This window comes from Dreissena polymorpha, chromosome 16 (assembly GCF_020536995.1).
Source record: "Dreissena polymorpha isolate Duluth1 chromosome 16, UMN_Dpol_1.0, whole genome shotgun sequence".
Lineage (NCBI taxonomy): Eukaryota > Metazoa > Mollusca > Bivalvia > Myida > Dreissenidae > Dreissena > Dreissena polymorpha.
In genome coordinates, this window is record NC_068370.1 from 3,167,446 (window position 1) to 3,300,666 (window position 133,221).

The following is a 133,221-nucleotide window of genomic DNA, read 5'->3' on the forward strand; positions in this document are numbered from 1 at the left end:
TTTTGGACCAAATCATCAACTTATTAAGATTCAGTGTGTTCAATTAAAATCTTATTGTCATAGTGTTATCACTTTTATCAAATTTATTTATATAAACCATGGAACTCAATCAGAGTTTTTGTTTCACCCACTTAAAGCCACACACCTTGAAATGAAATACATGTGAATCTATACATATAGATGCAATTTGAAAGTGTGCAAAATTGTCATTAAATCTATAGCCTAGTTAGCAACTTATTTATTATTTTTCAAACGGTACCGCTTTCAAAACCGAAAGTATGATTTCTATACGTACACGTCCATTTCGACAAACGCGATTATTTAAGTTTTGAAGCGCAAAAAAGACGAATTTCTACCTTGTAACCACCAGATATATTCTAATTGGCATAGATAAAATTAAATCTATAGCCTAGTTAACAAGGAATTATTATTTTTCAAACGGTACCGCTTTTAAAACCGAAAGTAGGATTTTTATACATATACGTCAATTTCGACAAACGCGATTATTTTTAAGTTTTAAAGCGCAAAAAGACGGATTTCTACCTTGTAACCACCAGATATATTCTAATTGGCATAGATAAATTAAATCCATATCCTAGTTAGCAAGTTATTTATTATTTTGCAAACTGTAACGCTTTTAAACCTTAAGTAGGATTTCTAGACGTATACGTCCATTTCGACTAACGCGATTTTTTTAAAGTTTTAAAGCGCAAAAAATCCGGCCGGATTTCGATCGTGTAACCACCATATATATTCTAATTAGCATAGATAAAATATTTGTCTTTTTTATACTTAAAGTTACTATGCCAAATTAGTTGTGTGGCTTTAGTTAGTTTTGAGAAAGACACATTCCACGGTTTGTAAAACAGTTTTTTAATTGTGACAATGTCTTGGACAAACAAGCAATCAGAATCTTGGAATAGTCCATGACAAAAAGACATCCCTTATCTTCAGACTTACATGAAAATGATCATTCCTACAAAAGATAATGTACGTCCGTTTAATTGAATTCTGGAGACGTTAACATAATTTCTTTACTCTAGTGATTCAATTATATACTTCTCCACAATGCAAATACAATAAAAACTGTGTTTAGTGATATAAATTGTGCACATCATTTCCATGTATAAGGAATGAGTAACAGTCACTTGCCTAAAATAAAAAGGATTTTAAAGGATAAAGGATAAGAATAATCTCCTGTCTATGCATCTTGAGTTTTAACTTTGTTTATATGCTAACTACGAAGCCTATAAAACAAAACAAAAAGGGCACAGGAAATCAAAATAAATGACCGGCGAAACATTAAATGTAATGAAACGGTTAATTGTACAGTCAAAAAGCAGACGTATAAAAGAGAAATAAAATTGATGTATATATTGATAACTTCTTCTGAAATCATATCTTGTATTGCATTTGGGTTAATTTCTCTACCCACTAAAAGTTCACTATTGCGATTATGATATATTCACCAACTACATAACTTGTTTAAAAGTATGTTATCCAAAATGTGTAACATAAAAGTTACATACATGTATCAGTAGCGTTGTAGTAAAACACTGTTAAATATAATTGATTTCAATAAACAGTTCATATTTTAGCTTGCAATTAAAAAACTATCCCCTGATATGCATCTTATAGGCTCTCGACATGTTTTCCAAATCGCTTGAGGTATTCCAAATCGCAAGAATTGTAGTAGTTTTGTCTCATCAACTTGGTAATGGTATCGAATCGGCTTAAACCTGCTTTGTTTTTCATTACAATTTTATTGCACGTCAATGTCATTGTTTTGTGTGTTTAACTGGCGTGGTTATTCAACCTAATCTTTTTTGATGGGTGGGAGCCATGTACCTTTGGCTTTCTAGAACGGTTCACGATTAGTAACGCTTTCTTTTTTTAACGTTGGAATCATCAACGTCTATAAATGGCGTCTTGTTATCTGAAAATAGTAAGCATAAAATTCCGTTAGTAAGCAAAATATTATGTTTAAGGCTGAAACACAAGTATGGGCATATGTGTTAAAATAAGCATGTAAAAATGTGTGCTACGCACACCAAATTTTAGCGTTTAGTATGTAAGAAATAAACATATAACGTACTGGGTCAAATGCAAAAGAAAAAATATTATAGTAAATTCTTTACCTCTTATGAAAAATGTTCTAAAAAAGAATCGCATCGATTATGAATTCATTCACAACAGTTATTTCGTGTAAAAGCATAGGTATGAGCTGTATGAAGGTCAGGTCCCGAAATATGCTTAAAGGGAAAGTCAGTTCCAGAAAGGGGGATTAAGCTATTATAATTCGGCATTAAATGAATTCATATAGATAACAACGAATCGGTCAAATAAAATAATCGTGATTTACGTTTCATTTTATTGTAAACATGCGCAATTAATGTTTATCATAAGACAACATAATATATGTACATTCAAAATCTAGAAGGTCAAGTAGTTTACAACAAATTTGTGGACGGTTTTCATTCAATAACATTGTTATTCGGACGTCTACGATCTTGCAACAACAAAAAACGAAGGAAGCACAAACAACGTAAAGCCGAGAGGGCGTATTCATTGAAAATAAATATAAATATAATATGGCTTTTCGGGTGAAAATGCACGCTACTCCTAGACGAATATCACGAAAACTGCGCCATTTTGAAGGCAGTTCGAAATAACCTCACTGAAACCCAGTCAGCTCTCGTATAAGCACGCCCGACCCCCTAAACAGAGAAAAGCGAAATGTTTTACTTTACAGCTGACCACATCTCTATTAACATAGAGGGTTTTCAACTTTTACAAAAATATATATGTGAAACCCTTAATACTTGTCATCACGTTAATTTCTAGCTAATGCATTGTTGATTTATGTACCGAGTCTTAGTTATCGAAAAGGTGTTTGCCTTTATGAAAAAAAAACCCTATTCCCCTAACAAGACACACTTTGGGCTGTTCGTGTCACTATAAAATCCAGAGACCAGATATAATATACATTTAGCTGCGTGTTTATCGTTTAATGTCAGTGGCGAGACACCAATTTGTTTTCTTAATGGTTATAAGTTTTGTTTGCTGCTCCATCCTTCAACTCCTCGTGATAGGAGAAGAATTTCTATTAATTGTAGGGACTAGGATTGATTGAAATGCAACCAAAGGCTGACCCAGTCTGATTGAAAGGTATTATTATTTGAAGAATTACAAATGCCACTTCTTTTTTTAATCTGACACAACACTTCATCACCACTCGACCATTAATCAGTTACGGTTATTACTTTCGCAGCAAACACAGCGGCACTGGTGGCATAGGAGTTGGTATTTTATCTCTTAAAAGCCCATAAAGTTTGTATTTTCATGACGCAACTTGCTAAGTGTACATTAAAAAGCAAAATAATGCTTCAAAACAGATACTTGATAAAATACGGTAAATTCAGAATGTGTTAACTATCATAAAACATTTACGTGTATAGTGGCAAAAAAAAATCAGAAATTCAAAACATGTATTTCAAATATTTAGTCAAATAAAAAACAAAGATACATATGCAAAATGTGTTTGCTAGACGGAGTATTTTGAAATCAATTTTCAAATAGCAAATGAAAATACTGATATAGTTGCTTGTGTTGTTGATGTGGTTTTTATTTATTTAACCATGATATGCGTATAACATTGTTTAATCCGTATTATGAATGCGAAACGTATAGTGTGCAAAGGACAAACGCCAAACAGTTTAACTACGCAATTTATTATCTTAAAGGTTTGGCATAATAATGTCAAGGCTGGGATCAATTGTATTATACAGGTTGCCCCGAGAACGGCGGGAAATTTAAGTACATAATGTCTATCCCCCGTGACAAGCGGGAAGTGTGTTCGTGGAAACTATGCCGATGAACACAATAATTTAGTCTTCACACAACTAAGCTCAAAACACAAATCGTTTTGCATTGGGCAAGACTTGCGATCAGTTTTTGACAACAAACATACAAGAATATTACATATCGTAATATATAACAATCAAGTATGATCGTAGATAAACATGACAGTTGAACTTTAATTTGTAAACATCACTTCTATTCTTTATCCTTAAATGGTGTTTTCAAGGCCAGAGTAAAAACCAGAGATAAAACTTCACTAAATGTAAAATAACTCTGGAAAACTGTACCCGAAAACAACCAATATTCACATGTAACTGTGTAAACATATCATTTGAACTAATTTATTAATGTGGTTGGAATTTCAAAAAGGCTAAGTTTACTGATCAAAGTCTACCGTAGAACCGACCAAATAATGAAAACCGTGCACATTCCCGCCTATTTCCGCCTGAGTGACCATCACTCACGTGACAACCACGAACCGCACATGTACCTGTTTTGTGCGGTGCGTTATGTTTAGACATACGTTCTGTGCTGCACTCCGTAACGCACAGAACTGAAAATTCTCTTACACTGGTACAGTCAATTACGCAGGAACCTGTAGTCGGGGGCCGAACTAAGTAGACCATTTGACTGACTGACGGTGTTTCGTACGCTGTTAAGTCACGATGTGGGTTTCTAATGGAGCTCGTAATTTTCGACAACACTGGAATATAACAAAAATCTGGCAAGCATCGTGTTACAATAAAAAATTAAGTGGGAGGGTGGGTGGTAAATGTAAACTTGTAAACCATAGCGCGACCTACCCTGTGATGCGACGAGCTGGTAAAAGACCGACAATTTGCACGGGCAGTGGTTTTGTACTTAGTGGACGAGTCTATGTGTTACAGAAGACTCGGTAGGATAAGTTATACCATTGGGGTTTGGGTTTCGGCGATCCCTTAGGAAAATAGCGTTTGCGTTGAATAAAACAGTTTATTCTTGAGCGAATAAACATTATTAACAAAGTAACCTTAACCGGACCGGATAACTGAGATGGAAGCGTGCTAAACTACAAATTCGGGAATTGCGGATCCGATGCCCGGCAAAATATATTTGGTAGCGATGAGCCATGAAATCCTTTCAGCGTCAGTTCTTCCCTACCTCTATCTCACGTACGGCAATTGTCAATTACTGGTAAGTGTAAGTTACTGTCATAGGAATTTGCACTTTGTGTGATTTGGTTAATACATATGAATACAAATATACATGTATATAAAACCTAATTGTAATTGTGTTACCTACGTGCTGTTTTATCAATAAGAATGTTTGCCAAAAAGTGCATCGTTAATTTGAAGTCAACCATCAAATGAATAATTCACATATTATTTTTTAGAAATACATGTACGTTTAAAAAATGATAAAACTGTTTTCAGATGATTTCAACAAAACAACATTCAAACACATTCGGTTTTCTTATGCAGTAATTTGATTGTAACGCTGTATACCTTATTGCAGAATTTATTTTATACAAGTCATCAACATGTCTAAATTCCATGTGATCAAATACAATCGTGCTGTCATAATGTTATCACTATTATCAACTGTATTTATGTAAACCATTGTAGTAAATCAGAGTTTTGGTTTCTCCTACTTAATTGGTTTTCAGAAAGACGATTTCCCGCTTTGTAAAACAGTTTATAAATTGTGGCAATGTCTTGGACAAACGAGGAATCGGGACACTGCAATAGCCCATGAAAAAAGACATCCCTTATCTTAAGACTTCAATTAGAATGATCATTTCTGCAAAAGATATTGAACGTCCGTTAAATCGAATTCTGGAGACGTTAACAAAATTTCTTTACTCCAGTGATTCAATTATGTACTTCTCCACAATGCCAATAGAATTAAAACTGTGTTTACGGATATAAATTGTGCACATCATTTCCATGTATAAGGAATGAGCAAGCAATCGGTCACTTGCCACAAATAAAGTATTCAAGTGAGGACACAAATAATCGCCTGCTGATGCTACTGCAGTTTTACTTTGTATATATTTTAACTGCGAAAATATGCAAACAGAAAAATAAACGAAATGAAAGCAAATGATCAACGCATCATATAAGGGAACTATCTTATTGTACATCCAACTTAGGTAAATTGATATATTTAATTTTCAAGCTGACCATATTTATTTTTAAAGAGATAGGTGTTTCAGCTTTTATTTATAAAACCGTGAACACTTGTCATCTTTTTCAGTTCTGTGCGTTACGGAGTATAGCACAGAACGTATGTCTAAACATAACGCACCGCACAAAACAGTATGTGCGGTTCGTTCATGCGTGTGGTTGTCACGTGAGTGATGGTCACTCAGGTGGACATAGGCGGGAATTTGCACGGGGTGTGCATTGTTTGGTCAGTTCTACGCTAGACTTCGATCAGTAAACTTGTATGCGTGTACAAATCACACGTCGTGTTCAACAATGGAGACAAGCGAGTCGTCAGGCATGAAGGGCTACATAGAAGAGAGAATAAAGGATGCAGTGAAATCCAACAACGACGCGTTATTGAGCAGCATTAGCGGCATGATAAATAAGATAAGTGGAAAATCACAATGTTCGTTTTTAGACGTTCCAAAGTTTAAACGAAAAAGTAATGAAGAGCAGTACAAAAACAATGCCAAAATCTTGGAAAACATTGATATTGCAAGCACAGCAATTGATTCAAACAACACTCAGTCCGCAAAAGAAGCTTTAATCGAAGGTAAATTATTCGAATAAATTTGTTATATAAACACATAGCAACATGTGTTACGGGTGTGTGTCTTGCGTTTCTATTTTGATGCACATTACTATATAAAAATAATTTTTTCTCTGCTTATTTAGCGGAAAAGGCTCTACGCCAGAGACAAAAACTCATCTTGATGGCAGACACGTCAGAGCTAGGCTGGCGTGTTGTAAATGAGTATACTACTAATCCCATCGCCAGTGACAGCGAGGATGAAAAACGCATCCAAAAGGCGGAGGCGCGCGCTATCCGTAAAGCGAAATCTGACAAGGGGAAGAAGCCGCTTCGAAACTGGCCATATCGCCGTCCGGAAGGGTCGACTGTTCATGGGGCGTCTGCGCAGACGGGTTTCGTTAGGTCTCGGACAGGCTTGTGCTTCATGTGTGGTAAACCGGGCCACTGGAAAAACGAATGTCCGCAGCCCGTTGCAACGAATAACAAGATAAGTACCTTATCATATTGTGCAGAATTAGAATGTATAAATATATCAAAGGACGTTCATATAGCAACCGGAAGTTTGCAAGGTGAGTCAGAATTGGTGCATGATAGTTAGCACAATATATTTCCTAGTTTTTCTGACGAGAGAGCATTACCAGTAGGGCGTTTAAGAAATTGTATTCAAAGGTGGGAAGAAATAACAGACGATGTTTATATCTTAAACGTTATACGTTTCGGCTACAAATTGCCCTTCAAGGTTATTCCGGAACAGGTATTCCTTAAAAATAATAAGTCAGCACGTGAAAATCCCGATTTTGTGAGTAAAGAGATAAACAGTTTGCTTAAAAAAGGTGTAATTTCTGAGGTTTGTGAACAACCTCATGTTGTGAATCCTTTAACGGTTGCCTATAATCGTAGCGGAAAACCTAGGCTTGTTTTGGATTGTCGGCACATAAATCCATGTTTACATCTGTTCAAAATAAAATTCGATGACATAAATATTGCACAAAACCTTTTTGATAAAGGTACTTTAATGTTCACGTTTGATTTGAAAGGAGCTTATCACCACATAGATATTTTTGCAGAACATACAACTTATTTAGGGTTCAGTTGGATTGTTGACGGTGACGTTAAATATTACGTCTATAATTCTTTAGCGTTTGGAATTAGTTCGGCGGGACACATATTCACAAAGGTTCTCAGAGTTTTGATTAGACACTGGAGGTCCCTCGGTTTTAAAGTTATAATGTTTTTAGACGACGGTATAGGAGGAGATAATTATTTCGATAAAGCTTTGCAGACTAGTTATTATGTAAAGCAGACTTTGCTAGATACAGGTTTTTTGTTGGCAGAAGAAAAATGCATTTGGAAACCTAATTTGCATGCCATTTGGCTCGGGCATAAGTTAGACTTTTGTCTAGATCGGCTATATATTACAGAAGAAAGAATTTGTAGGCTGGAAATCGCCATTAAGTCCGCGTTGTTTCAGTCGTTGAAAGACGATAGTTGCTTATAACACGTGCGTGTATTAGCCGGCGTTGTAGGACAAATAGTATCATTAAAAAGCGTACTAGGGAGTGTTGTATGCCGTATGACAAGGTATATGTACAAGTGTATTTTATCTCGAGCCAGTTGGAAGGCTCGTGTTATGGTTAGTTTAGAAGCGGCAAAGGAGCTTCAGTTTTGGTTAGACAATGTTAGAAGCTTAAATTCAGACGGTAAAAGTTTATCACAAGAAAAAGCAGTTGATGTATGTGTTTTCACAGACGCAAGTTCTGTTGGGTACGGAGGTTATATTTCTAGCAATCGGGCAGAAATTATATCTGGTGGCAGGATTTCACCCATAGATTTGATGTATGCAGCTCCCGGACAGGAGCATGTAAATTCTTTTGTACCTGGAACTGAGTATCTAGATATGATTACTCTCGAGCAAGTAAATGCATTGACTCCCGGAAGTGAGTACGTGCACCTAGATAATATCAGAGGTGAACATGTTAATATGGTGGCTCCCGGAAGTGAGCACGTAAGCAAAGTTGCTCTCACAGATAAGCTGGTAAACACAGTTGCTCCCGGAAGTGAGCGCATGAGCAAAGTTGTTCTCAATGGTGGACAGGTAAATACAGTGATTCCCGGAAGTGAACACTCGGGTAAAGTTACTCTCAGAGGTGAGATGGTTTATACAATGGCTTCCGGAAGTGAACACATAGTAACAGGCACACAGGTATTCGGGTCACGGACAGAGCAAGAGTCAGTTGCTAGTTCTACTTGGAGAGAACTTGAAGCTGCTTATAGAGTTATTAAAAGTAACGTTGTAATTCTACAAAACAAAAATGTCATGTTATATTCTGATAATAAGAACGTATTGTATATTTTTCACATCCGGCAGTAATGTAGATGAGTTACATTGTAAATGTTTAGATGTTCACAGAGTTTGTAGTTTGTACAATATTAATTTATCTGTGATATGGATACCGCGGAAAGATAATACTATTGCTGATCAGCTTAGTAGATACCAAGATTGCGACGTATGGTCCATTCAAGAATCTATATTCTCTTTATTAGACGTAAAATGGGGTCCGCATACGATTGATCGTTTTGCTACACATTATAACAACAAATGTGCACGGTTTAATTCGAAATGGTGGGTACCTGGAACTGAGGCTGTGAACTGTTTCACCCAAAGTTGGTCATGTTTCAACAATTGGCTGGTTCCTCCACCTCAGGTCATTGTTAAGTGTTTAAAGAAAATGGAGCACGATGAATGTGTCGGTACTTTAGTTGTTCCCGAGTGGGAATCCGCAGCTTTCTGGCCTTTGATTACAGATGGAAAGGGTGGATATAGCAAAAATGTTAAAGATGTGCACATCTTACCACAAACTGGTGTAATAAACCCAGGTAGAGGAAATAACGGGTTGTTTGGTAATGAGCATTTACCATTTAGAATGTTAGCCTTGAGATTTGACTGGCGGAATACTAAGTAAGTAAATCAGTAGTTTAACGAGTAATTAAATAGAATCTGTGTAGGATTTTCATGTTTGCATATTGTTTGCAGATGTTGGTTTAAAGGCTACTTTAAAGAGGAAGTTCGATGAAGCGGGCGAGTACTTGGACGATCAGGACAACGTAATTACACGTATGGCGGGACATTTGTTGGACTCTAGAGCGGAAACAACAGTTTCTAAATATTCTTACCATGTGAAATTAGTCAAAACATTTTGTGCCGATAAACAATTTTCAATTCTACCGGCGCATGCTATTCACGTTGCTTTGTATTTGTCAAATTTAATTGACGCCGGAAAATCGGACAGCGTTGTTTCTGCAGCGTTCTATGGTATTAAGTGGTATCACAACATAAACGATTTACAAGATCCTACAGACAATCAAATAGTGAAGTCCATGTTAGAGTGTGCAAAACGCGTCAACTCTAGACCCGTCACAAAGAAGGACATCGTTGATACAAAATCACTAATTAGATTGTGTGACATGTTTTCAGATTCGAACGATGTAATTGTTCTTCGAGATTTATCCATGATATTATTGTCATACGCAGGTTTTTTAAGATTCGACGAAGTCAGTAGTCTAAGATGCTGCGATGTTTCGTTTTTTGATGATCATATTAAGCTTTTCATTAGAAAGAGTAAAACTGATATTTATAGGAAAGGGAGAGAAATCGTTATTTCAAAAGGGGAAACGTCTGCTTGTCCTGTGTCAATGTTGCTTAGGTATTTCGACAGTGCGTTTTTGTCTATTAAGTCCGAAATGTATGTATTTAGACCAGCATGTAGGTCAGGTCAACGATGTTTTTGTTATCTAAAGATAAGAAATTAAGTTACACACGGGCTAAAGAGTGTATTGTTTCCAAATTAAAAATTGTTGCACCCCTTGCAAACTTGGGCCTACATTCTATAAGAGCAAGCGGAGCCACTGCGGCGGCTAACGCAGAGGGTGTGTCTGAGAGATGTTTGAAGCGACATGGTCGATGGAAGTCTGATAGGGCTAAAGATGGGTACATTGATGATTCTCTAGAAAAAAAAGCTTTTTATCACTAGACAATTGAAATTATAATTGATTTGCGGTTCGAATTTAAAACCTTTCTAACCTTTGTTTTTGTTCTATCGCAAGCCTTGCCCAATGCAAAACGTGTTGTGTTTTGTGCTTAGTTGTGTGAAGACCGTTTATTTCCAGCTAGGTAAGTTTTATTTGACTGCGTCGGATCTAAGGTATCAACACAAGGTGTTTGACTTAATAAAAGACATACCCAATTCCAGAAAAAGATACTCTTTCGGCCTTTTTTGGCATTATAAAATCCAGAGACAAGCGATGATATACATTGAGCTGCGTGTATATGTTTACATGTCAAAGTCGAGACACCAATGGTTTTCTTATGTGTTATTAATTTCTTTTGCTGCTCCAGCCTGCAGCTCCTCGTGATAGGAGTATTTCTGTTAACTATTGGAGCCAGGATTGATTGAAATACACACAAAGGCTGACCCTGCCTGATTGAAAGGTTTTTGTTTGAGGAATTACAAATTCCACTTCTGTCGTCAATATCACACAATACTGGCTGATTGAAAGGTATTATTATTTGTGGAAATACAAATGTCACTTCTTTTCTCAATTTGACACATTCTTTTATCACCACCCGAGCATCAATCAGTTACAGCTTTTACTTTCACAGCAAACACAACGGTACTGGTGGCAAACGAATTGGTATTTTTATTCAGGATTGAAATTGGTAAGTGTACTTTAAAAGGGCAAAATATTACATCAGAACAATTACATACTAAAATCAATGAAGAAAATGCATTAAAATATTATCAATAGCAATTAATATAGAATATTTTAGATAGTTATATTAATAAGAAACACAAATATGCAAAACGTAGTGCTTATCGTTTTTGTTTAATATTTACAAAATCTATGTTCTGATAGCTAATGAAAATATTGATGCCGATAATCATTGTAGAATATTTGCTTGAGTGTTGTTGTTTGTGTTGTTTAGTTGTGTTTTCAACCATTAACACACAGTTGTGACAATATCATACAAAACTTGCAGAGTGCTCAAAGAGGATAACTCTTGAGTACATTTAAGTTAAGTTACCCTGACCGGGCTTAAGTTGAGTTTATAGCGTGCTAAACTTCACATTCGAGAATCGCTGGTTTGATCCCGGCAACAAAACGTGTGTGGGAATTCGCCCGTCTCCCCATTCTCCTGTGTTTCTCGTAAAGCAATTGTAAGTAACTGTCAGTTGTCATTAACTGGCACAAAAAAACACTAGAGGTTTACAAGCTAGGAATGTATATACTCATGCGCAAAAATGCCAAAATTATATCATGACCAAAGATTGTAGAGATCCAAAGATATACCTATATATAGACTTTTTTTAGACTTTTTTAATTGTGTTACACAACGTGATGTTTAATCAATAAGAATTTCTGCCAAAGTGTGAAACGTACACTTTTTTCAAACGCATCTGTCAGCAACAACAAAAACACAACATTAAGACACATCAGGTTTCTTAAGAAGTAATTTGATTATTTTACTCTTTCAAACTAATCATGATTATTCAACTCATTGTAATCAATGGTTTTTGCGACACATTACCTGCTATCTTTATTGGATTATGTGTAAATGAGCAAGCTACTTTTGTCTATTGACTTTGTTATACTACATGTAATTAAATAACGTTACGGACCGTTTTTGAAAAGGCGTTTACAAGACTTTGTCAACACGTAATCACTGGCCTCTGTAACAGTTTATCAGTAGGGATTTATTTCCATTCGGTGCAAGTGATCCTCAGACCTCAGTGTCATCATAATGTATAAAACTGTAACTTCAATTGTATTTTCTCAAAGGCAAAATAATTAAAAGAGTAAACAAATATCACTCGGCGAAAAAGGAGATCAATCACTGGTCGCATCATCTAAAGATCACTCTCTATTTTAAGAGAAATCAGATTCCGAGAGAAGGCCTGGCAACTTTACACATCTCACAAGTTTAACTTAATTCGACAATCCAAACTGAATTATATCAAGTATTGCAATAAAAAATATCATTATGTATGTCATGCATAGAGTAATGTGAACGAAAACTGGTGAGGAACACAATGAGAATACTTTGATAACTCGATGGTACATAAAATAGAACATGTGTTCGATGAAGTAATCAATAGTTTACAATATCCAATGTCAATAACTTCACAACAAACACTTTTCAGTACATAAACCCATGATTACGTCGTCAGTATTTTACTTCCGTATTTGAAGTTTCGTTTCTGTTTTATACAAATACCCGAATATAGCTATTATAAATTTAAGATACGAGCTCATCTACTATGCCAAGGCAAGAATTATAACTACAGAGTGGTGTACAATAAACATTTATTTATGATAAAATGATAAGGCGTGTAACGGGGATTTAATTGGAATGTGTATTTGCATTTGCCCAGGTAGATAATTATTTGTGATATACGGCGTGTTTTGTTATAAAAGGGATTATTAAAGACATAGGATGGCAGAAGGACGTAATCGTTATTGCTCACCTTGTGGAAGAAAAGATATCCAGTCATTAGGAGTATTATTCTGTCACTCTTGCATGGAATTATTATGTATTTCTTGTGTTGAAATTCATAAGATTTATGTTACTGGTGACCATGACATTAAACGAACATTAAGTGAATGTGATATTGATAAAGAAGATGGTGTGTTTAAAGATTTCGATAACGAATGCGAAACTCACAAACTTCCCATTGAGTTTAGATGTAATGAACACAAGACAATGTGTTGTCGGACTTGCATAGAAGAACTCCATGAAACGTGTGAGAAATCGGAGTTGACAGATGTTCCATTTGATACCATAACATCACAAATGAAGAAACTTAAAGACTGCACAAAAAAGCAATTGGCTTATGCAAACATGAATAAAATACATGCTCAAGACAGTAAAGTGAAATTAGAAAATATCATAAGTGAAATAGACGGACTAAGATATACATTTGTCACAAAATTAAAAGAAATTGAGAAATATTTAGAAGATGTTCCTATATATATGCAACATTTGCAAAGTAAGCTAGAAGAAACAAAACGTTATGAAAACTATATAAAACAACAAATGCTAGCTGGGAATATGTCAAACACAGGTATTATAAATTGTTTTATGCTTGAAAAGTTGGATGATTGTGCGAAAAACATTGATGATTCTCATGAAATGCAAATTCGTTTTACAGATGTCATTGCATTTTGTACAGAAGGGGCTGCAGTTGTTTCAAATGAAACCCATAATGGGCAACAACTATTCAATTCCAAAATACAAGTTGCAAGGAGACTGCCAATACCTACACCAAAGAGATTGCCTTTAAAGTTACAGTCTAACAAAGAAATAGCCATAGATGCATTGTTGCAGTATTCGTCAAAAGACAAGGTACCGTCCATAAATGGAATAGATACGTTATTTGATTCTCGGATTGTTTTCATCGATGATGAAAACAAGTTTTGTTGTGTGATAAACGCACAGTTAACTAATTCTAGCACTCGTTATACTTTCAAAGCAACACCGCGTGATGTAACTTTCGTTAAAGATGACGTTTTTGCAGTAACTGTAAGCGCAGACAACATACGCAAGATTTGCATTTTAAAGTGCAAAAATGGAGATAGAAGAATATTTCTACAAAATACTTGTGCTATGGATCAAAGTTGTGATGCAATATGTATGCTTCGGCAGTCATTTTTAGTCACAACAGTAAATTCTGAGCATTGTGTTGTTGCCTTTGACGACAAAGAAAATAAACTAGTGTGTACAGGTTTACAAATAAACAAGAAATTTCAGAATCACGGAGATTGTAAATGTGTTTATGACGAAAATACCGACAGTATGTTTATAGCGGATAAAAGAGAAGATTCTGTTATTATACTGAATAAACTTCAACGAACGAGAAAAAAAGTAGAAAATGACAGATTAAAAGAACCTACAGGTATTTGCCTCGGCCCTGCGGGATCAGTTTTTGTTTGCTGTCGGGCAACTCAAACAATCGCTTACGTCGCTTCTGACGGTCAAATAATTGGCATGATTGAAATCGACGTCGAACGCCCAGACGTTATACGGTTTGATTACGTGCGAAATGTTCTGATTGTTGTCAGCAATCTTCGGAGAACGATCACTACCTATGATGTAATATTTCCAAGGCGACAGTCCCGTTCACGTTTTTCTGAGAGAATGACACTATAATCTAAGCAAAATGTTCATATATTCAAGCATTTTATGGTGGAAATGTATTTGCAATATCATACTTTGCATCGAATGAATAAGCATTTGTAAAAGCTTATTTATACATCTACCTTATTATAACAATCATTTTGGAATAAATAGTCATTACAAAGAATTTACAAAAAAAGTATAATTTTATTGTTATTATTTAATTCTGTATAATTTAAAAATGACATAGATTATACTTCGTATATATATATATATATATATATATATATATATATATATATATATATATATATATATATATATATATATATATATATATATATATATATATATATATGTGTGTGTGTGTGTGTGTGTGTGTATATTGTTTTATACACAAATGTTTTCAAACAAACATTTTAAAGCTTGTGAAACACCGATAAATGGAGTTTTTATTTATTTTACTATTGAGTTGGTATTTGTTTCTTTATGTGTACGTATTTTATAGAAAATGTATATCGAAGAGTTACCATATCCCAAGTTTGTTATAATATACAAATTGAAAAGTACTCTAATTGTTGCATCAAAACTTACCAAACATTTACACTGGGTTGTAATTGTGCAGAACTGTAAATGGTTGAAATGTTTTTCTGTACAATAATGTTATGTTTTTTTATTTTATTAATATGTACACGCCTTGTGAGTTAATTATTTGGATTTTTAGTTGGTTGAAACGGTAAGTAGCGCAACATTTATCAGTAAGAATTTGCTTGATAAAAATTGATTAGAGACAGGTATATTGGGAACAATTTGTGGCTTGTTAGTTGTCAGATCCTTATCGATATTTGCATTGCACAATTGTAGCGTATTAGCGATATTGCTCTAAGCGCGTGTTGATAACACTCAATGTTTGTGACGTAGGGATTTAAATGAAACTCAGCTGCAGACCGTTCATCAATTTTCTATTAACAAAGCACGTGACATAGATAAATAAAACAATGACACTAGACTTCGGAGATTACTTGTATTATTTTTGTATTCTCTGTGAACAGTCACTCGATCGTCTCAACATGTTCTGAAATTGTTATTATTAATTCGTTAATTTAACAAAGTAATATACTAATTTTTTTTAATTTTTTTTTATCAAAATGGACATTTAGCGTGTTTTACGCGATTGAGAGCCGCATTCTTAATACGAACGACTGTTAAAGCAGGTGATCGAAAATGGATCATGATCTGTGGGTAATGACGTATTCGCACTAACGGCAGGTAATTGACCAGTCGCCAAATTATCGATCGCTCCGCCCACATAGCCACGTGGTCTAGTGATTAGAAAACTCCGACAAGCAGATCGCAATTATAGCGGATTACGTGAGGGAAATTCTATACTTGTAATGATGTATTATGCTCTTTTCTATAAAATAAATTATTAAAGCCGCACACTAAACTAAACTGCTTTGTAAAACGTTAATACAATCATAAAAACTTTAGAGAGAAATGGCGTAATCAAAATAAATGAGTTAACGGCAGACAGACTATCAGAAACGTTTCTTATACATATTATATAGGGAGGTGGTGAAAAATCCGTTGTAAAAATGAGCATTTATTTCATATTGATTTTGAACTTGTATTCAACCGTCTGACAGTGAACCCGGTGGCTATTCATATATAATTTTGAAAATATTTTTATTAAATTCAAATGACATATCCATATCATGATGGGTTTTTTGTTTATTAAAAATGTTTAGATCTTTGTTTTATTGTGTTATTTTTAAAAAGACACCGATTTTTTCATTTAGATATAAATTAAATTTTTATTGTAACCATAATTTAATACAGTCCTGATTTCGTGGTTTCATTAACAGATAGTCTAATATGCATTTTATTACATTTATGTTTAATGCGAACCTGTTACATTTGCATTTGCTTATTTATAACAAGATGGCCCTTATATGTTAATTGCAATTTTCACATTTCTCCCCGTATCAATATATGTTGTATTAGAAATGTTGTTGTTGTAATATAAGCCATACATTTTACACTTGAAGTCGCTTTAAGCTGGCTAAGCCGCGTTGAAATCACCTTTTTGTTGTTTTTACTTTAGTTAAAACAATATTTAAGTTAACAATTTATAATGATTTCCCTTGTTTATGATCCACAGAAAATAAATATATAATTGGAAATCATTTAAGTAATTAAATAGTTTTCTTTTCTTGTGTACAGTGCCTAACAATGCCTTAATGTTCCTTCATTCTGAGATCCACGCAACATACTGTTATTTATTAATCATCGACAATTACGCTGAGATTAATAAGCACGTGTGGCAATTATTATGTTGCCCAAACTGCTTAATAATATTGTGCATCAAACGGTATAACACGTTTTATAGAACACACACCTGGTGTGGTTAAACTACGTATTGTGTTTGTTTTCTCATTACTCGTCCATATGTTCAAGAAATAAAGATAAAATAATAACCTTTTATAAAGTATGTATAGCACCTACAATTTTGAATAATGATCGAACAGTAATGATCATGCATTTGATATAAAATCTGTGTAAACTCTTAAAAATTGCGTCCATTCCATATGTACAACACGCTTTGTTTGTCGGACAAAATGGCGGCCAGATAAGCGTTGCTGAGGGGTGTGTGAAAAATCGATATCTGATTGGCTGATCGACAAAATGTGGGCGGAGTTGGCGACTGGTCAATTGCCAAGGTAGGCTAACCCTAACCCTAAGGGTTATTTTCGGAAAGGCCTATTATAGGGACCTATTTAAACACGACACGTGCCCGTATTTCCACCAATGTAACAAGTGTCCAAGAGTGTTATAGCAAATCAGCAAAATTCCAATGCTACGGGTGTTAACGTCTGAATTACCGTTAACGTCTATAACGTCGGCAGGTGTAAAACGATCCAACTCACTACTGAGGTTCATTATGGACCCGCAAGCGAGCACAATAGACCAGTCCTGTTGCAGTGATTTCATAGCATTACTTGTTCACATGCATATTTAATTTGACGAGGAAGAAATAGTTGATATATATCCTCGTTAATACATGATTGTGACGTTTTCTTTATACTCAGTAATTAGTTTTTTATTGAGACCTAGGCGTCTCTATATTACGAACAGAAGAAGACAAGCCAGTCCGCATTCTGTCACGCTTTCATATCCCCAGTTCCTTCTCCAAAGCCAACGTTTCACATTTTGCTACGAGAGCTTCATGTTCGCACCTCATCGCCTCCAATTCATCATAAATAAATTATTTGAAATATTCACACCCTTCAGCCGTTTTGAGGCCTTGGCTGACAGATTCGTTCTATCAATATGTTTATTTAACCTATACCACCGATTCCACTAAAATATTTGGGGTGAGGCCGGCACCGAGCGCTATGCGCACGGTCTCACAATTTCAGTGCGCCTCTTGAAACCCTCGAAAGCACAGCTATGCAAATATCAATTGCACAACTTGAATCAGGCTACCTTGCCTCCGATTGATTGCTTAACAAAAATACATCAAGTTTTGTAACCAACGTAAGGAGGGGGAGATCAGTATTTAATGACGCTTAGCGAACTGTCAAGGAGGCTATTGACTTTGACAAAGCCGTCCACAGCCTAAAAAAAGCTTCTCTGTCAAGGAGGCTATTTACTTTGACGAAGCAGTCCACTGCCTCAAAAACGCTTCTGATCCTAACGAAGGTTCTGGCCTTGAACTGGCATTAAGCTTCAGTAAGGCTATCTCTATAATATCAATAAGAACTCCTCAACCTGGGCAGCACCATTTAAACTTAAAAGCTAACGTAGTCACTTTAATGCTTTGTATCTCTTTCTTTGATGGAGAGACAACTGCGCTTATCGGAAAGCCCTCATTTAATAACACAGAAACCAGCCAAATTTCTAAGAACGATTTCATAAAAACTAATTCCTAAAATATCTAACGCTCTAAATAAGCTTAATAAATTACTACGAACAAGAATATGAACTTACTTTGTGCATTACAATTAATATTCCCATACTGTTTACTTTGTTAAGGGAGGTTATAACAATGCCTAGACCTGTGTTTGCATAGGTCCTGTATAATGTTAAAGTGAAGAAACGTTGAGCATCTGATTTGACCTGGAAACCTATCGCGAAACAGGATCCGTATTCCTTAAGGAAACCTTGGGGGTATTCCCTAAACTCAACACGTATCTGGTTGTTGCTTTTTTGTTATTATTATTTCATAAAAATATTTAAAAATAGTAAAACTTCCTTTAATGGTCACATTTTCCCCATCTCAGCATAATTATTTTACCTATAATACAACTGAAAAAAATATTTTTCATAAGAGCTTTGTGTATACCTACCCAGGAAGAACAAACAAGTGCATAACATATGTCAAGACAACCAAAATTAATCGTGTCCCGTATTCACAATTCTCCATCATCTCATATTCGCCTGTGGTAAAGTCTGGGCTGCCGAGCAGTTTCTCCAGGCCGAGTCTCTCCGGCTGGCATACATCTCCATAGGGATAACTTACATTTCTAAAATCAATGACATTCCTAAGTTTCACACTTCTTGGTGCTTTGTATTGTTTACAATGTCTTCAGCATGTAAATTTTGTCACAATCGATAATATTCTATAAAACCAATGAAACACCAGAAAACTATATCAGGAGAGAAATTGTTGTTTACTCATTATATTTATAACAAAACACAAACTATCAACACGATTAACGGGATCTCCGCCTTGGAACGGTTAATGCAAACCATTGAAGCAGAAATCATACGACTCCAGATACACACTTTGATACGACCCTTAAACATTTTCCTGATCAAAGTGCAATTAAAACAAGAGGGCCATGATGGCCCTGTATCGCCCCACTGCTTTTTATGCGAAAAAAGCGTGCAATTCACATGGGTTGAAATGTACCCGAGCATGTGAATTTCTCTTTCTATCCCTCGTCCCACTGGGCGCTTAAAGTTGGAAGGGTGAGCATTTTTATATATGGAAAACGTTACTACGGTGTAAACTAAACAGACTAAAAAGCTCGGGAACTGTCACACAGGTCCTTTGCTTATAACGTAGGTACATTTATCTCTCCAAAAGATATTGTCGTTCCTTCTATTTCACATATTTTTTAATGCAAAAGATCAAATCTACGCATGTTCTACAAGATTAATGAAAGTTCCTTCATTCAATCATGAATCTTTTTCCAAAATTCTAAATAGTGTTTGTAGGTTTCAAAGTTTCTGTTACTTATATAGTTCATGACATATGCAAAATACCTAATGACGTAGATCACCTGAACTTTACTTCATTCTTAAGGCATTAGTGAGTTTAGCAGGATTGTTAACGTGGCGAAGAAATTATGTATTGTACACAGAATATATTTGCCTAAGGAAACATAAAGTTACGAGTTTTTCAGGTTCATGAGGTGCCGAAAGGAATGATAACTCTGTAGAGGTTGTTTGTTAAACAAATACAATGTTTACGAGACAAAAAAATCAATTATAATTCATCATGGCAACATTACTTGCATATGGCGTGAGGTTTAAAGAGATATCATGACAAACAATTACCTTGACCTAACTTTCCTTTACTTTTTCCATCTGACGTTCCAATAGACCATAACTCATTCTGAATAGTTTGTTTTCGTTTTGAAAACAGGACTTTCGGTTTCAAAAAGGAGAAATTGCTCATGATGAGCAATTTCTCCTTGTATCACAATGATTTCTACCCCATCTAGCCAATTTATAAATAGTCCTTTACAATATTATTTCTCGTCTGCAATCACTTTCAATTTGGGGCAGTCCAAAATGTGTCGTTTTGGTAAAGGTTTAACATTTATGGATAGTTAACATGTTGGTCTACCTTTCACGCTGAACATGTATGCATTTATCTCTTATAATTAAAAAGTTATTCCAAGTGTATTTTGATAAACTTTTAGTTTGAGAAGAAAATAGTTTATTCATCCCATAATGAATAAATAGCAAAAACGCATAAACATGCAAAGTTCAACGACTTCCTGTGGTCATATTTTTTGACGAATCAAATTTTCTTGAACAACTTTTAAATGGGAGCCTTCAAGGGATATATTTGGCCCAAGGGCATAATTTGAACAAACTTGGTAGAGAACTATAAGATGTCACTACATACCAAATTGGGTAGCCCTAGGCCCAATGGTTATGGACAGGAAGATTTTTAAAGTTTGGACAATAGAGGCTTTATATCAGCATATGTTCAATTTTGTGACCCCCAGGGAACGGTCAACTTTAATCCTAGGGGCTTAATTTGAACAAACTTGGTAGAGGACAATTAGATGTCACTACATACCAAATTTGGTAGCCCTATGCCATACGGTTATGGACAATAAGATTTTAAAGTTTGCACAAAATAGGCCTAATTTAAGCGCATGTTCATTTTTGTGACCCCAGGGGCAGGGTCAAATTTGACCCAAGGGGCATAATTTGAACAAACTAAGTAGAGAACTATTAGATGTCACTACATACTGAATTTGATAGCCCTAGGCCCTACGGTTATGGACAAAAAGATTTTTAAAGTTTGCACAAAATAGGCTTTATATAAGCATATGTTCATTTTTGTGACCCCTGGGGCAGGGTCAAATTTGACCCCAGGGGCATTATTTGAACAAACAAAGTAGAGAACTATTAATTTATTAAATGTCACTACATATCAAATGTGGTAGCACTATAGGCCCAATGGTTATGGACAAAAGGATTTTTAAAGTTTGCACAAAATAGGCTTTATATAAGCATATGTTCAATTTATTGACCCCCGGGGCGGGGTCAAATTTGACCACAGGGGCATAATTTGAACAAATTTGAAAGAGGTTCACCCCAGGAAAATTTGTGAGAAGTTTTATCAGAATTGGACTTGTATTTTAGGAGAAGATGTTTAAAGAAAAAATTAACGCACGCACACAAGACGGACACAGGACCACGACGCTGGCTTAAAAATGAAAATGGTGGAAGTCTATATATAAAATTTTCTATTTAATTGATTACCCCAAGACTGCATGATTACTATAAATACCGGTGTCATTTTAAAAAGAATTCATAACCCAGTCTTTTACAAAAATCACAAATTCATGTTTTCTTTGTATAATGTTTGTTGTTGTTCGTAGAAAAAAAGACAAAGAGCTAAAACCATAAATATAAACAATACTGTCAGTATTATAGATTTATTTATGTAAATAATGCACAATACATGTTAAACCAACACACATAAACTTATGATTATCATATAAAACTATGTAAGTTTGAAAAATTAACATTTAATAGAATAACTGCATATAATCAGTTCAGGCCAAACAAAATTCATATACAAAGTCATTATAATAATCATGTGAATATAGATGCTAACATTAAATGAACGTCTATGATGGAACCAAATATATATCTTACATCAAACAAGCATTTTCACAACCTATCAATGGCCTCCATTCACAAATGCAACTCATAATAATGTAAACTGAACCCTTAAAATGTTGCACTCCATACTAGTGATAAACACCGCTATTTTCAATAATTTTATATTAATTCTAATTAATCGCTTTTTCGAATTAAAAATTTTACAACTAATTTTGACGTTCCCAACATTACTAGTTAAAAAACTCAGAACATATTGAACATAGTTTCTAATTCACTGTGAATAAAAATGAAGGTTAAAGATTGGACCGCATTTTAATCATTAATTTTTCCAGTTTCATAGCCAGTGCCATGTCCCCTTTAATCTTGAGCTTTCCCATCATGAAGGCAGTTGTAGGCTTCAATTCACCAGCGAACATCTTCACAAAGTCAGCACTATCCATGATCATTGTGCAGCCAGCCTCGCCAGGGCTGGCCCCTTGACCCACCTGACCCTTCCCGGTCTTAAAGTCCACAAACCAGTCACCGGCATTGGCGCCTGAAGGAGGATGGCAACAGACACACATAAAATGCAAACAATATCAAACTAGAGCATGTTCACAGACGTGACGAATACCCTCACATGCCGCATTTACACAGAATATTTTGCATGTTGTCTTCACAAAAAATTGCGGACACCATACTCCATGTATTAAACAACCTAAGTGACCCCGTGACCAAGTTTTTATCCGGCATGACCCATAATCAAACTTGATCTAGACATCATCTAGATACAACTTCTGACCAAGTTTGGTGAATATCGGATGAGAAGTACTTGAATTAGAGAGCGGACACCATGCTCAATGTTTAAAACGCACTAAGTGACCCGTGACCTAGTTTTTGACCCGGCATGACCTATATTTGAACTTGACCTAGACATCCAGGGTTCGACATTAACTTTTTTTACAGCAAGACCATCGGACCAGCTCCTCTTAAAATGTACTAGCCTGAATCTGATGTCTACTAGACCATAAATGACATCGCAAATAAACACAATTGTTCACGTAACTGTTTAATCAGGATATATCAGTTAATAATCAGTGAACATGAGAAAGTTATTTTGATGCATAGAATAAATCAATAAAATAAAACATTTTTTTTGCTTTTCTTCCTCAAATTCATGCCATGGGAACCGACTCGATTTTCCATAGGATAAAATTGACGTTTTCGTTTTTCTTCATATTTACGTTTCCTGTCAGTTTAACCGTCGGATTCTTCTTTATTAACTGATTTGTCGGACGAAAATCCGAACTTCAACAAAGCCATTCTTTAAATTACATCACTTGCCTGCTACACAAAAGTGTTTACATTGACGATACCGATTTTTCTATATTAGTCGTAAAAACATGCTGTAAAGGTTTACGACACTGCAGAAAATCATTAATATTCATGACAAATTGACCGATGGAAACAAGCAAATCCTGCGGGAAGCTCTCCTTTGCGATGATAGCGATGAATCATGTGAAAGCTCTGCGTGTATTTATATAGGCTAGTTTTGTTCTGATGTTAATAACGGATCCGAGAGTAATTTAACACATTAAGGAATTGGGTATTCAGAGCAGTTAGTTATAGTTCAATGAATCAGTAAAGATTTTTTATGTACAACCAGTCGGAAAAGCTAGCCAGCAGTTTTATCATCAACAAGATACAACAACTAACCAAGTTTGGTGAAGATCGGATGAAAACAACTTGAATTAGAGAGCGGACACTTAATACAGACCAACTGACAGACCGACCAACAGACAATCTCACTCATATATACCCCCCTAAACTTCGTTTGTGCGGGTATAATTAGCCAAACCTACTTGCAATATGGCAATGTTTTTGGTACCTTTTAAGGTAGGGAAAAAAATAAAAATTGTAATTATTTTTGAATGCATAAAATGTAAAAAAATTAATACACCAACATTATTTTACCTAGGTGTACATTGGTTGTTTCAATTGTATACCCAATTTAATTTTAGTGCATATGCAAGTTTATAATTATTCATGAGTTTGTTTAAATGGCATATGAGAAAATGAGCAAATATATGAGCCTCATTTTGAAAAAAAACTTGGCATCAGGTAAGTGCATAAAGATGTGTCTCAGATTAACCTGTGCATTACAGGCTAATCAGGCACAACACTTTTCACCTGAACTGGATGTTTGCTAAGGAGATACATATACTTCCTATAAACAAAACACACCATTAAAAAGTTGTCCCTGACTGCACACGCTCATCTGGGACAACACTTTACAAACATGCATTAAGCTTGGTTTTCTCAGAGTACAGCTCATATGAAGCAGAAATTTGCACATACCTGTAAGGTTAAACTGGAAGACTCCATTAATTGACTTGACCATATCCTCGGACATCATGGCTTCAATTTGCTTGAACACTTTCCCCACCACGCTATCAGCCTGTACTGCCTTTGGGGCACCACCAAATGCGGGCTTGAGGCCTCCAGCCTCTATCTGACTTTTAAGAGCCTCTGGTCCCACATCCAGGAAGAAGTCAGGCAGCAGGTTGGAGCCTGTAAGAAACATTAGTCTGCACAGTCAGCAGAGGCTGATAAAGGACAACACTTTCTGCTTTTTAGATATTTTTCTTTTAAAGGAAATGTCTTCGTATTGAAAATCAAGTTTAGGTGAAAAATCTCATCTGATTTTTCCAAACAAGGCTCATAGACAGTAAAATCAAATCGTGCTTGTTTATTAATTAAGCCAGACTGAAAAATGGTGGGGGAGGTGGCTTGAAAAAGGGCAGAGTGACCTCTTTCATGACCATGCTTTGATTAATAAAGATTGAACATTGTTAGCAACTTATTGATGCTGTTTCCATTTGAGTACATACATTCATTTATCTATTCAGAATTATTCCATTAGGTACGCTTTTTATAAATTATTCTTAAATATTAAGTTATACTGTGTCCCTCTAAAACATTGTCAACAGTTAATAAAAACAATTAGGTGTTCTGTGTTTACCATGATATTGACAAATAGTAAAAGTGGAATGCCACCCAAACTATTCTGCTTCAGGTGAATCCCTAGATGAAGATGTCATCGCCATATAATCTGTATAGTGAATTACTTGCAAATATATGATCTTGACTTTGATCCCTGCTTAGGGAAGGTGCAAATTACAGTTTTTTTATTTTAGCTTTTTTATTTTCAGGCTTGTAAAGATCAAAGATTTTAATAAGCATTTAAAAATATGTAGTATTTATTCTGTATATGAGCAACATACACAACATAACTCAATCCATGAGCAGCAGAAATTTAGTTCCTATTTTTTCCTAGTGACTGGATTTGATAACCCTTTATGAATACAATGTAGTTTTAAATACTCTTGTGACTGCTATTAACGTAACGCTTAAACTATCTTCTATAGTACTGTCACGTATAGCTAGACAAGTAGTAATAAAGAATATATTGGTTTTCTTTTTTTTATACTCACTGAAACGGAAGAAAATAAACATTTAGAAGACATCTGAAAAGATTAACAGGATAAAAAAATTGCTTCCTTTCCAGCATAACCATAGATATTTTTAAACATAAAACATTTTATTGCCAACTCCAATGTTTCCAGAGCCCTCATTCACATTCCCCCCCCCCCCCCCCCCCCCTCCACGTACCTGGTACACAGGCATACTGCTCCATGTCCCTCACACCGGCTGCGTTCAACACCTCATCATCGATGGCAAAGTTGCCTGTATAGTCCTTGCCCTGAGACAGGATCCAGTATGCAGCGTCGGCCATGATCTCGGGCTTGCGACACTGGGCCGCTATCTCCTCACCACCGCCTAGCATCGCCATTGCTGCTGTATAGATGGCTAAAACAAATGCAATAAGATTTATGTTACTCTTTTTAATGCATTTTCAAAAAGTGTCATCTGTCTGCACAGGCTAATCATGGATGACACTTTCTGCATAAAGTGGATATTTGCATAAGAAACTTCCTTTGAACCAAACATACCATAAGAGAAACATAAAAGTAACATAAAGTAGAAAGTGTCGTTCCCTCAAAGGCTATTCTAAGACGAAATTTTACAAATATGAATTAAGCTCCATTTTCTAATATAAATAGCCCACCTTTTATAGATCATTCCTTAAGTTTGCTTTAAAATGCACTAACACTCTCTTTAGAAAAGCAATAAGTGTTAGAACAAAAAGGCCAACATAATATTCCTTTTGATGTGCGAAAAAAAATGAAACAGTCATCTTACTTTAGTTGTTTCATTTGCAAACATTAAACAGAAATGATTTGTTGCCAAGTTTCCAGACAGTGTAATCTGATTTAAAACAAATTTCTTAAAATTATGGAAGCAATCGCACAGACATGATATGACATGGAATTGTAGAGACCATAAATCAAAATTAAATGTAGAAAGCTGTACACCATGAGTGTTATGGTTGTTTTTTTTACTCCTTCTACCATTTATGCAATAATATTGGTTACGGTTGTAACAAACGCAGCTTTAGATAAATAAGGGTGCATGTTAGTACTATCAAATGTTATTATATGTATTTAAAGGGGCCTTTTCACGTTTGGGTAAATTGAAAAATTCAAAAAAGTTGTTTCAGATTCGCAAATTTTCGTTTTAGTTATGATATTTGTGAGGAAACAGTAATACTGTACATTTACCATGCTCTAAAGTAGCCATTATATGCATCTTTTGACGATTTAAAAACCCGAAATTTATAAAGCGTTGCAACGCGAAACGAATTAATAATTTGGAGAGTTCTGTTGTTGTCGTTATATTTTGTGAAACTACGAGGATTGCTTATATAAAGTATACAATAAGTCTGGCTTTGTATTCGGAAGAATGGCCAAGTGGTCTAAATGACAGACTTTTTACTCCAGAACTCCAGGGTCAGTGGTTCGAGCCCTGCTGTGGGTTACCTTTATTTCTTTTTTTTAATTTTATTCTTGATTTTTTACTGGAGCTTTTTGTATCCAATGTTTACATTTATCAATATAAGGCATTTAATGAAAAACTTTAAAACATGCCAAAATCTGTGAAAAGGCCCCTTTAACCTTCAATACTTATAAAATCATTGTTAAATGTCTGTTGCAAAGCAACAAAAACAAGGGACAAAATTGTCACAAAACCAGGTTTTCATTGTGAAAAAAAAATCTGATAAAGGGAGAAAACTCAAACTGAACTTTTGAAATGACCAAAAAAAATTAACCCCTTTTGTAAGTTTTTTTTTTTTTTAAATCTATTTTTAGTCGTGGCGACCTTGACATTGGAGATATTGACGTGATTCTTTCGTGGGACACACCGTCCCATGATGGTGAACAAATGTGCCAAATGATTTTAAAATCTCACAATGAATGACATAGTTATGGCCAGGACAAGCTCATTTATGGCCATTTTTGACCTTTGAACTCAAAGTGTGACCTTGACCTTGGAGATATCGACGTAATTATTTCGCGCGACACACCGTCCAATGATGGTGAACAAATGTGCCAAATGATTTTAAAATCTGACGATGAACGACATAGTTATGGCTCGGACAAGCTCATTTATGGCCATTTTTGACCTTTGAACTCAAAGTGTGACCTTGACCTTGGAGATATCGACGTAATTATTTCGCGCGACACACCGTCCAATGATGGTGAACAAATGTGCCAAATGATTTTAAAATCTTACAATGAACGACATAGTTATGGCCCGGACAAGCTTATTCCGCCAGCCCGCCAGCCAGCCAGCCCGCCAGCCAGCCAGCCCGCCCGCATTCGCCAATCTAATAACCAGTTTTTTCCTTCGGAAAACCTGGTTAAAAATATGAATAACAAAGATAATTGGGTTAGTTAATTAATTTTACTTTAAACAAAATAACAGCAAACAAATGGAATACTTCAAACAGTGTTTATGTTAGGCATGGCATGGGAAAATGGTTGAATTACAGGTCTATTTGTGATTTTATGAATACTTAAAACTGAACTCAACAATTCATTACAGCAGTTTAACATTCCTCAAATATATTAAGAGCATCAGGCTGTTTGGTTGGTTGTTTTTTCCACTGTTTTCTTCAATAGTTTTAAAGTGGCAAACCATTTTTTCAAAGTGGTACATTACATTTCTGACAACACAACATTTGACTGAGCTTATCTGCATCGAGAGGGATCTCAATGTATCATTACTGGATACTATGTCACCACAGTGTAGTAAAACACGCCTGATGACATTCATTGTTTGTTAGCATGCTGATTAGCCTAATGTTGCAGGGAAACTTGTCATGGTGTAAAAGCTTATTTTTGACCACCCAGCATATGTTTGATGCAATTTTACCTTATTAAACTTATAATTGGGTAAACTAGACATCAAGTATTATGTGCACATTTTTTATGTTTTTCTACACATTCGCAGTACTATGTGCCACTTACTCACACATGCACTACTTGAATCTGAGGTAGGGGAGATAATGGCTGCAGAAATGATCTCATGACAAATCATAACATAGGTTAGGTTGTCTGGCCAGGATCCTAACTGTGCAAGCTATTCTGCCAATTAGGAATGAAAAAAATGCTGTGATTAAAAACACAGCTTCTTTCCTTCATAATTCCACAGCTGGCTGTTACCTATTGCTCTATTTCAATTTATATTTTATTTTAAGTACTCATCTGCCAATACCCTTAAAAGCAGTTACCCGGTATGTTATCATTTTGCCAAAGCAATCAGTATCATGTTTTTTCTTTTTCAAATATTGTTGCTTATATTCACTTGATATAACATACAATATATAATTTGAAAACTTCTGATGTGCTGATATTGAAATGGCAAGTTATAAAGATTTATTGCTGAAGCTATAAAGAACTGTATTAAAGGTATGTCCTTAAAACACAAACTCGCCTGTTCTTGGCCACAAGGCGTTGACTGCTATTCCCATGTCTTTGAACTCCTCTGCCATCCCCAGTGCACACATGGACATGCCATACTTGGCCATGGTATAGGCAACGTGACCTTTGAACCACTTCTTGTTCATGTTCAATGGCGGACTGATGTTCAGTATGCGACCATGGCTGCTCTTGAGAAGGTACGGAAGACAAACCTTGGAGCTGCAAGCACACAAAGTAGCAAATATTGTTTAAAATACTTCAGACTCTTGGTACCTGAAGCAGCTTCACAATATTGAAAATTGGATGATAAATGTGGTTTTGGGAATGTTTAAAAGTTTTTTTCTTTAATTTGACTAGGTGATAAAGTTTTTGACCCCACATGACCAAGTTTCATACCGAGCAAATTAATTATCTAAGCAAAAAAAATCACTTCCAGTTTATGGCAATATTAACATTAAATTTTGCTTAAAAGACATGTTAAAGAGGACACAAACATTTCAATAATCTGACTACTTAGGTGAACACTGATTACATTTATCTTATAACACACAATTTAGCAAAATCAATCATTGTAAACATCACAATTCAGTCAAACATTATTCAAAATGCACAAGGTAATATTGCACCATAGATATGTTCCTCGTCCATTAATGCCCATCATGAGATCGTATTTCTTCATGGAGGTCTCAGCGGTGCCTGTCAGACTGATGGCACTGGCGTTGTTTACGAGGATGTCAATGCCCCCAAACTTGGCCACCGCATCCTTCACTGCTTTCTCTACTTCTTCTTCAAAGCGGATATCAACAAGGCACGGCAGGGCTTTCCCACCAGCAGCTTCAACTGTGAAGATATTATATAATATGAGCCACCTCATGTGAAAATGTGTCTAATGCTATATGTGACCTGGTCAGGAGCTACACTGTTTGCTTTACGTCATGCAAATCCTTATGGTCTAATAAGCTGACAGGATAGCTCCTGATTAGACTGTGATGTTGCGCAGGCTGCACTAGAGCTACCTTATCTGCATATTGCAAAAGACCCATTTTCACACAACACTGGTCTTCTAAAAACGGTATTTTTCCAGTAATTTTTTTAATAAGCCCTATTCATTATAATGTAAAATGATAGAAAATGTTTGATAAATTATCCAAATTGTGAAAAAAAAATCAATTGTGAAAAATTTATTTATAAGATAGAATCAAATACACAACTGTAGATAGTTGCCTATTAACAAAACCATACACAAACTTGACTGCACTCATAACACTACTGATAAAATTGATAAAAAATACATATTTGTATCACTTATCTCATTTGTGAATTTATGCTAATTGTGAAAACTACAGTCTGGCCTTTTTTATTTCGTATAAATTCCAAAGCCAAATTTTGACAGGCCAGTTAAATTAAGTCTGTGGCAGTGAAAACCAGACCTTGTGGCCAGTAATGAATTAGTCTATTTTGCTTAGATTTGAAATACAAATAAATATATTATGTAATACATTCTACATACAATATTACAAATGAGCTGTCATTCGAAATAGGGTTTGTGCCATACGAGGCCAACGTTTCCCCAGACCAGCCTGCGCACTTGAACAGTCTGTTCAGCAGCTACCCTGTCTGCAAATGAAACCACATAACCTTGAATTACTACTATGGACAGCAAAGCTCCTTAACTCTTTCAGTGCTGGAACCGAATTTTAAAGGCATTTGCAAACAGTTTGGATCCAGATGAGACGCCACAGAACGTGGCGTCTCATCAGGATCTAAACTGTTTGCTATTCTGATAGCATTCTTTGAAAAAAATCGAAGAAAATGCTGATTTTAGAAATTCAGCAGAAGACATTTTAGCAGACGACAAATTTCCCAGCATGCAAAGGGTTAATAGAATGCATAAGCTGATATGAAGCTACGCAGGCAGCATATGGAATGAAACCCATTTTTGCATAATGCAGTTTAAATATGATTTGGCTTTAATTCTAAGAACCCACCCTCCTGGGCTGCAGTGTAAATGGTGCCAGGCAGCTTAGGATTGGGTGTGGCAGTTTTAGCAGCAATCACGATGTTGGCTCCATCGCGGGCAGCCTTCAGAGCTATGCTTTTACCAATACCGCGACTTGCTCCAGTGATGAACAGGGTCTTCCCAGCAAGTTTCCTATAAAAGCATAGAAAGATGAGTAAAGCAATATGAATGTCAACTAGAAATCAAGAACTATTCGGCGCATTTCAGTGATGTTCATTTGAATTTTGGCGATGTTAAGTTCAATTAAGAACCATAAATCGTGTGGTAATGCATTATTGCTTACATGTGACATGGTAGATTATGTTTGCAAATATCACTATCAGTATTAAATTGAGATAATACCAATAGCATTGTTTGTGTCCAAGGAAAAATAATTAAAACAGAAAATGTCAAATTTTTGTTAGTCTAATTTCTATCCTCCGGTTACAGCGTATCGAGAGGTTATGGAAACGAGTAACAGAATTTCTGAATTAATGCAAAAAATCAACAATAAATGATTGTGTTTACTCTAGCGCAGTTGTCTGCTTCGCATTGCAATTCATGAGGAATTTTCAAGGACCAATAAAATGTATGGAATAATATATGATAAATTTGGATTATTTTAGTTGAGGTGTGATTTTCAAATGCAATTACATTGTATAACTGGGGTTTTTTAACTCATTTTTGGTTGTGTTTGTATTTTTTTCAAGAGTAGTAATGTTAGTGAAACAAAAAACTCGAAGGGCATTCGTGTGATGTCATGAAAAGAGCCTATTTCTTTATGAAAACAAAATCATCGATACCAGGAGACACTTGATATGAGGGAATCCTTTGAGGGTAATTGGTGATTCAGGACACTTGACCATACGCTCTGTACCCACTGACACTGACATAATGAACCTTTTCCAGTTGGTTATTTTACTTTCGATATTTTGTATCACTTGTCACTGAATAAGTTCTGTTTTACATTTATAGGTGGTGCGGCGGTCGAGTGGTGGGTGGTGCGGTGGTCGAGTGGTAACAATCTGGTCTACCATTCCAGAGGTCCCCGGTTCAATTCCCGGCTGGGGCACTGGAAATTTCAGAAATGCTTGATGTGTTTCCCACCCAACTAGAGATGTACTGGTATGAAACCCAGGTAATTCTTGCGTGTGTCGGTGCTATACACTGATCACGTAAAAGAACCAAGGGATCTATTGGCAAAGAGCTAGGGTATCGCACCCAGATTCCTTGTATCCCAATACTGTCTCTTCTGCTTGCTGTCTCTTCAGCAAAAACCAAAGGACTCCATTGGAAATAAGTGTTTGCACTTTCATGGGTTATCCTTGAACGCAGGGTCAAAAGAAATACAATACAATTCCTCAATTTCTAACAAGTTATATAAAACCGTTGACATGATAACCTTCATCGTTAGACAGTTCTTGTAAATCATACTAAATGGCACACTGAATGAGGGCAAGCAAAAATGTCCCTGTTTATAAAAAAGATAGGTGAAAAGAACAATAGCAAGATACCCTGTGTTTGCTGCCATTTTTGACACCAGTACGAGCAAACCCTAAATTTATAGACTTTGGACAAGTTGGTTCCGTATCTTGTTGGACTCCAAGCGTTAAACCGCACGATCGGTTTAGACGAAATGAGTAAATGGTCGAATGAAAATATTCGAAGACAAAGAAAATACTCTATTAGATCGTTTGTCTGTTTTAAACAATAAAACAATAATTATTTTATAAAATTTAAAACACCATTCAAATCACGAGGAGTTAACGATATTTGTTACTAATTGTTTCCACCCACATTCGTTTTGATTTTAATTTTATAAAATCAAGGGAGGTAACACGATTAAGGTCATAAACTGTAACGGTTGTTTTCCCGTCCAAATGACTTAGTCTTCTTGTTTTTGACAGGTATATAACAACTTTATTTGATAATGGTGTTCGCTTTTTAACGGAAAAACTATCAATTATTGGTATTGCGAATAGGCAAGGTAATGAAGTCTCAATTGTAATTTTTTAATGAAGAATGACATTTTAAAGGGGCCTTTTCACAGATTTTGGCATGTTTTGAAGTTTGTCATTAAATGCTTTATATTGATAAATGTAAACATTAAATTTTAAAAGCTCCAGTAAAAAATCAAAAACAAAATTTAAAAAAGGAAAAAAAAAGTAGCCTGCAGCAGGGCTCGAACCAGTGACCCCCGTAATCCTGAAGTAAAAACGCATTCGCCAACTGAGCTATCCTGCCAAGCATACATGAAGAGTGTATTTTATATGTTATATAAGCAATCTTCGTAGTTTCACAAATTTAAACGACAACAACAGAACTCTCCAAATTATTCAATCGTTTCGCGTTGCAACGCTTTATAATTTTTAGGTTTTTAAATCGTCAAAAGATGCATATAATGGCTATATTAGACCATGGCAAATGTTCAGTAATACTGTTTCCTCACAAATATCATAACTTAACCGAAAATTTGCGAATCTGAAACAACTTTTTTCAATTTACCAAACCGTGAAAAGATCCCTTTAAACCTATGGCTATATCTTGACAATATCAATGCGATGTTTGAATCTAGGTTAAGTGGGGTCAAAAACTAAGTCAGGTCAATCTTAGAAAAAGGTTATCACTTCTGGACCTTCATGGATTATTTATATTAAGGCATTAATTTAGTTAAGTACCCATTCCGGATATTTGAGCTCGATTGGTCATTGTCGGCTCGGGTACTACTTACATGTACCCCGGGTATGGTACATATACTAATACCTACCCGGATATTTTAATGCTAAATAGGTCGTTGTAGTATAATACCGTACCTGGGGTACATGTAAGTATACTTAAGAGTACCCGGGGTACATGTAAGTAGTACCCGAGCCGACAATGACCAATCGAGCTTAAGTAAACTTTAATGTACCCCGGGAACGTACCTGGCCAATTTAGACCAGGGCTCACGCTGGGCTCAAATTTTTAGGAGAAGTGACTTCTCCCTGGACACTGATTTAGGGAGAAGTGAGGAGACTCTAGGGAGAAGTGGAGAAACTCGGACACACGGGTTTGCATGCAGGGCATTACAACACAAATATATGTGTATCACATTATTGAAGTATACCACTGTAGTACACATAATTAATTTAATTTTTCCAGCAGTTCTAATTAACCAAGTAATAATATACACCACAGATAAATAACTAAAATTTTACTAGCTCTATATTCAATCCATTTTGATGTAAATATCATATTATATAGACTAAAGTATTTCTAGATAATATGTTTATGAAGCAGTAGGTAATATAAGCTTAATAAAACTGTCAGATCAGATATATATTTATGTTTGAAATATGACATTTAGCATATGCTTTCTTAATCATTATTTGTTATTATAGTCTTTCCAATTGCAATTTCATGTGAATACAATTCGAAATATGATAAACCACACCATTTTGACATCACCATGGGCGTAAAAAAACAGCCAACTTGTGTTATACATTCCATTATTCATTACCGTTATTTGAGAAGAAAGCACGTAACTCAAAATGCCCTAGGGGTAATGAATTTCTCCTATTCAAATGATGGGAAATGTTTAATGGACCTAAGCGTATATTGTTACATCCGCCAGCGTAAGATTTCAGTATTGTTCATTAAATGTTGATCAAGATAAACTCTTTTCATTGTAAGAGTGAATATATTGTAGTCAAATACGTTACAGTAGCCAAATACTTTAGGCTTATTATGCCCCCCTTCGAAGAAGAGGGGGTATATTGCTTTGCACATGTCGGTCTGTCGGTCGGTCCACCAGGTGGTTTCCGGATGATAACTCAAGAACGCTTAGGTCTAGGATCATGAAACTTCATAGGTACATTGATCATGACTCGCAGATGACCCCTATTGATTTTGAGGTCACTAGGTCAAAGGTCAAGGTCACTGTGACCTGAAATAGTAAAATGGTTTCCGGATGATAATTCAAGAACGATTATGCCTAGGATCATGAAACTTGATAGGTAGATTGATCAATACTAGCAGATGACCCCTATTGATTTTCAGGTCACTAGGTCAAAGGTCAAGGTCACGGTGACCCGAAATAGTAAAATGGTTTCCGGGTGATAACTCAAGAACGCTTATGCCTAGGATCATGAAATTTGATGGGTAGATTGTTCATGACTAGCAGATGACCCCTATTGATTTTCAGGTCACTAGGTCAAAGGTCACGGTGACCCGAAATAGTAAAATGGTTTCCGGATGATAACTCTAGAACGCTTATGCCTAGGATCATGAAACTTGATAGGTACATTGATCATGACTGACAGATGACCCCTATTGATTTTCAGGTCACTAGGTCAAAGGTCAAGGTCACAGTGACCCGAAATAGTAAAATGGTTTCCCGATGATAACTCAAGAAAGCTTATGGCTAGGATCATGAAACTTCATAGGTACATTGATCATGACTCGCAGATGACCCCTATTAATTTTCAGGTCACTAGGTCAAAGGTCAAGGTCACAGTGACAAAAAAACATATTTACAAAATGGCTGTCACTACAACTGAGAGCCCATATGGGGGGCATGCATGTTTTACAAACAGCCCTTGTTTTTAGCATCAATCTTCCATGTACAATGCCCTGAATTGTGGAATTAATGTATATTTGTGTAATACTTATATAAGTAAGACAGGGGAATATTAAAACCATCATACATTTTTCTGCCCCCCTTCGAAGAAGAGGGGGTATATTGCTTTGCACATGTCGGTCTGTCGGTTGGTCGGTCCGTCCACCAGGTGGTTTCCGGATAATAACTCAAGAACGCTTGGGGCTAGGATCATGAAACTTCATAGGTATGACCCCTATTGATTTTGAGGTCACTAGGTCAAAGGTCAAGGTAACGGTGACCCGAAATAGTAAAATGGTTTTCAGATAATAACTCAAGAACGCATACGCCTAGGATCATGAAACTTCATGGGTAGATTGATCATGACTTGCAGATGACCCCTATCGATTTTGAGGTCACTAGGTCAACGGTCAAGGTCACGGTGACCCGAAATAGTAAAATGTTTTCCGGATGATAACTCAAGAATGCATACGCCTAGGATCATAAACTTCATGGGTAGATTGATCATGACTCGCAGATGACCCCTATCGATTTTGAGGTCACTAGGTCAAAGGTCAAGGTCACGGTGACCCGAAATAGTAAAATGGTTTCCTGATGATAACTCAAGAACGCATACGCCTAGGATCATAAAACTTCATGGGTAGATTGATCATGACTCCCAGATGACCCCTATTGATTTTGAGGTCACTAGGTCAAAGGTCACGGTGACCCGAAATAGTAAAATGGTTTTCGGATGATAACTCAAGAACGCATACGCCTAGGATCATGAAACTTCATAGGTAGATTGCTCATGACTCGCAGATGACCCCTATTGATTTTGAGGTCACAAGGTCAAAGGTCAAGGTCACGGTGACCCGAAATAGTAAAATGATTTTCAGATGATAAATCAAGAACGCTTTTGCCTAGGATCATGACACTTCATAGGTACATTGATCGTGACTCGCAGATGACCCCTATTGATTTTCAGGTCACTAGGTCAAAGGTCAAGGTCACAGTGACAAAAATCGTATTCACACAATGGCTGCCACTACAACGGACAGCCCATATGGGGGGCATGCATGTTTTACAAACAGCCCTTGTTTCAAGCAGTTTTTGCTGAGATCTATAGTATTGACATTTGAGTTTAATTAACTGGATCATCTAAAAAGTACATCCATTTTGTTACTTTCATCATTAATGACAAATTTTTTACTAAGATTTATGACACTTAATTGTCCCAAATATCAACGCAAATTTTTTTTAGAGTTCTCTAATTGATTAAGAAATCTTACACTTGAAAATTATCATAACCAACTGTTTAGCAAGCAAGGTATGATACTTATTTCATGTAAAACCCTTTCCAATATCAAGTTCATTTGGTGTCAAAAGCATTAACAACAATAATTGAAACATATGTCGCCGGATCAGGATTACATTGAACGATTTCCAGTAAGTTTATTTTTCTCAAAATATTGACCCTTGTTGCAACAGTTTACAAATAATTAATATTCAAGCCGTGGGCCATAGGGGAAAACCCGCCTGGCGTGACATCGGAAACTTCATACACAGGATTGTTCATGGGCAGATTGAAATGCAAGTCCCCAGATAATACATGTAGTAATCTGTGACATTTGCAGGGACCAATTTTTGCAAAGCTGCAATTCAACATGAAATTATTTCTGTCCTCTATTACTTTAGCCCTTTGCATGCTGGGAAACTTGTCGTCTGCTAAAATGCCGTCTGCTTAATTTCTAAAACTAGCATTTTCTTAGTTTTTTTTCAAAGAATACGCCATGTTCTGTGGCGTCTCGTCTGGATCAAAACTGTTCGCAAAGGCGTCTTCAAATTTCGGTTCCAGCACTGAAAGAGTTAGACCTCACATACATATCACTTACAAAACATGTTTTCTTTAGTTTTCTACATGCAAGCTATTACCATGAGATTTTGCAATTATTATTATTATAGTTGTCATTGTTTTTGATGATCATGATGTCATCATATTGCTTCTTGGTCATTTAATTTATATTAAAGTATTCTTGGAAGTTACAAAATCACACAATTATGGTAACTATCATTTATTGTTCTATTTATCAATGACAAAAAAAAGTTGTCATCCTCCTTCAACCCCCCTCCCCCCTCACCATTGTAATTATTTATTGAAAAACATAATTCTCAATTTTCATTATTGGTATATGCAATTTTATTATCCATGAATACATGCATATTCCGCACCTTCTACAGTTACCCTTATAAAATGAATTCCACTCGAATAAATTATAATTAATAGCTGAATGAAAGTGATGCAAGAAAGTAGTATCTATATATAAATAAAATGTCCACATACATGTGTATAAATGTGAGTGATTAATAAATAATTTGTTCAACAGACAACACCAATCATGATGTTTTGAAGAAATGATCACTTATTGAGATTGATGATTAAAAGAAAGCTTTTATGGCCTAACTACTTACTTCGCAATCGTTAACAAAGCCAAGCTGTTAACATAATATGATTTATATTGATGAATCAAACAAGTAATGCATCATCAGAGACAATCTTTATTTTATACAACCAAAAACCATTTAACAAAATATTAAAACAACAAGAAATGTGTCCCCACGACACGGATGCCCCAACTGTAACTTTGTCACTACATAAAAGCATAACTGTGTATATGTTTTTGAGATATACATCGCCTTTATTTTATTAAACTATTAATTGCTGCATAACAGATGTTCAATAATTAAATTTTGTTGTTTGTTACATATGTTATCTGCTGCAGTTTGTAGATGTTTTTTTTTCTGCCAATTCTTTGCATGCAAATAACAGGAATGCACATATCTTCTTGTCAACTGTAGAATTTTTTTTTTCTTATACTTACTAGTTTTTGGCCTGGCATGGCCCATGTCGAACTTGGCCTAGAGATCATCTAGATAAAACTTATGACCAAGTTTGGTGAAGATCGGATTAAAACTACTTGAATTAGAGAGCGGACACCATGCTGAATGTTTAAAACACACTAAGTGACCCCGTGACGTAGTTTTTGGCCCAGCATGGCCCATTTCGAACTGGCATAGACATTACCTAGATACAACTTCTGACCAAGTTTGGGGAAGATTGGATGAAAACTACTTAAATAAGAGAGCGGATACCATAATGAATGTTTGAAACGCACTAAGTGACCCCGTGTCCTAGTTTTTGGCCCGCCACGACCCATGTTTTAACTTGGCCTAGACATTATCTAGTTCAACTTCTGACCAAGTTTAGTGAAGATTGGATGAGAACTACTTGAAACAGAGAGAAGACAGACATACAGACAGACAGACAAACAGACAGACAGACAATGCGAAAACTATATGCCGCCCGTTGGGGGCATAAAAGTCGTGTTCTTACTTCAACTCTTTATTATGTTCAATGTAAGGTTAAAAGGGAGACAAATCAAATTCAACAAATAAATTAATCATGCTCTGGGAAAACAGGGCTTAATAATAAAATGCATGTACGTTAAATGCAGTCCCAGATTAGCCTGTGCAGTCTGTATAGGCTAATCAGGGACGACACTTTCTGCCAAATCTGGATTTTTGCTTAGAAGGGACTTCCTTTAAATAAAAAATACCATAAAAGCAGAAAGTGTTGTCCCTGATTAGCCTGTGTGGATTGCACAAGGTGATCTGGGACGACACCTTAAGCATATGCATTTAACCCTGTTTTCCCAGAGCAATGCTCAAATAAGCCTACAATCCAATACTAGATTGTAACCTACATTCCAATACTAAATTGTAACTCAAGCAAACACTTTATTAAAGATTCAGCATCATTGAGCATGCCATCCCAGAGAGCAACTAATATAGAGGGTAATGTACCTCAATCAATTTAAAAATGTATTATTTCATTTCATTTCATTTAACATTTATTATCAGACAACCTTACTTTGAATACAATGTGATAATCAAGTATTTGTTCTTAAATACTGAACTTAATACAATATTGGCCTGTTTACAAGCAAATCTACTGTGTATGTTATATACCTGAGTGCATGATACCTGTTCATTTATTATAATTAAATGAGTTTTACAGCTAAAACAACTCATATATTCTTCAGTGAAGTTTATAATTAATGGATCATGATGTCTAACTCTACAATGATAAACTTTTAACTCTGTATATTTAAGTACCCTTTTAAGTGTTGTTTAACAATGCTTTAAAATTCAATACTTTAATTTCAAGCATGTTTTATTGATTAATACGCCAGACTGCCGTCACAAACAATAACATAATACTTTACAATTCAAAACATCTCAACACCATTTTGAAAGGTTTCCTAAAATTGGTTTATAGTTTACCCACTACTTTTAAAGGGGTCATCAATTAAGGTAAACATAATATGATTTTTTTGTTTTAGTGAACATTATCAATGTTTGGATCATTAGTAAAAATGAAAAAAAAACACTGTCAATTTAATTGCATAGTGTTTCCACATGTTAACTATGTGTAATGGGCATTAAAACGAATTAAATAGCTTAGTATCATGTCTATAAATAGTCATGCTCGAGTCTAACAGTGATAAAAATATCAATAAAGTAATACCTTATATAAAAATATCTAATAAACATTCCACAAATCTTAAATCAAGTTCTGAATAATTTAAACATAACATATTTGCAAAATATACAGCCATATATTATGTTTATGGTTGCTATGGCATTTTTAATATATTGACCTATATTTTTTATCATCAAATTTTCAACAATCTCATCAAAGGTTTCTTGGATAAATGCAAAAAAATAAACATGTTGTAAATTTCATAAACACAATAAAACCAAATAGCAAGCATAACTTGGGGAAATTACTACAGCACGTCAATCAAATAAATATAAGAAAAATACATTTTTTGTCAAATAGTTTCCACTTTAATTGTACTGAGACACGAAAATATTTTATTTATTACCAAATTTCACATGAACATGAGACTAAGAAATGATAAATGTCACACCTTGAAGAAATTGAGGCGCAAAAAAGAAGATGACATTCTTCAACAATTCACTATCTAGTCTTATTTAACATCTTCAATAGAAATATTAGATGGTCTGATTACACGCCTCGCTTCACGCCTAAACATAACATCCAAGGTATCTATTTACAATCCCATTTTAATCCAGACATAAACTCCCCACCCTGCAGAAAAAAATTAAATTTTAATAAATTCTCGAATCATTCGAAAAAACTTTTTCGAACCACTAAAAACTTTTTGCTAAAAACAGTCCCCACGTAACTTTTTTTATAATATTTCTTTTAATCATTTAATGTTATACAACCTTTTGAGTACCAGCAGGTGATATAAATAGGTGAAACTGGTATACATTACGATGATAAGACAGACGACTTTTTAAAAATGTTTTGGTTGGTTGCACCAATGCCCATGTTAGCAGTGTTTCATTGCAGCAGCTATGGGTGCTAAGGGCCATTCACGGAGCTTGTTGAGCCTGTCGCATACCGTAGACGGATACTTCGCAGTTCAGTGTCATTTATAATAAATAAACATTGTTGATGGATGCCACATACCAAATCTTATTACACTCTGTGCTGATATCAAATTATGCCCGTCATTTAAGGATCATAGGTCAACGATGAAATAAATACAATAATTTTACTATCTAGAACACATAACCACATAATGCATACCAAAATACAGTATCAAGCAGGGCTCACTCTGGGCTCAAATTTTAGGGAGAAGTGACCACTCTGGACACTGATTTAGGGAGAAGTGAGGAGTCTCTAGGGAGTAGTGGAGAGACTCAGACACAAGGGTTTGCATGTAGGGCATTACAACACACATAATATGTGTATCACATTATTGAAGTATACCACTGTATATTTCTTTTGTGTATCTTAATTTTTCCAGCTGTTCTTATTAACCAAGTAATAATAGACACCACAGATAAATAGCTTAAATTTTACTAGCTCTATATTCAATCCATTTTGATGTAAATATCATATTATAGGACTAAAGTATTTCAAAGATAATATGTTTATGAAGCAGTAGATAACATAAGCTTAATAAAATTGTCAGACCAGATAAATATTTATGTTTGAAAAATGACATTTAGCATATGCTTTCTTAATAAATATTTGTTTTTTTAATAGTCTTTCCAATCGCAATTTCATCTGAATACAATTCGAAATATGATAAACCACACCGTCTGCATCACCCCATCTGTATTCTTCATTCTATTTTTTTCTTTAAAGAACTTCGAAATTAAATTATAATCGACGAAAAATAATGTATCCAAAAACTACAGTCCGAAAAATTGTACGCGTTACGCACATTAAACAAATTGAGCATATCGTTTCACAGGAAAATAATGAAAACTGGAAACCTAGCAAATACATAATTAAAATACAATTTAAATGACATATTACTTTACAATAGCATAGTTTGTGGTTAAAAAAACTTAATTATCACCTTTTAATTTCAAACGATAATCGGCAAAAAGGTGTAACATCATCGATATAGATCTAATTATTTAATTATCATCCTTTTGTTAATTCAGATCGATAGTCGGTAGAAATGTAATTTGATCAACTTAGAAATATTTTTTTTATTGTAAGCCTCCTTTTTATTTGTTTATCTTTAAATACGTCGTTTGCCATCGGCCGCTATGTAGTGTTGGCAGACGACAATATCAACTGTGTATTTCCAAGTATACAGTGTCTGCGCATGAATAATTATGTGTGCGCAAACTCAATGTTGATTGGCCAGCTACCATGTGACTTGAATGCTGACTTGACCAATAGACAATCCCAGAAATCGATACCTCCCGGAATACCCGCCCCTGAATACTCTCGCGCGCCTCCAAAACGGTACTGAAGAAATAAACATGGACCTATATATGTGTGCAGGTCATAATACACTAAATAGTTTCCCTATATAATTCAATGTAAAAGCGACAACTTTGAGCGAAAATAAATGCAACATTTTGCACATAGAGACCCCCATAACCATACCTTTTCTTAAAGGCCATTCTAAGCGGAATCGATTTATGCAATAAAAAAGATATGTCATGTACAAAGCAAGAAAGAACTTGACACAAATCAAAATCGACTGTTTTTGCAACTTTTTTTTCGACCGTTTCTTAGTGGAATGTAACCTTTTCTAGTGCAATGGTTTACTATAGTCTTCACGTGTATCATATTTCAGGGATTCAGTAGTGAACACCTATTCATGCCCTACCATTATCTCCGCAAGATAACACCCGAATAATGGTAAAATGTGTAAAACATGCCTTCCTGTCAACTATGATATTTTTTAGAGAGTACAGCCTACATGAAGCGATCATTTAGTGTATTGTAACCTGCATAGGTCCCTACACATAACAGGTGTAGGTCCCTGGCATGAATAAGGTCTTGATTGTCATTTAACATGTTATTTAAAGGTGACGCGTGATATCTTATGTAAATTTCGGTATCAACACATGTGCAGACATGTGGTGTCACGGGCAAACCCATAAACCCTTTTGATCCACACTTGGAACATCGCCTCCCATTGAAAATTCGTTCGCGTCTGTATCGCTGATGTTTTTTTCAAGAGATGTATGTTGCTGTCATTTATAATCCGTAATTAAAGAAAAATAAATCACTTATTTTGTGCGTGTTTTTATTTTTTAAGCGTAAATTAAGACCGTTTTACGAACATTTAATAAAGACATACGTTTAGGAAATCCAGAGAACACAATTGGAACTATTTAAGTTTATTTAAGGCTCATTATTTTTCATGTTGAACATTTCAATCGTAAATTAAGATGTTATTAAGAAAATTTAATAATATTTCAGGCAACATGTAAAACGTGATTTAAATAATAATATAAGAAAGTCGTAGACAAAAGCTGATATGTCCTTTTCAATAAAAAAGTATGACATTTCTTGACATCTTACACAGTTTTGCAAGCGAATAACTCCGATACTTGTTCATTTAAATCACAAAATTCATTTCCGGCAAGTTATTTTTTAATAAGCTTGAGAGCGATTTTTAAATAAAAGATTGCTAAAAACCACTTTAGTTTTAGACTAAACTAGATACATTATTTTAATAAAAAAAAAATCTCTACCTGAAAATCTTACAGAGTTACGATAACAAAGATTTACGAAACAATTTTAGAATCACAAACTTCATTTCGGCTATAGATTTGTATATAATACCTTTAAAATGACAATTACAAGGGAAATATTAATAGCGAAATGGTAACTGTTTAGACAAACAAAGAGATGTATTATTCAATTAAAGAAGTCGTCCTAAGTCTTTAATCTTACAGCGTTTCTTAATGAATATCTCCGGAAAGTATAGAAAGTACGACATTTAATAAGAAATAATATAGGCTTAAACAAAGGCAGATATCAATTTAATTGTCTACATCGATCTTAAATCTATCTAATTAATATCAAAGGTCTATCCAAAAAATATGGTCTGAATGTATGTTTCCAATCTTTATATATTGATAGATCTTTGTTAATATCTCCGGCACTATTTACGCTAAAATCACAACGTTTACTTCACACTTTAGATATTTCTATACCTTTATAATTATGCTTGAATAATTTTATTCCATAAAGAAATAATTAAATTTTATACAAAGGCATTATGCTGAAAGGTATGCTGAAAATGCCAACTCGGTTTTAAACAGTACGTGTTGTCACTGAATATTGTTGCAGAGACACATATTTTATGAATCTATTGTGTATATTTTTAATTCAAATTATATTGATTTACGATGTGATACACATCAACACTTGGTTTCATGTTTCACTTGTTTTCAATCCTAATGTGCGAAGTCATAAAGTACCGGTACTGTTTATTGGAATAAAGCGGGTGTACACTATGATAACGTTGTAATCTGTCAAATTCTTCAGTACCGTTTTCAATCGCGGGTTACGTAATAGCCAATATGGCGGCGCCCATATTATCGAATCTGGAATTGTCTATATCGATCGCCAATTCGATAAGTTCGGAGGTTGGGAGAATCGGGGCGGGGTTTACCTCAAATTACCTGTCGCTCAATTGCGACACGCTTCGGGCTGCGACAGTGTGTATTGGAAAATTGAGTCAGACCTTGACATTAGAAAACCGGATGTAAACACATTTCGATAAGAGGGAGACTGGAAGTCGCTTTTTATCTACAATTTCTTAAATTGTAAGCGACGTTTGGCGTAAGAAAGCGACTTAGTCGCTCACGTCGCCCACTAGCGCGAGCCCTGTAGACTTTACAGATTTTTATTTATTAAAATGCCCTACAAAAAATGGGAATAAATATGAACATAATTAATTTGAAAAAAACAATAACCCACAACGACCAATTTAGAGTAAGCATTCTCTGGTACATTTTAGTATATTTCTGTACCCAAGGTACATTTGAATATACTTAAGGGCACATGTAAGTAGAACCCGATCCACCAATGACCAATCGAGCTCAAATATCCAGAATGGGTACTTAACTAAATTAATACCGTTATCTAAATTTTTATTTAATAATTTTCAATTCATGAACACCCGTTTACCTAAATTTCCAACAATTATTTGTGTTTGCTTGTTTTAGTTCTGAAATACTGTAGCCATAAATATAGGACCCATTCAGTTATGAAGTTTGCAGTGGTGTAATGGATATTTAGACTAATCTAGCGACCTTTTATATTGTTTTCCTTTGCAGTTTTCATGATAATTTATTTAAACCACTTATATGAATCATCATGCTTTCTAAGAAACAGTCTAATATGTTTGTAAATGGTTTACAAATTTTAGGCAAAAAAAGAATGGCCAATCCCACTAAGAAAAGAGTATTTGTTGTGGGTGTTGGTCTGACCAAGTTTGAACGCCCGCTTACCAAGCAATGGGACTACCCTGACATGGGCCGAGAAGCAGGTATGGCTGTGTTGTACATATATTTGATCTGAAGAACATTTGATCATACAGTTTTACTAATTATATATTCTTCTATATCATTTTAATAAATACCCTTTTAAGCAATGAGAACTGCATATCATAATTCTTAAATGCTTAATATGTGATCAAACATAGGGTAAGATAAATAGAAAATAGAAGGGTGCTGCACCCTACTTCGCCTACTTAGTTTTTGACCCCCCCCCCCCTTCCCCCCAATCCCACTGCTCGCCCCTGGGCTTGTCAATAAACAAATTATGAACATACGTTGACTTAAAAATGTATTTAACAAATTATTAGAATATGTAATTAGATGGGTACTGCTTTCCACCCCTCTAAAGCAGTAAAGAAGTAGGTCACTAGTTCAAATCTTTTAACAACTGTTGTTCCTCATGAACTCTTGAGCACTTAAGGGCGATAGTGGCTATCTTGTGAATTATTCTTACATATCATTTAAATATAAAAGCTCATTTGTGATATGTAAAAAAGAAGTATTTTCATAAGAAGTATAAGGTTATGAAAATGCTAATTATAATCAAACTCCTCAGACTTCTTTTGAGAAGCATTATCAAAAAAATTCTTGATCTTGATTTAAATAAGAAAAATATCAAAAGGTTGTGTTTTGTTTAATTCAGAGCTGTGATAAGTCAAATTTTACATAATATTCAGACATATTTTTAATTTCACAAACATCAAATTGTTGCTTCAATGGTCTTCCACGCGCAGGCATGCATTATGTAAGGACATCAATTATTTCGAAAATGCTTTTAAGGTTTAAATATCATTTACAAATTTCAAAATCCAATTCAGGCCAAGCAGCACTGAAGGATGCTGGTATAACATATGACAAGGTCAAATCAGTGGTTGCCAGCTACTGCTATGGGGAACCGACCTGTGGTCAGAGGGCTGTGTATGAGCTGGGACTGAGCGGGGTACCGGTCTACAATGTCAACAACAACTGCTCCTCCGGGTCCACGGCTCTCATGATGGCCAGAAGGCTCGTACAGAGTGGCATGGAGGACTGCGTCCTGGCACTTGGTAATACAGTTGAGCCTTGTTCTTGGAAAACAGGGCTTAATGCATGTGTTTTCCTGATTAGCCTGTGAAGTCAACACAGGCTCATCTGGGACATTTTGCTTTCACCGAATTTTTCCTTTAAAAGAAGTCTCTTCTTAAAGAAAGTCCAGTCCAGGCACAACATTTTATCCCTGATTGGCCTGTACACACTGCACAGGCTAATACAGGGATTTCAATAGTTTTTGAAAGCCAGTCGTCAAATGAACCCTTGCTTGAAATTTTCAGGGGTCAAATGAATTTTTCAGGGGTCAAATACTGAAATCTTGAGTTATTTTGTTTCTGGTTATTTGTTGATTGCTCTACAAATGTTGTTTTGTATAACTTTAAGTATGTCTTGCCTTACTGAAAACAAAATTTTGTGTAATAAAAAATACATTTTATGTTAGTTTCATGGTAACGTATGCATCAACATAATGCAAGGAAGATAATATGGAGGAGTCAAAAGAGAAAAAATTGCAAAATGCTTGCATCAAAGAGCAGGATTCTGCTTCAATTGATATCCCTGTAATATATTACAACAATTTACGCAGATACATTAAGCCCGGTTTTCCCATAATGAGGCTCAACTGTATTTTCACTTATGTTGAAAAAAAGGTGGTCTAATTGGTAATGTGTGATAGACCTGATAATATCACAATGTCATATTACAGATGTCCATGAAGTGGATTTACAATGTATTATTCAGCTTAATGTAAGTCAATAGTTCTGAGAATATATATCATTCTAGGGATGCTGTATCAGATAGGAGGCAGAGATTCGAGTGTTATGGAAGTTAGCATATGCCACAAGATTGATACATCCTTGTTGACCAATTATCTAGGACTGAGTCATATATTCCTGAAACTTTTATATTATAGATTCACACGCTTATTTCTTGCACATATGGCCTTATTAAGTGTGGCACAGTAGATGACTCTAATAAATGGCTTGATTTATTTTATTTATAACATGATATGCACTCTGTCAGGTATAGTAAAATGGGATGGAAAAAATAGCACAGATTTTCATAACATCCATGTACTGTTTGAAAAAATATGTATTTTGTTTACATTTTAAACAGGTACTGGCATGTAATAAGTGTCATTTTTGCTCACATGAAATAGAAGGCTTAAAGTAAAGAACTAGTCCATCCTGCTGTTCATACATGTATGTTCTGAAATTTTAAGCACTCAACTCTAACTTTAAATTCTGTGTGTATAATGCTCAAACTTTCACAGCTGATTGACCTTCATTTGTTTGCCTTAATGAAGGAAGGAATCCTGGCTGCGCTAAGTTTTGGCAGTTGATGGCTCTTTGTCATTTTCTTTATTGTATAATATCAGTAACTCTACTGTACTATTACTGTGTGAAGTCATAGTGTACAGAAAAACCTTCGATAATTGCCCATTCTGTGCAGGCTTTGAAAAAATGGAGCGAGGACTATCAGAACGGTACACAGACAAAACATCGCCAGTAAAACGCCACTTTGAACACATGGTGGAGATCGGTGCAAAGCCCGGACTAATCCAACCCCATATGAACAGCATGACATCCGATGTCGTGAAGCTATTCGCATACGCAGCAAGAGAATATATGGAGAAACATTCCAACGTAACAGTGAAAGATTTCATTGAGATAGCTTACAAGAACCATAAACAGAGTGTAAATAATCCCAAAGCATCCGTGTCGAAGGAGGTATCAAGGGAGGACATTGGGTCCAAGCTAATGTTGTGTGAGCCAATCACTTTCTGGCAGTCAGCACCCGTCGCTGACGGAGGGGCAGCAGCCATAGTGTGTAGCGAGGAATTCATGCTGAAGAACAACCTGAAAAATAGGTTAGAATAGGGGTATTGGTATTTTGTGCTTTTTTAAAGGCAGTGGATTGCTATTTTTTACTGAATATTTTCTGAATATAGTTTGATTTTTGAAATTTTGGTATTAAATCCGTTGATTATAAATGAACTGAAAATGAAACAGACTAAACGATTGCAAGGTGGAGGCTAAAATAGGGCAGGGAGACCTCTTCGTGAACAATCTTTTTAAGGTTTACTTTAAATTAAAAATGACTATTTTTTTGTTTCCCTTACGTACTTACCGGTACACTCAACCATCAATTACTAATATATTCCATGAAGGTTTATTCCTTATTAAAAGTAATTTGACGCTGATGCTAAAACCAAATAATACTGGGGATATTTCTCAATAAATCATTTGGATTTTAAATGGCATCATCTTTAGCAGCAATCGTTTGTAAATCGTTTATACTAGAGATGGCAATGGTTATTCAGTTAACCGGTTATCCGTTTCTTAAGGAGATTAACCAGTTACAAAATTAATATTCGGTTACTCTTGCCAAAAACACAATATTTGGTTGAACGCAATAAATGCTCCAACCATTAGTTTTGTTTTACTTAATTTCACTGTAATGGCTAATCCGCTTATCTTATTGCAAATTATCGGCAATTACCACCCTGTGATGCCCCCTGTGGATCAAAAGCAATTAGAGTTGTTAATCATCGGGATGCAGCGGATTAATGCGCAGGCACACGAGCAATTAGCACGTACTCTGCAGTGTGTTTGTTTAGCACTTTACATTCTATTGTGTTTCAATTATTCACATATTGATAAATTTAAATTATTAACCGACCAATTATGCTTATCAGTTAGCACATTTGACTGCCACATGTCCTTTTTTTTATAAACACAACATAATTCAAATTGTGCAATAGCTTTTATTGATCAATTTGTAGAACAATAATTATGTGTAAATGACATGATGGTTATATAACAACAAAGAAATATCACAGTTCACCAACAAGCATGTAAAAAATGTCGGAAATGACTTTCGGAAATGAATAAGTATTAGATTCAAAATGTATAATATTAAATTTAAAATTTGAATTTCCAATTTAAAGGACCAACAAAATTTGTAAAGCACCAGTATTTAATTGATAAAATGGTTAAAGTAATTAAGTTACAAGACATTCAACAAGACAGAGTATATTTGCATATACATGTAATTGTTTATAAACTTATACGTTTTTCTGATTTTTTTTTTTCATTGATGTCGTACAATGACAGTCGGTTAACCGGTTAACCGCTTGAATATCGAATATTGAATATCGAATAACGGATTTGCTTAGGTTTGCCATCCCTAGTTTATACTGTATATTTTCTATAATGCTGATCAATTGCCAATATGATACACATATTTTTCACAAATAAATTCACTTAAAAAGGCATGATGTTCACTTTGTAGAGCTGTAGAGATTGTAGCTCAGAGCATGGTTACAGACATGCCATCATCATTTGGACGCAGTTTTATGGACCTTTCTGGGGTAGGCATGGCAAGAAAGGCTGCAGTGAACTGTTACAAGGAGAGTGGACTTACCCCGTCTGATGTTGATGTTCTAGAGGTAAGATGTCAGGGGAAAATGAGGTGTAAATGAGCCTTGTTCTGGGAAAACTTGGCTTCCACTGCCATCGTCTGTAGCATTTTCTTTATTATTGTTAAAATACTAGTACATCGTTCCTGAAACTCTCAATTTGAACTTTTGTTCAAATAGATCCATTACATATTTGGTTTTTAAACTTTCAAAAAGTTCATTGTACTTGAACTGCACATTTCATTATATCCACTGACCTCACAAACCTTGCTATATATAAGAAATCTGTGGATCATTATCTGTACTATCAAAACACATTGTGTTGTTTCCAGGTACACGACTGTTTCTCCTGCAATGAGCTGTTTATGTATGAGGCCCTACAACTGGCACCGGAAGGGCAGGGGCCGGACTTACTGCGGAGCGGGAAGTGGCGGACCAACGCCAGTGGCGGGGAACAGTTCCAGATGGGAGGTCGCTGGGTTGTCAACCCGTCTGGAGGGCTAGAGTCAAAGGGTCACCCTATAGGGGCCACAGGTGAGTATAGATGAGTCTTGTTTTCGGAAAAATGAGGTAAATGCATGTGCATACTGTGTCGTCCCATATTAGCCTGTGCAGTCGCTCAGGCTTATCAGGGACAACACTTTCTTCATTTATATAATTTTTAAAGGGAAATTCTTCTAAACACAAATCCAGTTTAAGGTTACAGGCTAAAGTAAAGTATTGTTCTATACTAGCCTGTGTGGACTGCTCAAGCTAGTCTGGGACTACCCTTAACAAACATGCATTAAGCTCCATTTTTCCAGACAAAGGCTCAATTGCAATGTGTTTCAGGTTTGGCCCAGTGTGCAGAGCTCGTCTCCCAACTCCGAGGGGAGAGTGAGAAGAGACAGGTTGACGGGGCAACCGTTGCTATGCAACACAACTTTGGCATAGGTGGTGCTGTTGTGGTTACTATGTACAAAAAATATGATAGTACTGGCTGGAATAAGGCTCGACTGTGATAAACTTACTTTGTGAATGATTTTTAATGATTTGAATTTTATTATTATTAACCAGGTTTTCCGAAGGAAAAAACTGGTTATTAGATTGGCGAATGCGGGCGTGCTGGCTGGCTGGCAGGCGGGTGGAACAAGCTTGTCCGGGCCATAACTATGTCGTTCATTGTCAGATTTTAAAATCATTTGGCTCATTTGTTCACCATCATTGGACGGTGTGTCGCGCGAAATAATTACGTCGATATCTCCAAGGTCAAGGTCACACTTTGAGTTCAAAGGTAAAAAATGGCCATAAATGAGCTTGTCCTGGCCATAACTATGTCATTCATTGTGAGATTTTAAAATCATTTGGCACATTTGTTCACCATCATGGGACGGTGTGTTGCACAAAAGAATCACGTCAATATCTCCAATGTCAAGGTCGCCACGACTAAAAATATATTTTTTTTAAAAACAAACTTGTAAAGGGGGTTAATTTTGTTTGTTCATTTCAAAAGTTCAGTTTGAGTTTTCTCCCTTTATCAGATTTTTATTTCACAATGAAAACCTGGTTTTGTGAAAATTTTGTCCCTTGTTAATAATCATGTTGATCTGCCAGTGTTTGTCATGTTTTTAGAGTAACACTGAAGTGATTGTTTGTTTGTTGTTTGATTAAATCAGCGTCTTAGCACTCAAGGCTTGGGTTGGCCATGGATAACATATTGAAATGCTGAATAATACCTTATTGATGTTGTTATTATTATTATTATACCGGATTTATATATTCCTTTTCATGCAAGAGTGCAGGTTCAAAGGCGCTTTACATAAGAGCATTTGTCGTATCACAGATACGAATACATTTTGCAACACTGTTCCAAAAGAAATCAATCAAAACTACTCAATTATACTATAAAACTACTCTATTATACTATAAGTACTACGTAAAAACATGCACAGTAACCCTAGATTAGACAGATAAACAAGACTCTATAAAACTACCCTATGTGTATAGCTATAAGACAATTAATGAAACAATAAAATCTAAAACTTAAACAATAGTACTACGTAAAACAAAAAAAAAACATGCACAGTAACCATAGATTTGAACGATCGGCAAGACAACCCAGAGACATAACAGAGACAGAGACAAGGGTCACGTCAGGATACCATAACCACGAGTCCATAAACCCCCAAAGGAATAATTATGCTTCCTTTAAAAGGGTAAATTTAAGTTCATGCTGATTGAGACAAGGGTAACGTCAGGATACCATTACCACGAGTCCACAAACCCTCAAAGGAATAATTATGCTTCCTTTAAAAGGGTTAATTCAAGTTCATGATGAATGAGATTTTATATAATGAATTGAATAAACCACTGCTTATATTGCATAAGATTGGAGGAAGAGTTGTGTTTTCAGTGCCTTTTTGAATGAATTCAGTGTTAAAGAACCTCAAATGTTTGATGTGAGTTCCAGAGTTTGGGAGCAGCATAAACAAATTACGTATCTTCAAGTTAATTGAAAAGCTGAGCAAACTGTTGTGTTACAGTTCAATATTTCTAAAAAAGCTAAAAAAAAATGCCATGTTAGCTGTTACTTACAATTTTCATCTTGCTAGGGTAAATCATTTTTTATATATAAACAATTATCTTGACCATGTGTTCCAATCAGTGATGACTGTATTCTATAATGTGTAAATCATGCCCTTGTAATTAGATCGTAATTGTTTTTGTAATAGGTCTGACTAATTGCTTTATATGATTTGCAGACAATAAGATAAAGAATTTTACTAAATTGCCAAACCTGTTGTTATTGTTATTCAAAGTTATTATACCCCCCCCCCCCCCCCCCCCGCCCCCGCCAGTGCTTAGTACAGAGGAAGTATACTAGAATCACCATGGATGTCTGTTTGTCCATCTTTAGATGCAAATTTGTCAGGATAAGTTGTCTTGAAACTTTTAATGTGCAATATTAAAAAATGTGTTAATTGTTCCTCATGAAATGAAGCTGTGCATGTTCGTGTTTTACTCGCCTACATTAAGATATGTATAAGTGTGTCTTGGTGGATCTTCAAGGTATGACCATGTAGTAGAACCACATTATCACACAGGCACCATAATTGCAGGCACCATGATTGCTGGGCACCTGATGATTGCCATGCACCATGATTGCCGGGCACCATGATTGCTGGGCACCATGATTGCCAGGCACTGTGATTGCATGTCATATTTGGTTGTTTGAATCTTGGGTAGTGGTAGGATGTGACTGTACCCAGCCAAATTCGTGATTTTAAACTTGTGTATATTAAAAATGTTGATAAGACTTGTTTAATAAGCAAATTTATTGAACAATAGTAAAGCAACTACATATTTTGAGAGACTCAACAAGATCAATTAAGAAATAATAAAAATAGTGATATATAAATAAAAAGTATTCATACAATGATGGATTTCTTACAAGAACTGACAATAAATACACAACTCAAACATACTATACATTACAAGATTAAAATGTGAAAAATATGTATATATGATAACAATGTATTATCACAGACAAACAATATAGGTAAATATTATAAAATAAACCATGTATAACACACTAACTTAACGGATAATACAATATATTATCCAAGAGGCATAGTATAATTAAGATGCGGCATATATTTGTTTACTTTATAGCTAAAGATAATCTTTTTTTTGCATCAGGAAAAAATAGAAGGATCACTTTTTCAATTATGGCATAAAAAAAGTTGGTTTACTATATTTTTAGATTACAAGAGGATCTTAAGTTTCTGCGTAAGAAAACAATAACAAAAGTGATACTGTTTAAACAAATTTTCCACTACAATAATTAGATGTGTACAAATGCTGCAATTGTGAAATGTTTACTAGACACTGTTAAAAAAGTAGAGTTTATGTGATAATAAACTGATTTTTTTTCTGCAAGTGTATGACAACATGAGATCATATATAACACAACACAGTGATGGACATTATTGTTCGTATCTAACCACAGCTACCTTTGGTTATATTCAAGTGACCAGCGTTTTGAAGGCTCATTAAAGAATATAAATGTACATTAAGTGATAGTTTCCATAAAAAGTTTCAATGAAAAAATACAGCAATATTTGTTTATTTAGATGATGGTAAATTACTGAATCTTTGAGCAATATGAAATAATTGTTAAGTGATATTTTCATGGAGAAATAATAACCAAGAGGGCCAAAATATTGATTTGATCTTTTTTTGTTATGTTTGTGTAATAAATCTGATTCTGCCCAGCTTTCTTGACCCTTTGTGGCACCATTGAATGTGGGTAGTGACATTATTGGACAAAAGGTCTACCAAAGTTTCAACATTAGGCACATAAGAAGGCTTATGGTTGGTTTTGAAATCCTAAAATAAAAGTCTGGTACACAGACTATTATATCTACCAAGGCCACTTGAATGAAGTTGAGCCAATACATATCACAGTCAATTCTATCCAAGGTGAGCTGAAACTATAACCACTACTATATAATTTGGGATCATCTAATATAACAAACAAATATAGTCATGTAGTTGCAACTTTTCCACTTTTAAACAAGCCCAGTTAACATCAATAAAAAGGTTTAAGCCATTGGTAACATAAAATCTGTTGAATAAATAATGCATATTAAAAGCTAATAGTAGCACTCATCCGAGTTCAAGGTAAACCAAGCTTCAAATATTGGCATGGTTACCTAGTTTTTGGACACACATGACCCAGATTCAAACAGTGTCTACATATGTCAAAAATAACATTCTAACTAAATTTAATAAAGACTGAGTCATACATGTGGCCTCTTGACCTAGTTTTCGGACAGGCATGACCCAGATTCAAATTTGGCCTAGATATTTCAAGATAAAAATTCTTGCCAAGTTCCATCAAGATTTTGTCATAAATGCAGCTTCTAGATTTATAATGAGTTTTTTTACATATGACATGGCAAACTAGTTTTTAAATAGTTTTGACATAAATTCAAACTTGGCCGAGATTTAGTCAACATAAGCAAGTATCATTAAGATTGAGCTATACATGTGCCCTCTACAGTGATAACATGATATTTCTAAGACTTGACCTCCTGGCCTTGTTGTTTTTATTCACATGACCCTATTCAAACTCCGCCTTTATACTGTCAAGATAAACATTCTGACCAAGATTCATTAAGATTGAGTCATACATGTGGCCCCTAAAGTGATTATAAAGGTTTTCTAAGATTTGACCTAGTGACCTAGTTTATGGAAGCATGTGACCCAAAGTTTGTCTAAATAAACATTCTGAGTATGTTTCATCGCGATCAGATAAAAAAAGTGGCTTCTGGTACAGAAACGAGCTAAATGTTGATGACACAGGTGACACAATAGCTCACTAGAATCACTTTCTGCTCAGGTAAGCTAAACATAATATGCAGAAGAAAAACATTCATGGATAACCATTACATAAAGAGGGTTGATAAACATTTTAAAATACAATGATCAGTTCATACAAAACTAAAACACAGCCACTAGCTGAGGGACTTCAAAGTGTAAAAGATTTTTGTAAAACAAACAATATAAAATGCAACATTTAAACTATTCCCTATAACAGATTATAGCACATTTTTCAACGACATAGAATTTAATTATGTGTACAATATGTATCATATATTCATATTTAAACATTTCCAATATACAATATTTTAAGTTGTAATAAAGGACACTTATATATAATTTTAAATTTATGTATATTTTGTTAAAAAGTAACTCTGTTCCAAAACAAAAAAAAATGATATGTATTGAACTCTTCAGAAACTAACAGTAATATTCAGTGATTTAAAACAAGTAACTGTACTTAAAATATTAATCGTGCAAATATAAACAAGAGCATTGCCTTGCGGGTGCAGACCGCTCATCTATTTTTCTTTTTAAAGGTGTAGGGACCTATCTCAATTTCAATCACAAAGGAGGGAGGTGTGGAGTGGAGAGGGGTGTATAGTGTGGGGGTGTGGTCATTTATTACATTATCTTCCAAAAACGCAAAAAAAAAAAATTGGGGGGGGGGGGGGATTCTTGTGTGGGATGGTTGGACGGTATTTCAAAAATAAAATAATAAAAATAAATATTTGTGTTTTAACCATGTTTGAAAAAAACAAGTGATGTGTTTGTAAGAAACACAATGCCCCCTATTGTGCCGCTTTGAAATTTTTATTATTATTTTTTTACATTTGACCTTGAAGGATGACCTTGACCTTGAACTTCCACCACTCAAAATGTGCAGCTTTTCTGAGAAGGCCGCTTTGAAATATTTTTTTTTTTACCTTTGACCTTGAAGGATGACCTTGAGCTTCCACCACTCAAAATGTGCAGCTTCATGATAACGCCGCTTTGAAATTATTATTTCTTTGACCTTGAACCATGACCTTGACCTTGAAGAATGACCTTGAACTTCATCCACTCAAAATGTGCAGCTTCATGAGAACTCTGCTTTGTTGTTTTTTTTGACCTTTGACCTTGGAGGACGACCTTGACCTTGAACTTCCACTTCTCAAAATGTGCAGCTTCATGAGAGTGCAGCTTTGAATTTTTTTATTTTTTTTACCTTGAAGGATGACCTTGAACTTCCACCACTCAAAATGTGCAGCTTCCTGTTAACACCGCTTTGATTTTTTTAAAATTTTGTTTGACCTTTGACCTAGAATGATGACCTTGACCTTGAAGAATGACCTTGACCTTGAACCTACACCACTCAAAATGTGCAGCTTCATGATAACGCTGCTTTGAATTATTATTTTTGACCTTTGACCTTGAAGGATGACCTTGACCTTGAAGAATGACATTGACCTTGAACTTCCACCACTCAAAATGTGCAGCTTCATGATAATGCCGCTTTGAAATTTTTTTTTAGTTTTTTGACCTTTGACCTTGAAGGATAACCTTTACCTTGAAGGATGACCTTGAACTTCCACCACTAAAAATGTGCAGCTTCACGAAAAGGCCGCTTTGAATTATTAATTTTTTTTTACCTTGAAGGATGACCTTGGCCTTGAACTTCCACCACTCAAAATGTGCAGCTTCATGAGATACAAATGCATGCCAAATATCAAGTTGCTTATATTCTTCAATATTTAAAAAGTTATGGCCAATGTTAAAGTTTTCGGACGGACAGACGCCATATATATGACATTTGACCTTGAAGGATGAAATTCACCTTTACCTTTCACCACTCAAAATGTTCAGCTCCATGAGATACACATGCATGCCAAATATCATTAACTTCAATATTGAAAAAGTTATGGCCAATGTTTAAGTTTTCAGACAGACAGACACCATAAATTTGACATTTGACCTTGAAGGATGACCTTGACCTTGACTTTTCACCACTCAAAATGTGCAGCTTCATGAGATACACATGCATGCCAAATATCAAGTTGCTATATTAAAAATTGAAAAAGTTATGGCCAATGTTAAAGTTTTTTTCTGACTGACAGACAGACTGACTGACATACTGACGGACAGTTCAACTGCTATATGCCACCCTACTGGGGGCATAAAAATTATTTTTTTGGGGTGGGGGTGGGGGGGTATAGTGTGAGGGTGTGGTGGTCTTTAATTAAAAAATAAAATAATTGGGGATTGAGGGGGGGTTCGGGGGGGGGGGGGGATGGTTTGGACGGAGTCAATTGTGGTATGTCAGGTAAGAGTTGTTTTGTCAAAGTATCAATCGAATCTAATCATAAATAAAGAAGATATGGCAATTTTAGCAAAATTTAATAATTTGACCTTGAGAGTCAAGGTCATTCAAAGGTCAAGGTAAAATTCAACTTGCCAGGTACAGTACCCTCATGATAGCATGAAAGTATTTAAGGTTTAAAAGCAATAGCCTTGATACTTTAGAAGTAAAGTGGATCTAAACACAAAAAATGTAACCATATATTCAAAGTTACTAAGTCAAAAAAGGGCCACAATTCCCTAAAAATGACAACCAGAGTTATGCAACTTGTCCTTTACTGTTCCCTTCTGATAGTTTGCGAGTGTTCCAAGTATGAAAGCAATATCTATGATACTTTAAGGGTAAAGTGGACCAAAACACAAAACTTAACCAAATTTTAAAGTATAAAGGGCCCATAATTCTGTCAAAATGCCAGTCAGAGTTACATAACTTTGCCTGCACAGTCCCCTTACGACAGTTAGTAAGTGTTGCAAGTATGAAAGCAATGGCTTTGATACTTTAGGAAAAAAAGTGGACCTAAACACAAAACTTAACCAAATTTTCATTTTTTTAGTATAAAAAGGGCACATAATTCCCTCAAAATGCCAGTCAGAGTTACATAACTTTGCCTGCACAGTCCCCTTACGATAGTTAGTAAGTGTTGCAAGTATGAAAGCAATGGCTTTGATACTTTCTGAAAAAAGTGGACCTAAACACAAAACTTAACCAAATTTTCAATTTTCTAAGTATTAAAAGGGCACATTATTCTGTCAAAATGCCAGTCAGAGTTACATAACTTTGCCTGCACAGTCCCCTTATGATAGTTAGTAAGTGTTGCAAGTATGAAAGCAATAGCTTTGATACTTAAGGAATAAAATGGACCTAAACACAAAACTTAACCAAAATTTTCAAATTTCTAAGTATAAAAAGGGCACATAATTCTGTCAAAATGCAAGCCAGAATTATCTTACTTTGCCCGCCCAGTCCCCTCATGATAGTAAGTAAGTGTACCAAGTTTGAATGCAATAGCATTGATACTTTATGAGAAAAGTGTACCTAAACGCAAAACTTAACCAGACGCCGACGCCAAGGTGATGACAACAGCTCATAATTTTTTTTCAAAAAATAGATGAGCTAATAAAATGGTTCAATCAAACTAATAAATACAACACATTTATATGACAGGACATTTTATAAAATAATTGTGTAGCAATAATAATAACCGTTTAATAAACAAAACTAAATTTTGACAATAATAAGTACACCTTTAATAAAACATGATCTATTAATCTGTATAAATACTTAGCAATAAGTCTTATTCTTCTTATTCATTTTATTCAAGGTATAAATCACCTTCACATCAATAAAATATCAACAAGAGGTGTTTGCTCAATCATTTATGCCACAAAACTTGCAGCAAAGTATTTCCTGTGATATTTACCTTGGGTCCCTTCTTTTGAATCATTAGGGGTCATGCTTTGCCAAAACTTACCAGCATACTAATTTATGTGATCCTAAGCCTCACCTAGATAGTGAGCGGAAACCAACTTCATGGATCAAGCCCCTTGACCTTTGACTGAATGACCTCAATTAAAATAGGCATCTTACTATATACACAAGTAACCACTTCCCTAATTTGCATGATTCTACGTCAAAGGGTTCACAATTTATTGTGTGGAATCAAATTTTCTGTTAAATGCCATTGTCACCTTGACCTTTGAGGTCAAAGCACTCTCTAAATAAATTGGCCTACAAATATTTACCATTATATCTGCCATATCCTCACAAATTGTGAACAAACTACAGCAAAACTAAGTAAAGTGGAACATGAATTTTGCCTAGAGATATTCACTATTTCACATGCCACAACCTTTCAAAACTGTAAACAAAATAGAGCAACAAAAGTCAAAGCAAGAATAAAAATTAAGCCTAGAGGTGTTGGCTATTTTTGCAGCGCATTGTTCACATATGATTGCACGTAGGTTTCGGTGACACCTGCTGCCATCAGGACAGGGCCTCGGTGCGTGCGTAAAGCTTGCTGTATCGTTGGCTCATTGTCTGAGTGTTTGGAGGTACCAGCGACAGCTTACTGTCACTTCTGAAACAGCAAGTACATCATTGTCGCAGGGATTTAGATAAGCAGGAGCAAGTAAATCTATGGCACCCAAAAATGTGTGGTTGGCCCCTGAATATTCTCAGAAACCCTCTATACAAGAAGCACCAAGACAAAAGCCAGTAGATTTTTACTAAAATCCAGAAGTCCAAGAAGAGGAAATATTATACTAATCATATTCAGGGTCCAAAATTGGATCTTAAGACCTGGTTCTTACATGTCACGCCATGCCTGTCATTTATACATTGTGACATGTTATTTGAAAATACATCTATGCTGGACAAGGTTATGATACCGAAAGACATTTTCTGTTGTCTACACACCCATATAAATTCTTCAAATTTATTTCAGCCTTGCTTAGGGGAAAATAGGGTTTAATGCATGTGCTTAAAGTGTCATGTTAATTTGGGACTACACTTTCCGCTTAAAGTTTATTTTTCGATTAAAGGATGTCATTTCTTAGCAAAAAAACAGTTTAGGCAGAAAGTTAAGTACCTGATTAGCCTGTTCCGACTGCACTGGCTAATCTGGGACAAAACTTTTTGCAGATGCATTAAGCACCGGAAGGCTCATTTATACTCAAATTTGGTCGACTGACATCAGTCATACCTCTGAGTAGGTGGTGGATCTATGTCTCTCTCTGTCCCGCCCTGTGAGGCAGTCTTGGCCTCGGCAGCAAACTGGTAGACGATCAGCAGGCAGTCCTTACACAGCTGTACGATACGACGGCAGCAGTTGAGCTCATTCTCATCAATAGCGTCGGTACTCTTGCTGAATATCGTCTCCCAGCTGGCAGAGTTTCTGAAATACAAAAGTGATATAAGTATTCTTGAAAATTATACTTTAAAATCTCAAAATTTCATTTACATCAGAGCTCGTTGGTTAGTATTTTCTGGGCATGTGTATTTATTGTTGGATGGTTTTCATTAATAAACAACTTTAACTCAAAATAAACTTTGCACTCAGAATCCAGAGTTCACTACCAGTATGCCAATGAACTTCAGTCTGGGAAAAAAGGGCTTAATGCAAGTGCCTTAAGGGTCGTCCCAGATAAGCATATGCAGTCGGAACAGGCATATCAGGGATGACAATTTCCCCCTTAACTAGATTTCCTTTAAGAAGAGAATTTTTGAAAACCAAATATTCCATGAAAGCAAAACAAACTGACAATAACAGACATAGATGATTCTCCGCCACCTTATAACGTATGCAAACTCACCCTGAAGTGGCAAAGCAGTTCCACAATCCCTGGCCATGACTCCAGAGCAGACGGTTGAACACTCGGCTGAACACACGATAGATTGGCAGGTTATCCACATCCGGTACACGCCAGGTACGCTGTAGGACCGCACGCACATTTGACCGAACTATGTCTATCACCTGCAGAGTATAGGGATATAAATAAGCATTTCCTGAGAAAACTCCTTTGTCCTCTATATTGGAAGTAAGACAGAACAAGGGCTGTTTGTAAAACATGCATGCCCCCCATATGGGCTCTAAGTTGTAGTGACAGCCATTTTGTAAATATGTTTTTTGTCACTGTGACCTTGACCTTTGACCTAGTGACCTGAAAATCAATAGGGGTCATCTGCGAGTCATGATCAATGTACCTATGAAGTTTCATGATCCTAGCCATAAGCTTTCCTGAGTTATCATCAGGAAACGATTTTACTATTTCGGGTCACTGTGACCTTGACCTTTGACCTAGTGACCAGAAAATCATTACGGGTCAACTGCCAGTTATGATCAATGTACCTATCAAGTTTCATGATCCTAGGCATAAGCGTTCTTGAGTTATCATCCGGAAACCATTTTACTATTTCGGGTCACCGTGACCTTGACCTTTGACCTAGTGACCTGAAAATCAATAGGGGTCATCTGCTAGTCATGATCAATCTACCTATCAAGTTTCATGATCCTAGGCAAAAGGGTTCTTGAATTATCATCCGGAAACCATTTTACTATTTCGGGTCACTGTGACCTTGACCTTTGACCTAGTGACCTGAAAATCAATAGGGGTCATCTGCTAGTCATGATCAATCTACCTATGAAGTTTCATGATCCTAGGCATAAGCGTTCTTGAATTATCATCCGGAAACCATTTTACTATTTCGGGTCACAGTGACCTTGACCTTTGACCTAGTGACCTCAAAATCAATAGGGGTCATCTGTGAGTCATGATCAATGTACCTATGAAGTTTCATGATCCTAGGCCTAAGCGTTCTTGAGTTATCGTCTGACAACCACCTGGTGGACGGACCGACCGACAGACTTGACAGACCGACCGACAGACCGACATGAGCAAAGCAATATACCCCCTCTTCTTCGAAGGGGGGCATAAAAAGCAAATTCATTTCATTTAGATCCCCGCAAAATACATATTGTTTATGGATGGGTGCAAAGCCCTTGATGTATGTTAGTTAGACTCCTTCTAAATTAGGACATATTTAATCAAAATTTGTAACATTTGACCTCAGAGTCTGACATTGACCTTCATCCAATAGACCTGAGTTTTACCTCAGTGACCCACAGCCAGATGAAGGAGAACAAGTGTACAAAGTCATTACAGAATCCTTTGATGCATAATGAAGTAACAGCTAAATTATAAATAATTCATCATTTTGTTATCTTTGACTTCAATGTTTGACCTTGACCTTGCCTCTAAGGTTATGGGACTTGCATGTGACTCAGCCTCAGATGATTGAAAACAACTGAATGGCTGTGACTCATATGTTTTAGGAGATACAGCTCAAGACAGCAGAATCTTATATTAAAAGGGTATTTTCATGTGAAAAGGGGCCATAACTCCCTTATAGACAAATGGCTTGTGTTGCAATTTGACATGCATCATCCTATTATACACTCATACCAAGTTTCAATGAAATCTGTCCAAGCAGTTCTGAGATGTGGCTCAAGACATAAAAGTGTGCTGATTTGCAATACAAAAAGGGTCATAACTCCTTTATTTGCAAATGGTTTGCAACAGCATTTGGCATGCATCATTCACTTATCCATATATGTACTCATATAAAGTTTCAATGAAATCTAAAGAAGCAGTTCAAAGATATGGCTCACAACACAAGTGTTCCTGAAGGACGCAAGAATGGACAGAAGGAGGGATGGAAGGACAACGTCAAAACTTTATTCCTCTGCCTATGGCGGGGGATGAAAAATGTGGACAACAATCGAATAGTCAAAATGTAAGTTTATAACCCTAGAAAACCGTGCTAATATCATGGAATACAAGTGCATGTCATGCAATAAACTGAAGGGATATACTCCTAACATCAAGCAAAGTATTCATAATGCTGACCTTGTCAGCCTTTGACTAGTAGAAAGGAAAGGCAACATAAGATAGATGCCATTAAAGTAATCTATGGGCCGTGCTCTGTGAAAAGGGGATTTAATGCATATGCAGAAAGTGTCGTCCCAGATTAGACTTTGCAGTCCGCCTTAACTGGATTTTTTCTAAGAAGAGACTTTCTTTGAAAATATAATAAAAGCAGAAAGTGACGACCCTGATAAGCCTGTGCGGACTGCACAGGCTAATCTGTGATGACACTTTACATACATGCATTAAACCCCCTTTTCACAGAGCGCGGCCTATATAAATGTCCAATTTCTTCACATACTTGTATATGAATTATCAATCAATTTTATTAACTATTATCAAATCTTAAAAAAATGTCTATGAGTTATGTTATTTGTTAATCCTAGGCAAAGAATGTTTCTTGGTTAGATTAATTTGTCACATGGCTTGCATTATCAGTAAATTAATATTGGCCGAGAGTTGATGATAAATCCATGTACCTTATGATATAAGCCTCATTCTGGGATAACAGGGCTTAATGCATGTGCGTGAAGTGTTGCCCAGATGAGTGTTTATGGTATTTTTCGTTTGATGGTCTCTTCTAAACCAAAATCCAGTGTAGGTGAAAAGTATCGTCCCTGATTAGTCTGTGCAGACTGCACAGACAAATCTATGACGACACTCTACGCACATGAATTAAGCCCGGTTTTCTCAGAACGAGGTTCTTGGAAGAACTATACTGTACCTTTCTCCTCTTGATGGAGTCCAGTTTCACAAGCCAGTAAGAGGCGATCCTGGGTTTGTGAAACTTCCAGTTCTCATATAACTGAAGAAGAGGTTCAAAACAATTACCATGCATGGAATCTACATGTATGAATCTTAACTGATCATTTGATAACTGAATCCATGGATAAGTGAGAAAATGCTGGCTAACTATGTCCCATAATATAAATATCTAAAATTAACTGAGAAATACTGCATTTTTGGTGTGCAATTAACTGAAATCAGCATAAATAACTAGATGGTTTGAATACAATTGAAAAAACAACTACACAATTAAATGAAATTGGTTATAATAATGTCATGAATGAGAGAAAGATGGGTGAGTACATATATTCTCATAAAAACGTTTCAAATTCAAGTTTGACAATTGGTTACCTACATTTGCTCATTAACCATTTCCCCATCAGAAGCAAAGTGACAATGGCTTTTGCAACCAGCATAAAACCAAAACAGCCTGCGAGTCACTGGCTAAAGGGTTAACAATACATGTTAGGCAGAAGTGGGCACTCGAGGATAGCTCTACTCTATTCCCTATGACACTAGTCTACCAATAATACATAACTCAACTACACTGGCCATTAGAATCTTATTAACTAAACACAAATATTAGCTCTGAACGTTTCTATGTTAAATAAACTCATTTCTATTAAGGATCCACTCTATAATTGGTTTGGATGTTACAAACATAATCAGTGCTGTTTCTATTTTAAATTGCATATTATCAAGGCCATTACTGGTAATGGGCCATAGCTGATTATCTGCTCAAACAAGTCATTCATGAGCAATCCAATTGTTTGTATTATGGAATTGTCTGTTCATTTGTTATGTTTTGTTTTTCATTATTCCACACTTTATTTTAGTATAATGAATACAACCAGAACACAGTTACTTCGTTACAAACACTTAGTATACCATAGTTATAGTCTGGAACAGATTTTAAACAATTATCAACTTTTTATTAGCACTGTCAATATAACCCATCCAACTGTTCTCAAAATGTAAAATTCTTCTAATCACAAGTGAATTTTCTAACTAGAAATGCCTGTATCACTGTAAAAGACACTGATGTATCCAAAAGACATGTTTGGACACAAACAAAGGCACTATCTATCCTACAAAAAAACCAATGGGCCATAATTCAGCCAAAACTGGTCACAGTCATTATACTTCTCTTAAATATAAATTAAACATTAAGGCAATTCAAGTGTGACAGTTTGAGCCAGTTTCACTGTTATTTTTCATTGTTTGAAAATGTGAAAGACCAGATTAAAATCACCAATATTTCCCTACAAACCAGAGAAAAGGTTAATCATAAACTAATAATCAGTAAAATGTTACTGACTTAGATGTCACGCATGTAAATAAATGTGTACTTCAACATTCACATAATACCCTACCTGTTCAAAATCCTAAAAGTGACACAAGAATTAGACAATTACATGAGTCGTGTTCTGAGAAAACTGGGCATAATGCATGTCCATAAAGTGTCGTCCCAGATTAGCCTGTGCAGTCCACACAGGCTAATCAGGGACAACACTTTCCGCTTGTATGAAATTTTTCGTTTATATGAAGTCTCTTCTTAGCAAAAATCCAATTTAGGCAGAATGTGTCGTCCCTGATTAGCCTGTGCAGACTGCACAGGCTAATCTGGGACGATACTTTACGCACATGCATTATGCCCAGTTTTCTCAGAACACGACTCACATTATTGTCTATGGCTTCTAAAGTAAAACAAGGGGGCCATGATGGCCCTAAAGCCCTTTTTTTACCTTGAGGTCACAGTACACCAAGTGATCTAGAATTTTACCCCATATGATCCTGAGTCAAAGATGGCCTTGATATTGTAAAGATAAACATGCTGACCAAGTTTCATCATTATTCTGCAAAAAATGTTGTCTCTAGAGTGTTTGTAATGTTTTTCTATGACTTGACCTTGTGACCTAGTTGTGAGGCAAATGTGATCCAGATTCAAATTTTTACCTAGATTTGTCAAAATAACATTTTTAGTTTTGTCAAGATTGGGTTTAAAATGTGGCCTCTAGAGCGAAAACAAGGCTTTTAAAAGATTTGATAGGGTGATACAGTTTTTGAACACCATTGACCCAGATTAGAAATCAGCCTAGATATTGCCAAATCAAACATTCTGACCATGTTACGTTAAGATTGAGTGAACATTGTGGTCTTAAAGGTGGTAACTAGGTATTTCAAATATTGGACCTGGTGACCTTGTTTTTGGATGCACGTGATCCAGATCAGATATTGTCAATATAAACATTTTAACAAAGTTTCATCAAGACTGCGTTTCTATACATGTAGCAATAGAAGGAAAACTGCTTCACACCTTAATGGCCACTTTTTTCAGTAGGCCAGAACTGTTTTTGCAATCATTAGAACAAAATAATGTTCTGAGAAGATTTCCTGAAGATTTGTCTCAAAAGTGACTCCTATCTAGTGTAAAGAAGGTTGCACTTAAGACATTTAATGAAAACTGCCTTATTCCCTGGCTGATTTGTTTTTGAATAACAGAAACAAATTCAATCTTGTAAGAGAAATCATAAAAACTTGTGTTCTAAATAATGAAGATTTGACTAAAAATATAATTTTCAGTGTTCTAATGGTAACACGATGGCCATAAAGGGAAAACTGTATCATCCAAGTCTGCGGATTCGGCTGTGTAGTACTGAAGCGTGATGTGTGATAAACATTTTGACAGCCAGTTTGCAAATTGCAATTAATTAGCGGCGGATTATCGGGTTAAAAGCAAGATGCGACCGTTTGATCTTTTTGTTTCTGCACATGCGAATATCGCCTATTATAACTGGGAAAGAGATTCTTAATTTAAAATGTACTATTTGTAGCTGTTGAATCATACTATTTCAAGCACACATTTATGACAATTATCAGCTAATTAATAGTTAAAAAGAACAACAAAACTTTTAACCGAAATCAACTGATCTACATGTTCTCTGTGCTACAAAGTTTATCCAAAAATCTATAGCTTTCCATGGTTATGGCGTGATATTGTACATTGGTGCATAATTTTCGCGCACTTTTGTCGGGACAAAGGAAATACATGAGGACTTTTTATGCTAGAATTTGTAAACGTCTCGTTAACATAAAACAATCGAGAGTGTGTTTTGGATTACAAATTATTATTCTCATTTGGGAATTAAACAAAACATTTATATTTGTTTTATATTTACAAAGATTTCAATATTAATTTTGATATTTTTAATATTATGCATGAAAAGCCCGATTACCAGGAGGATTACACCGGGTTGCTATTATCAGTCTCTTGAGTAACTTGCCACGATTTTATCGTGGAGGAGATCACTGTCGGGACCAATTCGTGCGGTAGGTATTACAAAGCCATAAAACTGCAATTAACCAATTAAATTATCGATTGATAGTGACACGGGAGTTATTCACGCATAACTGATTCACAACTGTTTCCATCTTAAGTGCATTGAGGCCATACAACGCGCATGGTGTAAACAATGAATCATGAGAATGATTCTTTTTGGCTCATACATGCCAGTCATGTTTCAGCGAAATGCTGACTGAAAAATAAAGACTTAGCCAGGCATTGGTACGTTATTTTTCATTGACTTGATTATGATGATGATGATATTGATGATGATTAGAAGGATGAATATAATTTTTTTTTAATTATAATGTTGTTTTATAGCTGATTTTAGAAACTTTTTTTTTTTAAGAAAGAAATAAAATTATTTTAAGTCTATACATTGTTTAGTACATGTACACATATTTACCATTTTGTTTATACAACAATTGAACAGTTGGCCACTCATCAACTCCAGACTACCTATGACCCAACCCCCTCTAACCCCTCTTAAGAGGCCACCCCGCTTAAGCAGCCAATTTGGCTGTTTCCCTTGACTGGCTGCTTAAGAGGGGTTGGACTGTAGTCAATACCTTATCCAGGATTATGTCGGCTTCTTGGTCTGATTTTCCGGGAAATTTTATCCTCATGTCATTCAAGGCCTGCAGGGTGCGCTTTGTCAGTTCATCCTCCCGTTCTCTGATGATGTTGGTTAGAAATGAATCATCCTGAAACCAAACAACACAAGTCATCAAAACTTGGACAGTGACTAGCTTGGTAGATGTATTTCCATTTAACAGAATCGATGAAACTGTCTTAATGATTAGAAATAATATATTTAATAATGAATTTAATAAAGTGAAATTTATGATTTGTGACCAATTATTTTCAATGAAGATAATAATTTCTATCTAATATACAAACTTTAAGTCAATGTTTCAACGCAAAACAATTGTATCTTATCAAGAAATGTGAAGACGCTACAACAATTTCACACTTCAACCTTGAAATATTCCTGAGCTTTCAGTATTTGGCAAGCTGCAGCCAATCCAACTTGATTTTCTAAAATATACATGACTAAGATTTAAATTAATCATAAAGCTATTTGGTATGCCTAATTTGTTGAATAACTGTTGTTGAAATGTTAAAAAGTAACTCACCACATTTGACTTGTGAATGTGTGTGAACTTTTGACCTCCAGCCTGACGCGACCTTGATCCAGGTCCAGCCGTTCCGCTAACAGGCCTTCCAAGTTGACCTTGACCTTGGTTGACCCCAGAGTTTGGCCTTGACAACACACTGCCTGTACGGTTGCTAACTCGACTGTTGACTGATCCTGGTCTAGACCTAAATACAATAAATTAACAAAGGTTTATGTAGTTGTAGCCATTGATAAACAAGTGATAAGGTGACATGTAAAGCAAGTAACTTTCAGTATAGGTTGCCAAGATTTACCTGAAACCAAATTATGCCTGAATATTTTCAAGTACCATTAGGATGAATAATGTAGTTTTTATATATGAATTGGTTTAAGTGTATTATAGATTATTATATATGAATTGGTTTAAGTGTATTATAGATTATTATATATGAATTGGTTTAAGTGTATTATAGATTATTATATATGAATTGGTTTAAGTGTATTATAGATTATTATATATGAATTGGTTTAAGTGTATTATAGATTATTATATATGAATTGGTTTAAGTGTATTATAGATTATTATATATGAATTGGTTTAAGTGTATCATAGATTATCACCCTTACCTCGGGTTATTTACCTTAAGAAACACAAAATACAAAAACAAAACCTAGTATAAATAAATGTCGTATATATCAAGGGTGTAATTAATGCTACCGGTAATTGAGTTTTTTAGTATCAGGTTACAATTGGCAAGCTATAAATACCGGTACATCATATAAAGCAATGTGTGTTTAATCTAGTAAGATTACTGAAGTAACTCTAATAAATGGTAACAAGTGAATCTTAATGAAAGGTCAACAGTGACTTGTTAAATACTTAACCAATTATTGACTTAAAGCAAGTGTTTAACACTATTATGCATACTAACCAATTGTTACCAGGGAAATAAGTGAAGGACCCTCACATACTGTTTTGACACAAATCAGTTGAACAAATGAGACAATCAGTGCTTTATTAAGACCTTTGATCTCTAATAAATGGTAACAAGCGAATCTTAATAAAAGGTCAACAGTGACTTGTTAAATACTTAACCAATTATATTGACTTAAAGCAAGTGTTTAACACTATTATGCATACTAACCAATTGTTACCAGGGAAATAAGTGAAGGACCCTCACATACTGTTTTGACACAAATCAGTTGAACAAATGAGACAATCAGTGCTTTATTAAGACCTTTGATCTCTAATTATGGCATTGACTCTGTATTATGGCCAAGACTGACTAGCAGCAAAGTGTTATTAAGTTACTAGTCCAAGAGTGAGTTCTGGCATAAGGTAAACAAGTAACTTTTAGTAAAGAGGGGCATGTAGCTAGAAAATAGAAACTTACAGATTGGAGACAGCAAAAGACTTACAGTATAGGGACTGGTAGGTTGGGGTAAGCAACTGACTTGTGGTAGAGAGAATTTTACATAGGGGTAAAAAGTGAAGAGGGACTTGAAGCTTGGAGTTAAATGGTGCTTTGAAGCCAGTGGAAAAACAGGTGACATGAAATAAAGAGGGACTTGTAGCTAGGGGTTTACAAGACAAGAGGTTGACGTTTGACTAAATAAGTGCAAACAAGACCATTGCCAAGCAATATATTTCCCCTACCGACTCCACCATTGTCAGATTATTTTTTTTGTATTTGTTGCCATAGCAACCAGAATTTTTGACGTAGGAAAAAAAATGAAATGACGTGCATAATGTCCACATTGCCATCTATCAATGTTTAAAGTTTCATGAAAAAAATATTAAGAACTTTTAAAGTTATCGCAGGATCCAGAAAAGTGTGATGAACTCACGGACACACAGAGTGCAAACCATAAGTCCCCACAGGTGAAACCGGTAGGGGACAACAAGTATCTTGAAGCCAGTGGTTAACAAGGGACGTGTTGTAAAAAGGGCTTTGTACATGTAGCTTGGGGTAAACAACTGACTAGTAGAGGGTCTTGCAATTACTAATATCCAGTGATAACAAGCAAATAATATTTATTGGTGGATATTTGACTTGTACCTTGGGGTAAAGAAGTGACATGTAGCTAGTGGTGAAATGTGACTTGCAGACAGTGGAACAAGTGACTTGAATAAATCTGTGACCTACATCCAGAGTGTTCACTCACAGACCTGTTAACTATTGCGTTTCTGTAGGGGGAACCCGGTGGACTGATGGATTCACTCATTTCCTCCATGTCTTCATCTTCCTTGTCCGTACTGGGCACAACATCTGAAGATGGCATGCTCACAAGGGGCTGTGGGGAAAATTGTGAATCACTTAATTAGCCCCAAATTTTTTTGGATCATCAGTGTTTATAAGAACAAGAAATATATTACAGCATTTCATGCAATATTTAAAGAATAAAGTAACCTTTCTATAGATTCTTACAACATATTTGATTTAAACCTTTATAATCATCACATGTGAATATAACACATAGACAAGTTAATCTTTTCATGCATAAAAATATGTACACCATGTTGGTGAAATTTCTAATGAATGGATATAAATACTGTAAGAGTTTTAACTACCTAATTATATAAACTACATTCATACTATTCATATAAAACTACATATGCATACATATAATTTAAACTACATACTAATATATCAGATGTGTTCTGTGAAAAGGGGGCTTAATGCATGTGGGTAAAGTGTCGTCCCAGATTAGGCAGTGCAGTCCACACAGGCCAATCAGGGACGACACTCTCCGCTTTTATGATATTTTCTGTTTAAAGATCTTAAATCTAGTTTAGGCAGAAAGTGTTGTCCCTGATTAGCCTGTGCAGACTGCACAGGCTAATCTGGGACAACACTTTTTGAATATGCATTAAACCATTTTATCACAGAGCACGGCCATATATATTAGTAACACTAAATATTCATGTATCAGTGTTTTGAAGGCTTCAGGCTCCACACACCTTGGGCCCCCTTGCCGGTCCTCTCTTGCCGTCTATCAAGGCCATGCGACCCTGTTGTTCGTCTACCTCACATTCAGCTATCATGTCCAGAATGTCAGACTCCTGATAGAATGAGAGGAGTCTTTTTTTTCACAAACTGGTATTGTCTTTATTGTCAATACCTCTCATGTCTTATTATACATGTACAAGTCTATGAAATATGTGTGAAGTACTTTTAAATTGGAATTATACAGATTCACATAAAACATGTTAGAAAAATAAATCACCTTTACAGATATTTGTTCACATAATACTCATTATTTAATTCAGAACGTTACTTCAACTTTTGATTTATACATAATGCTCATTATAAAATGAATGGACTACTTTGCATAAGGCAACTTGGGAGGACAACTGAAATTAATCTTTCCGGGTAAAGTTTCGCTCTTAATTATCCGGTGCAGCCAGCTAATCCAGGACAACACACTCAACAAGAATAGCATCTGTTTGTTTATAGGAAAGATCAATTAATATGCCCCTTTAAGGAATCTCTTTTAGGCATAAATCGACTATAGGTAGGAATTACTTACGCAGAAAAGGTTTATCTCTTTACTTTTTAGCACTTGCCTTAATCCCAGTTTTGCATATGACAAGCCTCATTTTATATATGAGCACAATCTGGGAAAATGGCTTGAGCATAAAGTGTTGTCCATGATTAGCCTGTGCAGTCCACACAGGCTTATCATTGACAACACTATCAATCTTAACTGGATTTTCTCTTTAACTGAATAATACCATTAAAGCAGAATGTGTTGTCTTTGATGAGCCTGTGTGGACCGCCCAGGTTAATCTGGGACAACACTTCATGTACATGCATTATGCCCCTTTTTCCCAGATTGGGGCTCAATATTATTGTGTGTACCTTCAATTTGTTATTATACGAAAGCTGTATCTCTTTATGCATAGAGGGCGCCCTTCCAGCCATGAAGGTCGTGAAGGCAGTCTCCAGGAGGTGAATGTAGCGTTCCTGGCGCGCCTTGTCATCCGTTGGGAAGATGCGGATGAAGCGCCCCCTATTCCGGTTCTCGTATTCCTCTCTTACACCTGCCTTCTTCACTCTCTGTAGAAGTTCTTTCTGAAAGGGTCAAGTATTTAGTGTTCTTTTCTTAGAATGACCTGGGAGTAATTTTCCACCTTCCTGACACCTTATGTCTACTAGCATTTGTCTTCAGTTTTTTAATAAAGCATGAAACCTTCATGATAAAATTATTGGCTGCACTTTTTGAAATATGTTTAAAGATCAGTAGCTATTCAAGTATTTAAGACCAAAATTTAAGTACCAAAACCAATCACGCTGTTAATCTAAATAAACTTCATGTATGCAAATAAACACATCTCTACACGTCACGGTATCTGTTATCAGTGGATAATCTCTTACCCCGTGTAGTGTTTATGGCGATTACCCGTTAAGGCAGGTACCGAGTAGGTACCAAATACTCATTAATTAAAGGGAATAATGATACACTTATAGGGATAAAATCGCCATTTTTGTTTAAATTTGAAACTTTAATTGCCAGCTGAAAGTTTCAATAGCCGATGGCGATTTTGGCAATCAGAAACACTAACATAGTCTAAAAATATTGAAACAAAGAAAATATCAAAAAAAGTGATGGCACATCATTCCCAAAATATTTTTATGAAAAAAAGTAAAGATAAGAAAAATAAAGATTGCCATAGATAATATAGAATAATACAAAATAATATAGAAGGACACAGAAAACTTCCAAAATTGGACAAAAGTGACAGTGATCAGCAAACAGAAATACATTTGTGTACCCTACCCCCCGTCTGATGAGGTGAAGAAAATTTTGCATAATAGACAACAATCATGTCAGAAATGTATCCAAAGATACATTTGGACTATATTTTGTAAACTTGTATGTAAACAGTCAATGCCCATGATCCAATAAAAAACTTGAAATTTGAATGCCCCCACATGTGCTTACCAGTTCGTCTTTGCGCCGCTCAATGCTCGCCCGTTGTCTCTCATACTCTGACATGTTGACGTCCTCACCCGCACGTTTGGTCGGACGGAACAGTCGCTTCTGGGCCTCCATTTTCTGAGCATTCATGTTCTTCTTCTTGTCACTCATTCTAGCAAGCAGAGAGCAATCAGAGAGCAATCAACCAAGTCTCTCACGGGAAAACTGGGTTTAATGCAAGTGTGTAAAGTGTCCTCCTAGATTCGCCTGTGCAGTCTGCACAGGCTTATCAGGGATGTCACTTTTCGCTTTAATTGATATTTTTCATTTCATGAGCTTTTATCATTGCTTAAATTCAACAACATGCACATTTTTTATTAAATTTACTTTTGAAAAGCAGTAAGATCACTGTAAAATGCAAATGAGTACACTAAGATAAAGCTAAATGTTTTGGAAACAAGTTTATATTCCAAACTTACTTGATATTAAGTAATCTAAGTGTATCCTCAATTAAGGCTGACTTTATGTCAAAGTCAATCTTTTCATCAGTTCCAAAACTGGGGGATCGATTTATCTGAAATTTGAAATAAAAATTGTTACAGCAGAATACATATGAAAGTTTCATGCATAATTAACTTCTTGATTAAAGTAACATTACTATTCAAAATCAATGAAAAGTTTGTACAATTGTTCGTAAAATAAAAATAACAGATTAAAAATCAGTGTTCCTTATGGCAATTGCCGAAATTTCAATGTCAGATGTGGTCTGGTAAAATTGATGTTTGTAGATACAAAATGCTCGTTTTTATTATTGTTTTGCATATCTATTCATACGACACATGAACACTAAAATGGTGTTCATGTGTCGTATGAATAGATATATTCGCAGCAATTAATTGTGGCCACAAATAAATAACAAGAGCACCGCCTTGCGGGTGCAGACCGCTCATCTATTTTCTTTTTAAAGCTGAAGGGACTCTCATTTTCAATCACAAAGGAGGGAGGGGTGGAGTGAAGAGGGGTGCATTGTGTGGGGGTGTGGACATTTATAACATTATCTTCCAAAAATGCGAAAAAAGGAAACAAAAAAATCGGGGGGGGGGGGGTGGGGGAGGGGGGTGGGGGGGGATTCTTGGGTGTGATGGTTGGACGGTATTTCAAACATAAAATAATCAAAATAAATAGTTTAGTTTTTTAACCGTTTAAAAAAAAATTGGGGAGGGGGTGGGGTGGGGTGGGGGGGGATATAGTGTGAGGGTGTGGTGGTCATTTGTGAGATGATCTTAAAAAAAAAAAAAAAAAAAAAAAAAAATAGGGGGGGGGATTCGGGGGGGGGGGGATTCGGGGGGGGGCACGGGCGATGGTTTGGGTGGAGTCTATTGTGGTATGTCAGGTAAGAGTAGTTTTGTCAAAGTATCAATCAAATCTAATCATAAATTAAGAAGTTATGGCAATTTTAGCAAAATTTAATCATTTGACCTTGAGAGTCAAGGTCATTCAAAGGTCAAGGTAAAATTCAACTTGCCAGGTACAGTAACCTCATGATAGCATGAAAGCATTTGAAGTTTGAAAGCAATAGCCTTGATACTTAAGAAGTAAAGTGGATCGAAACACAAAATTTAACCATATATTCAAAGTTACTAAGTCAAAAAAGGGCCATAATTCCGTAAAAATGACATCCAGAGTTATGCAACTTGTCCTTTTACTGTAACCTTATGATAGTTTGCGAGTGTTCCAAGTATGAAAGCAATATCTATGATACTTTAAGGGTAAAGTGGACCAAAACACAAAACTTAACCAAACTTTTAATTTTCTAAGTATAAAAGGCCCATAATTCCGTCCAAATGCCAGTCAGAGTTACATAACTGTGCCTGCACAGTCCCCTTACGATAGTTAATAAGTGTTGCAAGTATGAAAGCAATAGCTTTGATACTGTAGGAATAAAGTGGACCTAAACACAAAACATAACCAAATTTTCAATTTTCTAAGTATAAAAAGGGCACATAATTCTGTCAAAATGCCAGTCAGAGTTACATTACTTTGCCTGCACAGTCCCCTTATGATAGTTAGTAAGTGTTGCAAGTATGAAAGCAATAGCTTTGATACTTAAGGAATAAAATGGACCTAAACACAAAACTTAACCAAAATTTTCAATTTTCTAAGTATAAAAAGGGCACATAATTCTGTCAAAATGCACGCCAGAGTAATCTAACTTTGCCTGCCCAGTCCCCTCATGATAGTAAGTAAGTGTACCAAGTTTGAATGCAATAGCATTGATACTTTCTGAAAAAGTGGACCTAAACGCAAAACTTAACCAAAATTTTCAATTTTCTAAGTATAAAAAGGGCACATAATTCAGTCAAAATGCACGCCAGAGTTATCTAACTTTGCCTGCCCAGTCCCCTCATGATAGTAAGTAAGTGTACCAAGTTTGAATGCAATAGCATTGATACTTTCTGAGAAAAGTGGACCTAAACGCAAAACTTAACCCGACGCCGACGCCGACGCAGACGCCAACGCAGACGCCGACGCCAAGGTGATGACATAAGCTCATAATTTTTTTTCAAAAAAATAGATGAGCTAAAAACGATCATTATGTATCTACAAAAATCTATGTAATCATACCACACATGGCGTTGAAATTTTGGCTATTGCTATAAGGAACACTGATTGTTAAGGTAAATTTATTTTAAGAAATACTTAACGAGATTTTCGTTGATTTTGAGCATTATAGAGACTTTAATAAGATAAATTCAATTCAATCTATTTTATGCTATCAGGTAGTGTGTTTTAGTGTAAGTACCCGGTATTAGTAGTAATCTTGTTATTTAAAGTGGCATATTTGATACAAAATAAGAGCAGGATAATAAGTATTGTCAAAGACAAGATACCTATACAAATAATGCACATATATTATAAGTTATAAACAATTGTGTGATATCTTCTTTTTGAAATCATCAAAACTTTAAAATAAGCCTTTTCCACTTGAAAGCAAATTGAAAATGGCTATATGCAACCAGCATAAAACCTGAGTAACTCGCAGGCTGTTCAGATTTTATGCTGTTTGCTGCTCATCAGTAGGGTTTGAATGAAACCTCTTAAACTTGAATCTAGTAAAACCAAGAGATGTGTTTGTCAGAAACACAATACCCCCTCACTGCGCCGCTTTGAAGCCATTTATCTGACCTTTGACCTTGAAGGATGACCTTGACCTTGATCTTTCACCACTCAAAATGTGCAGCTCCATGAGATACACATGCATGCCAAATATCATGTTGCTATCTTCAATATTGCAATAGTTATGACCAAGGTTAAAGTTTTGGGACAGAATGACAGAGTGACAGAATGACAAACAGGCCAAAAACAATATACCCCTGATCATTCGATCCGGGGGCATAAAAGGTTTTCATTTAATTTTTTAAGGGACTACAAATCGGTCAAAATTAGTATCTGACAAGTGAAGAAATAATGAACAAGTGACAAAAAAGGGTGAAAATACCTCAAGAAGCCATGGTCTCATTTTCCTGTCAATCATAACGTCAAAACCAAGCACCTCAAAACACACCGAGTCACTACAAGGGGAGGCACCAGGCCTGCACATCCTGTACGCATGCAAGATATGTGGCTCTGACACGATCATCGTCTTTACGATCATGTCACTAATGTTTCTCCATAGCAACGAGACATCGTAGTCGTTCCTGCGCAGGTGTTCATTGAGTGATTTTATGGATCGCTTGCTACCGGAATCCATCGAGGTTCCTTTCTCGTAGAATTCATTGTGTTTATTTACAGAATAGTTGGTTAAATGCATATAAAGATGACTCTGAAACAGAAGAATGATATAATCAGCCTCAATATTGGAAAACAGGGCTTCATGCACGTGTGTATTGTCCCATACTTTCCACTTTTGTTTTTCGTTTGACGAAAGTCTTTTTTAGCAAAAATTCAGTTTAGGCTCAAAGTGTCGTCCCTGATTAGCCAATGCAGACTGCAAAGGCTTATTGGGTTGTTATGCATTAATCCCTGTTATTCAAGATAAAATGAATTTGAATTTTAGTATAACACATTCAGGTATAATCCATATACAAGAATTCTGTGACAGTTGAAGTCACAAATTAAAAAAAAAATATTCACATTTTTTTATAGAAAAAATTTGAATGAAACTATGAGGAATCATGTAATAGCCTACAATTCACTCTTTACTTTTGACAGAAACTTGTGTTGTTTCTTTCAGGGCCAATTTAAAAATTCAAAAAAAACAAAACATTCTCTTAATTTAAACACTTTAAGTTAAAACACTGCAAAATAAGACATATTACACATAACTTAATAACTCATTATATCAGCAAATCACACCTACAATGTTATTTTCAGCAGGTGGCAGGTATTTCTCTGTACTCATTCGTACAAGTCCATCATTAAACAAGAACAACCGCAGGGGGTCACATGATGATACAAGCACATAGATACGAAGATCAAACTTGTAACCATCCAGCAATAATGGCTTGTCCATGTACTCTTGGACTATGAAATTCTCTGTTGTTGGGATTTTGTCGATGTTACGACACAAAGAGATTCTGAAAAATAAATTTGCACACTTTATCCCAAGTATTTAAACAGTTTTACAAATGCTGTCATTTGTTTCAGTTTTAATGAATACATGTATATTTATGCATCTCTGTTTTTCAACAAACAGCTTAAATTACACAAAAGTATAGTCACAAGGACAAATTAGCACGATCGATGTAGGTAAGCAGTATTATAGGAAATAAACATTACAAATAAACATGGCCAAGCCAAAACACCATGTTTGCAACATTGATCTTATTTTTCTTTATTTTGTAGTTCCAAGCTAGGTCTTCCTGTAACTCACCAGCACATAGAAAGTCTGAGCAAAATCTTGATACAAAGTTATTGAGTGGAACCAGTTTATCTATTTTTAGTTACATTGACCTTGATCAACCTTTGGTGCCAAAATGCTATTACAAGGCACAAACAGCACAATACCTCAATCAAAACCTAAATGAGTCGCGTTCTGAGAAAACTGGGCTTAATGCATGTGCGTAAAGTGTCGTCCCAGATTAGCCTGTGCAGTCTGCATTATGCCAAGTTTTCTCAGAACACGACTCAAATGATTGAGTGGAAACCCTTATTTCTATTTCTAGTAACAGTTACCTTGACCCAACTAGCCCCAAATACGTTCCCCCAGCTAAGTCTCCATTGAAGCTAATGACCTCAAGCGTGGTCAATAAACTATTGTTATTGACCAGGAACCACCTTTTTGATGTTTTTCTATTATAATGAAACTAGGACCTTAAACTGTACCTAAATGACCCCAAATGCACTTCCAAGCTATATCTGCATTAAATCTTCTTAAGCACACACTTGAAGTGCAATATTTCTATCCAAACTCAGCTATTTTGCTAGATCATCTTTCAATTCATTTTTTTAGTAACATTGACCTTCACCTTGACTTGATTAGCTTTGTTTTATTGCATTTTTCCTTTAAAGGAAATCCCAAGTGCAGTCTTCAAGCAAGCTTGCTATTTCTGAAGTTTCATTAAGATTGGCAAATGCAAATTAAAGTTATTGACCAGAAATTATCTGTTTGACTCTATCACCAGCCCTCACCCACCCAACCACCTGTCATATATCAATCCAATAACTAGGATTTTCAACTTTGTTGAAAACCTGGTAAAAGAGAAAACAATACATCAGTATATAGATGTCATGTATTTCTAGCTGACATGCGTGTACTGTTCTTACAAATACAGAATGTGAATGGATATATACCCATGAAACCCTCGTTGGGCTGGGGCCGCAAGATGACAAATTAAGTTCAAGCCATCCAAATGGTTTCTTATATAATGTGTTTTGGTTAATATAATGCAAAATAATAAATATAATAAAAAGTAAGCAAAAAATATTTGTTTAACACTCCAACATGCTTCTTTCAGGAGATGCAAGCACAAATAGGCATTTATTTGTCTTTATCCTATTACCCCTCAGAGAAAAAGTGTAAAAGGCTATATGCAACCAGCATAAATCCAGAAAAACTTGCAAGTACCTGAAGGCTGTTCAGGTTTTATACTGTTTGCTGCTCATCAGTATCTTAGGGTTGGGAATCAAGCTTTTAAAACTCAAATCTGGTAAGAAACATCTTAAATTTATTTTTTATTTTCTAAGGGACTACAACGCGTCAAATTGGGTATCTGAATAGTAAAGGGTTATTAAAAATCTACCCTGTGAGATCTGGGCTTAATGCATATGTGTTTAGTGTAGTCCCTGATTAGCCTGTGGAGTCTTCACATGCTAATCAGGGAAGACACTTTCAGCTTTTGATTTTTGTTTGGAAGAATCTTCCTTTCAACTAAAATGCCATAAAAGCAGAACGTGATGTCCCTGATTAGCCTTTGCTAATCTGAGACGACACTTTCTGCAAATGCATGAAGTTCATAAGGCTTTATTAAATCTTTCAGTGCTGGAACCAAATTTTGAAGGCCTTTGCAAACAGTTTGGATCCAGATGAGATGCCACAGAACGTGGCGTCTCATCAGGACCCAAACTGTTTGCTATTCTGATAGTATTCTTTGAAAAAAATAGAAGAAAATGCTAGTTTTAGAAATTCAGCAGACAACATTTTAGCAGACGACAAATTTCCCAGCATGAAAGGGTTAAAACCTACCCATGCCCCTAAGCTCCGTTGGAAGCCTTAATGATGAAGGTCTTGTTTTTAAAGGATACTATCAGAATAGCAAACAGTTTGGATCCTGATGAGACGCTAAATTCTGTGGCATCTTATCTGGATCCAAACTGTTTGCAAAGGCCTTCAAAAATCGGTTCCAGCACGGAAAGGGTTTAAACCTACCCATGCCCCTGAGCTCCATTGGACGGCTTGATGATGAAGGTCTTGTTTTTCTTGTGTGCCTTCAGGTCCTTCATGTAGTTCTGTATGGCGTTGAAGTCTGCTGGCAGGATCCAGGTACGAGGGCAAAAGTTGTACTCATCTGGGGACGCCTTCGCCATTCTGAACAATCAGTGTAAAATTCATATACAAGGTGTCAATAAAATATCATGAACTTTTGGGGATTTAAGCTGAATGAAAAAGTACAAGTGGAATATAAATAGTAACACTATTTGTTATTAAGCTTCAAAAGGTAGCCTGGTGTTCTTAAATAGAGCCTCTTTCTGGGATTTATTCATGTGCATAAAGTGTAATCCCAGATTAGCCTGTGCAGTCCGTACAAGCTTATCAGGGATGACACTTTCTGCCCCTATCAAATATTTAGTTTAAAGGAATTCTCTTTTTAGCAAAAATTCAGTTTAGTAAGAAAGTATAGTCCCTAATTAGCCTGTGGTGACTGCATCTAGATTGACAATTCCCACGTACTTCATCATGTTCCTTGCAAGGCTGTCTTTCCTGGTGACCTCACCCATGCCTGCGAAGTGGTTGATGCGCTGGTAGGGCTTCAGGTCGGATATCCGCTCAGAGGACACAAACGTGTCATTCCAGATCAGAAATCTGAAACAACCAGTGAAAACTTCAAACAAATGAGCCGCGATAAAAGAAAACAGAGCTTAATGAACACGCAAAAAAATGTTGTCCTAGATTAGCCTGTGCAATTTGCAAAGACTAATCAGAGATGACACTTTCCACTTTTAATGAATTTTACTGATAAAGAGTGTCTTCTAAAAGAAAATCCACTTTAGGTGGAAAGTGCTGTACCCTATGAGCCTGTGTGGACATTACACACATGTATTAAGCTCAGTTATCCCAGAATGAGGCTCAGATGTTTAATTGAGTCCCGTTCTGAGAAAACTGGGCATAATGCATGTGTGTAAAGTGTCATCCCAGATTAGCCTGTGCAGTCCACATAGGCTAGTTTTCATTTAAACGAAAAATGTTATAAAAGTGGAAAGTGTTGTCCCTGATTAGCCTGTGCAAACTGCACACGCTAATCTGGGACGACACTTTACACACATGCATTATGCCCAGTTTTCTCAGAACAGGACTCAATTACTATTCAAAGTTTGAGTTAAAACTTGATTAACAAGAAAAGATTAATATTGAAAGTGAAAAAGAAATGTCCTGGTCCTTGGTGCTTCTTTTTGCTTTACCCTGCTCACCCTTGTGCTGAATATCTTTTAACAATTGATAAGCATTTTTATGCATTTCATACTTTTATGAATTGACTGGAAAATTATGTCTAATGTTCATAAATGCCAAGAGTGTTTATAATCAAATGAAGTGCTGTTAAATACATATTATTTTGAAATGTGACACCATCTTTCAAATCGTAATATCTGTTTTTGCAAATTTTGCGAGTTGACGACAACAGGTATATTGAAGACCATTAAACAGACAATTTTGATTCTAGAAAACTTTGCTTTTAGCATGAACATTATAAGTGCGAAAGTCTGGATTGATTATAATTATCGCAACTTTACGAATATTTTACAATATTAATAACACATAAACATAGTTCCCTTAGAATACAGAAACAGACTTCAAACTATGAAATATTGAATTCTAATCTAGAAATTGCATTTTGTAAAGGAAATACTACATCATTTTAGTAAGAATATTTATAGGTATATTATAAAGTTATATCATAATTATAATCATCACACTTGGCATATACAGGCATAATAAGGCAAGCAAATTGAAAGCCACTTACGCTGCTGGGTCATCATCTCTTGATATGCTGAACCCGACATGTTCCACCATCTGACGGACTGAAAGAACAAAACAATCAGTGAACCTAACACAATTAAGTTAAATGATAGGTAAACACTAACAAGAGCACTGCATAACGGGTGCCAACGGTCGGCTGATGGTGCAGTTTTGAATAAATGAAAGCTTGTCAGAATTTTTTTTTTTTTTAGAGGTCACAGTGACCTTGACCTAGTGACCCAAAAATGTGTGTGGCATGTAGAACTGATCAAGGTGCATCTACATATGAAGTTTCAAAGTTGTAGGTTGATTTTAGAGAAAATGTTAAGTATTAGCACGGCGGACGCCAAAAGGCGGAAAGACACGGCACAACGAGCTGGCTATAACAATACGTTGGGTTTTCTCCGCAAACAGCCAAGCTAAAAATGAAGTGAGGTAAAGTGATATGCAAAGTGTCTTATGAATTGACATAACAAGGGCTGTTTGTAAAACATGCATGCCCCCCATATGGGCTCTCCGTTGTAGTGACAGCCATTGTGTGAATATGTTATTTGTCACTGTGACCTTGACCTTTGACCTAGTGACCTGAAAATCTATAGGGGTCATCTGCCAGTCATTATCAATGTACCTATCAAGTTTCATGATCCTTTCCATAAGCGTTCTTGAGTTATCATCCAGAAACCATTTTACTATTTCGGGTCACCGTGACCTTGACCTTTGACCTAGTGACCTGAAAATCAATAGGGCTCATTTGCAAGTCATGATCAATCTACCTATCAAGTTTCATGAACCTAGGAATAAGCGTTCTTCAGTTATCATCCGGAAACCATTTCACTATTTCGGGTCACTGTGAACTTGACCTTTGACCTAGTGACCTCAAAATGGATAGGGGTCATCTGCGAGTCATGATCAATGTACCTGTGAAGTTTTATGATTGTAGCCATTAGCGTTCTTGATTTATCATCCAGAAACCATTTTACTTTTTCAGGTCAACGTGACCTTGACCTTTGATATAGTGACCTGAAAATCAATAGGGGTCAACTGCGAGTCATGATCAATCTACCTATCAAGTTTCATGATCCTAGGCATAAGTGTTCTTGAGTTATCATCCGGAAACCATTTTACTATTTCAGTACACCGTGACCTTGACCTTTGATATAGTGACCTGAAAATCAATAGGGGTCATCTGCCAGTCATGATCAATGTACCTATGAAGTTTTATGATCATAGCCATAAGCGTTCTTGAGTTATCATCTGGAAACCATTTTACTATTTCAGGTCACTGTGACCTTGACCTTTGATATAGTGACCTGAAAATAAATAGGGGTCAACTGCGAGTCATGATCAATCTACCTATCAAGTTTCATGATCCTAGGCATAAGTGTTCTTGAGTTATCATCCGGAAACCATTTTACTATTTCGGGTCACCATGACGTTGACCGTTGAGCTTGTGACCTGAAAATCAATAGGGGTCATCTGCGAGTCATGATCAATGTACCTATGAAGTTTCATGATTCTAGGCATAAGCGTTCTTGAGTTATCATCTGGAAACCATTATACTATTTTGGGTCACCGTGACCTTGACCTTTGACCTAGTGACCTGAAAATCAATAGGGGTCATCGGCCAGCCATTATCAATCTACCTACAAAGTTTTATGATCCTAGGCATAAGCGTTCTTGAGTTATCATCCGGAAACCATTTTACTATTTCGGGTCACTGTGACCTTGACCTTTGACCTAGTGACCTGAAAATCAATAGGGGTCATATGCGAGTCATGATCAATCTACCTATGAAGTTTCATGATCCTAGGCCTAAGCGTTCTTGAGTTATCATCCGGAAACCACCTGGTGGACGGACCGACAGACCGACAGACAGACTGACCGACAGACCGACATGAGCAAAGCAATATACCCCCTCTTCTTCGAAGGGGGGCATAATAAGTCACTGATTAAGAGAAGTAAAGAGAGATGTGAAGTAAAGTAACAATTTGATGTATGTGTACCTGATGAATAATCATTAAGTACCAAGTGTTTCTGACAAACTGAAAAAAAATTGGTGATGCTCAAAGACACAAAGATGCAAAGCAACCTTAAGGTATCTGAGCAGTAAAGGGATAAACAAACAATTGAGCATTGCTCTGTGAAAAGGGTGTTTAATGCATGAACGTTAAGCGTGGTCCAAGAGTAGCCTGTGCAATCCACACAGGCTAATCAGGGATGCCACTTTTTGCATTCACTTGATTTAAATTTTGAAGAGACTTCCATCAAACAAAAAATTACATAAAAGCAGACAGTGTCGTCCCTGATTAGCCTGGGACAACACTTTGCACATGCATTTAACCCAGATTTCAATGAACGATGAACATTTATTTGGCTATATTCCAAAACAAACACACTCTCTGGACTTACTGACTTCATATCTGGTACCAGTCAGATTGGCAGTAATCATGTTACGCTTCCGTTTCCGTTTGGCCTTGGCCTGACCTCTGGACCGTCGGTCATCTTCTTCGGGCCGTTCTTGGTCTGACTTGGTCCTTGTCAGGTCAATCTTGTCACCGACTGGTCGGCGATTACGAGCCTTGTCATCAACACTGTTAGCTGAAGGGGAAGGGAAAGACACTGCTGTAATAAGAGCAGAGTTTTGGGATAAAGGGGCTTAAAGCATGTGCATAAAGTGGCATCCTTGATTACCCTGTGCAGTCCGCACTGGCTAATCAGGGACAACACTTTCCACTTTTATATAAAGTGTCATCCTAGATAACCCTGTGCAGTCCGCACTGGCTTATCAGGGACAACACTTTCCACTTTTATATAAAGTGTCATCCTAGATAACCCTTTGCAGTCTGAACTGGCTAATCAGGGACAACACTTTCCACTTTTATATAAAGTGTCATCCTAGATAACCCTGTGCAGTCCGCACTGGCTAATCAGGGATGACACTTTACGCTTTTATAGTTTTTTTCTTTTAAAGAAATTCTATTCTCATCTAAAAAATCCAGTATTGGCAGAAAGTTTTGTCCCTGTGTGGACTGCATAGGCTAACCTGGGAGTCAACACTTCACGCACATGCATTAGGCCCAGTTTTCCCAGAAGCGTATCATATTTTACAAAATCTTGAATTGTATTGGCTTTTTGCCCTTTTCGCTTTTTACATTAGTCCAACAACAAGCTGTGAAATATTGAAAGAATGTTTTATCATGACTGGCTGTGTATTTTTCACGTCTTTAAAGGCTTGAGAAAAAAAATTTCCTATGCAAACTACTTCTGCACTTTAACTCATTGTTAAAATTTGTACCCAAACTTGTTGTTGTTCAGTTACCTGAAGACAGCCCATTGGTCCCAAGTACCATGTTAGCTGAGGGCTTTCTAGAGAACTGGGAGTGAAGGGAAGACAGTGTTATATCTGAAAATAGAATAAACAAGACTTGCCTATAGGTAACATATGTCCCCAAAGTCTACTTTTTTCCTCAAAAATCGTCTAATAAATGAGATGCCTTCTGAGAAAACTGGGCATAAAACATGTGCGTAAAGTGTCGTCCCAGATTAGCCTGTGCAGTCCGCACAAGCTAATCAGGGACGACACTTTCCGCCTAAACTGGATTTTCGTGTAGAAGAGACTTCCTTTAATCGAAAAATACCATAAAAGCGGAAAGTGTCGTCCCTGATTAGCCTGTGCAGTCTGGGATGACACTTTACGCACAAGCATTAAGCCCTGTTTTCTCAGAACGCGACTCAAATGTAAAAAAGAAGCTGTTTTATGGCCAAATTTGACGTGATAGGGACCCTGTGCTACACTTACGCACTGGTTCCTGACGTTGTGATAGGGAGACCTGTGCTTTACTTACACACTGGTTCCTGACGTTGTGATAGGGAGACCTGTGCTATACTTACACACTGGTTCCTGACGTTGTGATAGGGAGACCTGTGCTATACTTACACACTGGTTCCTGACGTTGTGATAGGGAGACCTTTGCTATACTTACACACTGGTTCCTGACGTTGTGATAGGGAGACCTGTGCTATACTTACACACTGGTTCCTGACGTTGTGATAGGGAGACCTGTGTTATACTTACACACTGGTTCCTAATGGTGGTCATTGGAGGTTTATTATTAAAAAATTGCATAATGAATTACAAAGTTTTTGTCCTGACAAGCTGTTAAATGGCCAAAGATATGGCTGAGACAGACATTTTCAAGTAGTTTTATATGGCAAAATTTAACTTTTGACCTCTAGGAAAGAAGACGGGGGTTAAAGTGACATGTCTTCTTATGACTTTTCACATTTGGGTCAAGTTATTTTGCAATCCATCAAAATATAACAACGTATTGCTTAAACAGGAGTTTTCAATCTGTTATATTTCCATATTTGACTATTGACCTCTTAGTAAGACCTTGACCTTCCAGGTAGGGAGACAGGTGTTGCACATGACAACATATTTTTAATACATTAATATATATGGCAAAGTTATGGTTGAGACATCAACACTTGTACAGCTTCCTTCTATGAAGGGGGACAAATACCATTGTAGAATATGCAGTTACCTTTTGAGATAGTTGCAATGTATCATAATGATATCATGTTGGTCTGTAGCTTGTTCCTTCAGGTAGTTTGGCTACAGGTGCATATTATCCCTTTCAGTGCGGGAACAGAATTTCGAAGGCCTTTGCAAACAGTTTGGATCCTGATGAGACACCACAGAACGTGGCGTCTCATCAGGATCCAAACTGTTTGCTATTCTGATAGTATTCTTTGAAACAAATCGAAGAAAATGCTAATTTTAGAAATTCAGCAGACAACATTTTAGCAGAAGACAAATTACCCAGCATGCAAAGGGTTATACCATGGTCATGCACACAGTTGCAATGAAATAAGGCAGCTAATTGTGGCGGATACCCAGAAAGTCCATAGTTGTTTCTGATTTCTGATATTGGGATAAACAGTATGGTTATTATTTGTTTTGTTGTTTGTATATCATTATTATAGTATTAGTATTGGGAGAATCTAAGGTTAAGGCTGTAACATGTTATTCCCACTATCGCATCTAGTCTGCATCTAGTGCAGCCAGAGAAAACCTTACAGCAGAATAATCATGTGATTGTTTCTATGTTGCTTCCCAACAAAAAATAGTCACATGCAATCAAATGCAGCTTAAACTATAGATTATGGCAGATTAGAAATCGAGTTGATGGCCAGTGTTTGTTACTGCTGTAATAACTAAGGATTTGTTGCTAGGATGCTCGTTACAACCACTTTGGTTATCACCTTCATGGTTTAATTTCTAGGCATCTGAACTAAATCATTGCTATCACCATCACATAGTCATAAACTATTTCTTAAATACATGCATTAATTCATGACATTATCAGACATTGTTTAAAGTGCATACATCTCATGCAACTGATACAATGTACAGAAAAGCTTAGATTAAGAGTGTTTATATGATTAAATATTCATTTAAAGTGAAACATCCACTTAACCCTTTGCATGCTGGGAAATTTGTCGTCTGCTAACTGTGGTCTGCTGAATTTCTAAAATTAGCATATTCTTTGATTTTTTTCAAAGAATACTATAAAAATAGCAAACAGTTTGGATCCTGATGAGATGCCACGTTCTGTGGCGTCTCATCTGGATCCTTACTGTTTGCAAAGGCCTTCAAAATTCGGTTCCAGCACTGAAAGAGTTAAGATCAAGTTTCTACAGATAAAGGTGAGTAAGAATGGCACAAAGTATGAGCAATTTAATTTATATTTCCTTTTTAATCCACAGGGATATTTCTGACTATTTTCTCATAAATTACATGCACATTTTCAAAATTTTAAACTGTCAATTCAATTTACATCAGACTTTCAAAGATGCAACCAAAATTTCCCACAATAACTGTAAATTATTTTTAGTTCAATTTGTGTATAAATTATATATAGCTTAAATATTAAACATAAAATCATGTTTTATTATGATCGTTTGTTTAATTGAAAGGCTTATGGCAAAATGATAAAATACTATACAAAAAAGTTTTCAGTTACAAGAATAAGCCCCATTACAATGTAGCTTTTTATCAGTACATATTTTCTATTTATAATAAGATAAATTTATCTTTATCTCACAATTGTAAGTTCACAAATAAAATCTAAAATAAACCTTTCAAAGTTATTTAAGCAGACAAAAATGTGTGCAAGATCAATAAAAACATTGCATTTAATAACCCCGACTAGGTTAACGTTATCTAATGCAAAACTGCACAGCGTCACGCTCAAAATTTAAACAATGGTCTAATTAAATGTTAATTAACCACCTCACCTGATGGCCAATACATTGCACAAATCCTTTCCAATCATTTCATAATATCAATCAAAATCACAAGGTTCTGATACAGAACTTGTTCCATTGTAGCAACATAAAGTAATTTGTTAATTGAAACTTGTACAACAAATAACTGCTACATATTACATGAATTAATTTACCAAACAAACTCAGTCATTCAAAACATAACAATGTTAAGATATGCACTTAAACCTTTTTATTAAATTTGAATAGCTCTTACACTATACCATTGATATTGTTTCACTTAAACTACAGAATGTCATTAGAATCAAATTTCATTGACTACTTTATAGTTCATTGCCACATGTTTTACAATGCCATGTAAGCCATTGAAAGTATTATTCCCTTACAACCATTTTACCTCAATCTTTATAAAGCCTGTAAAACTATAGTTTGTTTAATACATTTTTGACTTATCCACTGCTAAACCCGCCACCAAACCCTGAACGTCAATCACTGTTATGTGTAGCAAGGTAAAATAGAAGTTCTAAGTTTAACCCTTTGCATGCTGGGTAATTTGTCGTCTGCTTAAATGTTGTCTGCAGAATTTCTAAAATTAGCATTTTCTTCGATTTTTTTTCAAAGAAAACTATCAGAATAGCAAACAGTTTGGATCCTGATGAGACGCCACGTTCTGTGGTGTCTCATCTGGATCCAAACTGTTTGCAAAGGCCTTCAAAATTCGGCTCCAGCACTGAAAGATTTAACTAGAATTGTGTCCGTAGGACATAGATGGGTAGACATTCTGCTATTGTTTGAAAACTTCACTTACTGTAGAAAAAACTTAACCAAAATATGGAGTCTGGTAGGAGCAATGCTGTCTGCTAATAAGACCACAAAAACCTTGCATGACTTCATAGCGGGCATTGTATGATAGCAGATCAATGTGTGGATATATACAATAAATCAATATGTCAGGCTTAACTGAGGGGTGGATTTGTTTGGTTGGAGATAACTATACCTTTCAATGTATTTCAGGCAGTGACAAATCCGCAAATTTTAATTTATCACTGTCTACAAAACAGAATTTGAAACTGCATAAGCACCAATGCAACTTTAAAGCATGGATTACAACAAAGGGATGATGATAAGTATACATCCTACAAACTGTACACAAGTATGATAACATTTCAAGTTAATTACTCAAATAAAGTGTTAAAACAGGAACTTCATAATATTTGCCTGTTGATTTCTCAGGATTAAAATAAATCACAAAATGTAGCAAAAGTTAATTGTGATTGTTGTTTAAATTGAAAGCAAAAAAAACTATTGGAGATCTTATCAGTTGAAATGAATTCCTTTCTTATCAATTAAAGTTCAAACAACCTTTTATATTTTGCAATTTATAAACACTGATTGAAAAGCCACTTTGAAAATAAACCAAATATTTACATACATTGAATTAAAACATCCCACAGTCTATATAAATACAGGTTAAATGAACATGCTACTCTTCTATGAGTGGCATCATGCGAAAATGGGTCTTATGCCATAAGCCTCCAGCGTAGCTCAAGACCAGACTTGTCAAAAGCCACTCTGTCTACTATAAATTCACACAAGGCTTCCTGGTCTCATCAGCTGGCCAGAGTAGCTCCTGACCAGACTCCACAGATGCGCAGGCTCAGGCCTGTAGCAACGCTCGCTGCATATGGCATAAGACCCATTTTCACATTATGTGGCTCATATAAAAGTAGCATGCTCATGTAACATGTTTTTATGATGACCACAAAATGTATATAACTAACTAATAGAAACTCTTTGATATTTCTTCGACAATCAAAAACAAGAGGGCCACAATTTTTATTTGTTTATTAAAAAAAGTTTAATCCAAAGAAGCCAAATAATAACCTAAATACTTGCTCATGAATATATCTATTTCTCTTTCAATACTATACAATAAGTAAACCTTCCCCTAAACACCTTGTACTGATCAATTATAACAGCAGGTTTAAGTACAAACCAATAAATATCAGATTTGGATTAATAGAAATTCTGCAAGTGTAACGCCTCAGTCACAAATAATCTGGTCGCCGGCCGATGTGTCCGATCTCCAGGCATCGGGAAGACTGGACACGTCGGAGCCGTCCGCCGTCCGATGAGTGACAAAGTTTAAACCTCAGTCACAAATAGACACCGATCACCGTCCGATCAGCGGCCGACGTTTTTTTCCGCTTATGGGTCTGGCGCCGGCCGATGACCCCACGCACATCGGGTCATTTTGTAACATCGGGCGGCGTCCGGATTAATTTTTTATATCAAAGTTTGTTTTACGCAATATTGGGCCCGGGAGGAATCGAGTTGAGACCAAAAAAAGATCGGACGATCAACGAACGGTTATCGCCCGGCGTGCGCCCGACATCGGATTCATTGTACGTGTATCATAACGAGCATCGTCCGGCGTCCGTCGGGCATCTAGCAGAGGCACTCCGGCAATCAGACAGTCGCCGGCCAATGTATATTCCTCTGGGAAATACTTTTACTTTTTCCGATACACGTTCAATGCATCCGATGTCGGGCGATCGCCGGGCGATACCCGTGCGTTGATCGTCGATCTTGTTTCGATCTCAACTCGATTCCTTCCCGGGCCCGACGTCGGGCAAAATTTTAAGTGAGACTTAAAATTAATCCGGACGCCGCCCGATGCTACAAATTGGCCCGGTTTCCGTGCGATCATCGGCCGGTCGCCAGCCCGATGAGCTGAAAAATACGTCGGCCGCTGATCGGACGGTGATCGGTGTCTATTTGTGACTGAGGTATAATTAGGGAAGTAAAAATCAGCAGGTGTTCCCACAGGGCATATAATTGTTGTCTGGATAAAGTGTGCGACATTAAACAAAAAATTGTTAGGCCAATGTACAGTGGAAATATGCATTGATTTTTCTTCAATTCTGAATAATCTCACAATCATGCCCCCCCCCCCATTCAACTTTAAGTATTAATTGTACTTTTTCACCAATCAATGTCACATTGACCTTTAAGGTAAGAAGATGGCAGTTTCACCCCACATGTTTATTACTGATGGTTTACATTTGGCTTAAAGCTTTTTTCAGCATTCATATAAATGTAGCAAAGTTATACCTGAGACAGAAAACTTCCAGCTGTTAAAGGCAAAATTAGACATTTGACCTTTAAATGTAACATTGACCTTAGAGGTTGGCAGATGGGTGTTACAAGCAATTAACACTTTGTCTTGTGATATTGAATATTTGTCCCAAAGCAGTTTTAACTCCATCACTATATGGCAAAGTTTATAATGACTGAAGAGAGGAAAGTCTTGACACTCTGACAGACGGACTGCTATAAGACGCCTTGTTACTTCATGTAATAATGTTTGTAATAATTTTGTGTGGTCATCATTATGATAATTTGCACAATAAGGGCCTATGTAACTCAAGCTGCTTTTCCATATGTATATATGAACATAAATGTTATTGTGTTTGTAAAATAGGATATATGAAGAATGTTTCAACTGTTTTCAACTAATGTTATTTGGCTTGCCCAAGCCTAGGAATAATGGAAAATCAACCTTATGGTGCAACCAACGGTCGTGAAAAGCAAAAATGGGTTTAGTGTGAAACTGCTATATCTGTTCAGAAAGAACAGTTTCAAGTGAAACCTGCAATATTCACAAAACACGTTACAAACCTGCAATGGTAACCCTGGGTATGACACAGCTACATGTATGCACAGAAAACATTTGCAACTTGTTCTGGAAAAACAGGGCTTAATGCATGTGTGTTAAGTGTCATCAAAAAATCTTTATCAGGGATGACACTTTTTACCTACACTGGAATTATGCTAAGAGGAGACTTCCTTTAATAAACATACAATAAAAGCAAAAAGTGTCATCCCTGATAAGCCTGTGCAGACTGCACAGGCTAAACTGGAATGCCACTATTTGCACATGAATTAAGCCCTGATTTCCCCTAGCAGGGCTCATTTGTAATCTCCAAATGGGAATGAAAACACATAATTATTTGCACCAAAACAAAGAATGCTCAGTGGAAGATCAAAACAAACTCAGATCATGCTAAAAAAATTAAACAATCAGGTTTTGTAGTTTTAACTAGACCTTGTTTATGTTGTGCACATATGAAAGAGACATTTTATAGCAGGACTTTCCTAAAAAAACAATTGACCTACAAGTGTGTTTTGACTTTGGATATTTCTAATCAACGGAATGCGCTAGCGTTTTATTGAAGCCAGAATCAGTTCAGATCATGACATGGTGTCATCAACTGAAAGAGTAATATAGCTTCTGACTAGACTGCACAGATGCGCAGTCTGGTCTGGAGTTATGTTGGCATTATGGCATAAGACCCATTTAAGCATGCTCTTACCTTCATTTGAGTTCCCCTTGTCCATGGAAGCTAATGATGACATGGACGTACTGTGCTTTAGATTCCCAGACATTCTAACACTCAATGTTCACGAGAGCTTTCAAATATCCTCATACTAGTCTCCACTGGTGTTCATGATAGAACTGACTCGCAAATCATGATTAGTTTGTGGATTGCATGCAAGTAAGTGATAGCAAATAACAGTATTCCAATAATCATTGAACACAGTGCTTTGTTATTGCTGCTTGCTGTTGATTATAATGGATTTCGTTTTCAATTGTAGATCTTCTGGATATGTTAAAGGTATATGTATCTTTATTTATTTCCTGTTTCAAAATCAATCCACGTTCACTGGAATTTCAATCTGATCTCCGAATGAAATTATTGAAAAGTTAATGTCTCCCACTTTGGTGTTCCAATGAAATTTTCTTGCCACCACCCTATTATGTAACCTGAAAAATAGAGATACAATGATCACAATTGTTCTTGCATTATATCCTTCAAATCCTCAAGCAAGATGAGAAGTTTTGGCCCAAAAGGGGCATACCAGTAGTATGATAAGAGCATTAATGCTCCAAACCAAACTTAACCTTTATTATATGCAGACACTGTAAGTTTCATAGCAATTTTAAAAAAAATCTAGTTATTGTGTGCCTGATATATTTGAATTTAACTCTATTCTAATTGTGTGCAAATTTATTTCCCATTCTCATGCAAGTTCACAGCCACTTAAAACTGTCAGAAATCTTCTTCCAAAAACAAAAACATACACGTACACTTAATCACACACTTAATCACGTAGATTCTTCCATTGAGGAATCACAATAAGTACCAGGTATGCAGAATCTCTGTTAGTGGATCAAGTCCTTAACTAGATCACAATGTGACTCGAACAATTAACTGGTATCAGGTTACAAGCAGACTGATTCCTACTGGAGGTCACTTTAAATGTCCTAGGTTGCATAATGTAGACTTCCATGCCAAAGGTTAATAACCACTAATTGTTTTTCAATAATAATCATTCATTTTATTCCATGGTTGTAATAAAGGATTTGGTCAAATAAGAGCTAAAATTAAGCGGTCTACACCTTAAATGGTAGGAAAATGGTCATAAATGACACAAATCTTGCCAGTTTGTTTTGTGTATTTGTTCAGTTAGGAAAAAAAAACTAATTCAGATAACAATAACCATTGCTTCATTTTGTTTAAATTATGAAAACATGGACTAAGAGAAAATATTATGAAGATAATTCCTTGAAACATGCACACCATGCTCTCAGATGTTGATTAACCCTTTCCCCCATAAAAGCAAAGTGAAAATGGCTATGTGCAAACAGCATAAAACCAGAACAGCCTGTGAGTAACTTTCAGTTTGTTCAGGTTTTATGCTGTTTGTTGCTCATCAGTATCTAAGGTTTGAAGATGAAGCCTTTATATCTTAAATCTAGTTCGAAAGGTATTTAATTAAATTTTCTAAGGGACTACAAATGCGTGAAAATACGTATCTAAGTGGTTAACCCTTTCAGTGCGGGAACTGAATTTGGAAGGCCTTTGCAAACAGTTTGGATCCAGATGAGACGCCACAGAACGTGGCGTCTCATCAGGATCCAAACTGTTTGATATTCTGATAGTATTCTTTGAAAAAAAATCGAAGAAAATGCTAATTTTAGAAATTCAGCAGAAGACATTTTAGCAGATGAAAAATTTCCCAGCATGCAAAGGGTTAAGGGTTAAACTAAGCTCAATGTTTTTTGTGGTCCTCTATTATGGTAACTACTTTTATGAATATCATAAAAGAATCGTTCTTTTGGCTAGTAAAAATTTAGTTACATATTTTCACTTGACAGAAACCATGGTTGCCAAAAATGTTTCTGTATCAACAGTATTTTAGTAGAGCTATTGAATAACTTTTGCCATGTATACCTTAACAAATACTTCAAATATGCCTGATCTATATCGCCTATTGAAAAAACAAGCCACATATATCCATAATGAGATTTTGAAACTTCCACAATTATTTCCGACCCTTTGAAATGTAAATATTCCATTAATGCAATATCACTTTACCTGTGCCATAAGAGCTGTGAAAGTATGTAAAGCCTAAAATGCAACGCCATGAAAGGAATAAGGTAGAAAGGAGAGTTTAAGTACACATTTGATTAGATTAACCAAATAAATGTTTGAATCCGTAATCAATATGTCCTGAACTAGATTACCTTTATACCATGTTTAGGGTCGCACCTTAAATCTCAAGTGGCAAATGTTTCACTTTCAGTGCTTGTTACATTAAGTATTAAAGTTCAAGAGTGACATTTGTGTTTTAAAATGTTAACCATTTATAAAAAAATATTAAAACAAAAATTAAACAAATAAATAAATATTCAAAATATGTTTCAGTGCTTTGTATGATATAAACAAATCCAATCTGCCATTTTTTCTTAAGCATAACACTTAATTAAAATCCTTTCATTCAACATTCAGAACACTTGAAAATGCAGCTTGCTTATCGACAAATTTCTTTAAATGCGTACTAGCTTCTTGAAGGCTTAATTGCTACACCAGTACTATTATGTCCTATATCAACAAAATGGGACAAAAAGATTAAAACTACTTAACACTTAAACATGTTCTATATTAGATTTGACAAAAAGTAATTTGTAAAAAGTTCATACACAAATCTCAGACCTATATTTCCTTTTATACAAATATTCATTATCTTCTTAATAATAATCTATAATGAGCAAATAAATATGAGAAAACAGAACGTCTCATTATGAGTAATTAAGACACAGTTGATGAGACTGGTGTTGAAAGAAGACTACTGTAGTATTGTACAAAATCAAAGAAAGTTGATTTAATTGTTTAGTATTATCAAAGATATTTAAATGATCAGCAACATGTACGCAAGGACATGATCAGTCCAAAACACATACCCCTATATGCCCTCATATATATGCTAGGAATGCGAGGAAGGAAACTGTATGAAGTGCTCACCTGAATTAGAGGCAAGACAAATGTTGAAACTTGGCCTGGTGACCTACTTTTCTGACACACATGACCCTGATTCAAACATGGTCTAGGAATTGTAAATATAAACATACTGACAAAGTTCCATAAAATTTGAGTCCTAAATGCAGCCTCTAAAGTAGTAATCAGGTTTTTTTAAGATGTTAACTGTTCAACTAGATTTTGGACCCAGATTCAATCTCGCCCTACATATTGTAAGATACAAATTTTGAATATTGTAAGATAAAAATTTTGAACAAGTTCCATCAAGATGGATTAATCAATGTGTCCTCTGCAGAGAAAAAGATAAAGTTTTTGTAATGATTCAATCTTGCAAAATTGTTTTCCAACGCATATCACCAAGATTAAAACTCAGCTTAGGTACTTCCTAGATAAACATTCTGACCAGGCATACACAGGGTTTTCTAAGATTTTAACTGGTGAACTAGTTTTTAGACCCATGTGACAAGGATTCAAACTCAGCCTTTATATTGTCAAGATAAACATTCTGACCAAGATTCAAAAAGATTGAGTCATAAATGTGGTCTCTAGAGCGATTTCAAGATTTTTCTTAGATTTGACCAAGTGACCATATTTTTGGACGCTCGCCCATTTAGTCTTAGTAAATCTAGTTTTTCAAGTCTTTTAAAGCAGCTGACACAGTGTCAACTAAATTGTTCATATAAATAAAAGCATATTGTATGGAAACAAATGCCATGGATATATAGTGACAGTGCCCCAGATAATTTTTCGGTAAATAGGGTTTTCACCCATTGATTTTGAAAAATAGGGTGATTTCATTCTTGAAATAGGGTGAAATGAGTTATAAAAATGCATACTTTAAAATTATTGCTGCTTTACTTCTGTTGAAGCTGCACACTTGTATTGATTCAATAAAAATGCAAACTATCATAATTAACTTAAATAAACCAATTCGGCACTTACTGGCCCTTGCTTTCTTGGTTCGAAAAAGTTTGCTATCGACTGATATTTTTGCGAAACAATCGGGGACGTCTTTCGACCTCTCTCATACATTTTTATTTCGCATCGTTATTGAAAATTAAAGTACAGACGTTTTAAAAATACATGCACAATGAACGACGGATAAAGTCAGATTAAAAACACATGTATGTTGTCGTAAATAATTTGGTTATTTTTTATCTATGAAATCTAGTCCGCAGAGCATTTGAATAACTTTGACTGTTTTCCTGCTCCGTCATACAGGCTCTTGCTGAATGAAAGTGTCTATAATAATTTAAAAGAGAAAATACCGAAAATTAGCAAAGCATTTTCGATCGAAGCTATTGTATCGTACGCATCAAGTTTGACAAATTTGAGTAAACGTCAAATTTGTTGCGTTTTCAATACGCATGATTTTGTATTTCTTTGCGTTTTATAACAATTTAATAGGGTGAAAGACGCAGATACGCAGCTTATCTGGGGCACTGTAGTGATCTTAAAATACTGACAAGAGCCCCCACAGGATTTATTCCAGTTCTTAAAAATAGCATTGGGGAACGAGCATTTACTTAAAATTTTCCAGCACATTAGTACGTACTGATTATATTAAAAACAAAGTTGCTTTATATGTGCTCATACATTTTCATGTCAATATATTGCAATTCCTTCTAAAGCTGTATCGAAATTAATTAAGACTTTGGATGTGTCCTAGTGGGGGTATCTAATATACTTTAAGACTGTGAATTCCATAGTAAGTTATAGAGGATGATATGGTTGACTGTTTAATATATAATACAATTTTTAAAAAATCTGATGCTAGCAGTATGATGTGGAGAAATCCGAAAGGTTTTATATTAACTCAATTAATAATAATAATAATAATGTTATTTTGATTATAATTATCATAAAGTCGATTAAATACGTTGCACGCTTGCAAATTTATGAATGACACATGAAAACAAATGTGGAGTTTGACAAAGAAAGTGCAAAAAGTTCATTTATCATAGTAGAATAAAACATTAAAAAATGTAAATAATTCTTTCCATCATTATCAAACAGGAATGTCAGCAGTTCTAAAAACACACATTTTAAACATTGATTAATACTTATAGCAATTGTTTCAGCTAAAAAATATCTTGAATTGCAACAATACATACTTTTATACGATAATTCTCTTTTAAATTCCCAAAATGTTGTGATAAAACAACCCAAAATATTCAATTAACGTTCAATTAAGCGTAAACCAACTAGCAGGTACTTGTCTTCCGCCATGTTGTTTTGATCATGTGATAAACAAACTTGCCTAGTTACAAAAAGTGGTTGCTTCCCTTTTCATATCTAAGCCACTGACTGATTTGTGCCACTGACTGATTTGTGCAGAACATGAAAAGCGCATTTTACTATGGCTTTATAATTTAACAAACAAAGCAAAATAGTGAAATCTTATATTAAATGAAAGCTTGCTATGAAAATGTGATGGTGTTCTCTAAGATAAAAATGGGTGCAATATAACTGACAAGGGTGACGGACCGTTTTTTGCAGATACCGTTTCATGCTAATGTTATTTGTGCAGGGAGGGACTGGACTTGCCTTGGGTAGATTGGTCTGGTAAACATTATTGCATTCATTTGCATGATTTACGTGTTATTTTCCCTCAACAATAAGGATATGCAATTACAAACAGAAATTTAGCGAATCGTTATTTAAAATTAATTATTGCATCAATTTTTATTAGTTTAGAATTGTTGTAACGAATATGATCGAATTAAAGTGATATGATGGGCATTTTCACTGTTGAATTGAGCTGGAAAGAATTAACAGGTCAAAATAGTTAGTTAAAATGTGGTTACTGACCAATTATCTGCAACTCATCTTGCTACAAGTTGTTTATTAAAAATATATTTTATATTCGATATTTTACGTGACTCACCCAGCCCTCTAAGCCGAAATGATCCGTAAAACAAAATTATGTCGTATGAACTAATGTGCGCTAAAACTAAATTTAGGTTCACATCGTACATGCATGATCAGTTGTCAAACGAAAGTACGGTTGACATTCAAATGCATTATTTTTCTCTATCCGGGATATTGTTTTAGTATGTTGATGCTGCATTAACAAATATAAGTGTATATGAAGTGAAAACACCAAAAATAAACAACGGTTGCGATAGACACCTATAAACTGTTAGATGCCCATAATATCACTTTAAGCAAATATAGCTTACTCTCAAGTGTCAATTAAGTAAATATAATCAAATGAAGCTAAACGATTAAAAACAAACTCCACATGGAGTACCAAAAAGTTTTGGGACGGTCAATAAAATGGAATCGGTCGGGTAAGATGAAACAAACAAATTGTTTACGATTAAAGGTTGCAACTAAAATGCTCGAGCTGATACTGTGATGTTTACTTTGATTACAGCAATATGATGAATTTGACAAAAGTAGATACATTTTACACAATGATCCATCGATTTATGTCTTCGATTAATGATGTACTGTTAAAATTCGTAGTGCCACTAATGTGTCAAATATAGGGAGTCTTTTAAAACAGAAAGGAAACAATGACAAAATATTTTTTGGCTAACTAAAAAATGATTCCGTTCTATTAAGTGTATGATTTTTCTCAATTCCACGTAACTCCTTTTATATTATGTTGTTGCTGTTTAAACTTTTTGTCATGGTAATTTTTCCTTTGATTAACTGTTTGTCTGTATCTCCAACGGGATGGGGCGAATTTATTATTTAATTGTTTTAAAGCCAAATTTGACGTGTGACCTCTGAGTGTGACCCTGACCTCTTAGGTAGGGAGACAGGTTTTTACACACGAAATGTCCTGTTCTCATGGTTGTAATTAGTGGCAAGTTATCTTTCTTCATGTTTGTAATAAATTGTTCAGAGTTTTTAGCATTTGTATGGGGTTTAACATTACACGTCTCAGATTGATATATTTTAACATTGCAAAAAGTAAGACCCAGTTAATAATACGAGAATAAAGAAAGAACTAGACTGTGTCACATACACATATGCCCTCACACCATATTTTGGACAGAGAAAATACCTTATACCGTAATTACTCTAAGCTTTCGGACATCCTCTTTTGAACAAAAATATTTTTTTTCTTGACTCTTTATTTTCGAACATACGGGTTTTCGTCCATAATTAATGTCTCTAATTTTTCGGACAGTATATTTAACAGAGATATGCTACAGACTTAGTCCCTGTTTTCGCTTATCTTGTGACTCTTTTAGCATGGATTTTTACAACCGGATTAAGGTCATAAAACTTAGATGCTTGCCTGAGGGCTATGGACCATTTTATTCGCGCATTTAGGTAAATAACCATGTATACCCATAGAAAAATAAACAGATTCACCCAACAACATTTGAAACAGTTTCGTCCTATTAAGGAAGCAGAATGTTTTAAGTTTTTATGCCCCTCTTCGAAGAAGAAGGAGTATGTTGTTTTGCTGGATGTCGGTCGGTCTGTCTGTAGGTAGACCAGTCAGAATGTCGGTAGACCAGTTCTGTTCCGATCAATAACTCGTCAACCTGTCGACCGATTGGCTTGATACTTCACATGTACATTTGCCTTGGACAGTAGATGTCCCCAATTGAAATTGGGGTCACTAGGTCAAAGGCCAAGGTCAATATCACACTAACTGTGAAAATCGTTTCCGATCAATAACTCGTCAACCAATTGACTCATTGGCTTGATACTTCACATGTGCAATGGCATTGGATAGTAGATGACCTCTATTGAATTTGGGGCCACTAGGTCAATTGTTAAGGTCACTAACACACTTCGTGTGAAAATCGTTTCCGATCAATAACTCGTCAACCAATTGAACGATTGGCTTGATACTTCAAATGTGCATTGGCCTTGGACAGTAGATGGCCCCTATTGAACTTTGGATCACTAGGTCAAAGGCCAAGGTCACTATCGCACTAAGTGTGAAAATCGTTTCTGATCAATAAAATGGTCAACGAATTGACCGATTGGCTACAGTAGATGACCCCTATTGAAATTGAGGTCACTAGGTCAAAGGTCAAGGTCACACTAAGTGTGAAAATCGTTTGCGATCAATAACGAATAGACAGATTGACTTGAAACTTTACATGTGCATTGGCCTTGGAGAGTAGATGACCCCCTATTGAAATTGGGGTCACTTGGTCAAAGGTCAAGATCACTATCACACTAGGTGTCAAAATCGTCATTAAGAGTACAATCGTTTCCGATAAATAACTTGTTAACTGATTCACCGATTGGCTTGATACTTCCCATGTGCATTGGCCTTGGACAGTAGATTACCCCTACTGAAATTGGGGCCACTATGTCAAAGGTCATGGTCACCGGCACAATAAGTGGGAAAAGCGTTTCAAATCAATAACTCGTCAACGAATCGACCGATTGGCTTGATACTTCCTATGCGCATTGGCTTTGGCCAGTAGATGACCCATTTCAAAATTGGGGTCACTAGGTCAAAGGTCATGGTCATTGTCACAATAAGTGTGAAAATTGTTTCCGATCAATAACTCATCATCGAATTGACCGATTGGCTTGATACTTCACATGCGCATTCACCTTGGACAGTAGGTGACCCCTATTGAAATTGGGGTCACTAGTTAAAAGCCCTGTTTAGGGGGGGGGGGAGGGCATATGTCTCCGACCGTGGAACACTTGTTACTTTTTTGTTCTATATCATTTCAGGCTAGAGTTAGTAAAGCTGTGAAATTGTATTTATTTTAAAGCAGAAAAAGAAGAGTAAATCCCAATACAATTATTGTACATTGCGGCGTCTCATCAGGGCCTGCGCTGTTTGCTTAAAGGAATTTCTGTAAGAAATATTCTAAATATAGAAATAAATATACTAGACATCCATAATTTTGGAAATAAATTGATCCAATTTTGAAGGATGGGAGAGTCCACTAGGCATAAATGGGTTAAGAACTTAAGAGTCAACGCCTGCGCATGATCTATCCGGTAGTTAAAGAAAAGTTTTTAACACAGGCGTCAGGACATACGGACGTACATACGGACGGACGGGTGAGTGTAATGCTAAATGTAATGCAATTTTAAAAAAGGAAAATGCTGGTACAACCAAGATTCGAACCTTCTTAGGTTCCATTCGAAGGTTATCGCTTTAACCACTCGTACATACCACCTAGATGTTTGCTGTGCTAGTACATGTAACTGGGACGGATTCTTCTTGAATAAGGGGTGAGGACAAAATACCCCTGACAAAAGTTCAAACAAATTCCCCACCAACGTCATGTGGCAGAGTCAGAAAACTAAAAACAAGATCACAGGACATGTAGTCCAGCGATCTTTCAACACACAAGCCGAATAGTGTCTTCCTAGCGTCTGCGATGTTTTCTATGTAAGGAAGTTCTGCTTAATAAAATAATGATTGAACGTGCACAAAACTGACGCAGTGATTTCAGTTTCACTAAAACACTTAAACATTCAAACGAATATAAACATATTTAAAGTTATCGTAATAAAATTACGCATAAATGAGTAAACAGATTTCTGAGTCCACATGGTAAATTCTTAATTGTAGCCATAGTCAATTTTAATCCTATGCAATTATGACAGATATTTCAAAGGATAATAGGCCGTTCATTTTCGTTGATGTTTTCAAAAATGTAATCCCACGTAAATATTCGATACGTAATTATTTTGCCTTCTTTTTAACTTGATGTAACTTGATTGCATAGGTTCGGTTCCTGAAGGGAATTTTGAACAAGGAGAGATAACATTTCAAAAGTGCAGTGCTCTCTTGCATGGACTGTTTAAAGGGGCCTTTTCACAGATTTTGGCATGTATTAAAGTTTGTCATTAAATGCTTTATATTGATAAATGTAAACATTGAATCTAAAAAGCTCCAGTAAAAATCAAGAATAATTTTTTTTTTAAACCTAACCATCAACAGGGCTCGAACCATTGACCCCTGGATTCCTGGAGTAAAAGTCTACCACTTAGACCACTCGGCCATCCGTCCTCATACAATGAAAAATGTATTTTATACGTTATATAAGCAATCCTCGTAGTTTCACAAAATATAACGACAACAATAGAACTCTCCAAATTATTCAATCGTTTTGCGTTGCAACGCTTTATAACTTTCATCATCATAATTGCTGGCTTTCGTTAAAGGTTTCGCGATTTGGTTGCCCGCCTTTTACGTGTGAACGGATCGAACCCTGCAGCGCTTTTACCATTTCTTGTCTCCGCGCTTCTATGCGCATTCGAAACAGAAGGCATTACGGCCAGGATGAACTGTATTAAAGAAATAATCTTATTCACTCATTATGAAAACAGTTACCTATTTGCAAATCAAAATAACCAAAACGAAATAAAAATCATGTTCACAACTTTTGCACGTGAATTATGGACATTCGTAGGTCAAGTACAATATTTTATATTAAGTGCAGCCCCTGGCAGTGTTTATTATTAAACTATCATATAATATACAATTTTAGTATATAAAAAAACATACCATTGCTAGTGAAACTTCCCGCAATCAATACAAACAAGTCAAAATTCTGACCAAGATTTCATTCTTTATGGTATAATAAAAATATCGTTTGGCTTCTATCGTTTTATTTTATTTAAATGTTTAGTTCTTTGTGAAATTATGACCAATTACAAATCAATGGCAAAATCATCATTTGTGCGGTAGTTTTTATGTAGACCTAATGATGTAATTATCACATTTTTGCCTCTGTTGCTACATATGCAACGCTGAACACTTTTGAAGCAATTTGGCGGACCACCTCGTGTTTTATCTCCAGCATCAAAGTCTGTTCAACTGGTGACAGCATTCGGATGTCAGAAAGAAAGGGATTGTTCCCGATGACAAGAAGTAATTCTGTATCCGTCGTTGAGGAAAGGGACTGTAATAGTCTAACTTATAAAGGCAACACATGCCATTGGCCGTATAAAATCAAGTCAACATGAATTAAATAATACAGAGATAAAACAACGAATCCTTTTTCTGAACATGTATTTCCCGATCTTTATCGCTAAGCTATTTTTCCGAAGTTAAATTTGAAACGATCGTCTGAAGTAATTTTTACCACAAAGGTCAAATATTACTTGTAATGTTTTTGTAGGTGTTTTGAGAGGAATAACTCTAAATTCGTCACGTAATTCGTTAATCAATTTTATATATCCCACATACTTTTTGCAAAAACTTCTTTTACAAAGAACATACAACACATTTTATTATCCTTTGTCATTTATCAACTAGCAACGAAATAGGACAATATTTTGAAATTTTGAAAACAAAAATTACATCACCTATCTAAAGCCATGTCCTCTGTCTAGGATCGTGAAGGCACTTTGACAGCAGGTCTTTGTGGACACCTTATATGTCGGCATCATTTTCGAATGACAGTCATTTGTGGAAAAACACTTCATCATTACCAGCATAAAGCTTCACAGTTAAAACTTCGCAATTTACTGGGACCACTGACCTACATCCGTTCAACCTGTTTTTCTGATCAAGTACAATCTGCGTATTTGATCGCTTTAAATATAATGAATTGGTTGGAAAAGTTTTCAAATGATACCATGTTGAAAAGCTTGTGAATGGTGCATGGTTGTTTTGTTCCGTTGTCTTAAGTAGTTCAGTCGTGACATGGTAGTCATACGCCCTACTATCGCCATTTCCTTGAAAAGTTAGTGTACCCGTAATAAACGAAATACTACGAACCAGAAAGATGTTGAGGAGGATGACCGCAGAAATAATTTGATGACCAATCTCCATGTACGTTATGTGGGATTGAACGGGCGATTTCCAGTTTGTTATCCCATTCTCTACCAATTGAGCTAGCTCGGATCGACAATCGAATTGAATTGGATATGTAATAATGTATATAATTATCACAAGGGACGAACTGCACAGTTTCGCAGAACAACCTAATGAAAACCATGATCATGCCATGTAAATGATGTTCCACAACATTATTTTAGTAGTGTTGGTTATTTATATAATATACAACAATCTCTTACAACATCCACATTCAATTTTCTTCCGCTAAGTGTTTGATTGTTATACGTACGCCTGTCTTTATGAACTCTCGTTTTTATATTGCTGGCTAATAAACCTGCCTACGGTATTTATTGCACACAAGTTATATAATCAACTGTATAAATATCAATTTTTCTTAAAAAGGAGAGATGTTCTGCAATAAAGTAAACACTATTTCAATCATGATGTTTCTTGAAGGATTGCCATGCATCAAACCAACTACCAATATCTTCTCTCATAAACTTACTAGCTTGAACACTACCGGTCACTAACAAAGTCTTCTATCTGAAGTCGGTGGGAAATTTTCGCGAGTGCCCGCTTGACTCTTACCAGCTGCGTGGCATTACTGATTTTCACTTTATTATTCTTAATTTCTAAATCGCACATGGTTTACTTATAACATTTTGTTACAACATGAACAAGAGGGTATCCGTTAAATATGAGCATAAATAACCCTAGCATTCTCATAGGGTTGATAACAACATGTGAATAAGTGTGTTTAGCTTTATTAAAAGGTATTAGTCTCTTTGTATTTCGTGTATTTTCTCTCCGTTATATTCTTATTGTGTCTTTTCTCGATATAATCAATTGGTTGCCAAGAGTGTAGTGCATAAGTTATAACGTTCAATTTCAAGTATAACTTTTGCAATACAGAGCACGAGACACGGTTTTGAGTAACACTCTCTCAGTAAGTATGTGTTACTGTTGCTGGCTGAAATATTGTGTTCAATAATCGCTGTGGTTTTGCAGTAGCGTGTAATTAGTTCAATTTTTTAATGGTTATTTATCGTATTGATAGACAACATCTATCTAGATTATAATCTTTTGTAAGTATTGTTCAGCATGTTAGGCATTACTATTAATCCTTTGCATGCTGGGAAATTTGTCGTCTGATAAAATGTCGTCTGCTGAATTTGTAAAATAAGCATTTTCTTCATTTTTTTTCAAAGAATACTATCAGAATAGCAAACAGTTTGGATCCAGATGAGACGCCACGTTCTGTGGCGTCTCATCTGGATCCAAACTGTTTGCAAAGGCCTTTAAGGCGCTTTAAGGGTTAATTTGTTAGGACTGGTATCAATCGACACCGTATTAAAATAAATGTGAAATGCATAATTAATTAGACATTTTGTTATTATGTAGATTTTTATTACCGTCTTTCGTGTCATTCAGTCCGTTCCGTCGACTAACGTCAGCGACATTTTCCGTGTTAATGTACACTTAATAAACTTTCACCACATTATTTCTTTGGATTCGTCATTCCCCCAATTCGTTGTATGATCACATTTGCAATTCATACCTTCGTTCATTGTTCTCCCAGCAATATTAATCAAACTGTGTGGTTTAAATTGCAGACATTCATATTAGGTTTTTCAAACTATCCGCAAAAATAGTACACAAATAAACACACATATTTACTATATCATAACATTTTATCAAACTTTTCTGGTTCGAGGTTTCACACGACAATGTCAGCTCTCCTGTCCAAGCGTACATTACATGTAAATGGTGAAAAGCATAAAGCCTATCAAATGATTTTATTTTAACCAATTCAAATATTTTGATAAAACTATTTTACATATATCTTTAGTTTGTATGCGATCTATACATATGTGTAAGGAATTGTTTTTTTTAGTAAAAGTGACATAATATCAATGTCATTATAATGAACGTTTAACAGAGTATGATGATTTAGTTAAGAGCAAGTTTTGCAAGCCAGTTTTGCTGATGACCCAAAACCTGATCACTGCCGCATACGCGCTGAGAAATAATTCGCGGCGTTGTTCTAGTTCCTGAACTACAATCATTTACAAATTGAAACATAATATGAGTATCGTGTTAAATGATAGGATCATTCATATAAAAAGTCAAAACACAATTTGTCTAGGCTATACGTGTCTCGGAAGAGTAAGTTTATGAATTATTAAAATAGTCCACTACGTGCTACGTCAGGCAAGTAGTATTTTTCCGCAGCATAGTTCATTCTAAATCTGAGGCTATTAATAGATCAGGGAAAATAAAACGACTTCTGAACAACAATTTGATGTCGAGATTGCAATACACTACACTTGACTGATTTCCGGTAGTACAGCGGGAGGAGGGGGGTCTGATATGGCTGGGAAATGTTCGGAGGTTGTCAATAGACTGATCCCGGAATTCGCTCGAGTTTAGGGAAAAAAACACTTATCATCCCGGTAAAAACAACGCCGGTCCACTATATCAGCCAATGATAGCTTGATTTAAATAATAGCGGTTAATACGGTGTGTGTCTTTTAAAAGATTATACACACACACACAGCCGATGACTGTTCTGATTAACGGGAGAAAAACGGAAAAACTCAATATCATTTTACTAAGTGATCAATACAACAATTATTTCATTATGTAAAGCAAAAAAGCAAAATGTTTTATTTTTATATACATATCAATTCGATTACATTTTGTTTCATACTGATCAATACGTAATACGCTGTTTATTGAGAAAAATCGTGACAATCGGAAATAACTTATCCATATTCGCTTAAACTCATAACACACATCTCATGCAGTGAACATGACTAACAAGTGACAACAACAACAACAATGTCAACCTTTTTATAAATTGAATTATTACAAAAACGTAATTTTTCTAACTAATATTGGTGACGGGGTGGTGGTAGAGGAGTTACACGTTAATGTCAATACATGGAAATTAATAAAGATGACATGGAAAGAAATTAAATGAAGCATTTTTAACTTCTGGCGAATATATTATACAAAAATTTAATGCGGTTTGCTTGAGAATTGTATTCAATGCTAGTTGATACCAATACAGTTATAATTATAAAATGTTGAGGTTCATTCTTTGTTAGACTAAAAAATCGACGGGTTCAATCACGCTAACCAACTGTGGAGCAGATTAACTTAGGGCATTGGTCGTCATTGTAACACTGAAACATCGCGTATTGAAGACAAACTGTTGCATCTGTTTAGTATTTCTCGTGAGATACGATAGTAAACAGAACTCTTTACAAGCATCCTGCATTTGTACAGAGAAATGGTCAACTAGGTGCTACGTTTCCTTTATTCACTTCAGTTAGCAGGGGGGGGGGGGGGGAGGGGGGCGGCTGGGCATGCGTATACGGGAGCTAACCGCGTTTAAGTGAGAAAGTTGTTGCAAAACTTCAAAGATGGCGTCGTTTAAGTGTTTTTTTCACAGGTGGAAGTAACGTACCCAGGATAGTAATTTTCAGATATATATTTTGTAGGAGCCCAATATATTCAAATAAATATATAAAAGCATGTTTAATGAGAAAAAAATTGACAAAGAGACATGAAAAAAAATCCCCACCCTCTGATTATGGTTATGATTCCAATATCAGGGGGTGGGGATTTTTTTTTCATGGCTCTTTGTCAATTTTTTTCTCATTAAACATGATTTTTCTATATTTATTTGAATATATTGGGCTCCTAAAAAAAATAAAAATAAAAATACTATCCAGGGTACGTTACTTCCATCTGTGTTTTTTTTGTGAAGGAGTAGCGGATATTTTGACCCGGTAAGCCAGTTTATATTTATATTTCTTTTAAATAAATAAGCCCTTTCGGCTCTACGGTGTTTGTGCTCCCCTCGGTTTTTTGTTTCAATACCGTAGACGTCGGAATAAAAAAGTTATTGAAGCAAAACCGTCGACAAATTTGTTGTTTAATTTCTTGACCTTTGAGATGTTGGATGTTCGAATATCATTTTCTCTCATAATAAACAGTATTTGTGCATGTTTACAGTAAAATATAACATAAATCACGATTATTTTATTATCCCGACGCGTTTTTACGTCTATTGATTCATTTAATGCCGAATTATAACGGGTTAACCCCCATTTTTGGAACTAAACTTCCTTTTAAGCACATTTTGGGACCTGACTTCCAAATGATAAACAGCTCTTTCCTATGTTAGAAGGTTTTATGCGAAATAACTTTCGTGAATGAATTCCGCATTGGTGCGAATTTTTTGGAAAACATTTTCACTTGAAGAAATCAAGAGTTATCTTTTTTCTATTATATGTTATATTATTAATTTTTATTATTATATGTTTTATCGCGTACTTAACGCTAACATTTAGTGTGTGTAATATAAGACATTCTACCGTATTATTAACACAGTGTAATTCTTACTTGTTTATTTTAACACATATGGACATACTTATGTTTGAATATGCATCAAACGGAATACTATGCCTACTAGACGGAATACTATGCTTACTATTTCCAGATATCAAGACGCCAGTTATATATGTTGAGGATGCCAAGTTTAAAAAAGACGTCGTAACGAAGTGTGTACCACTCTAGAAAGCGATAGGTACATGAAAGCCCACCAATCAAACAAAAAAGATTACGTCGAAGTACCATGCCAAACAATCACATATACGTGCAATAAAGGTGCAATGAAAAACAGAAAAGGGTAAAGCCGGTTTGATACTAGTATAAGGTTGATGTAACCAAATACTGCCATTGTTGCGATTCGGAATACATGAAGCAATTTGGAATACCTGACATCTGCTTAGAAGATGCATATCGGTGGATGTTTTTTATGAAAACTTAAATATTAATTGTTTATTAAATACAATGACATTTGACGATACTGATATATGTATGTGACTTTGATGTGACACATTTTGGACGACCTTCTTTTAAACCAGTTCTGAGTTGGTCACTATATTATAATCGCAAAAAGCGAATCTGTAGTGGATAGAAAGATTTGTGCAAATGCAATACACGATATGATTTCAGTAGAAGTGATCAATATATACATGTATTTTTTTTCTCTTTTATACCTATGTGAATACATATTATTTATGACTGTTGTATTTAGGGAATAAAGTATTGGTTCACTTAGAATGATTATTTCGTTTGTTCCTAACGTTGCCTTCTAATCGTAAGTAATGTAAATATGTCAAATGCATAACGAATTAAATCCGACCCAAATCTTTTTGTATCATGTATGTAAGTGCTGAATACAATCGAAAATGTATGCAGAGACATCGTAGGAAGAAATGACGTAACATAGATAATGGTTTATTTTCATAACAAAGTTAGAAACTAGCATCATGACATATACGGAACAAAACGTGTAAGTAAGTAGCACTAATAGCAATTAAATGTAAGACGTGTCTATGTAGACTTTATAAATTAAACAAAAACACTAAAAACATCAGCTGTACATGTTTTGTTTGGTTCGTGTTTTTTTATTTGCTGCTTTAGTCCGGCTGTGTTGAAGGATTCTTTCTAGCATATTCTACATTTAAACTCATGTGGTCCATGAATGGGGCATGGTATCTCAATCCTCCCCTGATGTAAAATTCCTCATTACATATACTGCAACGAAAGATGCACTTATTTTCGCCCTTTAACCTGCATCATCTGAAAAGACAGTAAAAGAATGGTTAAAAAAAGGACAATTCAAACAAACGATTAAGAATTATATAACAATACATGAAACATTCAAAAAACAAGAAAAGCATAACGACGAAGGAGGAGGGGGAGGGATGGTGGTTAAAATTGCTTTTTAAAAACAATGATCTGCGCAGTGCTGAATCCTGTGGAGTGATGCAACTTCCGTTATAATAATAGAATATGTGACACTGCAGTAACTAAATTCGTTAGCACAGGTTTCACACCAGTAGGGTAAAGAAAATGGGAAGTACGCTACAAATATAAGTCAATTTATAACTCCTGCGTCTTATAAATAATAGTTTGATATTTTTACTCTCCAATTTCCTACTTCATTTGTGGGACAACAGAACTTGACAACAATAAATGGATTGAAAAGGGCTGGCGCAGAAGCGCAAACCGGCATTTATTAATTGTCTAATTGGTGAAATGAAAACAGTAAAAATAGGCAACATAGTCCCATAAAGTTGGACGAACAACAAAGTCCACAAACCAGTCCAACCAAGGAAATGGAGAGCGCATGGAGAAAGAAATTTCTAAAAGGACAATTCAAACAAACGATTAAAAACATAGATATGTGTGGTGTAAAGATACATTCATACAAGTACATGTTTAAATTGCAATAGAAGCTAAAGCAGAGCAATTCACAAAAATAAAATGCAAGTAAAGCATGTTGACTAGAACATTAAATATATGTATTATTTCATTGGTTGATTATTAATACTTGCTGCGTCTTAATCACGTGGTATTTTGCGCAGCACAGGTCATTCAAAATCTGAGGCTATAAATAGATAAAGGAAAATAAAACTACTGCTGCTCATAAAAAGATATGGAGAGTCCAATACACTATCACGCGTCTGTTGCGCAACCTCGTTGCTAGTTCTTGCTAGTACAGCGGGGTTAAATCTGATATGTCTGGGTAACTTTCTTGTATTCTCAATTGGACCGGTGATAACAACGTAATAGTATAAGGTAAAGTTTGTTCATATTCACAGTTCCCAAATTACAAAACGTTAAACATGAGTTCATCAATAACTACAGGTATACTATAGACAACGACAAAAATGCTTTATAATCGCTAAAACCGAATATAAAAAACTACTAAATATAACTTTTAAAAAGATATTCGGCGTAAATGCTGACTTTGAAATAAAGTTTGAAAATTTACGTTTCTAAATAATTAACTTCAAAACAAAAGTTTAACTAGTGTGTTTTTATTTCACAATTTGCCATATTCGTCGCATGAGTTTCTTTCTTCACTATAGAAATAGATCGTTTTTAATATTTGAACAAAAATACGCAGTTTTCTTTCTTCACCATCAAAATATATCGTATATTGATATTTGCTTAAGACGCAGTTTTCTTTCTTCACCATTGAAATAATATAGTATGTTAATATTTGATAAACACACAAATTTCTTTCTTCACCATCCAAATATATAGTATAATTATATTTGATTAATACGCAGTATTCTTTCGACACATTCAAATCACACTTTCATAGCCGCGTCATGCGAAAATGGGTCCTATGGCGTTCCGGCCAGCGTAGCTCAAGCCTAGCTTGCGCATTTGCACAGTCTGCTCAGAGGCGATGCTGTCCGCTATAAATCACTCAAGGTTTTATGGTCTTATTTTGTATCTCCTGACCAAACTGCAAGATGAGCAGGCTGGGTGGGCTATAGCTTTGATGGGCGCATATGTCATTAGACCCATTTTAGCATGACGCGGGTCTTTAAAAATCTCATGGCGTGTTTTAAATGGCACATTTTAGCACAAAGCTTTTCGATATAAATTTGATTTCGGTAGTGTTTGTTTTCTAATCTTGAAAGCAAAACTGTGTTTATCCGAATTATCGATAGTCAATAATGTCTTCCCCTGACGATTTAGTGACCGATTACAGACCCTGAAATTCTGCGAGATGTAATTTAACGCGTAATTGTAACTGTGCCACAATTTGTGTCTATGTGTCGTTTGAAGATGCAGCGAGTAGTCCGGAATTCTTACACTGAACAGTGTTACATCATTTACGATGTGCACAGACACAGTGATGTAGCCAAAGCTCAGAGAATTTCTCTCGAATCAGCCTAAGAACTTTTCGAATGTATGCATTCGTGTCTGCTGGCGTTATGTAAAGGTCATTTAAGGTCTTATTGTACATTTTGAATTGGTATATGGTGTCAATAAGTTTTGTAAAGGGAATTTACATCATGAAATTAAATTCTTAGTGTGATAGGTATTCGATATTCCAACATTGTTCATTTAATATGATGGTGAATGCAAATTCTGGTTTATGTTAACTGGTTCTCATGATACCATTTTCATCATATTTTCTATGCTTTCAGAACGTCTAAAAAGGACATGCTGTTGTTATTTCAGCTAAGTTATCTCTATAACATAAATAGGATGATAAACAATGTTCACACACTATTTATAAATTTGATTGGGTTGTGTTTATTTCAAACTTGCGATAAAAAAGTTATAACCTAATTTTGACAAATGAGTTGCGTCTAAGATTATGCAATAGCGAACAGCTTCAGTACCTTCAGCGCTTTGATTGTATCATGCTGTTGTAATGAGTTGCGTCTAAGATTATGCAATAGCGAACAGCTTCAGTACCTTCAGCGCTTTGATTGTATCATGCTGTTGTATTGCTCAGCATGTAAGATCATAAATACTCATTTGTTATTATTGGTAGCCGTGGTACTCGTATACGTATATATTGCTACTGTTCTCTTAATTAGGCGTTTTGTTCTTTTGTGAAATTCAGGGCGGTATTTGAGGTTAATCAGGCCGTTCTATCAACTAATCACAGTGGCATGTTCTTTGAAAGTCTACCTCATAAGCTGTCATCGCATTTTACTTGTTTTTGGATAAGTCAGACCCCCCCCCCCCCCTTCCATCCCCACCCCCTTCAACATTCGTTATAAACGTACTATTGCACTCATAGTACTTCGGGCAATATACATCAAACGATTTGTTTGATTGTGAGCACAAATAATCATGTGCTTATTTTATTGATGTGGTTTTGATGGTAGTCATAAATATTATAAATTAAAAAAGTGTCCGAATAAATATTATCAGTACAAACACAAAGATTTATCTCGTTCAGAACGTATTTTATCAAAACCTTCCGGTATGGGGTATCCCGCCAAGAAATCAGCTCTCCTGGCTTATTGTACACTATACTGGTGAACAGCATAAACTCCATAAAATACTTGTGATTAAACTACATGTACCTTTACAGAAACATTTACCACGTATGCGGCATAAACAAATGTTAATTTGTACAAGACATTTATTAGTGTGCGAATATTCAAAAGTGACCCTCTTTTCATTCCTCGAACAACAACGGCTCCATCTCCCATCGCCTGCTTTTTTATGCCACTATTATATTAATTTGTGTAAATAGCTGAATAGTATAAGTGATTTCCGAAGTAAAAAAAGAATGCTTATGAATGTAACCTTTCCACAATGCACACAAAACCAATGTTTTATTTTGTATTTTCATATGGATGATTACACATGACACAATTTGAAGAATGTTGGTAGGGTTCCATACATTGTTTTGTTGTTGTTCACCTTTCAAAACTCAAACCACTGCGCAAACTGAAATAAGTAAGAATGTGGAGCATTCTGCCCTCAGAAAACTCTTGTTAATTACGTTGTATTTTGTGTTCTCACATAGGAGTTAAAATACAGATTGCTAAACAAACATAATGCGTTAAGATTCACCTAAGGATTAAGGAATAACAGCAATAGTAAGTTAATAATAATATTAATAATAATTATACTACTCCAGCTACTACTAATAACAATACTTATGACACTATAACTTACATTTTTACTGATACTATTACTATTATAATACTGCTACTACTACCGCTGCTACTGCTGCTGCTATAACTACTGCTACTGCTACTGCTGCTGCTGCTATTGCTACAGCTGCTACTACTACTGATACTGTAACAGCTGCTGCTAGTGCTACTGCTGTAGAAATAGTTAGAAATAGTAGAGACAGTAATATTTTTGGTAGAAGTAGTAGGTAGTAGTAGCAGTAGTAGTAGAAGTAGTAGTAGTAGTAGTAGTAGTAGTAGTAGTAGTAGTAGTAGTAGTAGTAGTAGTAGTAGTAGTAGTAGTAGCAGAAGTAGTAGGAGTTGTTGTTGTTGTTGTAGTAGTAGTAGTAGTAGTAGTAGTAGTAGTAGTAGTAGTAGTAGTAGTAGTAGTAGTAGTAGTAGTAGTAGTAGTAGTAGTAGTAGTAGTAGAAGTAGTAGTAGTTGTTGTTGTTGTAGTAGTACCAGCAGAAGTAGTAGTAGCAGCAGCAGTAGTAGTAGTAGTAGTAGTAGAAGTAGTAGAAGTAGTAGTAGTAGTAGTAGTAGTAGTAGTAGTAGTAGTAGTAGTAGTAGTAGTAGTAGTAGTAGTAGTAGAAGTAGTAGTAGTAGTAGTAGTAGTAGTAGAAGTAGTAGTAGTAGTAGTAGTAGTAGAAGTAGTAGTAGTAGTAGTAGTAGTAGTAGTAGTAGTAGTAGTAGTAGTAGTAGTAGTAGTAGTAGTAGTAGTAGTCATAGTATTAATAGTAGTAGTAGTAGTAGTAGTAGTAGGAGTAGTAGTAGTAGTAGTAGTAGTAGTAGTAATAGTAGTAGTAGTAGTAGTAGTAGTAGTTGTAATAGTAGTAGTAGTAATAGTAGTAGTAGTAGTAGTAGTAGTAGTAGTAGTAGTAGTAGTAGTAGTAATAGTAGTAGTAGTAGTAGTAGTAGTAGTAGTAGTAGTAGTAGTAGTAGTAGTAGTAGTAGTAGTAGTAGTAGTAGTAGTAGTAGTAGTAGTAGTAGTAGTAGGTCGTCGTCGTACGTCGTCGTCGTCCTCGTAGTCGTAGTCGTCGTCTAGTCGTAGTCGTCGTAGTCGTAGTCGTCGTCGTAGTAGTTCTCGTAGTAGTGTCGTAGGGTACAAATTATTCACATAACATCCAGACATTTTAGTTATTTTAATCTTAGGTTTTAATATTAATTTGAATACATTTCACTAGTCAAAGGGAAGCAACCTAACAATTTAACCTCATGCATGATTTACTAACATTAGCGTTATCTTATCCTTGCTCGTGATTCACGTGCACATAAATTTCAAATGCCATAGATGGTCGTTTTTCTATTTGTTGGAGGAAAATTATATATTTACTTAGGTATACTATCCCTTTTCTTTAGTTACTATTAAATATCATATTATTATGATATGTATGCATTATTTGGTATTGTTCGCAGTCCTTATAAATAATGCGTTTATTGTGTTTTGACTCGCCGTACCTACTTTACTTGTATGTGTATTGTTTTATCGTTGTGTAAAGATATGCATTCTTGTTCATTTGTTTATCTTATTTAGTATTTGTTTCAGAGAAATTCTAAACGTTAACATTGTTAATACGGTCATATGCAATAAAATCATTAACATTGCTTCTATGTTTGGTCAAAATAAAACCTCGCAGAGAACGAACTCCGAAAGTAGTAGTAGTAGTAGTAGTAGTAGTAGCAGTAGAAGTAGTAGCAGTAGAAGTAGTAGTAGTACTAGTAGTAGCAGTAGCAGTAGTAGTAGTAGTAGTAGTAGTAGTAGAAGTAGAAGTAGTAGCAGTTGTAGTAGTAGTAGTAGTATTAGTAGTAGCAGTAGCAGTAGCAGTAGCAGTAGAAGTAGTAGTAGTAGAAGAAGTAGTTGTAATAGTATTATTTTCATAATTTTTTAGTATTATTATAATCTGTGTAGTAATAGCAGCAGTAACATTTTTATCACTTTTAATTGTATAAGTTTTCACCCTTTTCCTCCGTCTCTCTTCAAAACAAATGCTTTCAGCCGTTCCTCAATAATATTCTCAATCCCTCACTAAAATATTATTATGTCCCGTTAACCCATTTATGCCGAGTAGACTCTCCCATCCTTCTAAATTGGATCAATTTATTTCCAAAATTAGGGATGTCTTGTATATTTATTTCTATATTTAGAATATTTCTTACAGAAATACCTTTAAGCAAACAGCACAGACCCTGATGAGACGCCGCATGATGCGGCGTCTCATCTGGGTCTACGCTGTTTGCAAAGGCCTTTTTCTAGACGCTAGGCATAAATGGGTTAAAGAATACACGAATTTTTCGGGGAAAATGTCACGGAACATATTGGGTCGCATGTTCGGCATAACTATCGGGCTGCTTTTCGCTTACGTCGCAAAATTCCTACATGACTGGGTACCCAATTCCTCGCCCCACCCATATGCATAACGTCGCGATCGGGGACCAGGGGACGAGGCTGAGTTCCGAGTTACGCAGCTTCCTGACACACGAGTACTTGGAGAAGATCAGGGCCTTAGTGCAGCCGGACGAGTTTACGGACGTGCATTTACACAATGGTACGTTCTGGGAGACATTTAATCGTTTTAGTTTTGTTTGGCTCTCGTTTGTTTGTCTTAGGGTTTGCATATTTTTCCCCCGATATTGAATATGCAAGCTCCTGACAATGCTTATTTCCGGTTGAAAAAGTTCTTCGGTAAACGCAGTCACACCGATCGAGTGTTTGTTATCCCCCGCCATAGGCGGAGGGATATTGTTTTGGCGTTGTCCGTCCGTCCGTCCTTCCGTCTTTCCGTCCGTCCTTCTGTCTTTCCGTCCGTCTTTCCGTCCGTCTTTCCGTCCGTCCGGAGCAATATCTTGGAAGTGCTTTGGCGGATTTCATTGAAACTTGGTATGAGTATATATATATGGATAAGAGAATGATGCACGCCAAATGGCATTGTACACCACCGGTTAATAACAGAGTTATGACTCTTTGTGTCCAGAAGCATATTGGCGGGGGATATCAATTCAACGAAGTTGCTTGTTTTATCTTAGTTGAAAAGGATTTACTTTATCAACATTTTCTATGTTGCTGCCAGTCTTGTTCGCACAATTATGTACTATAGCCAAATTATATTACATGCGTTGAAATTGTAGGATACAAGCTTAGTCTCCTCGTTTTATCAATCCCAAAATGGGATCATTTTCCTGTACGCGCAAAAAAAACACCTTGATATCTCCTTCTTTTAACGAACATTGTTACATCATTTAAGGGGCTTTTTCTATATAATACAAAACGTTTTCTACGAATTTAATACGACCATAAACACGACTATCGTTATTTGTTCATATTAACGTCATAGTCTGATCACCATTTAATCATTATTATAAATGCAACATTTTCTTCATTCCCAAAATCATCATAAAAAAGACATGAGTAGTTAAGAAGCCTACATTTTAGGGACTTACAAAGTTAACCCTGTCGATGATGATGATGATGATGATGATGATGATGATGATGGCGATGATGTTGATGATGATGATGAGGATGAGGATGAGGATGAGGATGATGATGATGATGATGATGATGATGATGATGATGATGATGATGGCGATGATGTTGATGTTGATGATGATGATGATGATGATGATGATGAGGAGGAGGAGGAGGAGGAGGAGGAGGAGGAGGAGGAGGAGGAGGAGGAGGATCAATGGTACATCAAACGATATATTATGTGAAATGTTTGCTTCTCGAATAATTAGAGGACGAAGAAGCGCTACGACTGGAGAGGGAGGTACGCGTGCTGTGTTGGATCATGACCAGCCCCAAGAATCTAAATCCAAGGCAACGGCCGTGCGACGCACGTGGGCGAGACGTTGTAACAAGCTTCTCTTCATCAGCTCTGTGGCCAACGAGACGTTTCCAACTATCGGCTTCGACTTGCTGGAAGGGCGCGATCATCTCACAGCAAAAACAATGAAAGCTTTTCAATACATATACGAGCACAATATGGACGATGCCGACTGGTTTATGAAGGCCGACGACGATACGTACATTATTCTTGAAAATCTGCGATTTTTCTTGTCCGGTCAAAATACAAACGAGCCGATTTTCTTTGGCCACCATTTTAATATCATAAATACGTTACCTGTTATCTCTAGCTTACCCCTTTCCAAGGGAGTTATTTCATCCGGAAAATATTCAAGCGCTGGGAATCGTCCACCTCTATAAGAATCCAAATCAGGTTAAACATAGTACAATGCAACCTAACAGGAAATCAAGAACCACAACTCATCTTTCCTTTCCGGATAAAACCATGTGCACGCCTATTTTAGGCTCAGGACTTATGTGTTCTTTTCACTGTGTTTTTGGCGGAGTTTAAAAGGATAAAGTTTATTTATCTTTTATTTGTATCATTCGGTTTATATTTCTATACTTTTTGTTGCAGTAATTGTCATATTTCTGCTTTTGCTGGGTTTCTTTGTTTGCATCGTCGCTCATGTACATGACGTCATGAGCACGTGAACCACGAGGAATTCGTGCCTATTCCCCAATAAGTAATTGAGGTCAATTGGACAGCGTTCTTTGTGTTTACATTTTGTGGTTTAACTTTTTATTTGAATTTATAATCATTAATTTGTCTTTTGTAGGTTCTTTCTGTTTCTTTTATTTCAGAATGAACTTACAGGATAGAGGTTCTTGTGGTCATGTCAAAGCAAGGTGGGATTCCCACGATACTTACTTGGCATGTACCGGTTGCACATTTAATAACAAATGTGCGGTTTGCGATTTGTGGGCTTACGACGTATGGACAAAAGCAGGTCGCCGGAGGACGTCGATCAGCCGCAAACGCAACGAACCTCCATCCGACGTTGATTACCCGGTGACTCCACTGGTCAAGGATGACCAGCGGTTTTGTCAGTCACTGGGTACCGGGCAAGATGGTGTTGTTGTCAGTCGATCGTCATCAGATCTTATGACTCACACCATGCATACCGGCGACATTGATCATGGAACGACTGGATCAATGTCAGACCACATGGAAGCCGCCATTCTACGGTCTTTGTCCGGTGACGTAACCGGTCATAATATGACCGGCCGGTCACCGGTCCGGTCCGGTCCGGTCACCGGTCATGTCACCGGTCCGGTCCGGTCATGTCACCGGTCCGGTCCGGTCACCGGTCCGGTCACCGGTCCGGTCCGGTCACCGGTCCGGTCCGGTCACCGGTCCGGTCCGGTCACCGGTCCGGTCCGGTCACCGGTCCGGTCCGGTCACCGGTCCGGTCCGGTCATTGATCACCGGTCCGGTCCGGTCACCGGTCCGGTCCGGTCACCGGTCCGGTCCGGTCCGGTCACCGGTCAACAGTCATCAGTTGGGCCTGCCACCGATAACACCAATCGCCGGTCAAGAATCGGTCTTCATCATCGGCGTATTCTTCTACATCCGATTCGTCGTCGAATACATCGTCTTCATCAAGGAGTGGACATCGGACACGCTCTTCTTCGTCGAGCAGTTATCATCGTCGCGGCGCTCATAAGCGATCACGTCGTCACTCACGGAGACGGTATTCCAAAAAATCTCGATCTCATCGCAGCCGATCCACATCTCGACAGCGCAGCCGATCCAGATCTCGACATTGCAGGAAACGAGGACGTCGGCAACGTTCACGTAGACAGCATCGGACTTACCATACGTATAGTCGTTCACCATCGTGTTCCGTTATGGAATCGCATGTTTCCATGCCAAATGTGTCGGTTCCAACGTTGACTGCCACACGTATTGCATCTTCAGGAGCTCATCTCACTACTACGGCGTCAGTGTCAACACCACGGGTATCATCTACAGTATCTAGTCGTGTACCCCCTACAGCTACCCTGTCGAATCCTGATACACTATGGATACAGAATTCGGCGGGACATTTTGTACCGGTCAATGCTGATAATTTACCTTCTTCCGGTTTACATTATCAGTTTACTGACGTCGGGGATGATCATTTGCTGTTACCAGACAATTACAATCCGGTACAAGATATTCTCACTTCTGTTCCTGCTGATTCTATACAAACCTGTCTGAACTGTCTTCAAATGCGACGATTTCTGTGACAGAACAACTTTTTCGTACATTTGATCCCAACAGGGTTATTAAGTCGACGGCTCGTCCTGACCCAAGACTTCCCATTGGTTCTACTGTTCTATCTGTTCTTCAATCATTGGAATCAGCTAATAAGACTATTCCAAAACGAGGAGAAACATGGAAAATTCCTAAGGAACTAGCTGATCCAAAACACCAGGAAGGTAGTAAAAGTTACAAACCTCCTGTACCACATGCAACATCTGGGTTGGATTTTTCAAAACTTCCGGTTCCAGATCCGGACATAAGCAAGCTATCTCTTGTAATGCCAAGTGGTTCCAATTCAGTTTCTGTTCCGTTTTCAATGTTGGAAACTTGGGAAATGAGGGAACGTAGATCATTAGGTTTGACTAACCAAATTGACTTCATGCTAGCGACAATTTTACAAATGGTGTGTGATTGGTCGGAATCTGTTCCGGAGGAACTCCGTGATTTGTTAATTCATCTCTCACGGACCACACTGGCCTTATCTCACACTTCTGCTTCTTCAATGTCCGAGATGCTAAGGATTCGTAGAGATCTTATCCTTACTTCTTTACCTAAAGATTTTCTGTTGGAACCTGGTATGAATTCGCTCAGAACAGCTCCTCTCACATCAGGGTTTCTTTTTGGTGGAAGGATACAAGAAGCAATCACAGCTGACAAGGATGACCAACTTCATGCTTCTTTAGCTAGAAACAACTCTGGACAACGCCAAGGGGTCTTTAAGCATCCTGCTTCTAGGCCACCAGCAGTTCCAGCATTCAAGACGGCTAAGAGAAATAACATTTTCTCTAAAAAGCCTTCTTTTAATCCACGGTCAGGTCCTAATAGGCAGTCTTCCTATAACAGACCTTCTTTGTCACACAAGTCTTCTAATAAAGATTCTGGGAAAAAAGGGCAAACCCAAGCCGGGACAGAGGAATTTCAAACCTTCTACCGGCAGGGGCGCACCTCCTGCTTATCAGCCCTAGGTCCCTTCCCTTTCTACCGCCACAACCTCCGATGCCTGAAATACCAGTCGGGGCCAGACTTTTCCACTTCTCAAATCGATGGCTTCAAATTACTTCAGACGCATGGGTTCATTCTCTTGTGACAAAAGGCCTGACTTTTCAATTCGAAAAAAGGCCTCCACTTTCTCGCGTCCCTATAGAGCTGGTATCTCGGCATCCACATATTCCAGAGTCCATTCTCGGGCTCTTGGAAAAACAGGCGGTAGAAAGGGTTCAAGATCCTTATTCTCCAGGATTTTACAGTCGTCTTTTTCTTGTTCAAAAGAAAAATGGTTCCTGGAGACCAGTAATAGATTTAAAAGTGTTCAACATGTATCTCCTCAAACCAACTTTCAAAATGGAGACTCCTTCTTTCATACGGGAATCCATCAAACCCCTGCACTGGGGGGTGTCTTTGGATCTGGAAGATGCTTACTTCCATGTTCCTATACATCCCAACTACCGAAAGTACTTGCGATTCGCCTTTCAAGGCTAAGTCTACCAGTTCCGGTCTATGCCTTTCGGGTTGGCGACAGCCCCACGAGTTTTTACCAAACTAATGTCGGCAGTCGGATCACACCTCAGAGTTCACGGGATTATTCTTCTTCAGTATTTTGACGACTGGCTCTTACACCAGCTCGATCGTCAATTGCTTCTGTACAACCTAGAATTCTCTTGGAAGGAGCTCCTCTCGTTAGGGCTCCTTCTCAATGCAGACAAATCAGACCTCATTCCTTCACAGGACTTTACGTTTGTGGGAATGAATTTCTTGACCCACATCAATCGGGTCAGAGTGTCTATTCAACGTATATCAGACCTTCTGATGAAGGTCAACTGAGTTTTGTCCCAATCTCATATAACAGCTCAAGAATTCCTCTCTCTCAACGGTATCCTGAGCTCAGTAGCAGACTTTGTGCAGTTGGGACGTCTCTTCCTACGTCCTCTTCAGCACTATCTCTCAGCTTGTTGGAAATGGTCTCCAGGCAATCTATTAACACAGATTCCAATCCTTCCCTCCTTAAGGTCTCATCTTCAGTGGTGGCTAGACGAGGAGACTCTGTTGGCAGGAGTACCCCTTCTTCCCCCGCAACCGTCATTATATCTAATAACGGATGCGAGCAAGGAAGGGTGGGGTGCTCACCTGGAACCTCTCAGTCTGATAATTTCAGGGTTGTGGTCTCATCAGGAATCTCACCTTCATATCAACAATCTAGAAATGCGAGCAGTATTTCTAGCTGTATCTCATTTCCAATCACATCTTCGAGACTCTTGTGTGATGGTGTCAACAGACAACACATCTGTTGTGGCTTACATCCAGGCACAGGGGGGAACACATTCTCAATCCCTGTATCTGGAAACCAGAAAATTACTTGTTCTTTGCAAAACACTCAACATTCATCTGCTGGCAAAATATATACCAGGTCGCCTCAACGCCCTGGCGGATGGTTTGTCTCGCAAACACCAGTTACTTCCATCGGAGTGGACACTTCATCAAGAAGTGACCAACCAGATCTTTTTCAAGTTCGGTTATCCCCTGGTCGATCTATTTGCAACCAGACACAATCACAGACTTCCTCTGTATGTGAGTCCAGTTTACGATCCAGCAGCGTGGGCAATCGACGCGCTTTCGTTCGCATGGGACCAACTGGATGCTTACGCCTATCCTCCACCCATTCTAATTCCCCAAATATTGGGGAAAATCAGGGTGAGCTCTTGCAGGATACTCCTGATTGCCCCTTGGTGGCCCAGAAGATCTTGGTTCAACGATCTTCTCAGTCTCCTGTACGATTATCCCAGGAATCTTCCTCACAGGTCAGATCTTCTGTCTCAAAGCGGCAGACTACATGCGGACCCAAACATGTTCCACTTACATGTCTGGCCGTTATCAGGCAATCTTTGCAGAAGAAATGTTTTTCTGTCAGGGCTTCAACCCTCGTTGCTTCGGCAAGGAGAAAATCCACCAGAGCAGTCTATGATGCTCGTTGGAAACTCTTCTCCAATTGGTGTTTTCGAGGGAAAATTAATCCCCTCAATCCCTCTGCTAGACGAATAGCGGATTTTCTCATTTATCTTTTTGATGATAAGAAACTTTCTCTTAGTTCCATCAAAGGATACAGATCTATGATTTCGCATACATTGGCTTTCACTAAGTCTTCACAAGTCTGTGCTGATCCAGCTATTTCAGAACTTGTTCGAGCTATGGAACTTAGTCGTCCTGTATCTCGTACACTTGCTCCTAAATGGGATTTAGCTTGTGTGCTTGGTTCCCTTATTAAGGCTCCCTATGAACCTCTTGATCAGGCTTCATTACAATTCCTAACATGGAAGACCGTTTTCCTTCTTACTATGGCTTCAGCCAAACGGAGAAGTGAAATTCATGCTCTTTCTATCGAGGATAGTCATCTTCGTTTTGACTCTTCTGATGGTTCTGTTACATTGTTGTGTCAGTCAGGATTCCTTGCTAAAAATCAACTCCCCTCTATGGCTTCCAAACCCTTCAAAGTTCCAAGTCTATCTAGAACTTGTGGACATGAAGATGATGATAGACTCCTTTGCCCGGTCAGGGCTTTGAAGTTCTACCTTAAAAAGGTAGTCTATTCGAGGTTCTCGCAAGAGACTTTTCATTCCATTAAAAGGGGGGGGGGGCGATGTGTCTGCGGCTTCTATTTCTCGTTGGATAGCCTCGACTATAAGGAAAGCTTATTCTTCTCTTTCATCGAGGGATTTATCCCTGTTTAAGATAAGACCGCATGAATTAAGAGCTCTTTCGGCTTCGTGGGCTTATATTAATCAGACCCCACTATCTGAAGTGCTTCAAGCTGCTTTCTGGAGGAATCCGACCACCTTCTCCTCTTTTTATCTTCGTTCTCTTGAGTGCCAACAAGACAATTTGTATAAGTTGGGTCCTCTTGTAGTGGCTCAAACTGTAGTTTCTTCTATGGCGTAAGTACACTGGTGCCATCCGAGAATTAAGTACTATACTGTACTAACAAAGATTATAAGAGGACTTGATTCTACTATCTCTGGCTGTAAACCCTCTATATGGGTTTTGCTGTGATGGGCAAAAATATGCGAACCTTCCCGCCGCAGCTGCAAAATCAGCTAGAGATAACAGGTAACGTATTTATGATATTAAAACAAATTTTCTTAAGTAAAATTCATTTTAATTATTAAATACTTACCTGTTATCGGTAAGTCCCACCTCCCACCCCGCTCATCGCCTTTTTATGTTTGCGTAAAGGAAAGATGAGTTGTGGTTCTTGATTTCCTGTTAGGTTGCATTGTACTATGTTTAACCTGATTTGGATTCTTATAGAGGTGGACGATTCCCAGCGCTTGAATATTTTCCGGATGAAATAACTCCCTTGGAAAGGGGCAAGCTAGAGATAACAGGTAAGTATTTAATAATTAAAATGAATTTTACTTAAGAAAATTTGTTTTAAAACGATTGTGAAGCAGGGGTATGTCAGCGGTGGGGCAGGTTATGTGTTGAGCAAAGAATCACTGCGCAGGTTTGGCACGCAAGCAAGTAACAAAACCGACTGCAGGCAAGATGGCGGTTCGGAGGATGCGAAATTTGGGAATTGAATGGAAACTCTGGGCGTAAAAGTGGGAAATTCTACCGATAAACTAGGGCGCAGTAGATTCCACTGCTTTGATCCCGACACCCATCTCATGGGCGGTTACCCGGACTGGTACTACAAGTACGACGCTAACTGGGGCAAAAAAGGTAACGTACCATGAAACCAGTTATCCCCCGCCATAGGCGGAGGGATATTGTTTTTGCGTTGTCCGTCCGTCTGTCCGTCCGTCCTTCCGTCTTTCCGTCCGTCCGTCTTTCCGTCCGTCCGGAGCCATATCTTGGAAGTGTTTTGGCGGATTTCATTGAAACTTGGTATGAGTATATATATTGATAAGAGGATGATGCACGCTAAATGGCATTGTACACCATCTGTTAATATCGGAGTTATGGCCCTTTGTATCTTGAAAAATGCTTTTTTGAGTGTTAAAATATAACACTTTTGTGTCCAGAAGCATATTGGCGGGGGATATCAATTCAACGAATTTGCTTGTTTATTATAGATCTTTCGACCAATCTAAATAACCACATAGTAGTGTAGCTTTATGTTACTAGAAATATGTCCCTTTATTTAAGGCAGTGATAAAGATACATCGTTAATGAAAACAATTACATGATCATTTGATAACCATACAAGGCGATATTTAGGCTGTATTTATGCTTGTTTTTTTAATAATTAACGTTATGCTCAAATTTCATGCGATGTTCATTAGGACGTATGCCTACAGTAAATGTTATTTGTTGGCTGTTTGTTGTTATATTCATTGTTGTGTTAGGCTAATGTCGCTCACGTTCGGGGAGTAGAATGCAGTGTATTAACTAGAAGGTCACTCTGGACCCAACCGGCTTTTTATTGCATAAATAATTCTTTAAATTATTCTTTACGGAGAATCCGGAGATGGACGAAGTGTTACGATTGCTAGAAGGTGAACAATCGGAAGAGGACTATACATCCTTCAAAATATGTCACCGCTTGTGTGACTCTTAGCATCTCAAAAAATTATGATCTGTGACCAGGTGATATTATGCGCATTCTGTTTTGTATTTATCAGAAAAAATACACTAAATATATTGTTTTTATAATATATAATGAAAATAGATATAGTTTAAGGATTTAACAGAAATTATCCTGGGTACACCCTCTTTCAACGTTTTTGTAATCGTCACCAGAGTTTAAAATAGTTTGTAATGTTGATTCTTGGTAAGAGAATCCGCAAAATCGCCCATCCTCAGATATGTATTATTTGGTAAGTAGCATCGTATGGTGGCCCTCTACAAAGCTTTTGTAAAAAAAAGTTTGGGCTCGAACCACTGACCCCTGGAGTAACAGTCTAACACTTAGACTACTCGGCCAAACATGCTCATACACTGAATGGTGTATTTTATACTTTATATAAGCAATCCTCGTAGTTTCATAAAATATAACGACAACAACAGAACTCTCCAAATTATTCAATCGTTTTGCGTTGCAACGCTTAACAATTTTCAGGTTTTCAAATCTTCAAAAGATGCATAAAATGGATATTTTAGAGAATGGTAAATGGTCAGTGTTACTGTTTCCTCACAAATATCATAACTATAACGAAAATGTGCGAATCTGAAACATTTTTTTATTTTGTAAATTGACCAAAACGTGAAAAGTCCCCTTTAATAGCAAAGCAATTTCTTATTATTAAATATTTAATTGTAAGATATCGTTTATTTTTAAATGTATTCGTTGAAAATAACAGGCAAGATAATATTGTGACCATCAAATGAGCGTAACGACTCCGTATATCAACTTGGAAGTTGCATAGTATTGTTTCTGAAAAATGAGGTACTAGTATTCAGTTCTGGCAATATATTGTTTAGGAGAGATCGTTGAAATGATTGCGCATCTTTATTGAGCATCTGGGTGTTTGTGTATTTGTGTTGGTACAAAGCAATAGAATGAGAGTATTTAAATGTCTAAATGTGAAAACTAGTTTTGTTGTATCGTACAACGAACACTACACTGTAATATCGTACAACGAACACTACATCCAAGAAAACATTTAGTGTAAATCATTCAATAGACCAGGGACAAATAACATTCCTGTCTGCTTGACCTCGACAGCGTTCGCACTATAAAGATCACATAATGAACTTCGGAGTTATGGTCCTTGAAATAATATGTATGATTTTTATGCCCCCGGAGCGATAGATCGGGGGTATATTGTTTGTGTCCTGTCTGTCCGTCATTCTGTCATTCTGTCCCAAAACTTTAACCTTGGTTAAAGTTTGATAACTTTTTAAATATTGAAGATAGCAACTTGATATTTGGCATGCATGTGTATCTCATAGAGCTGCACATTTTGAGTGGTGAAAAGTCAAGGTCATCCTTCAAGGTCAAAGATCATTGTATTTTTCTTTCCTAAAACTTTAACCTTCGTTGAAGTTTTGTCATAACTTTTTAAATATTGAAGATAGAAACTTGATATTTGGCATGCATGTGTATCTCACGGAGCTGCACATTTTGAGTGGTGAAAGTTTAAGGTCAAGGTAATCCTTCAAGGTCAAAGGTCCAATTTATGGATTCAATGCGGCGCAATAAGGGGCATTGTGTTTCTGACAAACACATCTCTTGGTATACTTGGAAAACTCGCTAACTATCGTAAGGGGACTGTAAAGGGCAAGTTGAATAACTCTGGTTGGCTTTTTAACGGAATTATGGCCCTTTTTTGTCTTAGTAACTTTGAATATTTTGATAAATTTTGTTTTTATATCCACTTTACTTCTAAGTATCAAGGCTATTGCTTTCAAACTTCAAATACTTTCTTGCTATCATGAGGGTACTGTACCTGGCAAGTTGAATTTGACTTGACCTTTGAATTACCTTGACTCTCAAGGTCAAATTAATAAATTTTGCTTAAATTACCATAACTTCTTTATTTATGATCACATTTGATTCATACTTTGACAAAACAACACTTACCTGACATAACACAATGGACTCCACACAAACCATCCCCCACGCCCTACCCCAGAATCCCCCCCCCCCCAAAAAAAAATAGTTTTTCTTTTTTTTTCTTTTTTTTGAAAAATCATCTATTAAATGACCACACACCCACGTTATACCCCCCTCTCCATGATGGCTTACGTTATACTGTCAAGCACTCAAAAAGTCGAGCGCGTTGTCCTCTGACAGCTCTTGTTTAATATTGAAGATAGCAACTTGATATTTGGCATGAATGTTTATCTCATGGAGCTGCACGTTTTGAGTGGTGAAAGGTCAAGGTCATCCTTCAAGGTCAAAGGTCAAATTTATGGCTTCAAAGCGGCGCAATAGGGGGCATTGTGTTTCTGACAAACACATGTCTTGTTTATTTTTAAATCAATATATGTGACTAGGTAAATTCTCCCCTCGAAGCTGTGAAATTTCAGATTCCAGAAATGGTATACAAATTGCATCAGTGTTGTGCAGCAAATATATTATTATATTGTTATTTCTTTCAATTTGTGTTTGCTATTTCCTTCCATTACGTGTCTCCGGAAAAAATGTACGCCCTGGAGTTCTACATCTACCATTTGAGGCCGTACGGTTTACAGTCGGGTACAAAGGAGCTGAATCAGGACTGGAGCAGCTGAAGTGGCATGGAAAACTTGTATTAAAACAATATTTAACCAGGTTTTCCGAAGGAAAAAACTGGTTATTAGATTGGCGAATGCGGGCGGGCTGGCTGGCTGGCGGGCTGGCTGGCTGGCTGGCGGGCTGGCGGAATAAGCTTGTCCGGGCCATAACTATGTCGTTCATTGTCAGATTTTAAAATCATTTGGCACGTTTGTTCACCATCATTGGACGGTGTGTCGCGCGAAATAATTACGTCGATATCTCCAAGGTCAAGGTCACACTTTGAGTTCAAAGGTCAAAAATGGCCATAAATGAGCTTGTCCGAGCCATAACTATGTCGTTCATCGTCAGATTTTAAAATCATTTGGCACATTTGTTCACCATCATTGGACGGTGTGTCGCGCGAAATAATTACGTCGATATCTCCAAGGTCAAGGTCACACTTTGAGTTCAAAGGTCAAAAATGGCCATAAATGAGCTTGTCCTGGCCATAACTATGTCATTCATTGTGAGATTTTAAAATCATTTGGCACATTTGTTCACCATCATGGGACGGTGTGTCCCACGAAAGAATCACGTCAATATCTCCAATGTCAAGGTCGCCACGACTAAAAATAGATTTAAAAAAAAAAAAAACTTACAAAGGGGGTTAATTTTTTTTGGTCATTTCAAAAGTTCAGTTTGAGTTTTCTCCCTTTATCAGATTTTTTTTTCACAATGAAAACCTGGTTTTGTGACAATTTTGTCCCTTGTTATATTTTATGTTTCGTATTACAAAACTTTTCACAACAAATATATTTTGCAAACAATTGTGCATATGGAATGAGTGATGTATTGGACGTCATCATTGATGACGTTCATTCGAACGAATGATAAAGGGGGCTAAGTTTCGTTAAGTTGGTGCATATAGTCGCGATTTGGGAGTCTTGAATACTGGTCTGTTACTTTTGCTGAAATTTGACATGTATATGGACAAGAATGCGATCTACCTGTTGGCGTAGGCGTTATACCTGGGAAAAATATAGTTTTTGATTAAATCACGAAAAAGTTTCGCAAGTTTTACATAACTGGAATTACAAAATGCGGTATGTGGATATACCGAAATCCCTACCGAAATCTCCGAAATCAAACTTTGATAAAAACAATGTTTCATTAGTTATTTCAGTGTATTTTGCAACAATCTGTATTAAAATACGCAGTTTTTCGATAAATAATCAATATTAATGGAGATTTCGTGGGATCTCGGGGATTCCTGGGGATTTTGGTAATTACGGGATTTTCGGTATTTCTTCACACACGTCAAAATGGCCGACTTCGACAGAAAGAACGCTTAAAAGTATTTACAAAATAACATCATCACAAACGATGTAAAGTGTACGCTACTTATCCGTTTTGTAGATAAGTATACGATCAATTGGAAAACACTAGCATTTGACATAAAAAAACGCCAGTGGATATGGAAATCTTCATCGTTGGAAATAGCAGACGGCGTCGACCAATGGCTGTCAATACAAGTTCGAAAAGAACGCGAGAAAGTATTAACAAAATAACATAGATGATGTAAAGTGAACGCTAATTCGCTGTTTTGTAGATAAGTATACGATCTATTGAAAAACCATAACATTTGACACAAAAACACCCGTGGATATGGAAATCTTCAGCGTAACGAAATAGCAGACATCGCACGGCGTCTCATCTGGGTCTACGCTGTTTGCCAAGGCCGATAATATAATGAATGGAAATGCACAAACTCAGTAACTGGCAAGCACATATGCATTAGTAGGTTGTTTCGTGATTATTTAGAAACGACTACATAATTCTTTTGGTTCAGCCAGTGCAACTTAACAGAAATAAGTATAATAGTTTCTACACCTGACAACAATGTGCCAACTTATACAAGGTAAGTTGTTTACATTATTTAAAATATTACAAGCTTACAGTATACAACAATAAACAGCTGGTACATTGTAATGTCATCGTTTTAATATTAATAAGCCCGTGGTTAATTACCCTTTTTTATCTTATGGATCAATGCATCTCTAACACCTTCAATTGACTTGTTCATGAAAAATATACACCCTCAGTGCATGTTATCCCATACACCATCACTCACTTACTAAGGCTCGATTGGTCATTCTCGGCTCGGGTACTACTTACAAGTACATGTACCCCGGGTACTCTTAACTTTACTTACATGTACCCCGGGTACGGTAAATAAACTTAAACATACCCGCAAATATTAGATTGTATCCGAGTTGTATATCCGCCCAAAACCCGATATCGTTAAACATGCTACCGATTAACGTAAAACAATATTGTTTACCTTAACAAACTTCTGTTTTGAAAAATCTGCATCAACATGCTTTTTAGTATGAGTGTTGAGAGGACGCCGTAGGAATAATCAAGTAATCAAGAATACGTCTCTGTTTCTGCTTTTATTTCCTTCATGTATAATGACGATAAGGATTGACGACTAACATTGACGACAATGATCACAAGCATTTACGACTAACACTGACGACAAGCATTGGCGACTAGATGTAACATTGACGATTCTCTACAATAAATGAAATTAACAATAAAAAATGAATAATAAGATTATAGTACAACAGATATGCTTTTCAAAGTATAATATAATAGCATACACTCATTAGAATAAGAGGTTTCATAAATAACAATTTGAAACATTTTCAATCAATATCGAAATATCTTATACAATATTTATTACACAGCATGAATTAATTGTTAAAACATAATATAAATACCGAATATGGTGTTCCCCATTTAACGGACCTTGCAAACCAAATAATGTTTCTTTTAAACAATCTATGACGGTAAATAGTGAACGTGCGATGTCGCGGAAAATATTATACTTAACGACGTCATACAATGACGCGACTTTAAACAATTTAAGATTTAAAATTAAATCACATTATTGATTTTAATAATGAGTTTTGATAATATAAATGCCATTGAACAGAAAATTGACATAAATGTAAACATAATTAATTTTTACAAAATACCCGACAACAACCGATTTAGTGTTAAAATTCCCGGGTACGTTTTAGTATATTTACCGCACCCAGGGTACGAGCCTTACTATTTGTATTATTATTATATCTCACTAATTACAAGGTACCTTTACCTTGTTGTGTTTATCAACCTGGAATTTATGTAAAATCTGGCTTTCTTTCCTTTTATTTTTCATTCATTTGATTACGCAATTGTTGACGTACCTCGTGGGAAATTATTTGAATCTTTGGATTTCAATGGCGACAAGCTGAAAGTGTCAATTTATTTTAAAAACGAATCTAAGATTTTAAGTATTGTGTGTTTGTCATGCATAATTCAGTGTTTTCCAGAAAAAATTGAGTAGCCAGTTATATGGCCGGCAACTATGCAGTAAAACAAAAGCATTTATGACATTTACTTGATATATATTGGGAAAAGAAGCCGTCATGTAAATGTAAGAGTAAATGTAACCGGCAGAATCGCTGGCTGCCAGTATTTAAAGAGAACACTGATAATAGTAAACTAAATCTCTACGACACGATTACAGCGTTGTAAAATTGTGTTTTGGGTGATAATGGTTAGTAATTCATACAAATGTTATTAAAAAATATTGTGCTTTAAAATTAATTTTGAGAATGGGATGGAAGAACAGAAAATGAAGAACATACAGGGATGGAAATAAGTGGTTTCCCATGAGCCCGGGGCAAGTAGATTTTGGCCTGGGCAACTCGATTTCAAAAGTTGGTAAACTTTTTTTTTTTTAAATCTTAAAACAATTCAGTGCAATAAAAATTGAAAAACAATTGATCACCATGGATCAATACTAGTTAAATAACATTCATTATTTAGGAATAGGACATGATTCAATTCAGGCTCATAATAATACATCATGCATTGAACATGTGTATTGTCAGCAAATGTATATAATTATTTATTATTTTATTAAAAAAATGTATAATAATATTCACATGTTCATATTTCTGGGCTCATTATTCTTTATCTGGGCAACCAAAATACTAAAGATGGTTGCCCAAAATAGTAAAAAGTTAGTTTCAATCCCTGGCATATCATTGTAACTTTATTGTTTAACTGCATTGCATTAAAATTGTGATTGAGGTAAGCTTGTTGTTTATAGTATATTTACTTTTAAGCTCGACTATTATATATGAAATTCAAATATATATAGTGGACCTATCCTACTCACCCCGGCGTAGGTGCGCGCATTGGAATGTTTGCGTACCACCTCGAATATATTTCCTATGTCCATTGACATATTGCTTTCATACATGTATTTTGCTTCTTAACCAACATCACCCCAATGTATAAACAAAAGCAGATAACTGTATCAAGCATTTTGTAACAATTATGGCCTTTTTTTCACTAACAATAAGCATATAATTGATAAATCTATTTTAAAGTTTGCGTACCACCTTTAAATTGCCACAACTTTTTTATTATGCTCTCCCCAAATTTTTTAAGGGGGGAGCATATAGTCGCCGCTGCGTCTGTCCGTCCATGCACAATTTTTGTCCGGGCTATTTCTCAGCAACTAATGACTGGAATTCAATTTAACTTAATGGGAAGCTTCACTACCAAGAGGAGACATGCATATTATCAGCCGGTTCTGGTCAGATGATTTTTCACAGAGTTACAATGTATGGCCCTATGAAATTTCCATTAACTGTACATATAACGCGATCTACCTGTTGGCGTATTCGTTATTACTGTGAAAAATCTAGTTTTTGATTAAATCACGAAAAAGTGGTGTTTTTTATTGCGGCAATCACTATAAACACGTGGCTTGGGCCGGAAGTACATGTAGCCTTAATAGCAACCCCAAGACAATTCACCCCAGGAGACAATTCACGGGCTAGACAATTCAAATTAGATTTTTCATACCCCAATTTTCGATTTTCGTAATCATTTTTGTCGTACCCAAATGTTTTTCGTACCCAAATTGTGCAGGTATCATAAACCCCCCCAATTTTTTTTGTTGATACTTTTTAAACAGGTTATGTTTGAATCCGTCCAACATCGCAACAAAACCCCCCCCCCGATTTTGTTTTTTTCTTCGCTTTTTTGAAGATAGTTAATAAATGAGCCAAGAACCCACCATATAAAGCCTCTGAGA

The 133,221-nt window shown here is 36.1% G+C and overlaps 5 protein-coding genes and 1 long non-coding RNA gene across 8 annotated transcripts; 3 read left to right on the forward strand and 3 right to left on the reverse strand.

The window, feature by feature from the left end:
* The first annotated feature begins 6,095 nt into the window (after nt 1-6,095).
* On the forward strand, nt 6,096-10,221 carry LOC127861933 (uncharacterized). Its single transcript, XM_052400665.1, has 2 exons — nt 6,096-6,600; nt 6,723-10,221. The coding sequence occupies exons 1-2, from the start codon at nt 6,321-6,323 to the stop codon at nt 7,175-7,177; spliced, it is 735 nt and encodes a 244-aa protein (XP_052256625.1). The 5' UTR covers nt 6,096-6,320; the 3' UTR covers nt 7,178-10,221.
* Nucleotides 10,222-21,923: 11,702 nt separating this feature from the next.
* Nucleotides 21,924-32,648, reverse strand: LOC127861932 (hydroxysteroid dehydrogenase-like protein 2). The gene is made up of 7 exons (XM_052400664.1): nt 32,506-32,648; nt 30,981-31,144; nt 29,619-29,832; nt 29,006-29,211; nt 25,781-25,978; nt 24,467-24,679; nt 21,924-22,664 (listed from the first exon to the last, which is right to left on the reverse strand). The coding sequence occupies exons 1-7, from the start codon at nt 32,520-32,522 to the stop codon at nt 22,423-22,425; spliced, it is 1,254 nt and encodes a 417-aa protein (XP_052256624.1). The 5' UTR covers nt 32,523-32,648; the 3' UTR covers nt 21,924-22,422.
* A 143-nt stretch (nt 32,649-32,791) lies between these two features.
* On the forward strand, nt 32,792-51,657 carry LOC127861931 (sterol carrier protein 2-like). 2 transcript variants are annotated; one of them, XM_052400662.1, is made up of 7 exons: nt 32,792-32,898; nt 45,359-45,478; nt 46,307-46,534; nt 47,970-48,387; nt 49,812-49,968; nt 50,271-50,472; nt 50,770-51,657. In XM_052400662.1, the coding sequence occupies exons 2-7, from the start codon at nt 45,370-45,372 to the stop codon at nt 50,937-50,939; spliced, it is 1,284 nt and encodes a 427-aa protein (XP_052256622.1). In that variant the 5' UTR covers nt 32,792-32,898; nt 45,359-45,369; the 3' UTR covers nt 50,940-51,657. The 2 variants fall into 2 exon arrangements, with proteins under 2 accessions (XP_052256622.1, XP_052256623.1); XM_052400663.1 differs by having other exon boundaries at nt 32,820-32,978.
* A 1,567-nt stretch (nt 51,658-53,224) lies between these two features.
* Nucleotides 53,225-58,889, reverse strand: LOC127862172 (uncharacterized). The gene is made up of 2 exons (XR_008040475.1): nt 56,337-58,889; nt 53,225-56,235 (listed from the first exon to the last, which is right to left on the reverse strand). It is a non-coding gene; the product is annotated as an uncharacterized LOC127862172 (long non-coding RNA).
* A 9-nt stretch (nt 58,890-58,898) lies between these two features.
* On the reverse strand, nt 58,899-97,815 carry LOC127862170 (tubulin polyglutamylase TTLL7-like). 2 transcript variants are annotated; one of them, XM_052401169.1, is made up of 20 exons: nt 97,694-97,815; nt 92,571-93,022; nt 85,226-85,309; nt 84,316-84,504; nt 81,911-81,968; nt 80,623-80,754; nt 80,101-80,259; nt 77,593-77,809; nt 76,732-77,055; nt 73,712-73,806; nt 73,257-73,404; nt 72,173-72,385; nt 71,272-71,373; nt 70,480-70,604; nt 68,329-68,515; nt 67,762-67,896; nt 63,788-63,868; nt 60,952-61,112; nt 60,342-60,533; nt 58,899-59,717 (listed from the first exon to the last, which is right to left on the reverse strand). In XM_052401169.1, exons 2-20 carry the CDS (start codon nt 92,641-92,643, stop codon nt 59,624-59,626), a joined length of 2,769 nt encoding a protein of 922 aa, XP_052257129.1. In that variant the 5' UTR covers nt 92,644-93,022; nt 97,694-97,815; the 3' UTR covers nt 58,899-59,623. The 2 variants fall into 2 exon arrangements, with proteins under 2 accessions (XP_052257129.1, XP_052257130.1); XM_052401170.1 differs by lacking the exon at nt 97,694-97,815 and adding an exon at nt 94,494-94,593.
* An 18,323-nt stretch (nt 97,816-116,138) lies between these two features.
* LOC127861876 (uncharacterized) lies at nt 116,139-118,508 on the forward strand. The gene is made up of 2 exons (XM_052400587.1): nt 116,139-116,383; nt 117,570-118,508. Exons 1-2 carry the CDS (start codon nt 116,215-116,217, stop codon nt 117,785-117,787), a joined length of 387 nt encoding a protein of 128 aa, XP_052256547.1. The 5' UTR covers nt 116,139-116,214; the 3' UTR covers nt 117,788-118,508.
* The last annotated feature ends 14,713 nt before the right edge of the window (nt 118,509-133,221 follow it).

Excerpts from the sequence above, each read along its gene's own strand:
- LOC127861933 (XM_052400665.1), top strand. The coding sequence starts at position 6,321 with ATGGAGACAAGCGAGTCGTCAGGCATGAAGGGCTACATAGAAGAGAGA. Across the intron at positions 6,601-6,722 it reads AAAAGAAGCTTTAATCGAAG|CGGAAAAGGCTCTACGCCAG; the intron begins GTAAATTATTCG and ends CTGCTTATTTAG.
- LOC127861932 (XM_052400664.1), bottom strand. Across the intron at positions 29,833-30,980 it reads TTACACTGCAGCCCAGGAGG|TTGAAGCTGCTGGTGGGAAA; the intron begins GTGGGTTCTTAG and ends ATATCTTCACAG. Across the intron at positions 22,665-24,466 it reads CTTCCAGTTTAACCTTACAG|GCGCCAATGCCGGTGACTGG; the intron begins GTATGTGCAAAT and ends ATCCTCCTTCAG.
- LOC127861931 (XM_052400662.1), top strand. The coding sequence starts at position 45,370 with ATGGCCAATCCCACTAAGAAAAGAGTATTTGTTGTGGGTGTTGGTCTG. Across the intron at positions 46,535-47,969 it reads GGACTGCGTCCTGGCACTTG|GCTTTGAAAAAATGGAGCGA; the intron begins GTAATACAGTTG and ends CATTCTGTGCAG. Across the intron at positions 50,473-50,769 it reads TCACCCTATAGGGGCCACAG|GTTTGGCCCAGTGTGCAGAG; the intron begins GTGAGTATAGAT and ends AATGTGTTTCAG.
- LOC127862170 (XM_052401169.1), bottom strand. The coding sequence starts at position 92,643 with ATGTCTGGGAATCTAAAGCACAGTACGTCCATGTCATCATTAGCTTCC. Across the intron at positions 73,807-76,731 it reads TGAGACCATGGCTTCTTGAG|ATAAATCGATCCCCCAGTTT; the intron begins GTATTTTCACCC and ends TTCAAATTTCAG. Across the intron at positions 68,516-70,479 it reads AGAAACGCAATAGTTAACAG|GTCTAGACCAGGATCAGTCA; the intron begins GTCTGTGAGTGA and ends TATTGTATTTAG.
- LOC127861876 (XM_052400587.1), top strand. The coding sequence starts at position 116,215 with ATGACTGGGTACCCAATTCCTCGCCCCACCCATATGCATAACGTCGCG. Across the intron at positions 116,384-117,569 it reads GGACGTGCATTTACACAATG|AGGACGAAGAAGCGCTACGA; the intron begins GTACGTTCTGGG and ends TCGAATAATTAG.